The 144,179-nt window shown below is 44.8% G+C and overlaps 2 protein-coding genes across 3 annotated transcripts; one reads left to right on the top strand and one right to left on the bottom strand.

Annotated features, from left to right (window-relative positions):
* Positions 1–34,357: 34,357 nt before the first annotated feature.
* FN1 (fibronectin 1) lies at positions 34,358–103,036 on the top strand. Of its 2 annotated transcripts, XM_048869435.2 has the most exons (46): positions 34,358–34,780; positions 36,074–36,202; positions 37,305–37,442; positions 40,097–40,228; positions 40,557–40,694; positions 43,178–43,336; positions 45,249–45,446; positions 46,310–46,489; positions 48,267–48,443; positions 50,081–50,233; positions 52,271–52,399; positions 54,004–54,147; positions 58,806–58,927; positions 60,400–60,577; positions 60,931–61,107; positions 61,989–62,117; positions 62,244–62,333; positions 62,841–63,035; positions 64,923–65,195; positions 68,472–68,738; positions 69,938–70,032; positions 70,595–70,763; positions 71,282–71,368; positions 72,266–72,457; positions 74,714–74,986; positions 76,067–76,249; positions 77,637–77,726; positions 78,510–78,779; positions 79,570–79,686; positions 80,166–80,330; positions 81,212–81,367; positions 82,664–82,777; positions 84,510–84,779; positions 87,412–87,599; positions 89,007–89,094; positions 89,329–89,505; positions 90,625–90,714; positions 90,935–91,114; positions 93,884–93,973; positions 94,770–95,248; positions 96,162–96,300; positions 98,183–98,347; positions 99,582–99,707; positions 100,504–100,610; positions 101,482–101,592; positions 102,229–103,036. In XM_048869435.2, the coding sequence occupies exons 1-46, from the start codon at positions 34,630–34,632 to the stop codon at positions 102,301–102,303; spliced, it is 7,455 nt and encodes a 2,484-aa protein (XP_048725392.2). In that variant the 5' UTR covers positions 34,358–34,629; the 3' UTR covers positions 102,304–103,036. The 2 variants fall into 2 exon arrangements, with proteins under 2 accessions (XP_048725392.2, XP_048725394.2); XM_048869437.2 differs by lacking the exon at positions 74,714–74,986 and having other exon boundaries at positions 34,360–34,780.
* A 4,834-nt stretch (positions 103,037–107,870) lies between these two features.
* On the bottom strand, positions 107,871–142,066 carry ATIC (5-aminoimidazole-4-carboxamide ribonucleotide formyltransferase/IMP cyclohydrolase). Its single transcript, XM_048869579.2, has 16 exons — positions 141,939–142,066; positions 139,171–139,297; positions 137,029–137,105; positions 136,031–136,097; positions 135,139–135,227; positions 133,634–133,785; positions 133,391–133,547; positions 129,925–130,050; positions 128,259–128,366; positions 126,975–127,060; positions 125,443–125,532; positions 123,719–123,847; positions 122,607–122,699; positions 110,885–111,067; positions 109,043–109,198; positions 107,871–108,196 (listed from the first exon to the last, which is right to left on the bottom strand). The coding sequence occupies exons 1-16, from the start codon at positions 141,958–141,960 to the stop codon at positions 108,077–108,079; spliced, it is 1,782 nt and encodes a 593-aa protein (XP_048725536.2). The 5' UTR covers positions 141,961–142,066; the 3' UTR covers positions 107,871–108,076.
* Between the last annotated feature and the right edge of the window lie 2,113 nt (positions 142,067–144,179).

Raw genomic sequence — 144,179 nt, 5'->3', positions numbered from 1 at the left:
AAAAAAGTAAGCCTCTAGCATGGTTGTCAGAAAAGCACCAATGATCTCAGAGCACCCTAAAAATTCACAGGCCACAAATCAAAAGAACTCAAACCTCATACTTAAAGTCTTGTGATTTTTAAGCCCGTCTCATGAGTTTTGAATGCTGATTGCCAACCCCAATCAGGCATGGTTCAAAGCAGGCAAGAGGTTGAGAGCAGATTTCTTCCCCAAGAAGACCTTAATCAGACCGCCTCAAAGATTACATTTATTATGTTTCCTAACATTATAGTGCACCTTTTAAGCCACTAAAATACGGAGGTTGGGGGAACAAAGAACGTGGAAAACAGCTGAAGTAATAAGGAAAATTTAATACAGTAAGTACAATGAACACTGAAAAAGCACATTCACTAAATTAAAACAAATAGTCCTTGCTTCATGAGCTATAAATTAGATTCCTACTGCGATGAGGAGATATTTTGTTACATTTTAAATGAAGGTTCGCAAGTTCACATCTAGTTCAGATTCATGTTTATTTCTTGAGTTCTGAAACGACATATTGTTCCACAGCTTTGCAATCTACCTGCCTGACTCAGAGTTTAAGGCCAGACAGGACCACCATATCATTTAGTCTGACCTCCTGTCTATCACAGATCACTGAACACCCCCTAGCCACCTCCCACCAAGCAACAACCAGAATTAGATCAAAGTATTACAGCCTTCATGAGACTAAACTATTGTGTGCCACAGGGAGAGAACAAGAGGGACTGAGGTGCACCAGTATCTGAGGCCCCCTCCAATGGCAGGGCACAGATTAGTGAGATATACCCTGTCTGTCTTCCTACTCTTTTCCTGCAGCGTTCTCTGGGATGTGTCATTACTGCCTTCATCTGTGAACATCCCTTCACTGAGAATGATATCCAACTCTACATCGCTCAACATGCTCTCTGAACCATTGATCTCCTGCCTACCTGTTTGCATTAACTATCAGTTGTCTAAGCATCTATCTCATGCTATCTGCATGGTACCCGAGCGCTTTACAACTTTTTGTAATACAAGCTCCCTGCTGCATCATAAATTCCTTCTTATGGAGGCTTAGAAGACTGAAATCCTCTTGGGTAAACGGTCCTCTTTGTTTTAGGCCTCTAACTTTGCTGTCATTTTCCTTAACCACGATCTCAACTTCACTCCCAGGGTCAAAAATCAGAATTATTCTTTGTCCTGCAATATCTTTATCTTCCCACAATTTGTGTGTCGGCAAGTCTTCCCATCTCCACCTCTGGAACATGGCCAGACTTTGTCCTTATCTTGACCCTGTTTCTTTTTAAATGCTTACTCTGTTCATGTCTCGTCTCGTGTGATATGCTCTTTTATAAGCTTCCCAAACCCTTGCTCTCTAAATCTCATGAGGTTTGCAAATCTACAACCAGATGACTCTTACTGGAAGAAGTGGGAACAAATTCCACCCATTCTCAGACTTGTTTACTGGCTTCTTACTCCTGTCTATCACTTAATCCAGGGGTTCTCAAACTGGGGGTCACAAGGTTATTACATGTGGGGTCGCGAGCTGTCAGCCTCCACCCTAAACCCCGCTTTGCCTCCAGCATTTATAATGGTGTTAAATATATAAAAAGTGTTTTTAATTTATAAGGGAGGGTCGCACTCAGAGGCTTCCTATTTGAAAGGGGTCACCAGTACAATAGTTTGAGAACAACTGACTTACTCCAATTCAGTTACTCTCCTGGTTTTGAAGATCCTCTATCTCACCTCTGACCTCATTAACCTATGCCCCTAGCCACTGACTTTATTTCTCTAACTCCTTCCTCCCCTATGCCTGCTATTCACTGCAGTTGGGGATTGCTATTTCATTGGTGTGGTTCCATCTCTCTGGAATTCTTTCCTTCCCCCTTGCTCTTGAGTCACTTCCTGTTTTCAATCTCACCCTACAACACCCCTTTTTTGCTTTTAGGTGTTGACTGACTCTTGATAAAGCATTTTTTAATTTCTTTTTATATAGCTCCTTCAACAAAGTCAATGTCACCGTATTTCAGAATACGAGTTAGCCAGGGATTACATTTGCAAGTATCACTGAAGTCACATTTAAGCCCTACTGCAGTGTACCAGAAAAGGGATTCCATCCACTTCCAACACAACATCTCTTCTGAGAGTTTAAGTGAATCTTTGGTGGTGCATACATGTTGTGCTGGCCCTCTTCATGGGGTGAATTCCATCTCACCATTACTGCTTACCGCACTGAGTGTGCTGTGTATATGGTCACCAGAATTACTAAACTACATTTCAGGTTTCAGAGTAACAGCCGTGTTAGTCTGTATTCGCAAAAAGAAAAGGAGTACTTGTGGCACCTTAGAGACTAACCAATTTATTTGAGCATAAGCTTTCGTGAGCTACAGCTCACTTCATCGTGCTTCTGCTAAATGATTAGCAGTCTCCTAGATGCACGAAGAGCTTCCAAAGTGCCCACACAAGTGCCTCCTGGTGAAATCCATAAATAGTTGTGACACTTTTCTCCTTTCTAGGAAAGTTTTGATGAAAGTGTACTTGCACAAATGTTTGGGGAGGGGGAGAAAGAAGAGGGGTCGTGACGTTTGTGGAAACAAAGTTCTGCATTTTAGCTGAACAAATAGTCACAAAGTAGAGCTGGTCAAAACGTGCCAGAATTTCCCATGGAAGCGAAATGCCATTTCCAGAAAGGTTTTGTTCCAAATAGGACCCAGACCTAACCATTTAAAAACATTTCCTGCACCAAGGAAATTCCAAAAGTGATTTTTTTTTTGGAAACATCAACTTTTTTCCATATAATTTTTCAAAAATGTAATGGAGCAGGCAGCTGCCATGACTGAAGCTCCATAGCAGCCTGCCGGCTTTTCAGCCACAGTTTGTCAAACCTGAAACTTTTCTGGAAAATGTTTCCGTTTGGGTGAGTCAGCATTTTCTATTGGGAAAAATCCCAGTCAGGTGTATTCAAAACCTCATGTTTGCAATATTCATCCTTCTGCTGCTGCTGAGTCACCAACTCTGTCCATAGGGCCCTGTGCTCTGGAATTTGAACAGATTGAAAGCGAGCAAGAATAAGAGCACTAAGCCACAGCCCAGAAGACAAAGCATATATGCAGAGCAATGAGGAGAAAACCAGAATGTGATGCCAGAAGTGCCTCTGGGACAATGCTAGTTTGGAAACGCTTGATTAGAAATGCATTACCCAAATTAAATGTGTTGTTTGTATAAGGTCCTGTATTGCTAATAAATCGGTTCCAATGAATCAAAAGCTTATGCCCAAATAAATTTGTTAGTCTCTAAGGTGTCACCAGGACTCCTCGTTGTTTCTAATGAATCTGTCCTGCCCACATATTTTATTGGGTACTAATTTAGATACAGCACTCTGAACTATTATGATTGTATGGTAGCATTAATAGGCCCATTGTGCTAGGTTCTGCATAAAACACAGAATAAGAGACAGTCCCTGTCCCAAAGAACTTACAGCCTAAAGAGACAAGACAGAGGGTGGGAGGGAAGAGAGGTGAAGCAACCATGGTCACACAGCAGGTCAGTGGCAAAGCCAGGAATAGACCCCTCTCTCCTGCTTCATTGCCCTATTCACGAGGCCACACTATCCTCTCTTATCTTAGGGAAAGAAAATAACTAAGAACTGCCTTCTTTGGTTGCATTCATTTTAAAGGAAGCAAGTGAAGTGGTTTATTAAATAAAGAGAAGTTTGAGATGGTTGTGAGCTTTTCCTTAGAAATCCACCCGTTCAGTATATCACCAGTGATGTTACACGGTAGGATAATACAACCATTGTACCAGGCAAGAAGTGAGCAACCGGTACAACAACAAGCATGGTTGGCTTCACACACCCATATTCCTGTAGCAGCAGGGAAACGAATGTCAAAAGCAGTCAGACCCAAGAATCAGGGCGTGGTTGCTGGCCACCCTGATGGGTCGAATTCCCCACTACCTTGCACCATCTCTTTCAGCGGTGCCAACTAGATCTAAAATACTACCACATCAGAATTCTCTACTCTTACACCACTGGGAGTATTTGAGACTCTTTGCCCTCACCGCACAAGGGTAAATGACCACCTGCGGCCAAAGGAAGTTAGGCCCCAAGTCAATACATGACAACGCTGTATGCCCCGAACAATGCAGCAACCACCCCCCCCCCCCCGCGTGAATTGATGCAACCTGCTAATGGGAAGATACAAACATTGCAATGTCACGACAATGTGTTGCAACTGGGGTTTGAGGAACCCCCGCCCCAACCAACCTTTCTAAACCCCACCCTGCAAATTTTAAAGCCAACCCTCACCAAGAAGGGCTGAGAAGGGGTCAGGAAAGAGAAAAGGAGCCCCCAGCTGGAAAAAACCAGAACATCACATCAGTGCTCTAGTGTCAGTCGACAGTGGTAAATATGGGCCAGATCTTCATCTGGGATAAACCGGTGAGTGGAGCTATGTCCGTTTACACCAGTTGAGGATCTCGGCTATTAAGTACTTAACCTTGAACAGATAGGGAAGTTTAGGGCAATTTTGGTAAGTGCTTGTGGTGTGGTTGGGAAAAAGTCTCTCTGTACCTGTACTCGGTGTCCATGTCCCTTCATAATAACCAAGCACAGAGCTATGTCAACATATGACTCAGAAGAGAAGGAGGAGGTGATGGAAAATAGGTCAAAGAAAGGCAGTGATGCTGGAAAAAAGCAAATAGAAACAGCCGCCAAAATAAACCATCTGTGGTCTAGGGGTGGGGAAAAAGAGTGTGTGACTAGGAAATATGTTAAGTTAAAAAGGAATTAGCTTTCCATACTTCCTAATACTTATAACAAGCCAGCTTTACATTCTGAGTGGGGTAGGGGAATGCAAGACATACCTTGGGATAGTTAAGCACAAACAGGATGACTAAGAAGTTTCCTTTCCCTAAATCCACCCCATCCCCCTAGCTAACACCACATTCCATCCTTATTTCCCATCAGTTGTCTACCAGAGTGTCTAGTGCTCCTCTAGCAAGGGAACCTTGTAGGGTTGTTAGTGAGTGACTCACAAGTCCAGCCATGCATAAAATACACAGGCAATAGATGAAGCCAACAGATTTTTGTTCTTAAGGGATCCAGAAGCGGCTTGCATGATGTTCCCATACACTTCAGCCCCTACTTTACATCGGTGCCCGTGCCCTGCTATAAGCCACAAAGCTGTAGCTACGGAATCTGTCAGGGTTCTCTAGCAAACACACACCAGCTGAGACACCCCATAATCCGTAATGCCCAAGTGGTTCTCTTGTTCCCACAGAATGCTTCATTTTCATGACGTTGAAGCATTTTGTTTTGGTTTGGACTTTAATAAATATAAAATTAACGCCAGTTTAGAAACAAAAAGTCCCTTTGAGATGAAAAACTGAAACATCCCAGAGGGCTTTGACGAAACCCTTTGATTTTTACTTTTGTCAAAACAAAATTTTGACCAAAAAAAAAAAAATCCCTTGGAAAGTTTCCATATCAATGGAATGGCTTTTCCCATTGGAAAAAACATTCTGTTGGGAAGGTTTCAATGAGCTCTAATGACAACGCGGTTGCATGGATGGTTACACAGGGATGGATTCAGCACTTACACATTTGGACTGCAAAGAATTCAAAATAGCTGTCAAGTACAACACACTTTCAACAAAACAAATCACACGGGACTTTTCTGATGGCTGAAAATAATAAATCCTCCAGCATACATTGCATAAGGTCAATCGAAAAGATAGAGTGTTAATGAAAGCAGATCCTTCTGCTTTTCAAATAAGACATCATACTAAACCCCTGACTGCTTGTGGTCACTAAAGATCCCACTGCACTTGCCACAAGCGTAGGAGCAATAGCCCCAGAGTCCTGGCCCGGTTTCAGCTTGGGTAATTACATTCCTTCTACCTATAATTTCTCTTGTGGTTTTAACTGGAGAAGTTATTCTTCACTTCCACTTGTAAATGCTGTTGTGCAGGGATGCTGGTCAGAATGGCTGCTGCATTCCACCCCAGTCACAGCCATCTTTGCAAGGAGGGTGAGTAACTAAAAGCACTTGCGGATCCTTCAGGATGGAAGGTGCTCTTCGGTATATTTTGCTCAGATGCATCTTCTCCCCAGCTGTGCAACTGCTGCAGCAGGGGTGCTGGAACAATTTGCATAGTGGGGGTGCTGAGAGCCATTGAGCCAAATTGTAAACCCTGTATACAATGGAAACTACTCCAAGTCAGGGGGTGCTGCAGCATCCCTCACACCCTTAGTTCCAGCACCTATGTGGTGCAGTGGCTGCACTCTGAGCCTTCCAACCCGTGCCGGTACGTTTCTCTCCCTCAGCCTTGATTTTGAGCCTATTATTTTAGCGCAAACAGATTGAGCTTAAAGTTTGCTGTCAACAGATCAGTTTATAATGAATATTTATAACAAAGAGTCTCAGTGCAAACACTTCTGAGGATTTACACCTGTAGGCCCAGATCCTCAACTGATGGAAACTGGAGTAACTCCATTGAATCAATGGCGTCACATTGAATTAGATCACCTGAGAATCTGGCCCACAATAGTCCATTTCCCCAGTGAACCGCAAGGAGTTGGCCTCCTTAGAAGCCTTTCATTGTTTCCCCCTGCTTGTCCACACAATGGGTAGGCTGCTGTTTTGTCACTGGTGTTTGTGCTACCAGGAAGTGCTGCTGGCTGAGACAGGAAGTTTTAATTTCCCTTTCAGCATAACAATGACGATAACTTTTCATTAAAATGGCGGTTCAGATTATTCACTTTTAAATGTCAGCTGTCAAGAGAATTAACACAGAAACTAGGGGAACAGAGGCTTGATCATGGAATAACATCAGTGGGTGTGTTTTCGTAGCCAGTGCAGCCCAAGCAGGGAGACTTTGTGAACAGACAGTTTCTTCTTAAATTGAGAAGGATAATAAATTTCAGCAGGAAAAACAGAAAACAAAAACAGCTTTTGAATCTCACCTGTCATACATATTCCAGGCCCAATTATCTGTCTAGCTAGCTTCTTATACTGGTGTTTATCACCTACTGAAGTCAGTAGGGTTGCACAGGTGTAACTGCAAAAAGTGGACCCCCAAGAGTTTTATAATCTAAACCAGGTTAGACTGCATTCCTTTTATGACCTTTGTTCTCCTGTTGAAAATCTACAACTGGAGGGTTAAGGTGCAAGGTGGGATACTTTATGTACTGGCTTGTCCCTCTGGGGATTTGGATTCCATCTTAGTTGGGTTAGCAGAAAAGAGTTGTTACCTTTTGAAAATGTTATAGAGGAGAGTCAGCTGTTGTATGCCTCGATCCCATGAACACTGTGATCTTTATTTTAATCTCAAACCAGTTTTACATTGATCTAACTCTCTTGACTTCAGCGGAGTTACTTCTCATTTACATTGGTGTAAGATCAGAATCAAGTCCAATTGTTTGAGATGCTCTGAGATATTACTTAGACATTTTAACTGAACTTTTTTTGCCCTGTAAATCATGTATTGGATCTACCAGGTTACGTACCTTCTTCAAAATACTGTATCAGTCCCCTTAAACTTTTCAAATCCTTCACTGATTGCAGACTAACAGATGTCCTGTTACAGTCTTCCAAAAATGAATATCACCTTTTGGGCATCCTCCAAAAATAATATCAGGACACAAGAAAAAGTTTAAAAGTCAAGATTAGAGGATCTGGATAGCTCAGTAGTACAGTTGTGCAAATAACTGATTTTTCATAACAGTGGCCACCGAACTAAAACCTAGGGCAGGGGGGAATTAGTTTTGGGTTGACCTGAAATGAAATGTTTCTGAGTTTTTCAGTGAACTTAAAAATATCCAGTTCTCCTAGCCCACTAGGACTCGTGTCCTAGCCACTAAACCCCCTCCACACCCCCTAATTCTTTGATTTGGAGACATAGCAATAGACAAAATTGCTGGATCTGAGTTTAAGAGGCTGTTCCTGTAAAAAACACCTCTTTCCTTACTCTGCTGATTGGGAGCAAAAAAGCAGACACTACTAGCTAAAGAATTAATTTTTTAAAAAGTGTGACTCATGCAAATCAAACACAATTATCTTCTCTACCTGTCTGTCAACAATGGGTTTTTCCCATGACAGACTCTGCTATTCTGGGATCTGCTAACAGTATGTGTCTGAGAAGCTATTCCAATGTGACTCACTTTTCTTCAGTTTGTTTTCAAAACACACACACACATGCGCGCGCACTTGAAGCGTGTAACTGCTATTTGGGTTAGGACAGAATTGCTATTTTTAAATGATTCTGCCAGACAGAAAGGATCTTTTGTTGATGGCTGTTCCTGCTGCTACTGCTTACACAAGTTTATACACATTTCTTGGGATGATGAATCCACAAGAAAAAAATAGAAAAATGGATTAAAAAACTCTAAACATGTATCCACATCATCAGATTTCTACATCTCATCTCCTACCACCGACTATCAACATGTATAACGGAACTGCTGGCAATCTCACAAAGGGACCGTGAATAAGCAACTGATTAAGTGTCCTGAAATTAGAAAACAAAGGAAATGTTGGATAAGTCTTGGTTTAAATAAGACATATTTTTAGCATTTAGCATTGTTTTCTTTTGAACTGCCAAAAAAAAAAAATGTCCATTTTACATGGATCTTGATTCCCTGGCATAGAGATCAGGAACAACAGGATCTAAATTAGGCAGTCTCTGGAAGGGACATTTTGATGGCCTTCAGTGATGGAAACCTTCTGAAATAAAGCCAAAGATGTTGGCACTCAGCAGAGTCTGTTCAAATGCATGTGTGTACCTCCAGAGGGGAAGAGACAGAGGCATCTATTAGGTCTGACAGAAGGACCACCAGAATTCCAACACCATTTATATGCACTGCTGGCCCTTGGAAAATCTTTTTAATGACCTAGCTGTGAACCCCTTAATCACAGAGGCACTGTCAGGTAAGTAACTGCTCATTTATGTGAGTACGGGGTTCACGATCGGTCTCTAAAATATCAATGAGGTCCAGGCTTCTACTATTCCCAAGGTTCAATGAACCATTTTATAACATGGTTGGACCCCATCTAGACACAGGTCCCATCTTCATTACAGAAAGCTACCAGGCTGCAGGACCTGCTTACAACACGGTAGTGCCTGACATGTTTAAAGCACGTACACTACAAGACTGATCCAATAGGAGCAAACTATATTTTAGACCTGTGTCAGAGGGTCCACTCACCACTAGGGCACCTCCTCCTGGATGCTCTGGGGATTTGCTTCTTCCAGGTCCAACACCCCCTTCTGCTGCTTATTCGCACGCCCTGCCACCTCTCTTTCTCTCTGAGACTCAGGGTGGTGCTCTCTCTTCATGGCTTGGCCCTCCAGGTGACTGTGTGTTTTCCCCCTTCCAGGGTATCAAAGTCCTTCCTCAAAGATGGCTACCTTCCCTTCACTGCCCAAACCGTGCCACTTCCCCAGTGGCTGGAAGGGGAGCCCAGGCCTACCCTCTACTCCAGGGTCCAACTCAGGGACCCTCTGCTCAGCAGCCAAGGCCTGCACCATCTTAAATCTTGCTGCCTTTTCTCATGAGCCTTTCCCTACTCTTTCTCCATCTCATTTCCCTTCATTCCCTCTCTTCTCTCCAGAGAGTAGATACAGGCTCCCTCACTGCCAGCTGCCCGGCTTTACCCTAACCCTGCCTGTTTCTTCCCACTTGGGTTCTATCATCATTCAGGGGTTACTTAGGCCAGCTCATTCCCTTCAGCTGTGGCCTAGCCCGTTAACTGGCCCCTCCTCAGCCTCATTAACCCTTTCTAGACTGGTGTGGGGTGAACACCCCAGCACATCCTGTTGTTAGTGAAGACGTGGGGACTGCCTTGGCAACCTCCCACTGTTCTGAAAAAAATGTGTAGCGCAGCTGAAGCTCGGAAACCTTCGCAGTGCATAAAGTCAAGATCATGTTTAACTCTCCATGGGACTGGGGCCTTATGCAGTAGCACCTCTGAAATTCAGTTAAACTCCTGTTCTCCAGTATCTGTGGGGCTTTGTTCTTTTTTCTAGAAGGACCACAATCTCACCCCTTGTGGTTTAATTGATCCTAATCCCCTAGTCTGCTTTTCCTTCAAGCCCCCCAACCCCTTGGTTCTCCGGGAATAAAATGAGGCACCTCTGAAACTCATTTATATTGTGTGTGTATGGGGGTGGGGGTGGGGGTGGGGGTGGGGGTGAGAAAACCTGGATTTGTGCTGGAAATGGCCCACCTAGATTATCATGCACATTGTAGGGAGAGTGGTCACTTTGGATGAGCTATTACCAGCAGGAGAGTGAGTTTGTGTGTGTGGTTTTTGGAGGGGGGTGAGGGAGTGAGAGAACCTGGATTTGTGCAGGAAATGGCCCACCTTGATTATCATACACATTGTGAAGAGAGTGGTCACTTTGGATGGGCTATTACCAGCAGGAGAGTGAGTTTGTGGGGGGGGGGGGCGGAGGGTGAGAAAACCTGGATTTGTGCTGGAAATGGCCCAACTTGATGATCACTTTAGATAAGCTATTACCAGCAGGACAGGGGGGTGGGAGGAGGTATTGTTTCATGGTCTCTGTGTCTATATAATGTCTTCTGCAGTTTCCACGGTATGCATCCGATGAAGTGAGCTGTAGCTCATGAAAGCTCATGCTCAAATAAATTGGTTAGTCTCTAAGGTGCCACAAGAACTCCTTTTCTTTTTGCGAATACAGACTAACACGGCTGTTACTCTGAAACCTGTCATTTATATTAGCTGCTTCCATTGCCTCCCCTTGTATCTTATGCTGTAAATGTATAGCCCCTCATGAAATGGTGATGACTTCACATTTGAGAGACACTCGGATACGGAGCACCAGACCTAGATACAGATGCACATCCAGTCTCTCTCTGTAATAAACCAAAATCAAATAACAGGACAAGTCCTGACCCCTTTAAAATCAATGGGAGTTTTGCCACAGACTTCAATAAGGCCAGTGAATCCAAAAACCCTTCAATCTGGACTTCAAATCCCAAATTGAGGAGTATTCATATCTCGGGTTTATGTTCTACCCATTATAGCCCTGATTCAGCAAGGTACTGAGTATGTCTATTCCTACTGAACTGAGCAGGACTACTCCTGTGCTTATGTGCTGTCCTGAATGGGGGCCTAAACAGATATGAAATTTAGCTCTAGATCTGGAGTTTAGATCCAAGGTTTCATTTAATTTGTCCATTGTTGAAATGCAGCATGTATTTAACTGTGCACAGCAAGACAGATCATGAATGATACCATATCCTTTGGAAATAACAGAATGAATTCTTCCGAAGAATCGGTTTATTTTTCATGGTTGGTCTCAGGGTAAGCGTTTTGAAAATCTAAGTATACCATAGGCACTGACTTGCTTTTATCTCCTATAGCAGTTATAGCCTTGAAGGACACCAGAAAAGAAACAGGATGATATTGTGATAAGCAGATCCTATATCCCTTCCATCTTCACCTTCATTTATATCTTGTGTCCTTTCCACCAATTAGAGCTGGAACAGAACCCTGACTTTATGGCTGCTTGATATGCCCTATAGGAAGCAATCATCTGTTCCTGCATTAACATACTTCCTTCCTTAATTCCCTCACTATTGTTTTCCAAATCAGCCTCTGGACAGCTGAAAACTTTCATGTTCATTGTACTGGTCATTTTTCACTTATTATTACAGATGCTTGATATTTTTTCATTGACTTTTTTTCGATGCAAAATAGGCTTTTCAACCAACCTGAAAACGTTCACAGAAAATTTTGATTGAAATGTTCTGATTTTTACACACACACAAAATTGAAATTAAAAAATGATTTTTTTTCAGTAAACATTTTCAGTTTCTAGCTTTGTTTTTTCACTGAAAAGCAAAAAAATAACCAGGAAATTTCAGACAAAAACAAAAATACTGAAAAATTCCCTAGAAAAAAATAAAATTATCATTGGAATTTTCCAACGAGTTCATTTATTCTTCTTCTGTTATTATTCAGAACAGAGAGGAGAGAAGAAATATAAACCCACAAAAAAGGCACATAATGCACTCACCAGTAACAACATAACATGCAGGGCCTGATTTTCAGGAGCTTTGAGCACTTACATCACCAGTGGAAGACAATGGAGTATCAGGTCTTCAGTATCCATACAGTTAGTGTGTAGAGGGGAACCAGATCTAGTGGACGGCTCAATGGTAGGACAAAATACTTTGGAGGAAATGCCATCTATGTGCTCTTGTCTCACCTTCCCCCAAGCAAGTGGAGCTCAACAGGGATCAGGCTTCATGAGTCAGGAGGCAGGGCTGGAGGGACAGCCGGTTTTTGCAGAATCAACCCCCAGGAAGCCTGGGACAAATCAGTGATGAAGTCAACCGAGGAGCTCATGAGTACAGGATTCCAAAAGTCCCTGGCCAAATGTCATAGGCCGCGGAGCTGAGGGGGGCCACCTGGGTCATGGCCTGACCACTTTTTGGCCCAGCCAAACTTGAGTGGTGCTGTGACCTTGTGCACCAGGTGAGGGGGGAGCAAATCTGTACCCCCCCACACACACACTTTCAATTGTGCTCTGCCAAAAGTGAACCCCGAGCTAGTCTAGAATGCAGTGGGACCAGTGTGTGTGGGTTCTTGATTTTAAAAAAGTATGCCACTGATACAGGTGGGTTGAGGAAAAAATATGATATAATTGATGGCCCAAGAAACTTGGCCTCAGTAGGAGGGTGATACTAGCGAGGTCTAGTATTCACAGGGCAGATAGGCGAGACAAAACAGCAAGGGCAGTGCCGATGTGGTAAGAGAGGCTATTGACTCAGCAGAAAGAAATACAACCAGTGCTCGGTCAGATTTAGTATACGTGGTGTATTTCGTTATGTATCTGTTAAAGTGTTGCTTTCTGGGTAGCACAGCTTTAACTCTCTAAGAACTCTGCTGTCTGCCGTGCAAGAAGCCATTCTGAGAGACAGAGTTTTTGCAGCCTGCCACAGAGAGACACCCACAATGCTCCCTCATGCAGATTGGTGTTTCTGGCAGCAGGTATAGATCCATTGCAGGCGCCATTTGAACAACAATGGACAGTGTTGATATATTTCAGAGTAGCAGCCGTGTTAGTCTGTATTCGCAAAAAGAAAAGGAGGACTTGTGGCACCTTAAGAGACTAACAAATTTATTTATTTATTAAATTTGCTAGTCTCTAAGATGCCACACGTCCTCCTTTTCTTTTTAGTGTTGATATAGGATCCAGAGATATTATCTCTGCCACTGCCAGTATTTTTCATCTAACAACCTTTAGGTATAGTGGTATTGTAACTCCTCAGGTCATTGTAATGTGGCACTCTGTATGTTTTTGTTTGTGTGGATATGTCCTACACCTAACCAATTATCTAGTCAGAAAAACTAAGGGTGTGTCTTCACAGCACAAAAACAACAAAGAGTCCGGTGGCACCTTAAAGACTAACAGATTTATTTGGGCAGAAGCTTTCACAGATAAAAACCCCACTTCTTCACATGCATGGATAGATCTTCACAGCACAGTTAGCTTGAATTATAACTCACGTGTTACCCCTAACTCGACTCTCATCAACACTCAAAAATCACTACTCAAGTAAAGTGGTGCTTTAAACTCAAGCTAGCTGGACTGTCGGGGGTGGGGTGGGGTGGATTGAAGCTCAAATGATGCTGAGGCTCAAACTAGTAATGCAGTGGGGATGCAATAGCCAGAGTTACAATAACTCATCAATTGCTAATCCAATCACCCTGCTAATTCAACCTCTGTGCAGCTAATTAAATCACTCTGCATAGGGGGGAGAGATAGCTCAGTGGTTTGAGCACTGGCCAACTAAACCCAGGGTTGTGAGTTCAATCCTTGAGGGGGCCATTTAGGGATCTGGGGCAAAAATTGGGGATTGGTCCTACTTTGAGCAAGGGGTTGGACTAAAAGAGCTCCTGAGGTCCCTTCAAACCCTGATATTCTATAACTTCAGTGCTGCATTGAAGTGTGGTCACTTCAGCTAGCTGCCACTCAAGTGCATTATTAACTCATGTGTACCAACTTTTGCAGTGGAGACTAGCCCTCAGGGAGTAAGTAGACTTTACTAGTAGAAGCAGGATCAGCTTCCCCAAAGAACTGCACCACAAATAACAATTTCTCCAAGATCTAGCAGCCTATAAAATCAGTTAAAGAGAACTTGTAGGACTACTTGTGATAGCACCATCTAGTGGTTTCCAGTGACATGATCGCTGTCAGATGAGAATATACTCCCTTTCACCTTTTTTTCCCCTGAAGACAATGGTTCACCAAAACTACTGCTTTCTGCTACTGTTGCAGCATAGCGAGAAGGAGAAGCTGATTAAAATGTCATCAATCTAATTTTAAAATAAAGTCTGCAGCCCAATGCAATTCTCACGTTTGAGAGGCATCGGCCATTTTGTTATGCATGAGCGTGATTGGCAAAAGGTTTTGAGGAGAGGACGATAAAAAGATGTTCCTTCTGGAATGTTGAACCCCAACAGCATCCCTCATGTTCAACCATACTCAAGAGTGTAACAGCACGACTAAGGATGACTGTGCAATTCATACAAAGCTATTGCTACTGCCGTGAGCTACTGTATTTACACTTTACGGCTAATTCACAACTGAGGACAGGCAGAATGTTTCCTTTGTTCTCCTGAGATTCTACAGTCGCCTGCAAACTCAGTGAGGTTTCCTTTTCAGGGGGGAGTATATTGGAACCCTGATTTCTAAGTAATTTCCATGCAGGATCATACATGATCTCAACAAGCCTTTTCTCTGAAGCAATGGTGCTCTGCTTATTCCTCACCCCTCTAATAACAGATTAACGTAGTTGAGTCTTATCCAGCCGTTCAATGAATATGAGATAGTTAGTGCATTTAGGCAGAAATTTTGCAACCCTGATATTGGCTAGAGATGGGTGTCAGCTAAAACCCTAGATCCAAACACCTCCAAGCTTTGGGTGTGTTTGAAATCCAAGCCCAGATTCACTTTTTGTAAGTGGACCCTCTCTTTGCAATGGGCCAGACCAAACCCCAGACCTGAGGTCTGAGATGTTTGAAATCCAGATCTGCACTTTTCAGCTTGGGTCCATCTCTAACAGCAGGGTTAAACTTCAGAAGATGTTACCTTCACTGGAAATGAGCCTGGCAGGTAGACAAGTTCAGTGTGCCGTTACCAGAATTGTACATGGAAATCAGTAGAGTGCATATGTACAAGTAGCTATGTAGTTATGGCTTTTTGTGTGCACAATTTGTGCAGGCAATGACAGTAACTGCATATAGAAGTTGGGGGCCAGATTCTAGCCCTAGTCTCAGCTCATATACATAGCTGCAGTGACATATAGGGACAATCAAGGGGCCACAACAACCCAGTGGAACATTACCCTGCTGCAGAAGGAGTATGGGGTGAGCATATGCACCCCTGTGCTATCCCCTCTTGGGGTCCCTGGTATAGCAGGCATCTTACATCATGACTCACCTCCTGGCATACTCCCTTGTGGCAATCCTGGCATTCCGGCACTTGCAGCTTAGATTCCCCATAACAAATTTCAGCCTACTCTCGCCACAAAGATCTCTTGGCCTTCCCAATAAGCCACTTCAGAGCATTCACCTTCCGTGGTAACAGAGTCCCTTAGCTCCAGTCCAAAAACAACATCAAAACAAGGTCTTCAGCCCCGCTGGGCTCAGACTTCACCCCTCTTCCTTACAGGCAGACGCTCAGCAGCAACAGCCTGTCTTGTTGCCGGCTCCTGGGGTCCAATCAACCCAATCTTCCAGGTCAAATCTGCCCTCTTACCCAGGGCCACTGGCAGGCCACAGCCCTCAGCCAGTTCCAAGTGAGAGCCCGGCTTCTGACCCCACATCAGAGCAGCCTGCCTCAACTGCTGAGCTTTCCACCTCTAACACCCAGCACAGGTGTCACAGGACAGGGCTAACTGAATGGGGAGCCCTGGGCTTCCTGCCCCGTACAGGGGCAGGCTGCCCCGTGACAGGGCATGCTGGGGAAGGAAGGGGTGTGTTGGGGTGGGAGGGGAGTAGCTCAGGACTACAACCATTCTGAGCTGTGCAGCAGCCCACTGGGATCCTAGGAGGCTGCCATTAAGTAAGAGCACTTGGCTGCCAGGGGCTCACACAGTTCAGTCAGCAGACTACGCTACTTCCCCCTTTGAGACTCTGTCCTGGAAACCATTTCCTTCCATGCGCAGGGCTTCTTCACCTCCCACACCCTCCCCAAACCTCTCTTTTCTTAAGACTTCCCTCTTTGTCTTTTCATATTCACCATTCAAGGGGGAGACTCACCTGATCTGCCCCATCTGTCCGCCTCTGAAACACGTAGGCAAGCCCTTCCGGGTTCCTGCCTTCCAGTGTCTGCTTCTTACATGGCCACCCCTAATCATACTGCTGCCTACTGGGGCACTCATACCTCAGTGACCAGGTCTTCTACACCAGAAATACCAAGGCATTTCTCCCTTTTCAGGTGGCAGTGACCTTCCTGCCACTGTGCCACAAACCACACTGGCTGTATTTCCTGCTGAACGGCGCAGTGCGCCTCTTGCTGCTTCTGCTGACCCTGCTGGAGTTGCTGAAAGAGTGCTCGGATCCATAGCTGCTGCTCTGCCGGTAGACAAACAGCATCCTCCATCTGATAACCTGTGCACCCAAAGTGTCAGTCCTCTCCTATGATTCCAGGGGCGAGTCTTGCCCACGTTCTCCACCATGTTCCATGTTCTCTCACTGTCCCAGAGCACCCCCACCATGTTCTTCCAGCTACTCTTGCTGTTGAGGTGATCTGGCCCTTGACCCAAGCCACTCTAAAGCATTCAGCGCCTTCTGGGATAACAGAGTCCCTTAGTCCAAGTCCAACACAACATCAAAACAATCTTCAGCCCTGCTGGGCTCAGCCAACAGCCCCCCTTACAGGCAGGACCCAGGGGCAACAGTCTCTCTCACTGTCTAACCACCAGCTCCTGGGATCAAAACAGGCCCACCATCTGGGTCAGGACTACCCTCCTACCAAGGACCTCAGGCAGGCGATAGCCCTCAGTCACTTCCAAGCTTGACCCCACATCAGAGCAGCCTGCCTACTCCCCTAGCCAGTCAGCCTCAGCTGCTGGGCTTTCTGCTGCTAACACCCAGCACAGGTGTCACAGGACAGGGCTAACTCAACAGAGTGCCCTGGGCCTCCTGGCCTTAAAGGGGCAGGCTTCCCTGTGACAGGGCATATCAGGGAAGGATGGGTGTGTTGGGGTGGGAGGGGAGTGGCCATATCGCTCAGGACTACAACCATTCTGGGATGTGCAGCAGCCACTGGGAATCATATGGAGGCTGCCATAAGTTAGAGCGACCCCCACTGGTGGTCTAAAATTACTCCAATGAGGAGTGAAATAAAACCGAATTTCAGTTTCTTGCCAGCGTCCTCATGCATGTGGTCCATATTTCACTCTCCAGACATGTGAAGCGATCACTCCGCAGGCCTTTTCTCGTCCATATCAGACCAAGAGTGGCACTAGTGGGCAGAAAACATGGCCTACATGCTCTGGCACAGACGTCCCCTGTTGTGCAGTAGTTCCTGAGCACAAACAACCCATTTAGACTGCTTCTGGTCATGGATGGACTAATTCATACGGGGAAGGATGCGAATGGCGACAGAGATGGCCAGAGCACAGGGTCACATTCAGGGGCGCCGGAATGGGGGAGGGGAGTTGGAGGCCATGACCCTCCCACTTTTTATCGGCTGTAAGGACAAGTGGCAGGAGGAGGGGGGGAAGTCTTGGAGGGACGAGGCGGCACAAAGGCAGGGGCTCGGGGAGAAGGGACGGTCCGGGAGGTAGGACCAGGGTTTGGGTGCCGGTGGCCCCTGCACTGTTAGGAAGCTTCCGCCACCCCATGTCACATTAATGCTGTGTGCAGCCATTTTGGAAGCAAATGGTGCAGCACCAGAATTTGAAATAATAAACATAAAGATGCAGTTTGGGTATAAAGTCTGGACAGTCATTTTCCACTAGTAATGATATCCTTTTGCAGCTGTAAAAGAGCATGTGCATATGACACTGCAAACAGTATAGACTCATTTTTAATAATAATAAATAATAATTTTATTTTTTTATGTAATCTCCAGCCTCAAAGGTTTAGATATTGGACCCCTTTTCAAGTGTTAGCACCACAAGTTAGGCAGTAAAATGTGTCTCCAAGACATTGGCATGTTCTTTCATCCTTAAGAGTAATAATGTATGTGGAAACAATAAGTAAGCAGATTAGTGGCTGAATTCAGCTGCCATGAAACCCGCTGAGTGACATTCAGGGTGACCCCCAAGTCCCTTTACCGTTTTAGGCCTAATCAATTTGATTGTCAGGGCATTTTAGGTATCTGGTTCCCAGATTTAAAATATTATAATACAAGTCGTGAAAGCCAGCAAAGAATCAACAGTTGGGCACAAATATCATAGGCCATATTCATTCATGATATAACTGCATGCAATCAATGGGGGGATAAATTTGGCACAAGGTGTTATATTATGGGTGGGGTTTTCACAGATGCCTAACAGATTAGAATACCGAATTCCCATTCCTGTCTAATGAGAAATTGGCATCCTGGAGATACTTTACGTGGCTTTGAAAATTCTACCCTATCTGTTAATTTAAAAAAAGAAAAGGAGTACTTGTGGCACCTTAGAGACTAACCAATTTATTTGAGCATGAGCTTTCGTGAGCTACAGCTCACTTCATCAGATGTAGCTCACGAAAGCTCATGCTCAAATAAATTGGTTAGTCTCTAAGGTGCCACAAGTACTCCTTTTCTTTTTGCGAATACAGACTAACACGGCTGTTCCTCTGAAACCTGTTAATTTAAAAGTAATTTGATTGGCTAAACATTCCAGTATGTCTCTTATTTTTTCTTTTAATAAAGAACTTTACCCCTTTCTACAACACTCATGGTTTGTTCCATTGTTACTTATGAGGGTGGAGTTTATTTAAGTGTCTGTCAAGGCTGACGTCAAACCCAACATTCTGGCTTTACTTACTTATTGTTTCTGTGGATTTTTAATTAGTAATGACATTCAGACATGAAATACTCTATTTCCAAAAGGCCAGATGAAAAATCTCATGTGAATCACCTCATCTGATTTCCAATATATTTTTTACTTATTTGGAAATGTTTGATGGTTTTCTAAATATGCCTTAATGAGACAATACAAGATTTAAAAAAACATAAACCTATTTTTCATTTCTATTACCCAAAGCACTTTTGATTACTATCTCTGATTTCTTTTTAAATAAACTAATTTTTTGATCATTAATTCTGTTATTTATATTTTGCACTGGCCAATGAATATAGATTAGTAAGTATCACTTTCGTTTGCTGTGCATTTCTCATCAATTTCCTTTTCAGGGTCTCATGAAGAAATGCCTCCATGCTGGGACTGTAAATATTGCAGGAAAATATTTAAACCCCGAGCCTGCAAAGATTTAAGCACATGCTTAACTTTAAGCATGTGAATAGTCACCGTGAAGTCAGTGGGACTATTCACACACTTAAAGGTAAGCACGTGTAGTGGGATCAGAGACTAATTTAAAAAAAACCCAACAGTTTGCACTGACATTTTTAAAAATAGTGACATTTCTATTGGTCCTAGAGTTTCAATCCTTCTATGTTAAATAATAAGAAAGATATTAAACAAAACAAATTGTGGACCCAATTCTGCTCCCACTGAAACCAAGGGCAAAACTCCCTTTAGCTTCAATGGGAGCAGAATCCAATGATATAACATTTTGCTTCCCTTGTAAATAGAAATATTGCCTCCCCTTTTCATCTGATATTGTCTTCCATATCCCACATGCATCCACTCATCATGGTCTGTTGCCAATGTTTGTTTTATTATCTGTCTAATTTAGGACCCCATCCTGCAGCCCTTATTCACATGAGTAGTCCCACAGACTAGAATGGGACTACTCCCATGATTAAGTGCTTCTCATGGGAGTACGGTGAGTCCTGCAAAGTGAAACGTGTGTTTAACTTTACTCGCATAGCTAGTCCCATTGACATCAAGGGGCTACTCAGGTGAAACAAGTTAATTGGATTATTCCTGCATAAGTACTTGCAGGATTGAGACCTAAGGCTCTAAACCGCTAGCGGGAAAGGAATTTGTCTTCTTATATACCTGCACAGCTTTATGCACACTCACAGATCTCTGTGGTGTGGGCTATGTAATAATAACAAATATTGATAATTAATAGTAAATAATATACTAGCTTTATTGTAATCGGATGCTTTACTCCTCACACCTTGCTGATCTTTAATATAGCTCTTCCCCCAGTAGTCTTTAAGGATCAGACTTATGTTTAAATGATGTAAAAAATGGGACCTACAGAGGTTGACTGTGAGTAACATTGTCAAAACCACCTAAGAGACGTGGAAGCCTAAGTCCCATTTTCAAAAATGACTTAGGCACTTTGGCCTAGATCCTCAAAGGTATTGAGGTATCTAATCCCCACTGAAATTCCAATGACACTCTTTCAATGAGACTTAGGCTTCTAAGGCACTTCGGCATTTTTGTTTTTTAAAAGTCAGTTCTGGAAAACCATAAATAAATGCTACCAAATGTATTAACCGTAGTAGAGCAATGCTGAAGTACTATGGAGTTTTTTACACTCCTTTGCATTTCTGTGACTTTAATGTTTCCTCTTTACAACACGTAGATGTTCCAGTGTTTATATGCAGTGTTGTTGTGGCTGGGTTGGTCCCAGGGTAGAAGAAGAAATCTGTAAACTCAAAAGTTTGTCTCTCTCACAGGCAGAAATTGGTCCAATAAAACACATTGCCGCGCCCTCCCTGTCTCTCTAATTTATAATGAAAGTTTTGATCAAAATAGGATTTTTCTTTCTTTTTATTGGCCTATCTAGGATTTCCACGTAAGAGAATATTATGTCTCACTATGTTATTTTAGCCAGTGGAAAAGGGGTAAATTTTAGAAGCCGTGCTTAGGAAAACAGCACACAAAATATCTTCTAACGAAATGATGGGAATTATACATTTCCTTTCCAGCACCCAATTTTTATCCACCTGCATCTTTCTGAAATGGTACCTGCAAATGGTGACTCAGGAGGTAAATGCCACTACCATGTGTAGTATTAATTTTTATTTTCAATGCTACATAATAATGGTTTTGATTATAAACAGAGAGAAGAGTCATGTTGCTACAAGAACTTTGCACTGATGTAATGTGGACATGCTATGTAGTGTACAGTAGTACACCAGATGGAAAATAGGAGTGCTTGGACTGGAAAGTAAGTCATGCTGTCTTTCCATGTTGTGTATAAATCTACAGCGCATAATTAAAAGCAGAAGCATTGAATATCTCCAGACTCTAAAGCCTTTACCTGGCTCTATAAATCCTTCAGCCATATAACAGACAGAGAGCTGGGTTTAAGCTAATCTAGGCAGATGGATTTTTTGTGTTTGGTAACGTTTGTTTCACTGCGGCATGACTGGGCGAAGGGAAAATGTGTCCTGAAGTAAATACATGTCCTTTCTTTGCCGGCGGGGAGGGGGGAAGGGTGGGAAGAAAGAAGGATTAGTGACTGATCATAACATCATCTGTTCAAAGCTTCCTACCTCACTCAGTAACTGTCCAGCTTTTCTGGCATGGCCAGAATGACCGTTTTGTACAGTGTTCTGAGAAGCCCCCTGCTCCAAAGTGATTCTCATTGGTTAGAGGTTTCTTTCCTATTAAACCTTGCCCCTCTGTGTCCATATCCATGAAATGGGGATAGTATTGATCTATCTTAAAGGGTCTTGGGTGGATTCATTAGTTAATGGGCCCAATTCTGTTCCTTTTGGAATCTATTGGAATGTTGCCCTTCAGTTTAATAGGTTAGCTGGCAACTAATGTAGCTGTGTAGGGAGAGAATTCCTACCCTCCACTCCATACATTAAGGCTGCTGGCTACCAGGATCTCCCTGTATCAGTGTGCCTGCATGTTTGTTGTTGCTCCCATTATCACAACAAAGTGGATAGGGAGGGGATGGAGACAAGGAGAGAGTTAGTGGAACTATGACTGCCCACTCCCATGCACTAGTCAGAGAAGCTGGCTGGACATAAGGGAGGAGAATGGGGTGCGAGTAGCATACTGCCCTTCCCACACAGGAAAAGGGGAGCATGGGAGGACTAGTACCCAGGGTTCTTCCTGGGTCAGTGCAGCCTAGGCATCATCCCTCACACAGGCCTACGCCTGAGGGTACCATCTGGCCCAATGGGAACAGAGATGGGCTGAATGCTTGGAAAGCGCTTTGAAACTATAAAGCGGCATGAGTTATGGGATCCGATTCCCCACTGAAGTTAATGGGGCTGCACCCAACTGGAGTATCTAGTCCACTGCTTTTATTTATCATTATTTCATATGCAAAAATTCTTGCAGTATATTTAGCTCTTTGACCACCAAGGCCTGCAAATACCGACGGATGGGTGAGTGAAACTTCTACAAAAAACAAAGACAAAAAAGCCATTGTTTTTTGCATAAGAATATGCACTCCAAATGGGCTGGAGAATTAATTAAGTACAATGAATGTGTTCTTTAAAAACTGCATTTCAAATATTTATTGTCACTACAGCAATTCCTCATTCCAACCATGGAATGCTGCAAATACCATAAACGCTGTAAAAAAGGTAAAAGCAACAAATGGCAAGTTTTTGGAGGGTACCTACTCTAAATGTGATGGGCTGCATGGCCATTTAGTTCCTCACATAGTGCCTAAATCTGAGTCAATCCAATTTGAAAGCAGCCCAACAAAGAGCTACAGCTATGACCAGAAAACATGTGCAAACTATTATCAGCTTTGAATGCCAGCAAAAGAAAGGTCTAACCCACCATAATCATCATTTGGATATAAGGAATTAATTCAAAACATTAATGATAGAGCAGAACTGCATGGGTTAGCCCAGAAAATCCTTTGCTGCTGAGAATCAGTTTGGAATTAAAGGAAACGTCTGAAATAAATTGGGTTTAAGGGTCTCTTTTGCAGCCCTAGCAAACAGAGATCCTTACCACAAAATTCATCCTTGATCTGGCATAAATATAAGCCTGCTCAGAAAAAGCCAAAGAAAAGGTTTAGTATGGAGATTGGATTGCCACACAGCCCAAGACAAGATGGTGCAGGCATTGATGAAGTCTTTGGCTCACAGAGCTCAGCATACTGCTCACTTGACTGTCCCTGGCAGCTGCTGCAACACATTGGATAATTACAGCTCTCAGCCTGTTCCAATGCTCATCCAGAACGCAAGCTCTGCAGACAAACCAAGAAGTTTTTTTAAAAAGGGAAAGAAATCATTTTTATTGAAGGGGATTCTGTTTTGACTCAAGGCTAGCTCAGAAATGGCTGAGAAGCTAGAAGAAGTAGGGCTGGGAAAACTTGTTTCCTAATCGGACTCTATAGCTGATGGTTTGTAGTGCAAACGGTTTGCTGAAATGGGGAAAACAAACCCATAGGACCAGATCCTTCACTGCTGTAAACTGCCCTAAGTGTGATAGGGTGTCCCGCCTACACAGGACTGAAAGGGGTTAAGGTGGCCAGGGAGGCCTATTAACTTCACAAGCTGCACCTGGAGAAAGAGCCAGGAAGTAGGGAATTGATTGCAAGCAGGCTCAGCTGGGCAGGAAGAGGCGGGACCTATAAAGCCAGGAAGCTGGCACTAGACAAAGACAGGTTTCAGAGTAACAGCCGTGTTAGTCTGTAGTCGCAAAAAGAAAAGGAGTACTTGTGGCACCTTAGAGACTAACCAATTTAGTCTCAAATAAATTGGTTAGTCTCTAAGGTGCCACAAGTACTCCTTTTCTTTAGACAAAGACAGTAATCGCTCACTCCCTAGGAGGGGTGGTTGGAGGCTGTAGGGCCCTGTGGACTACAGTCACTCCCTGGGATGAGGGAGGATGTTTGGAGCTGGTGCACCCAGAAAAGGGGGGAGAGGGAGCGCCCCAGAGAAGGAGCAGCGAGGGCTGGGAGAGGAAAGCCCTGAGCTTCTGGGTAGAGGGTCCCTGGACTGGAACCCAGAGTACGGGATGGGTCTGGGTTCCCTACCTGCCACTGGGGAAGTAGCACTAGTGGGCAGTGAACTGGAAGACCGCCAAGTTGCTTTGGGAGTGGCCGAGGGTTTGAAAGACTGTACCCTGGAAGGGTGGGAACGCACAGTGACCTAGCTGGAGGGCTGAGTCATGAGGAGGAGGATGCAGTTCAGGGAGCAAGAGAGGGGCTGGAGAGAGAGATGGAGTGATGGTGTGCAACCCCCGGGTGGGGGTGTTGACCTCGTGAGCTAATCCCCAGAGCAGCCAGGAGGAGGCTTCCATGAAGTTGACTCCAATGGAGCGACATACTGAATGACACCAGCTGAGGAGCTGGCCTCTCCCTAGAACAGTGGTCCCCAAACTGTGGGCTGTTCCCCCTAGGAATATTTAGGGGAGGCATGGTGAGCCCTGGGCCGTGGGGAGGGAGCACCAACCAGCCCTGCTCTGCTCCCAGTTCTGCTCTGGCTCCAGCTGCAGCCTCTGGGCCCGACCATGGCTCTGCCCTGGCTCCCAGCCCAGCAGCAGCTCGGGCCCCAGCCTCAGCCCCCTTACCACTGTCTGCACCCTTCCCACCCTGGGAGCTTCAGTCCTGGTTCCTGACTGTGGCTCGGGGGGGGGGGGGGGGGGCGGCGGGGCGGAGTACAGAGAGGGGTGAGTGGGATGTAAAAAGTTTGGGGACCACTGTGGTCTTTTCTAGAGGTTTTTTTTGCCTATTGTTTTGATACTGGGGCTTCCCAGGGATGCTAGGTGGGGCTGTTCCTCTCTCCTCTTTCAGGGGATAAAAAGAAAAGGAGGACTTATGGCACCTTAGAGACTAACCAATTTATTTGAGCATAAGCTTTCGTGAGCTACAGCTCACTTCATCGGATGCAACTGTAGCTCACGAAAGCTTATGCTCAAATAAATTGGTTAGTCTCTAAGGTGCCACAAGTCCTCCTTTTCTTTTTGCGAATACAGACTAACACGGCTGTTACTCTGAAACCTTTCAGGGGATAAGTCGCCTGTGTGCAGAAGGCCAGCACAAGACTGCGATTCATGGAATTCCTATCACTGGCTCAGCATAGTGAGGAGGAACGTTTGCTGAAAGTGTCTTCCATAGACCCCTCAAAATAGGGCTTAAATGGTGCGTCGGCCTTGTTCCGGCCCTCTGAATAGGGGCATATAGCACCATTAGCTAGTAAGGATCCACAAAAGAAAAGAGATCCTGTCTGCAGGATGAAAAAGCTTGGCGTTAAAAGCTAGTGTTTAAGCAGTGATGTGGACTTGGGGCTGAACTCTGTCTTTGTTCTACTCAGCTGAGCAGGGGAGTCAGGCCCATCTGATGGAGGGGAAGAGGGTTTGGCCCACCCATTGTAGCAGCCCTGTTTGGCTGTTCTTCCCTAGGAGGGGGGAAAATCAAGCTGCCTTCCTCGTTGCGAGACTGGCTCCAGCAAGGGCCCCAAATCCGGTTACTGGCGAGGAATCCCAAGAGTCGGCAATACTGCACCCCTCTACCCTCACTGGTTGGACTATCTGGCCAGAGTGAGGTAGGGAGTTAGCTGTGTGCTCTCAAGAAGTGAGAAAGGAGTAGAGGATGAACTGTAGCTGTCCCAATTTCTTCCCAGGGCTGCTGCTGGCCAGGCTAGCTATGCGATCCTCCATTTCGGTCCCAGTTACATACCCTGCTGTATCATCATCCTAAATAGCTGTTTGCAACAGACAAACCTTCTTCAGTGCATTCAGCTTTCTACAGAAAGGTGAGCACAACTGCTTGCTAGCCTTTGTCTCTGTATGAGACCCAATCTGCCTAAGCCAAACCAATGCTGGTGTGAGCTGCAAATGCTCTCTGCAAATCTGTGCTCATAAATACTATGGTTTATTGACAGGTTTCAGAGTAACAGCCGTGTTAGTCTGTATTCGCAAAAAGAAAAGGAGTACTTGTGGCATCTTAAAGACTAAGCAATTTCTTTGAGCATAAGCTTTCGTGAGCTACGGCTCACTTCATCGGATGCATACTGTGGAAAGTGTAGAAGATCTTTTATACACACAAAGCATGAAAGTGTATAAAAGATCTTCTACACTTTCCACAGTATGCATCCGATGAAGTGAGCTGTAGCTCACGAAAGCTTATGCTCAAATAAATTGGTTAGTCTCTAAGGTGCCACAAGTACTCCTTTTCTCTTTATGGTTTATTGCTGAGTTCACTTCAAACTGCTATGGGAAATAGCACTGTAATTGAACAAGTACATTCACTTTTTATATTTTTAAGATCTTTGGTGAAGAGTCATAACTAACTTCAGTAACACAAAGCTGCTGTGTTGCTTTCTGCATTACAGAAATGGGGGATTGTGGTAAAAGCTAAGGTATTTTTATTTTAAAATTACACAGTCCTAACACAAGGGCATCTAGAATATGGTTCCAAGCACTGCCTTCCAAACTGGAGGATACCCTATGGCCTCTGTAGCCACAGCCTCACCACAATGATACTGACAAAGACCCTGTTGCTTTGGCATTCTTACTGCGTTTGAAGTAGTCTGAACAAACATCTTGGAACGTCCTGCTGAGCAGCTCAGGCTGGGATTTTCAAAGGATTTTAAGGGATTTAGGCAACTCCAGTGGGATATGGGGCTCCAAGCTCAGTATTGCCAACCCCCAAGTTTCAAATCCAGGGGGTACACTGACAAAAATCATGAGATTGGCCTCAAAATCATAATTTTTTAATAGATCACTGGTTTTCAACCTGTGGTCTGTGGACCTGTGGGAGTCCACAGGCTGTCTAAGATTTCCAAAGGGGTCTTCCTCTTTTTTGGAAAATTTTTAGCGGTCTGCAAGTGAAAAGGTTGAAAATCATGAGAATAGATATGGTGGTTTGTAGTGGGTCTTTTGATTTTTGAACTCCCCTTGCCCAGCCTGTGTGTGTTTCAGTTAGTGTTGCCAGTGTGCCAACATTTACAAAAGTGATTTAGCCTCCCCACATCTGTCCATGCCCCTGCCCAGAAATTATTATTGCCCCCTCTAGCCTCACCTCTAGTCCTCCTGTAGCTTCAGGGGTTCTTCAACTGCTATCTGGTCTGGTGGGGAGGAGGGAGTTGGATCAGGGTACCTTGAGCTGCCCTCTTCATAGGGGAGAGGAAAGGACTCCTCTGCCCCTGCACCGGCAGGTGCTGTATGGTGGGAAGGGGGAGGATTGGGGTGGCGTGGGGAGAGATGCAGAGGGGCTGCTGGGCTCTTTAGCTCTTATCAGAACACATAGGGTCCCAGAGAGCTCTGCTCTGTCTGCTTCCTGCGGCAGCCCTGATTGGCTGCTGGCCCCCATAGAGCAGCCAATCAGAGGGGATTTCCCATCAGGCAGGGCTCTCATATGTGAGAGGGCTGCTGGTGTTTCCCATTGCATTGTTAGACATGCTGTGATGTGGGGGGAGCCAGTGAGAGCTAGTGACTTTAACTCCCCTGGACCCGCTGGAAAATCCCAGCTTGACGTCCCCAAAGTGGAAGGTCCATGGTCAAATGCTCAGCTGGTGCACACTCACGTTGCGGCCAGCTCTCACCGTGTGTTTGCAGTGATGGGATTTCGACCAGGGCAGGAACCTGTCTGGTGATGACACAAAGCTGCAGCCCTCTAGTCAATTTCAACCATACCTGTGGGGGAAACCCCATTCTGATTGGCTGCCTGTGCCACCTGCCCACCTCCTGGGGCCCTGCAACCAATCCAAGCTGCTGCAGGCAGAGCTCTCCCGTGCCCCCTGGTTTGGAAGGAGGCAGAGGGGGATGAAGAACCCCGGAGCTGCCCTGTGATGCTGGAAGGGGGACCCTGCTGCAGCGCCCCCAGACATGGGGGAGGAGGGGTGAAGAACCCCATAAACAGCAGATGTGAGCTGGGGTGGGAGATGGGCAGAAGTGATGAGGGGTTTGGGGGGGACAGGATTGATTTGGGGATGGGGGACAGGGTAATTGCTGAGCAGGGGTTGGGCAGGTGTAGGGGTGAGAGCCAAAATCACCTTTCCCAATAAATGTGGGAGTGTTGGCAACACTAAGTGTCTCTCTCTTTGACCCATACATGCTGTGATGGGTAGGGGGATTTCATCAGTCAAAAGACAGACCAAAAAACACACTAATATCTAATGATTTGAGGGAGAGGTCTCACTCATGGTTTTTGATCTCTTGGGGTTGGCAGTGAAATTGGCTTTACTCCATTAAAGTCAATGAGGTTTCACTTGGGAACCAGGGCCCGCCACATGGATCCAGTGATGCTACCTCTCACAATTTTGTTGTGAGTCTTTTGATATTTGGTGGAGTTTTTTTTAAAGCCCCAGCTTAAAAATGGAAGTTTCTAACCCTTGTGGTTGCAAAGAAAAGCCTGAAAATTGCCAAGTGCACCTTAATGTTGTTTGTTTGTTTTTTTAAGGGCACATAAAAAGAACCCTCACATTTTTAACTTGGAAAAATTGCATGATTTTTAAGCCAGTCGTGATTTTGGAAGGGCCTCCAGACTGATTCGGGTTTTTTGAATGGCTCAGGTTGCTCCAGCTGCAGAACAGGAGCCACAGTTACAGAGTTCCTCATTGGTAGGAAGCCTCACAAATATCTCCAGGTTGTGGACCAAGGTAAATAATTGAATCCACAAAGGAGCGGATTTTCTGTGTTGCTGTCAGTGAACATTTAGAGCCAGGGAACAGATAGTTTTGAGAGGTGGGAGGGATTTCCTTAGCTTATTACTTCAAAGTCATTGTCACCACATTTGTGACCATTCCTATAGGCAGAAATGGCCCAGATTCCTGGATGAATGTGTCAGAACTGTTGCACTTGGAGTGAATGAAGTACTGTGCATGCCATGAAGAGCCCTGATTCTATTGTAATGAACTAAGCTTTGACTGGACCTAATGGAACCACCACATGCTTGAAATTCTGATCTTGAGGAGAGTTCCAACTCACATTAGGAGCCCTTGTAAAATACTTGAGCTGCAGGCAACGTTTCCAGGTATCTCTGTGTCATGGGAAAGGAATCCAGATTTGCTGTGATTATCACCTGTTCAGGACAGAGAGATAAGGAAGAAAAAGGCAATTAAAGCTGCATTGCATTTCCTTTGTGCCTCCTAAAAGAGCAATGTATAATTTGACATGTTGGTTGCTATCCTGCTTGGTGGGCGCTCTGTATTGTCTGGAATTAGCATGAGCTTAGCCAGTCGAGCAAATTCTGCTCTCTCACATGCACTCAATGGAGAGCAGAATCTGCCCCAGTAGTGCACATTTTATTGGTGGGACGATTTGATTGGGCCAGGAAAATCAGGAGAACTTCTTAGGCATCCTTACGTGGTGTCTAGAGTAAATAAGGAATCAAAGGGATAAAAGATGTTTTCAGGAGGAAAACAAAGTGTCAGTATGAATCAAAATATCTGCAACTAAGTGCAAGATTTAGGACACTGAGTCCTATTAGAGATCAGGAAATGCCACTGAAAGGTGGTTACCAATTCAGACTAAGCACATCATTATGAGCAGGCTGTTGTTTCTTTAATTCCCATTGGATCAACAACTAAATTAATCCTATGCATTTGCAGCATCCTGAAGAAAGCTAAAGGAGACAACATAACCTCCATGAAAAGAGCAGGAGTAAAATTTGAAGTTTAACTGTAGGCAGTATTGTTATAATTACTACATGTTGTGTTATGATTAATGGGGTAGATTCCTTTGGGAGAGGCAGCTTCTGGAACAGCAGGCAGCCAAACGATGCTGAGCTATTTCCTTGAGTGAACCCTGTGGAAATGAGATACTTATGTATGACTAAATATCAGCCAAGATTGGGAATAATGTGATGGCTAAATAAACAGCTAATTTAAGCACCATGGGAAATTACCAGTTGGTTTCATTCTGTGAAATTCCAGCTGATGGTTCTGTATGAGAGAATGGTACATTTTTCTCTCTATTTGTAAATGTAATACAGTATTGTGGCAAGGCATTAGTCATGAAGACACCCACTTGCTAGCACTGTATTTCCAGTTGTTTTCAGATACTGGGTTGGTTTCAGGCCACATCTGTGGCTGGTACAAATCAGCATATCACTCTTGACTTCAAGGGGTCTAAACTGATTTACAGCGGCTGCAGGGCTTGCCTCCATGTACAGTCCACCCACATTTTTCAAACTAATCTTAAGCACCCACTCCTGATATGCTCTTGACAGTGATTCTAGATGGTGTGGACCACCTTAGATTGTGAGCCCCCTTGGATCAGGGGTAATTTCTGAGTGTTTGGAAAGTACCTAGCCCATTTTAAGTGCTACCACACGGAAATTATTGTCCTCTACTGAGATTGAGCTCTCTGGGCAGGGACTGCCTTCTTGTTCTGTCTTTGTACAGCTCCTCACACAATGGAGTCCTAGTCTGTGACTAGGGGTCTGAGGTTCTACCACAATACAAATAGTTAATAATAATAATATACCCATTTGTTGTCCCCTACCTCTGTCTACTACTTGGCCTTGTATCCTCGGAGCCTCCGTCATCCTTAGCTCTTATGCTTTTGAGCAGAAGTCTCCCACCTGGCTATTTTAATCTTTCTGCACTCTAAGATCCCCCCCCCCCCAGCTCCAAAATGACTCCGCAAATCACATGCGTGCAGCCTCTATTCCATTGGTGTGAACTTTATTAGCAGTTCTTGGCAAGACCAATCTTCTGTGATTAAAAACATCTCTTTTACCACCGATGCTATCATCATTGCAAACCCCTGGAGAGGAAAGTCTTTTAAAAACTTCCAAGCTGCTCAAAAGAGACATTTTCAGTCTCCCCAGATTAATCACCCTAACTTTAAACTCGGTGGCACTGGCTGAAGTGTCTTTTGTTATCTGTCTATACAGTGCCTAGCACAAGGGCATTCTGATGCTTGATTGGGTCCCCAGGTGCTACTTTACTACAAATAACTATAAGTGATATCCCATTACATGTGTATATTTCCTAAACTGACAGATTTGTTTTCTGATTTGAGGCCAGCTCAGCAATGTGATCCTTTCCAAATGGGTCTGGAAAAGTTCATTTTCATAATAACCATCAAGAAAAGGAGGACTAGTGGCACCTTAAAGACTAACCAATTTATCTGAGCATAAGCTTTCGTGAGCTACAGCTAAGGTGCCACTAGTCCTCCTTTTCTTTTTGCGAATACAGACTAACACGGCTGCTACTCTGAAACCTATAATAACCATCATTACTCTATAGCATCAGGTCCTAGCAATGCTCTCCCATAATCTCTTTCGTCAGGGGATTCCAAATCAGCAATACAAATGCATTCTGGGATGACATTCATTAAACAAGGTCTCAGCTATGGAGACACATTTTAAAAAAAAATCAATTCCTGTTTTCAACATAAAAAAATTGGGTATTTACCAGTTTATGATGATTTGTGTCTCTTAAAGGAGACTGTCTCCATCCCTTGATATGGCTACAGACAGTTTGGCGAGTGTACTGTGTAGAAGTATATCCTTAATCACTCAAAATAGTTTAGATCTAAACCGTTAAAACTGGGGAGGATTACAATTTACCATTTCATGGATGAGCTCCCCCTGTCTTACCCAGCTACCTTGCTTGACAGGTCCAGTTTCTGCCTCCTGTAACTTACAAGCAGGTAAGACGTCATAGTAATGGTTGAGTAGAATGTCGCTGTGCAGAAGAATGCAAATATATATTTACATACCAAAGTCAGGTGGTTTACAAAGGAGCTGATTTCCCAGTGCAGTAAGTTTCCCAACAGCTGATAATGTGTCTATCCAGTGCCTAGTGTGGTGTTCACCGATCGTCCAGTGCTTAATGTGCTTGTACAAGCTCTGCTTTCTTCTGTGTCTGGTTCCAACTTGCTGTGCATGACCCCAAGAGCTTCACAGCACCTGGCCCAGACTCTCTCTGGGAAGCCCATCCCTTAATGATGGTGTCTCCAGGACCATACTTAGTGCAATTGGGCCCCGATCCTGACTGGGTCTAGACACATTCCTGCAAATAATAAATAAATACAAATAACTCAGTAAGGAGTTGTTGCATGTGGAATTTGACCTCTATCTTGCATTACACTTGATCTTCCTGTAGAAATCTCACTGACATCACTGGGAATGTAGCAAACAGACTGAGGGCAGCATGTGGCATTTAGCATCCAGACATGTCAGATGAACTGACCTAATAGATCAGGAACCAATCCAGCCTGTTGGGTTAATTATTTCTCTGTTAAGAATGCTCATGACATGCAGCGGTGGCTCCCAAGGCATTTGGGCCCAGATCCTCAAGGACATTTAGGTACCTAACTGCAATTGATTTCAATGGGAGTTAGGCATCTAAATATCTTTGCGCATCTGGGCCTTGGTAATTAAGAAATAATGGCAAAACTGTTATTGAAGCCTTGCTGATTATCATGGCTGATATTTATCCGTAGCTTGATGGGCTACTGCAAAAAAACCTCAGCACCATTTTTGCAGCACACTGGGGCTGCAAGTGGACTGGCCACACATGAGGGCCTTGTGTCGGCCATCAGAGAAGGTGGTTAGTCAGGGGCAGGCTAACGTAACCATGTTGGCATGGATCCAGTGACCCTAAACACACCACAACAACAAGGGGTACACACAGGGCAGTGTCAAGTGCTCCAGCCTACAAGCGGTACGGTGAGGGAGGTTGCATCTCTGTATTCTGGCTTTGGGGTGTGGATTTTTCAGCTCCCCAAAACACCCACAGTTCTCCTTTCCAGAGCTTCCAGAAGATGAAGTGGATTTAAGAACAAAACCACATTGCTCAACCCCGCAGCACTAGTAAACGTTCAATGTTATCAATGGCTGAGAGGAAAGAATTACTAAGTACCATTACAATGGTGGCAATGTGACCTTCCCACTACCATGCGGGAGATCCACCTGTGACTACTGGCTCTTGGATCTTGCTCACCAGGGGCTGTTAAGAAGCACCCTGGGGAAGAAGGCATGGAGTGATTTGATCTGCAGTAACTTCCCCAGCTCTTTGAGGAGTGGCACAAGTGAAGTTCTGTCTAGTTCCTATTGGTGAAGAGAATCATGACCACAAAGCAAGATTTTTAGGTTGGAGGATGACTGTGAAGCAAAAGAAAAGAAGGGACCCTCAAGGTCCTGACAAGGATATAGAGGACTGAGGCAAATGAAAATAATTCTAACATCTGGTAACCAAACTTAAGTTCAGCGGTTAAGATTCAGACTTCTGACAAACTCTTCTATCTAAGAGGCTCAGCCCTTTTGTTAGCAAAATATTTATTATTCCAGAGAATTTTATTTTCAGTTTCATTTATTTCAAGGGAATTAAAAGAGGTGTCTTTATTGTTTCTCTCTTCTTTCTCTCTCTCTCTCTGCCCCCCCCCCCCCCCACCCCCTCAGCTCTCAAATGCTGCCAGGTTTGGGATTTGGATGTTAGAAAACCCTATAGTAATGGTTCTTGTGCAGTAGTCAAAAGTGAATCTCAACCATTGGGTCAGAGATAAATAAAGATGGGATGAAAAAAATAGGCAAACATTTTAGACTCCCTTCTCCCCTCCCCCCTAAAACCCACCAAAATATGGAGTGTCAGGTTTGCTTATGAACAAAGGGTTTAAAATGCCAACACAATTTCCAAGGGAAGTGATGACAGACCTTTGCCTTGAGTCCTTAACACTAGACTAGAAAAGGAATCAAGAAATACAGGTAGGGTTTCTAATTTCGTGGGGTTCCCCTGATTTTTTTGGTATTTATATTTATGGCTAGTTTCTAGATATGTGCAAAACAATGCTTCCCTTGTACTAAATGTGTAATACCTCAGGTCCCCCATGGATAAGCTTGCAGGGAGTAGGAGAGGGGTTTATTTAAAACAATTTTTTTTTTTTAGTGTTTCCAGTGCCTTTTGCGAACACCTTTCAAGGCTGCCAAAATGATGTGGGTGCTTTCAATGTCTACAGTGTATATATATATATTAAAATAAAGACTGATTTTTCCTTTGGGCTGATTTTCACTATCCCCCCCCCCAGTACAGTGTAGGGAATGAAGAGCCCCTGCATTGGCCCCTTGGGGGGGGGGGGGGCTATGATTTGACTTCCCAGGTCTTCCCCACCTCTCATGTCTCAGCATCCTGTGCTTTGCGAAGCTGAGAGAGTTTGAGGGATGGGCCAGGATCCCTGCCCGGCGCCTGCCCCCCAACTGAGCCAAGTTTCCGGGGAAGGTCCAGAAACCCCCGCCCGCCCCCGGCGCTGGGGCGGCCGCTCCCGCGAGCAGCATCTGCTGTTCGCGGCTGGATGCGCCCCCCCCCCATGACGTCAGCCAGGAGCCTGGACCAATCAGAGAGGCAAAGGGGTGTCCTGGTGGGGACCCTCCTCCCCGCCCCCTCTCTGTAGCCAGCCCTGCCGGGGGGTCCCCGAGGCAGGGGCCTATATAAACCCCCTGGAGCCGGCCCTCTGCCGCTCCCTCGCAGGCTGGAGGAGGAGACAGAGCCCGGGAGGAAAGTGCAGCGGGAGCCGCCAAGTCCCTGCCCCGGCCGGGAGAAGACGAGCCCGATGAGAGCGGCTTGCCCGGGGCTTGCAGCCTGAAGAGCCACGAGCCCGCGTCTCTCCCGAGTGCCATTCCCTCCCTCTCTCGCCAGCCTTGGAAGATGCCCAGTAGCCCGGGCTGGCGGCCGCGGCTGCTGCTGCTTGCCTTGTGCCTGGGGACCGGGGTGCAAAGCTCGCAGCCCAAGGTAGCCAAAACCAGGAGGCAAACGCAACAAATAGTCCAGCCACAGGTTCCAAGCAGCCAGAGTAAACGTGAGTATCTGGGGGCACAGAGCCACCGCGAAGGGGGGGGGGGCGGGGGGCGGGACACGGCCACAGCTGTCGGGGAGACTTGGGGGTCCAATAGTGGACTTTAGAGACCAAGCCAAAACCTCCCGACGCGGGCTGCAGCCCTGGGTGTAGGTGCATTTTTGTGCATTCGGGGATCAGTGGAGATCCAAAGTGATCTCAGTGGTTCCAGCAGCTGGGTCAGATTTTAGTCCCTTTTAGCACTTCCAAGCCAGGCTGCAACAAGCCCCGCCTCGAGAGAGCGAGGGACTTGCGGGCGGTGCACTAGTGAGCTTGGGGAAAGTTTTCTGTTTGCCTTTGAATGTCTGTGAGTTACTCTCTGATGCTCCCCGGGTCCAGCCCAAGTGGGGCAAATTCTGCCACCCTTCCCTAAGCAGTTGACTCTGAGTAGCCCCAGTGGTACTATTCAAGCAGGCATAGCATAATTTGCCCCTGTGTTTTTTTGTCACTGAGGCAGAAGTATAGTGGAACGGGATCTGTTTTAGTTACAGCAAATGGTGATGAAATGTATACGCCAAACTTTTATTTGAACTAAACAGCTGATACTTTCATGTTTCAGTTCTGGGTATACGATTTTCATTAGAGCCCTTACTTAAGAAAACAATAGTTTTATTATTACATGTAATTAAAAATAACCTAAAAGCAAAACACTAAAACACTCTGTCTGCAAACACAATTTGGGAGATGTTTGCTGGAACAATTGCTGCCCTGACCTTTGAAAGCATCTGGGGAAGTTGAGGCTGCATCAGGGAAAAACTTCCTGGCACAAAGATCTATCTGGCTGTGAAATGATCTCTCAAGGGATGTGGTGGAAGCCCTGCTGCTTGGCACACTTAGAACTGACCTGGACAAAACGCTTGTAAATGTAAACCTGGAAAACAATCCTACAGTGGCTGGAATCTATCCAAAGCCCACTGAAGTCAGTGGCAGTCTTTCCACTGATTTGAATGGAGTTTTGGATCAGGCCCTAGATGAGATTCTGAGTCTATTAACTCTTTGTTTCAAAGTCTCTCTCAACTCCCGTACAGTTACTACAATATTTAACGTGTTGTAGATTGACATTTAGGTGCCTGATCTTGCTTTCTCTGTGTATCCCAGACTCCCATTGTCTCAGTGGGAGTTTTGTGTGTGCAAAGAATGCAGGATCAGGACCTAATGTATAGTCCACGCATGATTTAACTCTCCTTTTTGACTTTTGTTTGGAGCTCTGTGGTTGAAGGAGGCTAATGTAACCCAAGACTTCTGTTTCTTTTTCAGCGGGCTGTTATGATAATGGGAGATATTATCAGATAAGCCAACAATGGGAACGCATTTACCTGGGGAACATGCTCGTGTGTACCTGCTATGGGGGAAGCAGAGGCTTTAACTGCGAAAGCAAGCCTGAAGGTAAGTTGGTAGGAGTCATGATGAATGAAAAATGGGTTGTGAGGCCAATTAAAATAAGCCTTAAAAAAATGGTAGACCACAGATCAGACTTTCTGTTCACGTTAATGGGCAGGAGAGTCATTTACACTGAGGATCTGGCCTGAGATTTTAAGAGGTAGTCTTCATTAGACATGGGCCTGCAATCAGAACCCTGGGCCCAAATAACATTCAACCTGAAGTTTGGATCTGAATCTGAACTTTGCATCCAGCTTCATCTCTATAATGATCTGACCTGACCCTAGATTTGAAATCCCTAACAAATGCAGAGTACACAGCAAATCTGGAGCCAAACTTTTCAGCTCTGACTTCTCTAAACTTTTTGTTTGATTGTATTGTCTGTAACTGTTAATAGGCATTTCATATCCTTATGTTGTCAAATATTTTTTAAAAACATTTTAAAAGTTGACTTTCATTTGCAACTTGTTTCACAGTCCTTCTAACTTGCATATAAGCATAACTTGCATAGTTGGGTGTAAGGTTGGAGTAATTATTCTTATACCGATTTATGATTATTTTGATCTCAACTATCTAAGTGTCATAGGGAGACACAGAATAAATTTGGATAAAATTTAGGTTTTGGATAACAGGGATTTTTAAATGTAACAGATGTTGGGGGGATGTGACCCTGTTTGGGGTAACAGGGACATTTGGATAATCAAACTGAACTTTATTTACTGGGCTGTATTCACTGGTTTGCTCTGGCTGTGTTGGTCTGCTTTGGTGATACAAAGCAGCCATAAACCTATCTTAACTGATGAGATGGTTTATGGCTGTCTTTTGTTGCTGATGCAGCACAAATCAGCTGGTTTGCAGTTGGGTAGAGGGCCTTTTGTGAGCCCTCAGTGCTTGAATGAATTCCACTCTGCCGACTTTCATGCTGCCACACTAATATGTGGCTGTTACTCTTCAGAGAAAACTAGACACATCTGAATTTTCCTGTATAAGGAAAAACAGTGGTGAGGGAGGGAGGGGAATAGGAGTGCATGTGGTTTGTGTTCTTGCAATTTGAATGCTACAGCCTGCACATTAATTAATCATCACATGGACTTTATTTTCCCCTCAGCTGAAGAAACTTGCTTTGACAAGTACACTGGATCTACCTATCGGGTAGGGGAGACTTATGAGCGCCCCAAAGACTCCATGATCTGGGATTGTACCTGCATCGGGGCTGGACGTGGGCGAATCAGCTGCACCATTGCAAGTATGTAACAAAGATCATATTGCTTGAGCCATTGCTCTTCAGTGTTGTGCATGTTCCTGAGAGGTTGACCTGACAGCCCCCAGTGCAGTGCAGAATTGCTTATTACTTAGGAGTATGGGGACTGATGCAAAGCCCACTGAAGTCAACTGGAGTCTTTCCATTGAAAAAGCTCATCCTCTTCCCTTCCAACCCTGATAGTCTATGGATGGTCCCATGGAAGTTAATGGAATTATTTGTGTGAGCAAGGCTAGCAGGACTGGGCCTTTAAGAGCAAATTAAAGGCATGTTAAAAATAGCGGGATAAGTGTGTTAGTGCCCTGCCAATAGGACTCGTAAAAAGTATTTCAGCTCAGATATCAGAGATGCATTGACTCTTGAGGGCAACTCTAGTGGAGCAGCGTTTACTCACTGCAGAGAATGAAGGCCAAATCCTCAGCTGGTGAAAATCAACATAGTTTCAATGACATTAATAGATCTGTGCTGATTTACACCAGCTGAGGATGTGTCCCTTAACGTGGCCTCTGTAGTGACACCCACTCTGAGAATCTGTGTGCTGGAGATTCAGGGGGCCAGCTTGTGATCTCTCAGACCATTCCCAATGAGCTTCTTACCCATTATGCTTCTCCTGTCTTGGCTTTCTCACCATCCGCTCCCCCTCTGCTGTCTTCTCACCCTTTCCTTTTGTTGCCTCTTTATCTGGAGCGCCTTTCCTTTGAGTTGTTGGGTCTCTCTTTAAGTCACTTCTTAACCACTTCTCTTTAGCTCCTGATTTAGACTCTCTCTGCAAAACAGTTTCTGCTACTGTAGTTTAAGAGCACTCTATCAGTATATTTGGGCTTAGATTTCCCAGTCCCTGTGCTGTTTTTGAGAATCACAGCTTTATTGCATCTTTCATACAATAGCAGGTTTGATTTGGTTTGTCGTTTATTTGCAACATGCAGTGCTGGATACTTCCCATAGGACATCAGACATGAACTCTCAATATCGGATGGAAGGAAATCCTGCAAAGGCCGAGGGGCTAGTTCTGCCCTGCATTCAGTGGAGTTGCATTGGGCAGGGCTGAGTTTGGCCCAGAATCAGTAATGGGAGATTTCCGGTTCAAGATGTTAAATGATTGTTAATCTCCGACTTCCATTTCTTCATCATGGATTTGATCCAAAGCGCACTGAAATCAGTGGAAAGACTCCCATGATTGCAGTTGACTTTGAATTAAGTGTCCTATCACTGCTATTGCTCAGATTGTTTGGTCATTTTAGGAATTAGACCAAGGTCAGGTGCCTCTGAATCTTGATCAGTGCTATGATCCTTATCCATTCAGATTCAGCCATTGCAATACTCCACTTGCTGTTCTTTCAGCAAATGGATCTGTGCTAACTAGTGGATCCAAAATGTATTTATTACAAATCCATCTGATCATAACACTGCCATCCAGGTCTTTGAATTGGCCTACAATTTGTCAGCGCATTGAATTTTAGATTTAGCTGGATTAATATCAGAATATCAACTATAAGGTCCTGCCCCTTGTTCTCAAAATTCTGGCTAGCGCTCTTGGGCCTCCTGGTTCTAGGTAATTCAACAGGCCTAAATCGAGCTAGTTGAAAAACCATTTTCTTTAAAAAGTTGTGAACAATAATTTATTTGAAATTTTTAAACTTTTGTAGGGATGTCTAAATGAAATGAAAGTTTGTTTTGATTTGACTCCAAAGTTTTCAGTTCAATTAAACTTGAAGAGAAAGTTTTGGTTTGGTTTTTAAACACTGAAATAAAACAAAAAATTGTAAACTAAAACAAAATGAAAAATGTGATTTGAAATTGAAGAAAATTTAATTTCTTGTCTTTAGCAATTTTCTACCAAAAAGCCTAAAGAAATCATTTAAAAAAAGAGATGTTTTCCTGCAAAAAAAAAATGTTTTTGATGAAACCCCAAAGTCTCACCTGAGTGGTGTGGGTGACTGAAGAACTTCAGAAAGCATCAGTGACTCTTCTATTTGGAACTCTTTCTTTGATGTTCAAGAAAGTGCTGCCCTTTGACAATAATTGTCAGCCAACCGGAATGAGGGTGGTCTAGCCTAGTGGTTAGAGCAGGCATCGGGCCCCCAAGGACTAGGCTCAGAGCCGGAGTCAGCAGCTAAAGCCCAGGGTCAAACTGGAGGGGCAGGAACTGGATACAGAGCTGAGTGTCAAGTGAGAGTCAGGAGCCAAAGGCCAGGTCAAACCAGATGGCAGGAATTGGAGCAAGCAGGGTAGAAGGCAAGGAGGGGCTCAAGGCAGAGGCCCAAGATAAGGCAAGAGTAGAAACAGTGGTGGGCGTGAGCATCAAACAGCCAGTAAATTGCTGCGGCTGGTTTAACAGCCGGCCTCCTAGTGCCTGCCGCCAATCAGGTGGCGTGGCCAATCAGGGAGCCTGCGGCAAGCCAGCTGTACTGATGAGGCCGCCTGGAGATTAGCTCTGCTGCAGGCCCTGATTCCCTGACAATAACTCTTTTCCTCTTCGCATTTATCTTCGCCAAAAGTTCATTTCACATTGCCTTGGGATGGCTGAAGAGGATGCCGTTTACATGACAGGGGATTGGATTGTTTGCTATTCTACAGTGAATATACACAGACCCAATTCTCAACTAGGTGATGACTAAACCATTTTCTGTTTGCCACAGATCGGTGCCATGAAGGGGGTCAGTCCTACAAGATTGGCGATACCTGGCGCAGACCACACGAGACGGGTGGCTACATGTTAGAATGTGTGTGTCTGGGTAACGGGAAAGGGGAATGGACCTGCAAACCTCTAGGTACGTAGTGATTTTTGACACATTTCTTTGAGAGATCAGGCTTCAGAAGTATTTAACAGATGTCATTAAAGAATCCTATATTAAAACAAAGGATGCTCATTTGAACTGATTCAGGCCTTTAGCCTGATCTAACTTCACCTGGTACATTTTTTTTTTTCTGGTGGCCTCCTCCCATCTACCAATATGGGAAGGCAAAGGTAGTCATGACCCCCCCGGACACCTGTTTGTGACTCCCAGGGGGTTGCCATCCCCAGGACGAGAGCCCCTGGTTTTTAGAAATATTTAAAACAAACACAAAAACCCTGTCTTTTTTCCTCCATTCCCACAGCTGAGAGATGCTACGATAACACTGCTGGGACATCCTATGTTGTCGGAGAGACCTGGGAGAAGCCCTACCAAGGCTGGATGATGGTGGACTGCACTTGCTTAGGCGAAGGCAATGGACATATCACCTGTACCTCCAGAAGTACGTATCGATTTTCTCTTGCCAACACTATGCAGAATGGCCAAGGTGCACTTCATTCTGCTGAAGCTCAGGTTCTAAAATGATGCCTTTTCTTATCCTTTCTTTGGGGCCCAGAATGCACAAGCTGAGACACTTAAGTAAGACAAAGGGAGACAACTTCAAGTATGTGATGTGCTTGATATTACATAGAGAAGTAGGTGTAGTTATGCACTGATTTACACTCCACATATCCCACAAGGAAGTCAGTGGAATTGTGCTGGGTTACAGACCATACAGTTTGGCCTAGAGTTGCCCCCATGGAGACACGGTGCCTTTAAAGGGGAAACTGTCACCTGGTTTATCTTTCTTGAGATTCTGGTATTATTAACAAATCCAAAAATTCCTGTAGAGCTCTAAAAATGCAGGGTTTGTCATTTTTTTAACATAATCTAGTACATCTGAAAGCCAAAACAATGATTATTTAGTCTAATGCTTTGTCTACACTGAGGATTTTGGTAATGGTGTGAACCTTTAGTGTAAACACTCTGCAATTGCGCAAAGATCTTTTAACATCAGCACATCACTTTTACACTCCAACTTTGTACCAATCCAACTACACTGTTGCAAAATATCCCAGTGGATTGGCCTATAACATGTAAATGGGGCCTTTACAAGTTACTTCTGCTTATTGCGTTCTCTTCTAGTATGACTGTACTGTAAAACAAGCTCCATTGTGGAGCTATGACAATTTGCACCAGCTGTACATCTGCCCCAAGGTCATTTGACCTGGTCTCTTGTACCTTTGTTATATGGGTTTTGAGATCTTCCTCTGTAGCCTTTAAATGGCCTCATGCCCAATTGCCTTGAGATACAAAGCTAATAGCTTTTTGCTAATATAAACAATAGAACTGTAAAGAAGTAAAACACATAGAGGTTTGGGATTAAAGTCAAGGTTCTGGAGAGAGGTTAGTCAAGAAATAAGCGATGAAACAAAACCAGCCTTGACCATTTCGACTCTGTTTGAAAACACATGGGGGGAAAATAATTAATTGTCAAATGGGAATGGACAAAGCAGAAAGAGGGCATGTTATGTGCAAGCTTCAAAGTTATTATAATCAACACAAACAATTAGGCAGTGTCCTTCATCTCACAGTTCTGGAGTCTACTGTTGGACCTTATAGGAAATTGCAACCTATTCATTATTGGAAAAAAATGGGTTTTGCTTCCAAAATGGACTCACATCTATAAATACATTGTCTAAGTGTAAAATGATAGTTATGGCCCACATAGTAGTGTAAGTACTGATGTGTGGATAAAATATAAGTGTTATGGCTAAGATTTTCCAAAGTGACTAGTGATTTGGGTGCCTAAATTCTTGGGTGCCCATCCTGAGACACCTGATCTTTCGAGGCCAAGTGTCCACATTTTCATATACATATAAATACATTACCAGCCCTGTAGCTACTTTCCACTTTCTTGGCAAATACACAGCACTGTGTCATTTTATCTACTGTGATTTGTTAATGTGTTTGCCACATGTTAGTTTTTGACCCAATGTACTCTAGCGCAATGGCAATCTGAAGTGATGCGTACCTCATTCCATAGTTGTTCATATAGTAGATGAAAGCGTTTCTGACCCATGATTAAATGTGAGTTATTGTATCGAGTTGCCGTTGCATGTGAGGGTAAAATGCTGTAATGGAAGAAGAATGAGTTAATCCATGTGGCTCTGCATGCAGCTAGAAGTAGTTTATTATGCTATCATTTGAACCTATTTGCTCAATTCATCATGGGTGGTAGATTATTTAAAGGCAGAATTCCCAGACGCACATGTGAAACTTCCATTAACTATAATGGCAGTTGCTTGCATATTTCTGGGTGAAGAATTTGACCCAAAGATATTACCTATCAAACAGGATTTAGTTCCTTCCATGTGAAATAGGCCCACGAGGTTCAACTGGGCCCTGTCTACAGCATGCAATGACCATGCTAAGAAACCATTTAGAATTAAACAACATTTAAACTGGTTTCAGCTTAAGCAGGGTTTTCCCCACAATATGAACAAGGTGCTTTAAAATGGTTTTGAAAACTATTCGCAAGAGTGGGCAGTAACCCAGGAGTTGGTTTCCCATTCTGCCTTGTCCACACTGGGAGCAAAAAGGTGTTATCGGAAAGAATGTTTAAAATCACTGGGTGAAATCCTTTACCATTTAAATCAATGAGAGTTTTGCCATTGACTTCCAAGGGGCCAGGATTTCATCCAATGTTTTAGAGTGGCTTCCCAGCATGTGCCTTTCTGCAATACAGTCAGGGCTTTAAAGCATATGGATACCTTGGTAGGGGTGATGGAGCTCGGTAGTGGAAGACAAACTGTACTGTGGAAGATTAGTCACGGAATATCAACAAAGGACCTAGTATATTTGCTTTTGTGATTGGCATGCTGCTAAATATAGGAAAAACTAAGCCTTGCTTCCTTTGTTATAAATGTTTCCTTTCCTCTGCAGATAGGTGCAATGATCAGGACACCAAGACTTCGTACAGAATTGGAGATACCTGGAGCAAGAAGGATAACCGAGGAAACCTGCTTCAGTGCATCTGCACTGGTAATGGCAGAGGGGAATGGAAATGTGAAAGGCATTCAGCTGTACAAACTCCTGGCATTGGTAAGTGGTAAATCATATTGGTAATGTGGGCACTGAACAATACAAGTCACACACAAAAGGTTTTGTGCTGAATCACACAACACTGATTTAGGCAAAAATCTTGTCAAAGTTAACGAGTTATGCGAGAGGAAGATCTGCAATATTTAATCTCAAAATTTGACGGGAGACTAAACATTGTCATCTTTTGTGCATGAGCAAATGACAGAATTCATTTACACACAGTTTGCATGCACAAAAGGGTTTGCACATGCAGATTAGAACATGAGCATGTTCAAACGTGCCAAAAAAAGTTAGCATGCACAGATTTATGGACCTATAAATAGAGGCTATATCTTGAAAATGCGGCACTTTGGGTTAATATTTTTGAAATCTATAAGCTTTCTACAGAGTGACTTACTTTAAATTTCCTGAATTTAAACTTGCAGATCTTGTGGCTGTCAGAAGTTAAACTATTCTTCTGGCAAGATAAACACACCCACTTATGCTCAAGCTTTAATATGTAGAAATGTTAAGAAGGCACTTATGTGTTCAATAAATTGTATTTTGTATATCAGATCCTTTGTGATTTTTGGTATGGGGTTTATTAATTTCCTGGTATACACTGTCCTCTGTCCTAGGTTTATAGCAAAATATTCAGCTTCTAAAGGTTCTTTGTCATTTTAATGATCTATTTCTGCTTTTAATGTGTAAATCTAGCTTTTTCCCTGGAGTGGATATAAATTAATAATTTCCTACTCTTGCTATCACCAGTTCCACTCCGTGGTGGGAAAGCTAGTGTAGACAGACTCCAGGAAACCTCTAGTGCTTAAAGAGCAGAGCTCTGAGCAGATCTAAATCACGCTGTGCTTTTAAAACTCCAGTGGTTGTCAAAGCCTTGCCTATACTTTTGCTCCCATATGGGCTGTTGCAGGTAGAGCTAAACTGGTGGTAGGAAAAGTGGGAAATTTTAACAAAAGTTTCCAAGTGTAGAAGAGGCCTCTGTGTCTCTTTCCATATTACTCTTAACTAAAGCTGCTTGAAAATTTTCCTTTGACAATATTTTTTTGATGGAAAATGGTGGTTTTTTCCCCAAAATAGACTTTTCATGAAAAAACTTGTTTCTTTGGAGATTTTTCAGGTTTTTGGTGAAAAACTGGAAAAGAAAAAACAATCCACCCAGTTTTTCAGTTTGGGTTTTTTTCCTCCTTTCCTTTCTTCGTTTGTTTCCATTTTTGATTTCAGTTTGCCATCCAAAACAGCAAAACATTTTCATTGGAAACTTTAAATAAATCTTACAATTTTGTTCCCCCCACCCCCCCAAAGTTTCCTGTGAAAAACAACTGGCATTTTTTGACCTGCTCTAGTCACAGTTGTTGGCTGTATAGTCGCTCTTGTTGCGGAGGATCATTAGCATGGATAGAGATTTTTTTTTTATTTTGTTTTTATGTTGAAATTTACTAATTGAAGTGCAAACAAATGTTATGAAAATGGAAAGCGATCAATAAAAATATCTGCAGATAATTATGCCTAAGAAAGTTAAATGCTTTTAAAGGGAAATTGTCACCTGGTTTATCTTTCTTGAGGTTCTGGTATTATTAACAAATCCAAAAATACCTGTAGAGCTCCAAAAATGCAAGGTTTGTCATTTTTTAACGTGATCTAGTACCTCTGAAAGCCAAAACAATGATTATTTAGTCTAATGCTTTGTCTGCACCAGGGATCGGCAACCTTTGGCCCGTGGTCTGCCAGGGAAAGCCCCTGGCGGGTCAGGCTGGTTTGTGTATCTGCCACGTCCGCAGGTTTGGCCGATCGCGGCTCCCACTGGCCGCAGTTCGCCATCCCAGCATAGCACTTAACCTAGATTTTCTGTTCCTTATTTTTTGGATTTAAAGCCTGCTGCTTATTCCCTCTTTTCTAACATTTTCTGCCTCAGGATCTGCATCCTCAACCTTCACAGATGTACGAACTGCACTTTACCAGCCCCAGCCTCAACCCCAGCCTCAGCCGTATGGTCACTGTGTTACTGACAGTGGGGTGGTGTACTCTGTTGGGATGCAGTGGCTCAAGACACAGGGCAGCCAACAGATGCTTTGTACTTGCCTGGGCAATGGTGTCAGCTGCCAGGAGACAGGTATGAGCTTTTCTTTTAATGCTCACCCCTAGACAAATCAAGGCCCCAGTGCAGCGAAACGCTGAGCAGGTGCGTAGCTTTAACTATGTGAGTAGTCCTACTGAAGTCAGTCTTTAAGTGCTTTGTTGGATTGGGACCAACGTGCAAAAGGATTTTAACTACATAATTGTCTTTAGTGCAGCCTCTGAACTAAGATCCTGATACAAAGCCCGCTGAAGTCAGTGGAAAGAGTCTCACTGACTTCAGTGCATCAGGCACTAACAGAATTTCAGCTGTTGTTTTCACTTGTAGTGAAGCCCAGTTTCTAAAGACATAAGGACACACTCTCCTAAGTCAACACTCATAACGTGTCTTAATGTTCATGGCTCCTACGTGCATTGATGGGAGAGAGAACCCCATGGGGGTTTTTGTCCCTCACTGGAATGTAGGATCCTGGGGAATGTATAAGAAGGGTGCTCTGAAGAGCAAAATGAGGAACAGCAAGGGGCTTGGAGAAGGGAAAGGAAAGAATCAAAATTTCTTCCTGGTTTTGATTATTTGGGGCCTGGTTCTGTAGGACAGAAGTAACTCCCATTTTGTTACGTACATACGGCAGTGGGAGAATAAAGCTATGGGATGCAGAATTAGCAACTTTATTCAAACTAAGTTGCAGCAGTATGTTTCTGGGGGAGGATGTAGGTTGAATGATGATGTTACAGGGCTAGATCCTCAGCTGGTATAAATTGGCCTGGGACAATTGAAGTCAGTGCCATTTATACCAGCTGAGGATTTGGTCCAGAGAAGCTAGAGTTACTTTAGGGCATGAAGAACTGGAGTGGGGACACTGAGCCATAATGTAATGTTGTGGTTTGCTTGGTTTAAAGCTGTGACCCAAACCTATGGTGGCAATTCTAATGGGGAACCGTGTGTTCTGCCATTCACCTATGGTGGGAAGACTTTCTATTCTTGCACCACGGAAGGTCGTTCGGATGGACACTTCTGGTGCAGCACAACCTCCAACTTCGAACAGGACAACAGATACTCCTTTTGTACTGGAGAAAATGGTAAGCTTGTCTAGAGAAATGTATTGGGGGGAAAAATAGGTTGAATTTCCAGTATTTGGGTATGGTGACTATAAATGCTGTCTGGGCCAGATGTAGCTTGTCTAAATGGGCATAGCTGCTGATTTACACCATCTGAAAAGATAAGATGAAAATGATAGCTCTGCAGATTAAAGTTACAGAGCATGAATAGTTCTTGTGGACATGTTCCCCATCTTCCCTGCGTCTTGCAAACATTAAACTCCCAACCCTGGGATGTGGCGAAGGTGTCAGTTCCCCTGGTGAAGTAGGAGTAGCCAGGGAAAAGGAGGAGATGATGGGACTACATGTCTATCCTTTTGCCCTTGAGGGTTTTCTTTAACTAGCTAGCGAGGGTCTCCTGTAGTGCTGTCTGGGAAAGGGCCAAGATCAGCATTTTTATTTAAGAAAATCTTTGTGTCCTATTGCTCTACCTACTTGACCTTAAAAATGAAGCTGTTAACCAGAGTATAGCTCACTGTCTTTGATACAAGGGACCTTTAGACCTCTCTTGGCTGGTTGAATTTCAACCAGTCAGACAAGAGACCTGGCCCATATTAGGCCATGAGGGTAGGACACTGCCCAGAGTCTTATCTGTGCAATCCTCTGATGTCACTCCCTCAATCCTGACTTCCCAGTCAGATTGCCTTATATAGCAGCAATCCTCATCTGCCACTGGGAAGGGGTGCTGTGGCATGACTAATGCAACATTCTACATCAGCTGGGGGTGGGGTGGGGCGGGAAGGGCAATGGTCTGGAAGCCCATGGACCTTCCGTAAGACAGCAGCCAGACAGGGGAATTTCTGCTGGATCTGACCCTAAGTGAAGCACGGCTGAAGTTATTAATGTATTGGTAGATTTAGTAACGTGGTAAAATACTACTTCTCAGATCTGTTGTTTTTGAGCAGCCTTTCACTCGCATGAGGTTTTTTTTGTTTTTTTTTTTAATATCTTCTGGTTCCTTCAGATGAAACTCGAGATCCCTTTCCATCATGTCACATTTGTTCTGTTTTAAGAGAATTCGTGGAATTCAGCCGCTCTGGATTGCATTGGTGATAGGTGCCTAAGAGATCCCTTTTGCTCCACTGTGGGCCTGGGAAATCTCAATATAGGAGGACGCAAGCAAAGGCTTCATTCTTCCTGGCTATTTGTACATCATTGAGTTGCAACTGTTTTCTAAGGGCTGAGGTTTTATTTAAAGTCCTTGGTCACAGCCCAGCTCTCAGTTAAATCCATCCAGCCCCATTTACTTCCATGGGTTGTACACGTGTCATAGAATGGAGAGAATATTTGACTCACTGGACCAGTTCCCTCACCCTACTCCTGTTTGTTCCTGATGACTCTGTTGGTGCAAAGAAACTCTAAAGCAGACCTCTGATGATCCTCTCTGCCAGGGGAGTCTGTGGGCATTAGGGAGCCGCTGTTATGATTCCAATGCCGATGCCTTCCCTGGCACAGGGGTCCTATGCCGGATTTCCCTACTCTGATTCCCATGGCCAGGCCCACTCTTTCCACATCTGTGCATGGGGGATGGTGGGTGCTTTCTGGTTATGCAAATCCGTTGGATGTGGACCAACCTTTCACACCGTTTATATTTACATGATTAAATTAGTCTCCGTCAGAAAAGAGGGTTAAGGGTACTCTGAGGAGGAGCACATGCAAACTGAGGGTCCGTGCTATGTTCTGAAACAATTCCTGGCTCCTCTGAGGAGAATGCTGGCTCAGATACATCTCTTTCTTTTACTCCTCCTGCTTTGTGTAGTTCTGGTCCAGACCCGGGGTGGCAACTCCAACGGTGCCTTGTGCCACTTCCCCTTCCTGTATAACAACCGCAATTACACGGATTGTACTTCTGAGGGACGGAAAGACAACATGAAGTGGTGCGGAACCACCCAGAACTATGATGCTGACCAGAAGTTTGGCTTCTGCCCTATGGCTGGTAAGTTGTGGATGCTGGTGCTGGATGGGAAAATCTCTGGCTGGTCTCTGTTCAAGACCAGTCATTGAGGTTTCTGTTTAAGGCCAGTGGTTCTCGGACTGTGGCCCATGAAATGCAATTGGGATGTGGAGCCCTTCCAGGTGTCCACTGAGCTGCATCCGTCACTGCGGTGAACCTTCAGTCATTAGTGGCTTCCAGGTAGCTGTAGCCCAATCCAAGTTGCTTCTAGGGCTTCTAAAGGTGTTTTTTGACCAGTGACTTTGGTATTACAAATAGAAAATAATTTACTCTGCCCGTTTGCTGCCGAGAATTCTGGGCCAGATCCTCAGCCAGGGTAAACTGCTTAGCTTCGTTGATGTCAGTGGCGCTGTAGAGGTTTACACTTGCAGAGGATCTGGCCTTATGTCTGCTGAAGCCTTCTTCCTCGCTACTCATCCTTTCCTCTTGCCAGATCTTGCAGTTACGGATGACCCTGTGTTTCTAGCATCACACTGTTACTGTGGCAATTATGCAGGTCTCAGTTTATGCAAGCCTCAGTGATGTCCAAAGGAGTTGTGTGTGTTTAGAACGAAGGCAACGGAGAGCATTAGCACTTCCTGCAAGATCAGAACACAAGGCGGCTATGAGAACCCATTTTAAACGGCAAACCTTTTCTAACTCGGTAGCACCCGTGCTACATTTGCTAGCATACATACAATCCAGTATGGAGCAAATAAAGCTAGTAATACTTTACACGAATAGCAGTGCCTTTTATGTGAGGATCTCAATGTCTTAACAAACGTTAACTGAACCCCACAGTACCCCTGTGACATAGGTGACAGATACAAGGATCATTCCACCCGCCACTGAAATGCAGCCACCTCTGAGATGAAACCCAGCACGTGTTAAACAGTGCACAGGAATGAGATGTAACACTTTAAGACATGAAGTGGCAAAACAGAATTCCCCATCTCATTGAAAATGCAAAGGCAATTTTATGTCCAACCTGTGCTGGAATTCAGCCAGGAGATAAAATCCTTTAGAAACGGTAATTTAGGTGAAAGTATGGGACTAGGTCCTCGGCTGATGTATGTTGCCATAGCTCCAAAGACTTCAAGAGACCTACAGCAGCGGAGGGTCTGGCCCATGATTTTCCTTTGGACGGTGGTGAACGCACATTTTCGTAGAAGGCTTGTAACAAAAGACATTTTCCTCCACTTCTGTCTACCAAAAAGTAAAGTGACAATTAAGTGATAGTTTCCTCTTTCTTGTCGTCCTTTAAAGACAACAAGGCTGGGTCTTCACTCTCTGTGTAAAGTGAGTGGCCAGCATTCGTGGGTTTTACACCCACTTTGCACAGCCATCCATAACTACACAGTCTGCAAAGTAGGGGGGCATCCCACCCAGTCTCTGTAGTTAGAGCCTAACAGGTCTGGAAGTAGAAAGACCTGATTTAGAGTGAATAAACTGTCAGGGACTTGCATTTAGAGAACATCAGCACCTAGTGAAAGTGAGATTTGGAAACCTAGTGGGGTCATAAAACCCCCACAGTAGAGTTTGGAACCTGTAACACCACGGGAAGATGTATAGTGGATTATATGAATGTTTGTGCTCGTTGTAACTCTCACTAAATAAAACCCCTCACACTTCTTGAACAGCCCATGAGGAAATCTGCACAACCAGTGAAGGTGTCATGTACCGAGTTGGAGACCAGTGGGACAAACAGCACGACATGGGCCATATGATGAGATGCACTTGCGCCGGAAATGGCCGTGGCGAATGGACCTGCCTTGCATACTCCCAGCTTAGAGGTATGTGTCTTAATTTATACACCAAGGGCCTGATCCAACTCTCATGGAAGTCAAAGGGATCCTTTTCACTGACTTCATCGGGAATTAGAGCAGGCCCCAAAAACAATTGTACTTCAACAGGTCTCACTTGTGGAGGCCAGGAGGTATATTTGTACAAAGATCCAGATGTTGTTTACAGTCAGGAATAGCACCAATTCAACTCTCACTGACCCTCGATTAGCTGGATCAATGCACATCCTTGCGTTCTCTTGCTTACATTTAAGGTTCAGCACCATTGCAGCTACTCTGGTTGCTGAATTGGGGCTATTCTCCTGTGCAGACAAAGCCCCAGGCTAGGCTGAAGCTTGAAGACAGGGTTAAAGGGCAGTGCAGTCTTGCTGTGCTATTTTGAAGTGAGGTTTTTAATTCCTCTGTGTAGGATGAATTACCTTTGCAGGCTAATCTATATGAAAAGTTGGCAGGACAGTACTGAGATTTCTTTTAAGCAGCCCAAGTAGGGAAGTGCTTAGACAGAACCAAAAAAAGAGGACTTCAAAGGGGAGAGCATAGACATTTGATCATCCTAAAGCTACTTACAGCATTGAATTCATGTCTGGAAAAAGCAGAGTGGGTGCTGTCAGAGAGCCAAGAAAGGACACTAACACCATTGCTGAAATTGGATATAATTTATACGGAAAGGCTCTCTCAAGGGCTTTGAGGTTTTCCATGCATCTTGTGCAGAACGGTGAGAGATGCACAGCTAAAGGATCTGCTGTTCAGTAAAGCTCCCTTCTAACTCTGCCAAACGGCCAGCACTCAGCATTCTGATCTCTGAAAGATGGGTGTTGCAGGGAAATGTGGGAGAGAGTGAAAGGAAACTGTCAGGTTAAAGCAACTTCTGCTGAAATGAGCGAAGTAACCTAGTCAGGAAAATATATATATTTTTTTAAGGATGTGGGTTCTCTCAACCCTGCTGATAAATCACAGCTTTCAGGAAACCTCTGTGGGCCTTCTTGTAATATTTCAGCATTTACAAAGCATCAGTGGATTTAGTCTCACAACACACCTGTGAGGCAGGGAAGTACTAGCCTCATCTTACAGCTGGGTAACAGCGGCAGTGCAGATTAAATGACTTGCCCAAGGACAGGAAGGCTGTGGCTGACCCAGAATTGAACATGGGTCTTTGGAGGCTGATTCCATGCCCTGCCCACTAGCAGTGCAGCTAAATCCTTCCATAAATAACAAGCCATATTAATGACGGTTGATTGCTTCACAAAGCAACTCACTTCTACAGGGGTTTTCAGGTTTGCTTGTTTTCTTAAACTAGCTTTTATTGACCAGATTGCTTTAAGGATAAAGGGTTAGGGCCAAGTCCTCAAATGGTATAAATTGCCATAGCTCTGTTGACTGGGGGATCTGGCGCTGCACAGTGCATCAGTGTACGAGTAATAACTGGGGCGTATAATACATCAGTTCCTCTCTTAGGGTTACAACAAAGTGTCGTCAAGATACCAAGCAAAAGAAAGTGCAGAGAACATTTTGGGCTGCATTGTGATACCCTTGCTCACACCGAGTAGTATTTTACTTCCACTGAAATCAGTAAGGAGTAACGTGTTGCTCAGCTCGTGTAAGAATATCACAATCTAGCCCTTTATAAGCAAACCCAGTGATTTTTTTAATATGTCATTTTAGTTGCTGTTTCACGTGCTGTAATCAACATGCCACGGGAACCCCATTTGAATAAGGCTAAATACTTTGGGCCTGGATCCTGCAAACCTCCTTCCTACAAGTGTCCCTTAGCCACACAAGTAGTCCCCTTGATATCAATGCTGACAAGTGGACACAGGGGATCATAGTGTCTAATCCTATCCTGGGAAGATCACACTTATCTCTGACAGATACCTGAGTGGCTGTCTCTCTTTTCTAGAGCTTTTTGTGGCAATAAGTCTCATTGCGCTGATGGGGAGGGGGAAGAATATGTTCCATAGAAGAAGTATTCTATAACTTCTTTTACTTAAAGCAATCGTTGAGGGAAGTATTCTGTTTTCTCTCAAACAGATCAGTGTATTGTCGATGACATCACCTATGATGTTAACCAGACATTCCACAAGCGTCATGAAGAAGGACACATGCTGAACTGCACATGCTTTGGCCAGGGTCGTGGGAGATGGAAATGTGATCCTGTCGGTAGGTTAATTCCCAGCTGCTCCGCTCGCCAAGGCCAGGTCGTAGCTACGCAATAACAAGGAAATGTGTGATAGGGCGGGTGGGTGAATTTGGGCCAGATCTTTGGACAGAATCTGCCCTCAATCACACTAGGAGAAAACTGGAGTGACTGTGACTTCAGAGGAGTTGCAGCGCAGTGAGTAAGAGCAGAGTTTGACTTAACTCAGGTTATCTGACATGTCATGGGAGAAGCTGATAATATCTGCAATAACCGTAGGTAGTGGCAACTTTACTCCTTACTGATTCCTCCCGTGGAGTATTCCTACACTATAACACACTCTAGCTTCAGTAGCTGCCAATGTTACGGGCTAACAGATCATTTTTAGCAACCCATTCGACGGAACTCTGACAAATAAGGCGTTCAGCAGGGACCTCCGATTTCGTGCAATCAGCTGTTGTGTGGAGCAAGCCAGTAATGCTAAACCCTACCTTGTAAATTGTTCTTTTTTCTCCGCTTTGCCGAAATCTTCTGGTCTCTTGACTGAACTGAAAAGCATGGAAGATTGCACCAGCAAATATTATCTTACCGTGAACTAAACTTATTTTATTTGGCTGCTTATTATACTGGGCAGCCAAACAAAAAGCGAGCAAGCCAATGCTAAGAGAGCCTTGTGCTAATAGCATGCCAGAGTTTAGCTAAAACCATCATAGTTCTGTACTAGAATGAAGAGATTTCTACTTTTCTGACCAAAAAAATGAACTCTGATTTGGTGATAAGACTTAGTTGTTTGATCTGCGATTACCAACCCCAAGAGAACTTTAATATGTTTTCTTTGGCAACAGTTCAGAAAGCACTAGTGGTTAAATTCTGCTTTATTTATCGTATGTCTGCCCAGATTTACTGGAGATCAGATAGTAAAGTTCTTGCAAATTGCTCCTTTGAAAGAAGGAAATAAATTTGTTTTAAAATGAGTTGGAAAATATCAACAAAGCTGCTGTCTGTTGAATCTTGTCATTGATTTCCCCAAACCTAGTCCCCATTCTCCCAAAGGGAGTATACAGTTAATGCTCACTGCAGTCCATCAGTAAGACTCTTACTGAGCCGGTTTCAGATATGAGTTATGCTCACCTATGTCTGGAATCAGTGTGTTGAAGTAAATGGTGTTGCTGTAGAGTTTACACCTGAGTTTTGCCATTGATTTCATGGGAACAAGATTGAGCCTTAAAGGAGAGACGAACAGGTGCAGTGGCTGAAGCCGAACCAGGCTGTAAAATAATATCTGCTGCCCAGCTCCTTGTGGCTCCATTGACTCTAGGGGGCGGCAGGACTGCAGGATCAGAGCCTGTCCTTGGCATGCTGTCATTGTTCAAAACATACCCCAGCTGAATTAATATCCAAACCTCTGACTTGCTGTTGCAGTAGTAAATCTAGGGTCTGGATGAGTTTCCAAGTACCCTAGTTTTGAAGTTAGACTTCTGTTGCCCCTTTGAGTAATGCTTGGAGGAATGCTATTTGCAGTGTGTTTTTCCTCTTCTTCTGTATGTTGATCCAACATTTTGATTTTGGTTTTTTGGTCGTTTAAGTCAACATTTGACACTTACCTGTACCTGTTTCGTGCCTTCAGACCAGTGCCAGGATTCAGAATCCCGGACCTTTTATCAAATTGGGGATTCGTGGGAGAAGTATGTTCATGGTGTTAGATACCAGTGCTATTGCTACGGCCGGGGTATTGGAGAGTGGCATTGTCAACCTCTGCAGACCTATCCAGGTAAGAATCCTAAAGAGTAAACACATTCTCCTGACTAGCTCTGTTTTAGTGTGCTAGGATGGGGTTGGCCACATGAGTGGAGCACAGGGTAAATACCCAGCCTGCTTCCTCTGCTGATCTCAGCAATCTGCATGTCCTTTCGTATCCTTGTCAACGTCAAATAAGGTTAGGTGGTTTTCCCTATATATAACGAGCAAGTAAGGGTTTGAATTCTCTAGGTTCTTTTGCCTGTGGATGGTTTGCAGTTGTTCAGCTCACAACATGGTAGGAAATTCCTGTTGGTTTTCTTCAGCAGCAGAACTGTTTCCACCTGAAGGCGGACACAAGAAAGTGTCAATCTTACAAGTAGAGGGCCTGAGACTGATCACCATAAAAATCGGAGTCATTCCATTGGCTTCACTGGGGTTACTCTAGAATCTAGATTCACACTAGAATCTGGCCCATTTTGGTTTTATTTCCACTTTGGTGTTTCACTGAAATGATAGCTTTGCAATCTATCTACTATCTATATATTGCTTGAAGAATCTATATTCTTACCCAACCCACCTGCTGAAGCAAAATGCACCATGGCAGGAAATGCCTTCCATGGTCAGTGCCCCAAACAAAACTTTTGAACTCTCCTTTGCCCAATCAATTCTAGGAAATATTCAGAGGCAGGTCAATGTCTCTGTTTGCTGGTTTGTTCTTCCGTAGTTCCATGAACATAACGTGATAAGAGCAGCAGTTGCACCAACTCTTCTGTTTAAAGTTTGCTTCTCCAACTGGGCCTTAGTTTAAATATTAAAACTTTACAGGCAAACACTCTGACTAAAGGATTTGTAGAAAACCAGTTCCACTCTCAATGTATTGTGTGGTTCACTGGCCCAGACCTTGCTTCCACGTTGGTATAAATATTAAGTAGCTCCGTTAAAACGGACAGAGTAATTTTAGTGCATAACTTCTTCTATATCACGAAGATGATTATTATCAATCCCATTTTGATTATTGGCAGAAAAATTTCTAATAAAGCCAGACTCGGAAAAAGGTAAGTACTCCGTTAACAACCATTGGACTGCTTTGGTATTTTACAGACCTGTGTACTTACTGTCTTATCACACACATTTCTCTGAGGCAAAACAGCATGCTCTAATAACAGAAGTATGTTGCAGTGAAGATGTAACTGTGTATGAGTGATGTTTTTAGTTTATATAAATGGAATGCTTGTGAAAACACAGATAAAGCAAAATAATAGGCTTGTGATTTACATACATACGTTGTCTTACGGAGAATAAAATGAGATCTGTGAGTAGCTGGCAGGTTAGTACTCCTAAGTAGAGCCGGTCAGGAGTTTTTTGATGAAATGTTTTTCCATCAGAAAAATGCTTTTTCATCCAAACTGAAGTTTTTCAAGAGAACTGTTAGCTTCGGACAAATTTTTCACTTCAAAAGTTTGGGGGGCGGGAAATAAACAACTTAAAATTGTTGAAGCATTGCCTTTGACATTTTGGAATGAAAAATTCTGGGTTTCTGGTTTGCAATCACGTTTTGTTTTGAAATATAAGCTAATTATAGTAAACAACAAAAAAAACGATACATTTTTTAAAAAATGTATTGAACTGATCAAAACACCGTGTTTTGACTGACAGAAATGGAAATATTTTGTAGCTCATGAACATTTCTGAGATTTTTTGAATTTTCATCCTCACTGGGGAGTTGCCCTACGGAGGGGTGGGGGGCAGGTAATCACCTGCCTTTCTGCTCACTTATTCCAGCTCCCTGGTGAATCGGCGGTTCTGTACGGCCTGCTCATTCTCCACCCAGTTATGAGGAAGGGGCGAGGCAACACGGCAGCAGCTTTGGCCCCACCCCTACAGGCTCTGGCCATGCTGGTGGCCCATGAAGGGTATAAGTGGGCTCTTTAGATCCCCTTGCATCTTGTGTGGCCCTCATTAACCCAGAACCTGAGTGCCTCACAATCCTTAATGATTTATCCTCATGACAGCCCTGTGAGGAAGGAAAGGATGTGAGGCACAAAGAGCCTAAGAGGGTGTCTACAATGCAAAAAAAAAAAACCCCTGCAACCCCTCAGCCGTGAGTCTCAGAGCTCGGGTCAGCGGACTTAGCGCGAGCCCCGCAAGGCCATCTAGATGTTTGCCCTTGGGCTCTGAGAAACACACCCCATGCCTGGTTTCAGAGCCTGAGCTCCACCCCAGACTTGAATGTCTAAACTGCTATTTTTAGCCCCTCTGCCTGAGTCAGTTGACCCAGGCTCTGAGACTCAGCTCTGTGTGGCTGTGGTTCTTTTTTTGCAGCGTAGACGCACTTGAAGTGATTTGCCCAAGGCCAGGCAGGAAATCTGTGGCACAGCAGGGGACTGAATCAGTGTCTCCCAAATCCCAAGCTAGTGCCATACTCTGTTTGACCTTGGCCATATTGCATAGTCTCTTTGGGTCAGATCAACAAAGGTACTTAGATTCCTAACTTCTGTTGATTTCGGTGGAAGATAGAAATCTAAATACGTTTGTGGATCCGGGCCTTTGTGCCTCCAGCCCTACCCATCCTTCCTCTCTCTCTATGTGGACACAGATTGAGGCTCACAATTGAACTCTTATATGAGAGACAAAACAGGAATTGGATGGTAGAACTAAGGACTGCCAGTGAAGGGAAGAATGGGACACAGCCCTCTGAATTTCTTTGCTGAATTTCTTACTGAGCCTCATTGACGCCTCAGACTTCTAAAACAAACATCTCACTGAGTTATGTGAAATATGCACTCCGTTAGACTGGAAACCAATGCTTCGGACTTTCTTTAGACATGAGAGGGCCTGGAAATGTGCACATGAATCAAATATAAAGTTCCTGAATGTAGATTTGGGGTTAGACAAGCTTTGAAATATTCTCTGGGTGGGTATGGATTTGTTTGGGCTGGAAGTCTTTTTTAGTATATGCAGGTATGTATGTTATGCTGTTACCCAAACAGACCATAAAAGGAAACTTTTTTTAAAAAAAAGGAGGGGGATTTAATGGCTAAAATAACAGATCATCCTGCGGAGTCAGACTGCTCTATGCTGGAGTTCTCTGGGAACTTACACCTACTGTGTAAGACCATCTGAGTGTTCAATGACCTTTTCAGCATTTATTTGAAAGCTTTTCACAATGTGGTTCAGGGGAGGAGTCAGAGAAAGGAGCATAAACAAGACAAAAAGGTGCTGTGAATTATGAGCTTGATCCAATACCCAGTGGAATTGTGGGTGCCTTTCCATTGGTCTCTAGTGAGCATTGGAGCAAGCCATTAGCATCTTTGGTCCTGATTCAGCAAAGTACTTAAGCACATGCTTAAAGTCAGTGGGACATACGCATGTACGTAAACGCTTTGCTGCATAGGGATGCACTTAAAATACATGATTAAGTGCTTTTCTGAATCGGGGCCTTTGAGTTTACAAAAGTGCTCTGTTGCAGGCCTACAACTAAACCTCTGGGCTGTCGGTTGGCTTGTGGGCCTGTGTGCAAGTCATGTTTTTCCTCCATGCAGGTGCTTAAGGCAGTCGTTTCAAACGCAGGTTTTAAAATGAGCTGATTCAGAGATGTTGTAAAATGCATAGGGTCTTTTAACTGATGATCTTCAATCATTAGCAGAAAAACTGCCTTTTGCTACAGGATGGAAGAATGTGTCATTTGAATAAATGTAAAGAAAATTGTTAGAGATCCCCTCCTTTTTTTTTTTTTTTTTTTTTTTAAGCCTAAGGCTGGGGTCCTTATCCAAACAATCATATGATGATATGGGGCTAGTCCCATTGAGAGATGGAGGTGAAACTTCCTGAATAAGAGGTTCACAACCTATCCCTAAACAGCTCCACAAAAATGTGGGTGTTTTATATGGAATCTTATTCTGCCCCTAGTTCTGCTTTTGTTCCAGTACATGTAAGAGATTTCTGAACCTTTTACTGGCGGTGGCCGTATTGTTGACTTTCTCTCCAGCTGGTCAGCATCTAAGATTCTCCAGCATTCTGAAGCACCCTGATTTTACTGGGCTGCCTTGTGCAGCTCTTAGGACATCGATCCTGCCTTGAGACAGACTCTAATTAGCCGTGGAGATCAGTTTTAATTCTGGGAAAGCATTCCATGGACCCCGTCTAGCAAGGTGCTGGACCTACCCAACTCCCATTGGCTGCTTACATGTTGAGGATCCTCAGCACCTTGCCAGAGGTCCTTAGCATGACACAGGATGAGGCTTTAAGTTAGCAGAGATTTTTTTGCTTTTAAAAATTAACCCAAATTGCAGCGAAAGGTAACCGATAAAATTTCACTTATAATAAGCGCATGTTGAAAAAGTCCTCTTATTCCCCATGCTCTGTCAAACTATCTGGCTCTGTTTTGCAAGTCTCTTTCCATACCACTTATGACACAAGTCTTCCATCACAGACACAAGTCTTCCATTGTAAGTTTTTCCAGACAGCATATGCTAATGCCTATAGAGCAAGATGAGACAGGTGTACCAGAGCATTCGCTATAATGAGTGTTGGAACCTGGGGGATAGAGTGAAAACCTATTTATTTCAAATGTTCATAGTAATATTGGACAAGAAAATGCATTTTGATTAATAAATCTTGGATGCACTGAATAGCAAACTAGAGGGGAAAACTCCCTAATTAAGTTAAAATGGGGAACTTCCCTTTCAGGTGCCACTGGTCCTGTGCAAGTGATTATCACTGAGAGTGCAAGTCATCCCAACTCCCATCCTATCCAGTGGAATGCACCCGAATCCTCTCACATTTCCAAGTATATTCTCCGATGGAAACCGGTAAGTGCTTCCTTCAATCATAATATAAATCATCTGCATTTGTAGCTCCTGACATCCATGCAAGGCTCTCAAAAAAGCCAAAAATCAAAACATTTTGGGTTTTGGGCTTTTAACTTTTTTCCCAATGAAAACCTGAAAAACACTAATGAAAACAGAAATTTTCTGATAAAAATTCCCAATTTCTTAAAATTAAAAGAGAAAAAAAAAAGGTATTGGGGGGGGGGGGGGGGGGCGGGAAGGATTGTTTTCATCCAGCTCTAGTTGCTAATTCAGTGATCTTTCCCTACTGTAGAGAACACTTGCAATGAGGATTAAAAGTGACAGATATTATCTAAGCATGTACAGTGATCATGGATATTTGTGAGTGAGCATTACTGATCAATGTGCTTATGAATTTATGATTTCAAGTGGAGTTAGGTGCCTAAGTATCTTTGAGGATCTGGGTCTACAGAGTTAGCAAATATGCTGGAAAATTAGGCAGTTGATTATGTGTTGGATGACTAGTATAAATCCTTGTGAAAGTTTCCTTATTTGGAGGGAACGTTGGCTTTGTACCATGGACATATTACTGGAACAACTGGGACAGATTGTATCACCATAACGAGGAGGTAGAAATGAGCAGGATACAAAGATGTAAACATCTGGCAGCAGATTAAATAAACACAAGTCATTGCCTTCTGTAAAGTCTGAGCCAAAACTGGTTAGCCACAGCTTGCTGGCTTATTCATATTTAAGAATGATTCATTTTAACCAATGCAAATGAGTCGTCTGACAGTGCCCCCAGACAACACTCTTTATAGATGCCTACTCATCCATTAAACATGTTGGTGCATACCCACCGCTTGGCGTTACGAGAGCAATCTGGGCCTGGTCCAAAGCCCCTTGAAGTCTGTTGGAATCTTTCCACTGATTTCGATGGACTTTGGATAAGGACTTTGGACTTCCTTAATGAAATGGGCTTTAAACACTGGGGGCCTGACCTTAGCAAGGTGGGGATTTAGTTTAGCACTTCCCATAGAAATCAAGTGTGGGTCAGAGGGGAAGAATCTTGCTGAGCATTGTTGTCAGAGGGTAGCTCAGTGTGTTACTGGATGATCTCCAAATATTGTACCTGCTGTAGAATTGCTGGCTGACTTTTCTAGCTTCTTGATTGATTGCTGGGTATATATTGCTGCTTAAACCTTTTCAAAGGAGAACCATTAAAATCTCAGGGCATATCCCTAATTTTAACAGGATCGTTATCCAGTATCCCATTATACATTAACCACAGCTAAATGCCTCTGGAGGGCCACAGTGCACTGCTAGCCCCTCCTCCTCCTGAGGACTTTTGTTCATCCTGATATTAGTCCTGCCACAGACATAGGCTTCCAGATGCCACCGTGATCAGCTGCCATATCAAAGCATAATTTGAGATTTCTGCTCTTGGGCTTTGGGGGTCTCTTTCATGGTATTGGATGTCTTTGTTCTCTTAGAAAAACCAGAGAGTGGTGTGGAAAGAAGCCACCATTCCAGGTCACTTGAACTCCCACACTATCTCGGGCCTGAAACCTGGGGTGTTGTATGAAGGGCAGCTCATCAGCGTGCAGCAATATGGACACAGAGAGGTCACACGCTTTGATTTTACCACCACTAGTACGACACCTATTTCTAGTAAGTAACCGTATGAAACCGTATTTCCATACAGCCGCTGTCCTACACTTTACTTCCTTGTACGATCGTTTCCTAAGTTATTTGTTTCCTGTGAAAAATTCAGCTGCATCCTCTGTGGATATTATAATAGACTGTTTTTTTTTGCTTATGTGCCACACTGCGTACTTGCCTTTTTAGAAAGGTAATAGGTACGCCTAGATCCTAGCTGGCGTAAATCGACAGAGCTCCGCTGAAGATGATGGACCCATGTCAGTTAACCCCAGCTGAAGAGCTGTCCCTTCATTTCTTTTGGGTTGGCATTTTTTAATTCAAGTAATACTTTCTGACATCTCCGCATCTGTTTTCCTTTGCAGGCAACACCCTTTCAGGAGAGACAACTCCACTTTCTCCTGTGGTTGCTACCTCTGAATCGGTCACAGAAATTACAGCAAGTAGTTTTGTAGTCTCCTGGGTTTCCGCCTCTGACACTGTCTCAGGATTCCGCGTTGAGTATGAACTTAGTGAGGAGGGGGATGAGCCACAGTACCTTGGTAAGGCAGATGTTTGAACCTATTTGGCCAGGGTAGATTAGTGTAGCTCCGTGGTGGGGAGTTGCTTCTCCTACTCTTCTATCCGTGTGAATTCTTAGAACCATCCTTTTTTTCAAGATCTGACTAACTCTTGTTTAATATTTTTTTCCATTGAGATCTCCACATTCTGGAATATCAGCATATTCGACGAGCTGGGAAGGATGGGCTGGGGGTTAAAGCACTAGGCTGCGATTCAGGAGATCTCGGTTTCATCCCTCTCTCTGCCGTAGGGGCTCTGTGTGACCATGGGCTGGTCAACTTTAGTCTCTCCGTTTCTCAGTTCTCTCTCTAAAACGGGGATGGTAAATATTTCACAGGGGCATTATGAGGATAGTGTTTAAACACTACCAGGAGTTGTGCTCCGGAAAAGACTCTGAGGGAACGGACGACATTCTCTGATTGATTTTCCATTCAGCTGCTGCCCCCTCTGAATGTTTAATATGAATTATGCATGAACCACCCAGATAATTCTTCAAACCCTCCCTGACAACTAGCAAATCAGGGTGCGAATTGGTGTCAAATCAGTGCTGGACTCATAGCAGCAGCTAAAGTCAGGCAGAGTGCACTTGGTTGCTGTGCAAACCTGCCACTGCACCTTACGGCTGACCTGGTCTCCCCTGGCTAGTCCGTGCCCCGACCTTCTTCTAAGTAGCCTGCCAGTTGTAGAGAACTGTCCTAGACTCTGGGGCTTTGTGATGGGACTAGAGAGCAGGCTCAGACCAAGCAAATGTTATCACAAGAAAATTGTGAGTCGACAGAACCAACCCAGAGTTTTTGGTTGGTTTGTTTGGTGAGAAAAAAGCAACAATGCAAAGTCTTTTCTATTTTCTTTTTTTGCAAAGATCTCCCGAGCACAGCCACCTCTGTTAACATCCCGGACTTGCTACCTGGACGTAAGTACATCATCAACGTCTATCAGATCTCAGAAGAAGGAGAACAGAATCTGATCCTGTCTACTTCCCAGACAACAGGTACATGTTGGGATGTGCTGCTTGGCTTTGGAAGTCTCTGTTCTGTGGATTGTTCTCAGATGTTCTGACATGTCTTGGCATCACTCGCTTTTCTCATCTGTTATTCCCTTCACCTCTTTTAAACAGCACCTGATGCACCTCCCAAACATAACGTGGATAAAGTTGATGACACTTCAATAGTCGTTAGCTGGAGCAGACCACAAGCTCCCATCACAGGTCTGCCTCATTTACATGTAACTATTTTAAACTGTTGAGGGAATGTTTGCAAAACCTGACATTCAGAAGAGAGGAACATACAAAGCGCCACAGAGCAGATGAGCAATTCTGTCCACCCTGGGATGCCACATGGAAAGTGTCTTTCAGACAAATGGGGAGTACAAGATGCCCCTTGCAGGCAGGCTGCAAGGAGCCTGTTTCATTCCTGATGGGTTTTCCAGTTTAAACCCTGGTTTGAAGCCTAGTTCAGTGGGCTGGGTGCCAACTGATTCTGCAGGTTCACTTGCAGATCCAGGTTTGACTAACCACAACCCCACTATCCTCTGCACCCATGGCCTCTGTCTGCCCCCACATCATCCCCATAAGAAACCTGGGACGCATATTCTTAAAAGTTCAGGGGTGTTTTTTGGATCCCTGGGGGAAAATGTGTTCATATCTTATTTTTACAGTTCCTTGTGCTGGTGATAGTGATTGTGTCTGGTGATCATGTCTGTTTTGTCTCATTAGGCTACCGAATTGTCTATACCCCATCAGTGGAAGGTAGTAGCACGGAGCTCAACTTGCCCGACACCGCTACCTCTGTGACCCTCAGTGACTTAATGCCTGGGGTTCAGTATAACATCACCATCTATGCAGTGGAAGAAAATCAAGAGAGTACTCCTGTCTTTATCCAGCAGGAAACCACGGGCATCCCACCCAAAGGTAATAGCCAGCATGCTTCCTGGGATATTGTTCATTCCAAAGCAATTCGTCAGACACAGCAGGGCCAAATGAAAAGAAAAATGCAGTCTCTGGAGTCCTGCTTTAGCTGTAAGTGGACCACCAGCAAAGGCATACAATCAACAGTGTCCTTTACCAGAAACCTCGCCAATGTTTAGCTCATGTACAAGCTTTAAACATTGACATATTAAAGTCAAATGCGGCTTTCTGCTAATCAGAGATGACCACTTTGGGATCACTTGTTTTCATTAGCAGAGACTTAATGCTTATTTAGGCCACGTCCACACTACAAAATTATGTCGACCTAGCTTACATCAGCATATGACCCCCATGGCTATTAAATCACTTGTGTGCGTGCCCACCTTGTGTCGGGGGCGCACGTCCTCACTAGGAGCGCTCGTATTGATTGTATCGTCAGCGTGGGACGTTGTGGGATGGCTCCCGAAAGCTGGGAAGCGTCGATGTAAGCAACGCAGTGTCTACAGTGACACTGCGTGGATCTAATTACATCAGCCACGACTCTGTGGTGCTTGGGGGAGATTGCAGTATTAACCTGGCGCAGAGAGGAACTTGGCGTCAATGGGAGCCAAACCGAAGTGAAGACACGTACACAGCGAAGTCGACGCAAGACCACTTACGCAGAGCTCATCTTTTTGTTCTGTGGGATCCATAACTAGGACTCCTAGGTGTTTACTGCAGTACAAAGAATAAATAATATTAATAGCTAGCAATAGGATGATGGGCCAGTCAAAAGGCTGATCCCTGTTGTCAGACCATGTCTAGGCAAAGGGAAAATCTCAACAGATTTTTCTAAGTCGTCATAAAGATTCTCGTGCGAGATAATGTTACCAGTATTGAAAGGGTGTCTTGTTGCCATGATACTTCAGATGTCTAGGGTTTGGTACCCTGATCCATATTTAAACACCTGAATAATTAACCAGATTTTTTTCAGGTACTGAGCCCCTGCTGAAGTCATTAGGAGTGGAAATTGCTCAGCACTTAGGGATTTGGGAGCTTAACTGTAGGCACCGAAGTTTGAAACAAAATTGCCCTTGATGTAGAAAAAAGGAATCAATTAGGCTGTATAACAGAACCAAAAAGAAATGTTCTGAAAGAATTAGGGCCAGTGTGGTGAGAGTGGAATCGGATGTTCTTGCGATGAGAACAATGCCAGGAATGAACTAGGTAGGCCCAATGATTTTATGATTTGTCATTCATATAGTCTGAGAATTATCGATGTTTGTATTGGTTAACCATAAGGCATCGTGTAACTCATTTGCACAAGTAATCAGAAACCTCAGTTGAATATAAGACTCCACAACGGCTCTGATACTGCACCATTGAAGCCAGTGGGAGTTTTACCGCTGACTTCAGTGTGGCTGGGGTCACGCCCTGTAGTTGTTTAATTATAAAGGTATTGGATTTAAAATTAATATATAGACTCTCCAATCATTCATTAAAGCCTTTTTCTTCTTAATTAGCAAAATAACTTCTTGTTTCCAGTAATGGGTTTTTTGTTGTTTTTCTCAAACTTGTGGCTCTATACAGAGTCGACATTCTGCTGTTATGTGCATTTGCTTTTCCAGTTTTAATTTTGTGCCAACAAAATAATCGTGTGTAAAGCTTAGACTAAAATCTTCTAAGCCACCCAGTGTAATTTCAGATGTACAGTAGACTCAGGTATTTTCGTAAAATCATTTCTTAAGATAGGGCTTATTTGACAGTTTCTGGTCTCAGTCAAACGTCTAAGAGTTTAGTTATTCAGTGAGAACTCACTTCTTCTTCCTTGTTCCGTACCTTATTCCTGGAGTCACCTTTACCATTCTGTAAGGAATCCTTCTGTCTTACTGAATGTTTCTCTTCTGTCAGATGATGTTCCTTCACCCAAGGAGCTACAGTTTGTGGAAGTCACCGATGTCAAAATCACCATCATATGGACCCCACCATCGAGCACGGTGTCTGGCTATCGGGTGGAAGTCCTCCCAGTTAACCGCCCTGGTGTACAAGGACAGAAACTGCCTACTACCAGGAATTACTTTGCTGAGGTCACTGACCTTCTACCTGGAACGACCTATCTCTTCAAGGTCTTTGCAGTGCTCCAGGACCGGGAGAGCAAGCCATTGACTGGAGAGCAAACGACTAGTAAGTGTCTTTCCTTGATGTTTTTTTTTATGGACTTGGAAGTGACTCTTTTCCCCTCCTTTAGAGTAACATGTAAATACATCACTTAAAGTGAAACAGTTCGATCTAGCCATGCAGCACCCAATAAGCAAAATGATGGGGGCTGAGAATTCAGCTGATCACGCAATGATCTCCTTAATAGATGTATTCTCTTCCAGTGCTTTCTGATAGGGGTTTAACTCTCATGGTGTTTGGAAACAATTTAATGTGGCTGGAGTTCTCTCTCTTTTTTTCTTTTTTAATTGATTGAGAAGGTATGTGCCCTTCTGGCTCATTGCTAGCAAAGGTCTGAGGCTGTGACTTTTCAAAGGCACCTAAGGGTGAATTTCAATGGGATTTGGGAGCCTAGCTTGCTTAGACTGCGTTTGTACGTCCCAATCTAAATGCTGATTGCTGCACGCTTGGCTTTCATTGACTGCCACAGGAGCTGTGCGTGTATCTCTAAGAACAGGGATCGGCACATAGTTAAAGTGACAATACATCCCAATGTTACCATGTCAGTCCTGGTTCATGATATGATGTCCTGCTACTCCTTTCAGGAGGCATGAATTGCCTCATCAATCAAAATGTTGGGGGTACAAAACGTTTATTCAAGACCTCTGGCTCCCCTGCTAGAAAGTGTTTTTACAGCCCTGTTTCACTGTTGTCACACAGAGCTTTGTTCAAAGTCCACTGAAGTCTGTGGACGTTTTTTGCATTGATTTCAATGGGACTTCGGATCAGGCCCATAGGGAGTGCGTGTTTCCCACTAATCATTGTTCAAGGTCAAAGCCTCTCATGATTTTGTCAGTGACGACAGTACAGTATCCGTGGCCCAGTCAGTGCATTGCAAAACCGCTCCTCTGGCTCCTTGGTGTGAGGAGAAGGGGACTTCCTGGCAGTCCCTCTGTCCCTTGCTTCCCACAACCATAGAGAGGCTGGAAGCAAGCAACTGAAGGATGCAAAGGAAAGAGGTGAAGCTCCGCATCTCTTTGATTTCCCCATCTGTAAAATGGATATAATGATACTGACCTCCTTTGTAAAGTGCTTTGAGATCTACGGATGACAAGCGCTGTGTAACAGCTGGGTATGGCTATTGAAGTGTTTTCCCAACCCAAGGGAAGCCGATCAAAGAACGTCAGAATGTGGCTCTTGTGAGTATTTCACAACCCTGAAAGAGTGGCCACAACAGTGTCCCAGTTTTTGATCCTGAAGTTCCACACAGGGCCAGGCTTTCAAAAGGGCTCAGCTCTCATTGATCTCATATTCTGAACGGTTGTTCTCACTGTTGAAAGTCTGCCCCAGAGTGTCTAAAAGAGAGAGAAGCAAAAGATGTTTTGATCTTATTTCATTTCCTCAGAAGGAATAAGTTTAGGTGCCCGGACATTTTCAAAAGCATCTACATGACTTAGGAGCACAAATCCCATTGAAAACCCTTTTTGAAAATCCCAACCTGAATTTCCTTCGCTGTTTACCAAAAAAAAGACCTCAAGTGGCCAGATTTTTCCCCAGAGCTCAGCTCCCATTGAGACCTAAAATTTCCAGTGTTTGTTCTCATTGGGGTTTGCCGGGTGCATAGCGCTTCTGAAAATCTGCCCACTTCATGTAGGTGCCTAAATGGGAGCTGAGCTCTTTTGCAAAACTGGCCCCAAATGTTTATTTGGAATGTGAAGCTAAGTCTAGCCATTTAAATAGGCCTGCATAGACCTTGTAACACACATCTGGAATTGTTTTCCATAGGCTGTGATCATCCACTTAACTGCTTTGTCTTAACCACATTGCTAAAAGTATTCAGATGCATTGTGTCCTGTGATTGAAAGTCCTGGGAAAAAGAAATCAGTCAGGTTGCCCAAGACAAACTCTCCAGCAAAAGTCTTCCCATGGTGCAAACTTGCTTCTCCCTTTGTCCTTCCGTTAAACAGTGGCCTACAAATAAGCTATGATCGTGTGTGCTTTTTTAATCTGTTTTGCATGGGTAGAAGAAGTGATAAAAGCCTAACACAGCTGACCGGTCAAATTCTGTACCGGTATAGGTCTACATACGAGAGAGAGATACAACACTGTCATTTTGTGTGCAGAACAAGCCCGAGTGTCAGTAGAGCTTCAGATCCTCTAAATCGCTGGTTCTCAACGTGAGGATCATTAACAGGCTTGAGGAGGGTCGCAATAACTCTCCCTTTCTTTTCTTTATAGACAGGGGTGGGGAAGGGAGTTATTTTTTCCCTCCCCAAAAATTTTTGATAAAAATTAAAACACTGAGTGTATGTCTATACTACCCGCTGATTGGCGGGCAGCGATCGATCCAGCAGGGGTCCATTTATCGCGTCTAGTCTAGACGCGATAAATCGACCCCTGAGCGCTCTCCCACCGACTCCTGTACTCCACCGCCACGAGAGGTGCAGGCAGAGTCAACGGGGGAGCAGCAGCAGTCGACTCACCGCAGTGAAGACACCGCGGTGAGTAGGTCTAAATACGTCGACTTCAACTACGTTATTCACGTAGCTGAAGTTGTGTAACTTAGATCGATCCCCCATGCCAGTGTAGACCAGGCCTGAGAACCCAAAAACTGACTCTTTTTTTTTTTTTTTTTTTTGGAGGGGTAGGTTCCATTAACCATTTTTTTCCCACAGATTTCCATTTAGTCAAAAAACTATGTTCCATTTTAAAAAAATGTGTAGATGGAACATTTTTTGACTGATGCTAGCTGCAACATGGGATTGTGGCATGGAAAAGTTGAAAACTACTGCACTAAGCAACATAGGGCCAGCTTTTTAAAGGTATTCAGATGCCTAACTCCCATTGGGCTTGCTTTTTCCCAGGACCTTCCCTGGACCTTAATTCCTATAAGTAAGCATTTTGTCAGGGGTTAACAGCTCTGCTGCATTTGTTTTGGTCTGGATCCAGCACACCACCTAAGTACGTACATAACCTTAAGCACATACTTAAAGGCCCTGACATAGCAAAGCACCTAAGGATAAAAATACCAGTATGGAGACATAGGAAACATTCCAAAAACCTTGTATAATTCATATAGGAGAGACAAGCCTGCATAGGGTTATTTTACAGCATAGTCCCCCGCTTGACTATTTTAGATTAACGTATTCCTCCCCAGAAATGTGGTGGTGTTTTTTAATTAAAATTGGTGCATATGTTTTGGTATTTTTAAAAAACAACACCCAAGATTTTTCAAAAGAAAGCCTAGCTTTAGGCTTAAACCCATGGAAGAACTGTTAATTCACACGTTGCGTTTTCTTCTAGAACTTGATGCTCCCACCAACCTAAGGTTTGACAACGTTACTGAGTCTGCAGTGTTAGTGATCTGGACTCCACCACGTGCTCCGATCACAGGATACCAACTGACTGCAGGTCCCACAAGAGGAGGCCAACAAAAGCAGTACAACGTGGGGCCATCTGCCACCAAATACACACTGAGGAATCTGCAGCCTGGGTCCGAGTACACTGTCTACCTTGTGGCGGTGAAAGGCAACCAGCAAAGCAGCAGAGAAACTGCAATCTTCACTACTTGTAAGCATGATGGGTGCTTATTCATTTACCAATGACACTGTCATCTTCAAAAATGTAGACTGCATTTGAAACTGGCCCCTCTAACTCGTCTTTCAAAATAAGTCCTTTGAAATAATATTTGACTGGAGCTACTCGGGAAATGGTTTTCCCCCCGTACTCCATAAGAAATTTAGGCAAAAACCAAAAAATGTTTCATTTCAATGAGAAATTTCTGATGAAATGTTCCAGCTTTTTGTTGAAAAACAAATCTAAAGCTGAAGATTTCCAAAGTGTCAGCTGTTGGCAACCCCAAACACCAGCACATTTCAGGCAAGCATACGTTTTTAGTTTCACCCAATGGATTTTGATTGTTAGTTGGATTTTCAAATTTTGCGGTGAAAACCCAGGGAAAAAAATATCATTAAAAGCTGACATTTCCCATGGAACTGTGCATTTTGATGAAAAAGCCATTTTTCCTCAAAAAGCATTTTCAGACAGTTCTATGTTTGAGCCTTTCTGGTGTGTTAGCTAGTGGTTGAAGAGAATGAGTAGTAGATAAAAGGGCTGTTTCTTCCCAAAGATTTTAGGGTTATGATGAGTTCGTTAAGAACCACTGCATGCTCGTAGAAAGAATAGATAGATTTTGCTATTCAAATAATGATGAAGCTGTGATATAAACAAAAATCAAAACCTCTCATCGATAAGGCTGATAACCACATCCTTTGTTCAATGGAGTGTGTGGGTTTTATATCAGTGTGAAGTTAAGACCAAGCGTCCACATTTATCCCTGCTGTAATATTATTGACTTCAGTAAAGTTACACCAGAGATGCACTTGGCCCATAGTGTCTGCCTTAGTGGTGAGGACACTGTGTGGGTCAGATAAAGAAAGCTATTGCCTTTCACATCTACTTGATTGGACTGAGTCCATTCCAGGTTAGGAATGTGTTGTGTAATTGTATACTTTTTAAATTGAATTGACAGTATTTTAAAGAATAAAATGCAAAATCTCAGCCAAAGCTTTTTCTGTGCTAAGTCTGTGAATATATGCTAGGATCAACCAAATTATGAAAACAAATATTGTAAATGGTAACAAACATTGACACCGCTTCCTCCCCCACCCCGCCCCTAAACATCACAAAGGGCTACCCACGGAGTTAGATTTCTGTAACTCTCTGGGTATCGCTGAGTTTGAACTCCTTTTTTTCTGTTCCTTTCACAGTGCAGCCCATGGGCTCCATCCCTCCCTATAACACAGAAGTGACAGAAACTTCTATTGTTGTTACCTGGACACCTGCGCCAAGGATTGGTTTCAAGGTATTTTCCCACTGAAGCCTTTGGATATGTTTTGCTCTCTATTGCTTAATTCCATTAGCTGTCACCCAGCTCGGACCAGTTAAGAACGATTGGCCATAGACGATGGTTTGGGGAAAGAAGGGTAGTGACAAATATGGAAGCACTGAGTACAGCAGGGCAGTGCCTTGTGTTCTTAATCTGAAGTGACTATTCAGGGGTTAACATATTTAAGCAAAGGAGGTGATGCTCACACACGCCTGCTCCAAGGCCCATTGAAGTCAATGGGAGTCTTTCACCTGACTTCTGTGGGCTTTGGATCAGGCCCATATTTGGGGCCTTGAGAAGATCGTCCGTCACGTGGCACCAGGAGGTTGCACTGTCCCATTCTGCTGCATGATGCTGTGTTCCTTGAGGCTTACCCGCCTACAGGGCTATCCATGCCCTCTGTGTTCCAGCATAGGCTAACCTCCCCACAACAAATCAGCTAATCACTTTGGAGGATGTGTCAAGTGTGCTTACAGGCACCTCGATGGCTCATATGGGAGGCTGGAATGCAACCTTCCCCCTTTCTTCTCCTCTACAGCTGGGTGTGCGACCAAGTCAAGGCGGAGAAGCCCCACGGGAGGTGATTTCTGAGTCTGGTAGCATTGTTATCTCTGGCCTGACTCCCGGAGTGGAGTATGTCTACAGCATTTCAGTCCTGATGGACGGTCAGGACAGAGACACGCCGATCATCAAAAGAGTAACGACACGTATGACACATCTGAATATCCCTTTCTTATCTGTAATGCTCTAACTTTACTTTGCTAGGTCGTGGTGTGGTTGAGTGGGTAGGGTACTAGTGGAGAACTCGGGAGGGCTGGATTCTATTTGCAGCTCTGCCACTGCAGGATAGCCTTGGGCAAGTCTCTTTGCCTCAGTTCTTCCCTATATTTAATGAGAATAATGCTAATGATTTTCCTTTATAAAGCACTGTAAGATCTGGGCCTGAATTCAGTTGAGCGCCAAAAGAGTTATTGTTAGTAGCAGTAGTATTGCTAAACCCCTAAAACAGTGCGCGTGTGTGTCATTTTCTCTCTCCTCAGTCTCAAAGGAGTCTGCTCTCCCTTTGATTCTCAGATGACACTAACATTACTGCATGGGGCAAGTCAGAGTACAGCTCTGAAAAGAAGCTATTTTAGTTATTTCTTAATTTTAAGGGCTTCGGTTGTTTTTGTTTTTCAAATGACTCTTGGGATTGTCAACTCATCATGCACGTGGTTTCTTGTAGCATTGTCCCCACCGACTAACCTGCATCTGGAGCCTAACCCTGACACTGGAATCTTGACCGTCTCCTGGGATAGAAGCACAAGTCCAGGTAATTACATAGCGTCAGAAACGGCTCTGCATTACAAAAGTGTAGATCAAGAATAACTCCACTGATTTACTCTGGATTAACACTAGTGTAACTGATAGCACAGTGATTGTTGTTAACCAGGCACCGATGAAATGTTTAGCTTCCATATCATCTTTTGGCATATGTTGTTTTCAGTTACATTCAAATATCATCTGATAGAATACAAATGTTCTGCATTCCTGTATGTAAACGGTCTGCAACAGGTCTCTTAAAGCCGTACCTTCCATGTCAAACACTGACATTCCAAAGGGTGATTGAGGTTGCCTTTCAAGCCAGGTAGGATTTGGGGAGTGAGAAGACTGCTCCAGTATCCTTGCTAGTTAACATAGTCTGAAATAAAGAAACAAAGACCAAGAGGGTTTCTGGCAGGAAGGGAAAATGTGGGGTTAGTTCACTGAAAGTGAGTGTGGCATTTTCCAAAGCACCCAACTTTGGCCTAACTCTTCTCCCATTGATGTGGATGGGAGTATTTCCCTTGACTTCAATGGGAACTGGTAGGCCAATGCTAAGTGCCTTTGAAAACCCCCCCTGAGCTGAGAGATGTAACGTTTCCTATTTCTTGTCAGTAGAATTTTGGCTTTGGGCAACTCCTAAGAGTGCATTAGAAACTAGTCATGTGTCTCCTGTTAATGCTCATGGGAGCTGTGCAGCTAAGCCCCCATTGGACACTTCTTTGGAAATGTATCTCATGTGTCAATGCAAAGCGGACCGCTCTTACGTCGAGCAAGCACTTGCATGCCCAATTGAGGTTGACAGGGAGCATCTGTTTAATATCATCTGTATTTTCTCTGAGCGATTGTATCCAAGCCTGGTTTAAATAAATCCACCGCATTGATTCCTGTGATCTATGTATTTCAGGCATCACTGGGTACAGAGTTACCACCGTTCCTACCAATGGGCAGCAGGGTTACACCCTGGAGGAAGTGGTTAGTGCAGAGCAGAATTCCTGCATCTTTGAAAATCTGAGCCCTGGCCTGGAGTACAACGTCAGTGTTTATTCTGTCAAGGACAACAAGGAAAGCATCCCCATCTCCAAAACCATCTCACAAGGTAATGGAAAGATGAGAAGCAGCCTCGGTCACTGTAACAGACCAACCTTGTAAGCAGTCTGGACCTCCCGCTGACACTGGTGGTGGAGGATTTGCAGGCTTAGACCCTAGCAGCAAGTAGTCACTTGCCCTACGCACCAGTGCAGGTGAGTAAGGGGCCCCTTATACCCCCTTACGCATTGGCAGCCCATCCACAGGGAAAGAGCTGTCTCTGTGGAACTGGTACACTGCCTCACTTGTACAGGTGGGCTGGTGAATGGGCAGGGCCTTGACTCCACCCCATGGTACCCCAGCCAGCAGACCTGTGGCGGCGAAGAAGGGGAAGCCAGGACGTAACGTAGTACTGGTAGGAGCTAGCAGCAGATTACTTTGTGGGTATTTCACGACGTACTGGGATGTCTCCACGTAACCCTCCATTTGTAGTCCCAGAATCACAGTTGTACGATGAACATCTGAATCCCTGAATGATGGGGAGTTAGTTTTGCTTTGTGAAGGTTTTGTTTGGCTTTGTTTCCGCTAAGCCATGAAACAGTGCCAGCTTGTGTGTTTGGCAAATGCTTGCTGTTAACCCTGCTTTTCGAATTTCTGTGCTTCGCTGAGTTACCGTGCACTCCTGTGGGTATCTACTGTAGCAGCATTGTATCATTAAAGCAACAACGGCTTTAACCCTGTACCATGCTCTAATGGGGGAAAAAAAGCACTAAAATGGCATCCTTTGTGTCTTTTTATATTTTTGAAAGGTGATATGGTAAATGCAGCCCATGAGGATAAATAGTTATTTTACAGAAAATGGACATTTTGCTACACTTTTTATTCTGTAAAATACTTGTTTTTCATAACAGAGCAAGACATCTTTGCTCAGTTATTAAGCAAACCGGCCTATTGTGCCAGTTCTATCTGATATTTCCTTTTTCCAGCTAATTCATAATGATCCTATCACAAGTGTAATAAGCCATAGGTCCTTTCTTGCTGAAGGGAGCAGCATCCACAGCTCCCACTGACTTCAGGATTCTGTTCGTAAAGTCCCAGGGCCAGACTTGGAGCTGGTGCAGTTCTGTTGACTTTAAAGGAACCGTGTCTGTTTGTTCCAGCTGAAGAGCTGGTGCCTATAAGTTAAAGGCAAAGCAAAATCCCTGATTTCTGTTGGGTCTAACATTTGGGAAAGAAAAGCTTTGCTGAAGTGGTAGTGTCCATCGGAAAAAATCCCATAGCCTTGTTAACTCTGCAAACATCTAGGATGTATTTAGAAGGTTATTCAAGTGAATCCTAATTCAGTGGCTTGGTTTGGAGATTGTCAAGTTTGGTTAAGAAACCAAGTCAGTTTCTCTCAGCCACAGCCTGCTCCTAGCATAACATTCAGAGCTGAGTGATGCTGTGAGTGTCATATGGAAAACCCATATCCTAGAAAAGCTCATTTTTAACCACTTACAGTTTTTCTAGGCAAGCTTTCTATTGCTCCCAAGTTTGGGGTTTTTGTTTTAGCACCCGTGCTGCAGCTGTAGCAGACTTTAAGAATACCGGGCCAGAACCTCAGCTGGTGAAAATCATCATGGCTTCTTTCCGGTCAATAAAGATACACTGGTTTACACCAGCTGCCTTTGTTGACTTAAAATAGAACTACAGCAGTTTTTGCCAGCTCAGGATCCGGCTCACTCCAGTTATTTCAGCATCCCCAGTGGGTTGATGATTTTATGATCTGAACATTTGAAGCTGGACATAGTAATCTGACTGTTTGTTTGTTTGTTTGTTTTAAATTCTCAAGGGTCAGTTCTCACTAATCCAGTTTTCTTTTGCTTAAAGATTAACAGGCAAGAGAATTTTTTTAAAAATGCTAAAATTGGGTATTGTGTCTTTTAAGAGAATCCTTTAAAAAACCACCTCAGGGCCCAATTGTCTCAGCCTTACAGTAAGTTCAGTGGGAGTTAGGACCCTAAACTACTTAGGCTTTTGCACATCCCACCAGGCAGAGTCCAGATCTTCAAAGGTGTTTCGGCACCGAACTCCCACTGAAATCCTGCATTCCTGTCAGCTTCTTTCCCTGTGTAATCTGGCCCTCTGTATGTTGCAAGGTGCTATTTCATGTAAAGAAGAGTGGCACAATTGGGCCCTTAGTAGGAAAATATTGCATATCACCGTCATCGCTTGACCGTTTCCTCACTGTGAAGACATGTAACCTGATGAACACTGCCTTATTTTTCCCCCCTCCTCTTTTCTTTTGCCTCTGTGTGTCTTTGCTGTTCCCCTTGGCACTCAGTAGAGGTGCCCCAGCTCACTGACCTAAGCTTTGTTGACATAACTGATACAAGCATCGGCCTGAGGTGGACCCCACTAAACGCCTCCACCATTATTGGTTACCGCATCACGGTAGTTGCGGGAGGAGAAAGTGTCCCTATTTTTGAAGATTTTGTGGACTCCTCAGTAGGATACTACACAGTCACAGGCCTGGAGCCGGGCATTGATTACGACATCAGCGTAATCACACTCATTAATGGCGGAGAGAGCGCCCCTACCACTCTGACACAGCAAACGGGTGAATTTTGAAAACTTCCGTGTTTGTGACCTGGATGGTGTTTCATGCTGTCACTAGCTACTAGGGTGACTGGGGCTTTCTCTGAGAAGAATTGAGCCACTCACTGTGATGCGGGGAGGGAAGGACAAGGACTGGCTTCTGTTTTAAATATAGGATGGGAAGGGCTATGCAGTTGGCATTTTTTTAGCCCTGTGCGTGAACTGCATTTTTATATTGCAGATAACTGCAAAGGCAGGGTCTTATTCATGTTGGCTTTTTAGCTTTTCAGGTTTCACTGTTAAACTTGAGTTATATGATCCCCAAACTATAATATCCTGAATCACAATCCCCAAAGTGAGATGGGATCCCCCAAAGGGTGGATACAATTCTGGAGACACTCTTTGGTTTAGCCCCTGACACTAAATGGCTAAATGGTCAAGTCATTTGAGCTATTCGTATTTTTTTGGTGGTGGCCCAATTCTTCAATTCTTGCCTTAAAAGATGGAGAAGAAACATCGCTCCCTGAGCACACGTTAGTGACAGGCATGTCCCACTGTCAAGGTTCTCTGTAGTGCATGGGTAGAAGATGAACTGAGAATTAGTTTGTGCATGAAACCCCGGTCACATGTGAATAAGCTGCGGAGGTTCTAAACCCTTAAACACACAAGTAGACATAGAGGTGAAGGGTTTAATGGATCCCCTCCTCCCCTATGTATGCATGTATCAGTTTTGGATTAAATGACTTTTTCATATGTAAACTGCTGTATGGCAACTTAAGCCTCTCTTGGCCACGTCTCTCTAACCCAAGATGCAGCTGCAAGGCCAATATTACAGAAACCTGCCACCTTGTTTTCCAATTATCTCAACAGAATACATTTAAGTATCAGCGATTTGGCAAGAGGTGAAAGGAGCCTGACAGTAGCCTGAGTGTTTTTAACTGTAGTGGAACCAAATGTAGCTTAGGAGTATGTTTGCATGGATCTGACACAGTAGCTTCTTTTTTGCATGAGATACATTGTAGATTCCCTGAACGTCCACGTTGGTTAACTCTCACCTTCCAGAAAACGTTAAAACGACAACAACAATATTCTTTGCATGTAGCTGTTCCTGCTCCCACTGATCTGCGCTTCACCAACGTGGGGCCAGATGCTATGCGTGTGACCTGGACTCCTCCAGTATCCATTGAACTGACCAGTTTCCTGGTGCGTTACTCACCTGTGAAGAAAGAGGAAGATGTTGCCGAGCTGACCATTTCACCCTCCGACAACATGGTGGTTTTAACAAGTAAGAGGTTACCTGCGTAGGTCAGCTGGACGTAACGAACTTCTCTACAGCAGCATTGCTCAAGCTGAAGTCCATTGATGGTTGGCGGGTCTGCAGAGCACTTGCTGGTCTGTAGATCAATATGCTGGCTGTGGTCATATGGTATTAGCTCCCTCCCCCTGGTTTGCAGCAGTTACATTGCATTAAAATAGATACAAATACATAAAGTACTTTTCTTAATATTACTCCCCTATGTATTAATGGGAATAGCTGCCACGTGGACATTGAGCAGTCATGAATTGGGGAGACCTGGTTCTCCTGATTGTGAATTGGAGGTGAGTTGGTCCATGAGATAATTTCCCAGAAGATGTGGTCCATCCTCTGAACACATTCAGAACCCCAGCTCTCCAGTGAATTTCTTGTTGGAGACCCAGCATAAAGGGAAGGAAAAGCAAGAAATTGATTGGAATAAGTATAATGGACCAGATTCTCTGCTGGTGTAAATTGGCATAGCTTCGTTGATTTCCATAGAGCTATGCTAATTTACACCAGCGAGGGACTTGGTTCATTGTTTTAACAAAGTTAAAGTCCAACCATGTAAACCTTTTCATGCTAAGACAAGGACGATGCTTCATCATACTGGTGGGGGGCAGTTGAACCTGGTTAGGCATTAAGAGTAGGTACATATTGCCTATCTTGTTTGACAAAAAGTCAATGACTGGCAGTGCAGCGGTCTAGATGAAGACACAAAGGATCAAAATAAGCAAAAGGTCCCCTTTGAGTCTTTAGATTTTGGAAAGGAAAATAAATGCTCTAGCTGAAATTTCAGCAGTACAGTGTAACTGGTCTCTTGCATTTCTCACAAGCATATAATTAATTTGCTCATCTTGATACAAAAGTTGAGTTTTGTTGGGAGGACTTTCCCTAGAAACTGAACATGTTGGTTGAGGGAGAGACAGCACCTGCTTTAAAAATAAAGGACCACATTGTTAGCTGGCGTAAATGAAAATCGCTTCACTGAAAGTCAGTGGTGCCACATCAGTTTACATCAGCTGAGGATCTGGCCCTGTGTATCACTAAATGCTCAGAGCTAGGAGGCCTGTATGGAAAACTAATCCCTGCTGCCAAACCCATCTAAATAATGTCCTTGGCAAATAACAATAAAAAAAGGAACCCACCAACACTTGTTGCAGGCTAAAACTTCCATGAAACGAAAGGCCATTCCCATGGCAGACTGTTGAAGCTTCAGCTGGATTCAGATGTCTAGCTATCCACGGGGCTCAGGTTTTGCCCAGGCTAAGCAAAAACCGGTCGCTCCATATACTGAGCCGTGTCAGCTAGAATTTGCTGAGGTTTTTCAGTTGCTCTGAGAGTCTGACAATTGCGAATGTGTGGTTTAATCCTTCAGGTCTCCTGCCTGGCACTGAATATCTGGTGAGCGTCTACAGCGTCTATGAGCAGCATGAAAGCACCCCTCTGACTGGTGTGCAGAAAACAGGTATGTGGATACCTGCTTGGAAAATGTCCGTTTGCTTCTATCCCTCCTGTTAACCACTCACGGATAGGACAACGCTGATCACTGGGGGGACTTAGGACATAAAAGCCTTTAAGATTTTGCTCTCCTTGACATGTATGGTTATATTGTTGGAGAATTGCACAAAAGATTTTAAGGGAGTGATGCAGAGAGACAGCTTGGGAAGTGCTGAGCAAAATGGTCAAAGGGCCGGATTGTCCATTGGTTTTAATTAAAAGGTGTATAATTGACTTCAATGGGGCTATGCTAATTTACATCCACTGAGGGTTTGGCCCAATAAAAGACCAGTGTTCAGTCCCCCCAAGAGGTGTCCAGACACGTCATGTTCAGGTCCATCCACTGTATCCCTCTGACATTTTACAACCACTTATCAGAAGTATTCTGATGTTTTTGTACTTCGGCTTTGTCTGTTCTCTGAAACCAGGGCTGGGTGTTTTTGTTTCGGCAAACATTTAAAATTGTCAAATACCTCAAGTTCAGAGGACTCCAAATGTGGACTGAACTTGCGATGAGATTCCATTTTTTGCAATTATATTCCTGTGGGGTTTTTTGCACCACTGTATGACCCGGATCATTACATATTTATAGGTTCAGTGGTGAACAGTGTTTGGTAGGAGTGCAAGCAGGATTCTGAAATCCCACCGTGGGGTGGGGTTGGGGAAATCCCTCATCATTTCAAAATAAATGTATCTGTTATTCAAATAAACTGAACCTCCCTTTTCTTGGGGATCCTCCCGCCCCAACCAGGTCTTGATTCTCCAAGTGGCATTGACTTTTCGGATATAACTGCCAACTCTTTCACTGTGCACTGGATTGCTCCTCGTGCCACCATCACCGGCTACAAAATTCGCCACCATCTGGAACACAGCGGCACCAGGCCCAGGGAAGACCGTGTCCCACCTTCTCGGAATTCCATCACCCTCACTAACCTGGCTCCAGGGTCAGAGTACGTGGTCAGCATTATTGCTGTCAACGGCAGAGAGGAGAGCTTGCCCTTGGTTGGCCAGCAAACTACAGGTCAGTTTGGAAACAAGCCAGACAAAATGTACATTGAAATTCTCCTGCCCCATCTCGACAAGTTGTTAAACTGAATCCTTGCGGCTGGCTGGCGAGTAAGTGAACTACTGACAGCAGAGCAGAAAGTTGGCTAGAGGAGAAGGGGCCTGACTCAAAGGCCTCTGAGTTCAGTGGACAGACTCCCACTGATTCCCGTGAGCTTAGGATCAGGCCCAAAGCACAGAAAATCTATCTGCTAAGGAGACAAGGCATTTTATCATACAAAGGAGTTTCTGAAGAGGTTAAGTGTTAATTCAGATAGCCCGGGCCAATGTCCATTGTGCACATTCTTTTGTTTTAAATGACATTGGGTGGGCCTGCCTCAGGGCATCACACTACCAAAGCAAAGGAAAAACCCAGGGAGCTGCTGGTTGGCTCCTGGGCTGGTAGATCCCATGAGGATTGAGGTCTTTCTTCTTGCCCTCCAATGGCAGACATCAAAGCCCTCCCACTGAGGGGAGTAGCCTTCAGAAATGAGTTATCTGGGCAATTTCCCTCTCCCCTAGGATTTTCTGCAGGAGGGACACATTTAGGGCTCAATCTAGTGGCCACAGAAGCCAATAACAATCTTTCCATAGCCATTGGATTCAGGCTTTTAGCCAGATATGACACCTAGAGACCTGACTGCAAACTGTGGGCTATTGGAAAGACGTGTTAGTAGCAGCAGCCTCCAGTGTAAGCGGAGTAACAGGAGCCTGGGGAGCGTCAAATGTTTTTTAATTTTCTTTCTTAACCCTCACCTCTTTTCTAGTTTCCGACGTTCCAAGGGACCTGGAAGTTACTGCCACTAGCCCCACCAGCCTGGTGATTTCCTGGGATGCTCCTGCAGTTACTGTTAGATACTATAGGATAACCTACGGTGAAACAGGTCAGTGTGTTCTAATATTACCACTTCTCCAAGAGCTCCCCATGGACACCGAGTGCGACGCTTTAAGCTCGGGCCATTTAAAACCTGCAGCAAATAGTGAAGGCAAATGTGATCGATGATTGGAGCATGCAGCGTGCTCTCAGAACTCAGTGTGCTGATGGATATGCACTGAGAGAAGATTACCAATAAGTAAATATAATGGCTGAACTTTAAAGGTGGGGCAAATCATCTTTGCCTACCACATCCAGAAACTCCATTCATTTCAGAGGGAGTTCCATGGGCCTCTCGTTTGCCTCTTGGTTTGGGGTGAAAAAGGCTTTTCCAACTTATTATGGGTTGACCCAAATCTCGTTAAAATCAATGGGAGTCTTCCGCTGACTTCGGCTCAGTGGGTTTTGGGTCACCCCTTGCTTTTTTGTTTAAAACATGAGTAATTATCAGCATTTTCATCAGATTTGCTTTCTTACCTGCCCTCCCAGGTGGCAATAGCCCTGTCCAGGAGTTTACTGTGCCTGGCACCATGTCCACTGCCACCATCAACGACCTTAAGCCCGCAGCAGACTATACCATCACAGTGTATGCAGTGACGGGCCGTGGAGACAGCCCCGCCAGCAGCAAGCCGGTCACGGTCACGTACAAAACAGGTGAGACACATGGACAGTGCTGCTAGCTTCTGGTTTATCTCATAATTGTCCTCCGTTTCAGTGGGCTTTGGTGGAGTTACACCCCAGATGGATTTGGCCCATCGTGTTCATAAAGTTACAAAATGGGATGGCGGCTTTTGGAGAGAGGAGTTTAGAATACGACTAAACAAACTTACCAGAGTTGTGGACTTGTTGTTGGGGGGAACCACTTAACATCCATCTTTGTTGGCATGAGCATACCAAGCAAAGGCTGGCTCCTTGCACATGGGGTGTCAAACCACTTGACTGTAGGATGTAGGATGACTATTCTGTCTGCATCTTATCTCTGGCATTTTTAATGCACTGTAGCATGTAGGTACTCTCTGACCCTAATAGAAACTACCCTTGATGAGCTCTCTGGGACAGGGACTGTCTTCTTGATGGCTCAAACCCTGTACAAACAACTAACTCCCATTGAAACATAGGGAAAATCTCTTTAATGGCCCTTTTAAAAGACTTCCACTGCCATTAATGGGTATTGGATGTAGTGAGCTAAGTACTATGGGCCTGATATGTGATTCTTGATTGGGACCCTAGTCAGATTGTACACTGCTTGGAACGGGGACTGTCGACTGTTCTGTCTGTACAATGGGCTTCCATTGTTGGTTGGCCTTTAGGCACCACTGTAATAAACGTAATCAATAATAATACGTGCTCTGATGGTACAAACAGTAAGTCAGAGCAGCATGGGTTTTCCATTAAAAAAACAGTAACAGTCTAAGAGAAAAAGCAGAAGAAGTTGCAGGTGGGAGTCACAGTGGGCCCTACAGACATGGGATACAGTGAGGAAAGGAGACTTCCTGCATTGCAGATGCTCACCGGGCTTTTTTTTCGATGTGCAGAGATTGACACCCCATCCCAGATGCAAGTGACCAATGTTCAGGATAGCAGCATCAGTGTCAGATGGCTGCCTTCGACTTCTCCGGTCACGGGTTACCGAGTGACAAGTGTCCCCAAGGATGGCCATGGGCCCATGAAAACAAAAACTGTCCCTGCAGGTGAGTACGTCTTCACATCCCTAGGGATGTCGCTGCAGTTGCCTGGAGTCCATTGGCACCACTTCTTAAAACCCCTAGGGGAGTCACTTGAGAGTGCCTGGGGCAAATTTCCCTCTCCGGGACTAAGCATGTTGTCTTAAGGGCTCTTCTGGTGACTTTGCATTTTGCCCTCTGGAAAATTTCAGTCTGTTTTACCAGCTGCACTGAGATTAGCTCTCAAGGCTGTTTGCTGCTGCAGTCAGGTTAATATTCAATCTTATTCCAAAAAGTAGTGAAGATCTGGCTGCATTTGTTTTGTTTCTCTAATGTCAAGAGACTGATTACAGGGCTCCAGCAGCCTCAAGGGGCCTGTGAGTGGATATGAATGATAGTAACACTCACTTGAAGTGCTCTTTGCGGAGCAGGCTGAAGGAGCCTTGGTATACGAGTCAGGCCAGGTACGGACAATCTAGTCAGACTCTGCTGACGTTTGGCATCCCAGCGGGTCTTAGGCCACAGTTCAGTACCCTCGCTCAGTACTGCAGCAAGGCAAATTCACCAAAGTTTGGTCCAGCTTTAAAAATAAGGCCCCCGAGTCAAAGCATGCAGTCAGAATTCCCCATGGGAATGAATGGGTAGCTGCTTGGCTGTGTTACCCCCCTGCTTGCTCCCACCTCCCCAAGTTCTGCAGTGAGCTCTGCCCATTCCGTGCAAGGGACTAGGCCAGGAAGCTGGAAAAAGCTGAAAAGGTTGGCGAGCCATCGAAAACCCTGCCCGAGCTCTGTGGGTTCTCAGCAGACACCCAGAGAGGCTGCAGAGTTCCCACTGTGCTCAGCAAAGGCAGCAGGTATGCCATGTGACCATTAGTGACTGCATCTCTCTGCCCTCTCCAGTAGAATTCCCAGACAGAGCCACGCTGACTAGTCCCTGGTTTTTACATGGCGAATAGCGTGGGGCACATCGATCCTTCAGTGAAATTCCTTTTCCTGGCCCCTCCTGCTTTCCCCAAGCAACCCACACAGACTTTCTGCAGAGATGGGCAGGAGACAATCTGCGTAGCCACTTTTACCTCTACACGGCCACCACACACAGCTTTGACTATGCCTTTGCTCCCGTCTCTGCCACATGGCACCAAGGGACTGATTTCAATGAGAGTTTGGTGCCTAAATACCTTTGAAGATCTAGGCTTAAGACACAAAACAAATATAAGGTGCCACAAGTACTCCTTTTTGCGAATACAGACTAACACGGCTGCTACTCTGGAAAAAAAATCATCTCTCTATTCCAAATTATCCCGGTGTTGTCTTTTCCTTGCAGATCAAACCCAAACTACCATCGAGGGCCTGCAGCCCACAGTCGAGTATGTGGTTAGTGTCTATGCTCAGAGTCAAAATGGAGAGAGCCTTCCTCTGGTTGAGACCGCCATTACCAGTACGTATTTAATTTCACAGAAAAAAACAAAACAACCACCAGATCTACCTCTAGTATCTTCTGCTAGTAAATCCACTGTGCACAACTGGGAACTCCGGGGGGCATCTAGATCCTAAAGAAGGACAAGTGCCCCTCTCGTCAAGAAGTAGCTAGCTGGATCTGCTGCCAAAATATGCAATCCCCCAAAATGCTGCCAAAATATGCAATCCCCCGCAATGCCAATGCTTTTATTTTCTTTCACTAAAAACGGCCTAAGCAAAATCATTTTTCTTTTTTTTGTTGGTCTGTTTGCCTTCAGTGAATCTTTGAAAAATGTTTTGCATAGACCTCATTTCTAGAGCTGGAGGGCAAAGGTGGTTTTAGAGGGCTAGATTTTGACTTAGAGCATTTGCCTATGCAAGGGACTAAGAACCCGCTTGACACCCTTATGTAGGCCACTAGACCTTGGGACCAGGTATGCAAAAGCAAGCAGGACTTGCATACCCAATTGCTCACTCCCAAGAGCAGCTAGGTGGGCAATGGGCGGAGTCTTGGCCCATCTGTCTGTGTGCTGACCTGCTGGTATAGGACAGTGACCGAGTACGACTTGGGGCGCAAGGAGAAAGCAGGGAAGAACCTGTCACTTAGAGGGGTGTTTCTAATGCACAGTGTCTCCCAGGGCTACTCCTAGTGCATCATGGTTTATGAACCTGTCCTTGCTCAGGCCTGTCTGTAAAGCCACAATCTAACCTAAATAATGATAAAAGTATGGTAAGCAGAACAGGCATTTTCTGGAAGTGTTGCATAGGATTATTGCACAAGCTGCATCAGTCTGAAGCCAAAAGTTTCCTATAAAATCACCTTTGCTAACCTTAAAGCATAGGAAATGCAGGTGTATAGGGCTAACATCACAGTGCAGAAAAATGTCTCTGTGAATCATTATGAAGGTTAATTCATATCTGATGATTATGGGCCCAATCCTCAGCAGGTGTAAATGGGGATTGCTCCACAGAAGTCATCACCGGAGCTGTGCGTATTTACCCTGCCTTACGATCTTGCACTCAAGTGTAATCTAATGAGAGGACGACAATGAGTGGCTCTAATTTGTGGGTATATTTGTGAGATAATTGTGTGTGTGTATATGGGCATCCCATGCACACTTGTTACACAGCCAAAGGTTTTTATTGATTCAGAATATAATCTACATAGTCACTTGCTATCATTACAAATGGTTTAATTGGATGTTAATTTATGAAAGAAAATCGCAGGACTGATGCTCCTCGGCCTTGTACGGTTACTTACACTAGTGAAGAGTGAGCGCAACGTGGGTGTGAAAGGCTAACTAAATCAGAATGGTGGGGCCTCATTTCAATGCACACCAAGGCTCCTTACCTCACTGTGCCAGTGTAAAGGAGACTCTTAGTGTGTGTGAATTACATTTCTGACCCTTTAAGGCCTTTCCATGTGAGCTGAGTGGCGTAAAGGGGCCTTAGTGTAAATGAGAATCAGACACATGGTGGGGTGAAATATTGGCCTTATTCAAGTCAATGGCAAAACTTCCTATGGACTTCAGTGGGGCTGGCATTGCGTTTTACGCTCACGATGCAGAGGTGTAAAGATCTGTGCAAGGCAGGGGAGAATTGGGCACCTGCAAACCTGAAGACTGCTTTGCCTGTAATCAGAATGCTTTTTTCCCCCCCTCCCCACACCCTGCTTTTATCACATAACCTCTTACCATTAATTTGCCTAACAGACATTGACCGCCCTAAAGGACTGACATTCACTGAGGTGGATGTCGATTCCATCAAAATTGCTTGGGAAAGCCCCCAGGGGCAAGTCACCAGCTATAGGGTGACCTACTCAAGCCCTGAGGATGGAATCCATGAGCTAGTGCCCGCCCCCGATGGTGAAGACGACACTGCCGAGCTGCATGGCCTCAGGCCCGGTTCTGAGTACACTGTCAGCATCGTTGCCTTGCACAATGACCTGGAGAGCCAGCCCCTGATCGGGACCCAGTCCACAGGTACACCTCTGTCTACACCGCCCAGCAGGCCATAGCAACAATGGCATAAGCCCTGGTGGGTCCAGAGTCCTTCTGTGTGCAGTTGGTGCCCAACTGCGGGAGAACCTCCGTAGAAGCCTGGGGGACATTTGCTACTGAGAGGGGGCTTAGTGTGGTTGGAGAGGTGGATGATGTTTGAAGATTATTAGGTATTTATCAGGTTTCAGAGTAGCAGCTGTGGTAGTCTGTCTTCGCAAAAAGAAAAGGAGGACTTGTGGCACCTTAGAGACTAACCCATTTATCTGAGCGTAAGCTTTCGTGAGCTACAGCTCACTTCATCGGATGCATGGTATTTATTAAGTAAACCTCTGGAAGGTGAGAGTTCCTAAAATGGTCAGCTGCTGAGGATAGCAGGGTTAGGGCCACATCACAGACACCGCAGAGTAGGTGTCTTCCATCGCCTTTTAGCCCCTGTCCCGATCAATCCTAGTGCAATTCTGGGGGTGATCTGGTCCCCAGCACACATTAGAGCAGCCTAGCCTGAGCAGACAGTAACAGTCCTCAAGGAGCCATCCCAGGAGCATATCACACACTAGCCACACCCCCTCCTCTCTTTGGATGCCCAGGATGGCAGTGGCAGGACCAGGGACAGATGCTATCAAGGGCAAAAAGGGTGGTTTCCTGTCCCTTTTGTGCTGCCAGGGCAGCGCAGAAGGAATGGATTGGAGGCCAGGACCCATCCTTTAAACGTACATATTCTTTCAGGACAGTCCCTGCTATACCTATAGGCCACTTAACCCTTTTGTACCACAAGTGCATCCCAATCCTTCTTTGGCATTGCTCTGAAGGAAAGAGCACAGTGCTCTGTATGCTCACAGCCTGCCCCCAGCTTGTCATTTACACCTTTCCCACAACAGGGTAAGGGTAGGCTCCCTTCCAAAGAGTGCCTCCCGGACGTAACCATCAGGCCCTCGTTTCAAGGGTACAGCAGGAGAGATAAGACTGTTCAAGCATCTGATGCCTGACATGGAGTCCGTGAAAAGTTCCTTCAAGACAGGTCTAGACACACTCTGGCTCTGGACATTGCAGGTTCTCTTGTTTGCTGCCTCACAGCTACAGGTGTGCTTCATTGACAACACACACGTTGGTATGATACACTCTTTCACAGGAGCATGGCCATCCTGCTAGAGACCACATCAGAGCCAGATCCTGCTAGTTCCATTGATTAAACTTTTTATGAACCATCCTCCTCCTCTATGAAATAAGAGACATGTGCACACACGCACATACACACAAAATAATTACCATTTCTTCCTCTATTGATTTAGAATTTTCCGCTTGCTAAATAATTCCCAATTCACACCAGTGGTTGTATAAATTTCAACTGGGTCTTAGCTCAAGAACTGGGGCCTGGGACTGTTATGGGAGCTCTGTCTGCTACCAGAAATCTGAAATCTACTGCAGAGTGTCCCATGTTGCCAGCCAAGTCCTGACAGCACTTTACAATCGATACCTCCATTAATTTGCAAATGAAAAGCTGACACTAAAATTCCCTGAGTGCAGGGAAGATTATGGATCTTAATTTACAGATTAATATAAAAAAGAAATTTAACTATCCTAAGTGCTAGAACGATTGAAACCTGTTTATACCTGTCATAAATGCAAACAGTAGGTCTTAAACCACTGTCTGGGTTTACTCTTTTGGGACCCTTTTACAAAACTATTGGAGTTCTGTTGATTTTCATGGGCTTTGAATGAGGCCCTCTTTCAGTAAGCAAGGGAGAATTCCATTGTATCTACATGCTGTAAAATCAGAGTGCTTTGCAGCCCCGTGGTAATGGTGGGCATGATGGTAAGCTATATATTTGTTCTGTTATAGACCAAGAATGACAACTAATAAGACAATCAATATGTCCCATGATGCTTCTTTTCTTTAGTTTATAGGAACCAAATGACTTCTTCTAAAAAGTTCTTTATTCAAGCATTGAGTATATCAGCTCTGGAAGATATCCTATGTAAACAGCATTATGGCTTTCACAGCCCTGATTCCCCACTGCCTTGTGTAGTCATCTACACCTGTCTAGGTGGCTGTCAAATGCTCCCATTTGGGCTTGGCAGTATTTTTACATCCTCTCTGTACTCACTGGGCTGCCTTCTCCACTCTTGTGCCCTTGTACATCCCGAGTAACTCTGTAGAGATCAGTGGAGTTAGACCAGCTGCAAGGCAGTGGTGAAACTGACTTGAAATACCCTGTTGGGGGCATGAAGAGTAGAAAAAGGTAGAAAAGGAACGGACATAGAGACTGACCTACTGAATGTAAGCACCACCCTAGCCAGCTTTTCATAGCACTGCCGCAGAGCTTCTCTGCTCTTTTGAGCTGCCCTTTTCATTTCTGTTGGACTACCCAGATCCACCCATTTCTGGAGAGAAGTAGCATCACAGATTTGGAAATCCAAGTCTGATCCTTGAACACCTTAGCTCCTAGGTATTATGGTGACGGGATGCAATAGCTACCCAAGATAGACCATTACCCTAGGCCCTCGCTTGTGTATTTCACACCTAGGATTATTTCATGCTCATGACTGATAAATGCCATCTTGACTGGTGCCATGTTCTTCCAAACTAATGGTCGTCGAATTACAATTTTCACAGCGATTCCTCCTCCAACAAACCTGCAGTTTGTTCAGGTAACTCCAACCAGCCTGAAAGTCAACTGGAATGCGCCCAACGTTCGTCTCACTGGCTACAGAGTGCGAGTGAACCCCAAGGAAAAAATGGGGCCGATGAAGGAAATCAACCTCTCCCCAGACAGCACGTCTGCTGTCGTGTCAGGATTAATGGTGATTTTTTGACATTTCATTTTAATGGGTGCAGCATGGGAGGGGAGATGTTGGATTTCTTATGCAATTCAAAAATGCTTTGGGCTGGAACCGCCGTGGGGGTAAATCATCATAGCTCCTGCCGGTCTGGCCTTTGTTTTAAGTCTGGTTAGCTGTGGAGCATAGTCCCTTGGCTCTCAATAGTTAAAAGACAGTGGATCTATTTGCTTAAACTGCAGTCTCCCTGTCCCCTCTTCACTCTGCCCCTTCCAGTAAAGCCTGGGGACTTCTCAGGCAAATATGCTTCTGTCCACAAGCTACTGGGCTCGTTACCAGAGGAATGGTGAAATTCTCTGGCCTGTGTTATGCAGGAGGTCAGACTAGAGGATCTAATGGTCTCTTCTGGCCTTAGACTCAGTGAATCTATTTATCATTTTTTTGGAAGCTTCTGAATAATTTGCAAAAATTAAACTTTTCATTAAATCCATTTTCAAACCTGAACTGGGCCAGCTCCAGCCGCTCTAAACTGAATTAGTTCCAGAGGAGTCAAGGGCTGATGATCTGACTCCTTTAGACTGCGATCTGGAACCTCCATTGACATTTTTCCTCAAAGCAGAGCACTCTTTGGCAGTGCAATGTTTCTGTCTACATTAGGTAGCTCAGGACATAAATTCCCTTCCTTTCTGGAGTCCTAAGCTTCTGCAGCCCAGAGACAGCTTTCTGTCCCCCAAACCTCCGTGTTGTTCAGGTTTCCACTGTAATTTCTTCTGCTTTCCTGTGACTGCTCACTGCCACTGTTATAGATCCGGCAATGCTGCAAGCGGAGAATTGCACACCTTTTCTTTAGCCAGCTATCTGGCCAGTAGATACTATAGTTGTACTCCAGTATATACTTAGCACTGCTGGCTAACATTCATGAAGGATCTTGGGTTCCTAGTACTGGCTGCCCTTGCTCTACCAGGCTTCCCACTTCCATTTTTTTCATATATTTATTTCAAATACATTTTCAAAGTTAAGGTTTCAAGCAGTCACTAATAACAGTTTCAGCCTAAACGTGGTTTGCTTGGGAAAAAAAACAAGGGCCTGATTCTCTTCTGACTTGCATCTGTGTTATACCAAAGTAACACCATTGACTTGAACTGAGTTATGCTGGTTTAACGGAGATGAAAATCAGGTCTCACTTTTTTATTTTTGCATTTAACTGGAAGTAAGTCTAACCCTCCTCGTGATCTTGAGCTCACTTGATTTCTATTTTTTTTTTAAGAGTTTCATGTTTAAATAGGACATCCATGGAGACTAACCAATGTGAATCTACTAACTTTTGGATAAGCTCATGCTTGTTTCCCTGTGTCCCAGCTTTACCGGCTTTTCTGAAGATTAGACAGTTCATGTAGCTCCCTTATCACTGTATAACTTTGTTATTTCTAGGTGGCAACCAAGTATGAAGTCAGTGTGTATGCTCTGAAGGACTCTCTGACTAGCCGGCCAGCCCATGGTGTGGTCACCACCCTCGAGAGTAAGCAATCATACTTTACAAATAGCAGCAGGTGCTATGCATGGAGTCAATGGGCTAAGTCCTGCATAAGGACCTAGCAGAAGCAACTGAGTGAAGACATCAGCATGTGGCCCTTTGAAAATAGTTGATGAATGTCAAAGATTCTGCTAGGGGAATTTTTCTTGTAGCCCTCCCCTACCCCCTGCCAAATCATTGCTTCTGCCCGTTACACTGATCCCAGATCCTTCTGTGCAGATATCAGCCCTCCCCGCAGGGCCCGTGTGACAGATGTTACTGAGACAACCATCACAATCACCTGGCGCACCAAGACAGAAACTATCACTGGTTTCCAGGTTGAAGCCATCCCAGCAGATAGCCAGAGCCCCATTCAACGGACCATTAGCCCTGACGTTAGATCCTACACCATCACCGGTAAATGAGATTCTTCATCAGACTGTCTCTTCTGCATTGTAATATCTTTCAGCGACCAGGCTCACTGGAGATACATTTGGTTGCTAATCTGTACTGGGGATACCTTGGTGGGAATGGAGCTCAGGTGGAATTTAGGTGCTACTTCTAGGTGGCTTCCTCATGCTGATCTTCTAACACACATACACATTAACCTTGAGAACCCTCTTTAAAGCCTTTGATCCTACCAAGCCCTCTGAGAGCAGATTGAAGATAACAGACGTTTCTTGCATGGAGGGGTTATAGAATCTGGCCCTGATTTGATGGGAGCGCAGGAAAATAGTCTTGCGAACATTCACATTTTGTCTGAGGATGGAAGTGTTTTCCAGAGCAGCTGCTAAGGAAGTGCACTTGTTCAGACCATTAATACTCTTGAGTACTGGATTTTTCACTTGCACTTTTCAGACCTTGTTTCACATCATGATCAGAGCCTTGTTAGTCGGTCCAGACATACAGCTGCCTGATTTCATGCAGGACTGATAGTCTAGAAATATCTCCATTAGAAGCCTTCTAAGAGCTGAATAGATCTCCAGTGACCATCATTCCCCGACCCTCTTGGTTCCATTCCCTAGATCATCTTTGCATTCACGTTTTTTCTGCTGGTTCTACTGGTACCTTGTTTTGTTTTTCTATTCATTATTCCTACCCTGATCATTGAAAACTAACGAGAACAATGTCCCCGTCTCCTTGTAGCAACCCTTTATGCACTGATTGGTCATAGTTTTGTGCCCTGTAGCTGAAGCTAAGGGAGAGCAATGGTGGGAGGAGGCTGAATACCCTGTTAGATGATGTGTATTTCTTGGATAAAGGTAATAACCATCTCGGATTTATGAGTGGGATTTTTCAAAAGCACTCTGCATTGACCCAACTCTGCTCCCATTGACTTCAGCAGGAGCAAAGTTAAGCCAATGGGGTGCTTTTGAAAAATCTCACCTCTAATTCTTTCCAGGTCTACAGTCAACACATCCAGCCTGGGCATGAAGAGCTAGTTAGATTCTACCAGTAGTAGTGATTCCAGCAGCTTTCTGTATCACTTTTTAACCAGGCAAGTCTGAAACTGTAATATTTCTACTCCAATTCCAGGCTTGCAACCAGGCACGGACTATAAGATCTATCTTTACACCGTGAATGAGAATGCCCGCAGTTCCCCGGTAGTGATTGATGCTTCCACAGGTAATGGGTGCTTCTTGTTACATCGGAACAGAAATTATACTTGTGCTTTCCTTGACTTTGATCATATATGTAATTTACTGCACTTTACAGCCTTATTTTCCCCTCTTTGAGCATGAAGTGGATTGTGTCAGCGGGTGACTGCAACCCAGGGAAACCCATTATTTGTCTCAAGTCATGCTTCCTTTTACCACATTCATTAACTGAGTTTGTTTGCTCTTAGCCATTGATGCTCCTTCCAACCTGCGCTTCCTCACATCCACAAGCAACTCCCTGCTGATTGCTTGGCAGCCGCCCCGTGCCCGGATCACAGGCTACATCCTCAAATATGAGAGACCTGGCGCACAGCCCAAGGAGCTGATCCCTCGCCCCCACGCCGGCACCACGGAGGCCACTCTTACTGGTACGTCTTTTCCATTTGGGAGGTCGTCTGGTTAATGCCTCCTGCACTGAACTGAGCATCCCACGTAGATGGTGGCATTCCCCATGTGATCCTGCAGGGGGTTCAGGAGGCGTACGGTTACCAGCACCATGGGTCTTGGCCCAGGTGGGGATCAGACATTGTGGAGCTGTGCATGTGGGCAAAGCCTGGGATCCACTCCATCCCCCCCACGCGCCAGCCAGTGCCTCTGAGCAGGCACGGAAGGACAAATAATCTGTACCAGGTAAAGGGCTGGTGCAGATTACACCCTGCTAGAGCAAGGAGAAGCCAAAGACGATGTGGCTCCTTCGATCACAATTTGGCTCTCGCTTTGCTCCCAGCATAGCACCACTGGGCCTGGCACAGGGCCGATTTTACTCTGACAGTCTAGCCCTAAATTTGGCAAGTATCCAGACTGCTGTAGATTTTTAGAAAACACAAGCTGAGGTGTCTTTAGTGTTCACTAATGGTGAGTGCTCCAGAGTCCAGTCTTTTCCCTCCAAAGGATTATGGGGGACCATCAATGTCATAACACGAGGAAACCTAAACGGATTATTTGTGCTTAGTATGACTATGATTGGAAAGTGCATTGTATTTGTACAGTAAGCACTAGCATTGGACACCATAGCAGGGAGCAAAACCTTGAGGAGTTTCTGTTTAGCTATCCCTCACTGTCATTTTGTAATTAGGGGTTTCCTTAAGCGTGAAGTCATAGATTCATAGATATTAAGGCCAGAAGGGACCATTATGATCATCTAGTCTGACCTCCTGCACAATGCAGGCCACAGAATTTCACCCACCACTCCTAAAAAAGACCTCACACCTATATCTGTGCTATTGAAGTCCTCAAATTGTAGTTTGAAGACCTCAAGGAGCAGAGAATCCTCCAGCAAGTGACCCGTGCCCCATGCTACAGAGGAAGGCGAAAAACCTTCCAATCTGCCCTGGAGGAAAATTCCTTCCCGACCCCAAATATGGCGATCAGCTAAACCCTGAGCATATGGGCAAGATTCATCAGCCAGATACTACAGAAAATTCTTTTCCGGGTAACTTGGATCTTACCCCATCTAAAAACCCATCACAGGCCATTGGGCCTATTTACCATGAATATTTAATTACCAAAACCATGTTATCCCATCATACCATCTCCTCCATAAACTTATCGAGTTTAATCTTAAAGCAAGATAGATCTTTTGCCCCCACTACTTCCCTCGGAAGGCTATTCCAAAACTTCACTCCTCTGATGATTAGAAACCTTCGTCTAATTTCTAATCTAAATTTCCTAGTGGCCAGTTTATATCCATTTGTTCTTGTGTCCACATTGGTACTGAGTTTAAATAATTCCTCTCCCTCTCTGGTATTTATCCCTCTGATATATTTATAGAGAGCAATCATATCTCCCCTCAACCTTCTTTTAGTTAGGCTAAACAAGCCAAGCTCCCTGAGTCTCCTTTCATAAGACAAGTTTTCCATTCCTCGGATCATCCCAGTAGCCCTTCTCTGTACCTGTTCCAGTTTGAATTCATCCTTCTTAAACATGGGAGACCAGAACTGCACACAGTATTCCAGGTGAGGTCTCACCAGTGCCTTATATAACGGTACTAAAACCTCCTTATCCCTACTGGAAATACCTCTCCTGATGCATCCCAAGATGACATTAGCTTTTTTCACAGCCATATCACATTGGCAGCTCATAGTCATCCTATGATCAACCAATACTCCAAGGTCCTTTTCCTCCTCCGTTACTTCTAGTTGATGCGTCCCTAGCTTATAACTAAAATTCTTGTTATTAATCCCTAAATGCATGACCTTACACTTCTCACTATTAAATTTCATCCTATTCCTATTACTCCAGTTTACAAGGTCATCCAGATCCTCCTGTAGGGTATCCCTGTCCTTCTCTAAATTAGCAATACCTCCCAGCTTTGTATCATCTGCAGACTTTATTAGCACACTCCCACTTTTTGTGCCCAGGTCAGTAATAAAAAGATTAAATAAGATTGGTCCCAAAACTGATCCTTGAGGAACTCCACTGGTAACCTCCCTCCAACTTGACAGTTCACCTTTCAGTAGGACCCGTTGTAGTCTCCCCTTTAACCAATTCCCTATCCACCTTTCAATTTTCCTATTGATGCCCATCTTATCCAATTTAACTAATAATTCCCCATGTGGCACAGTATCAAACGCTTTACTAAAATCTAAGTAAATTAGATCCACTGCGTTTCCTTTATCTAAAAAATCTGTTACTCTCTCAAAGAAGGAGATCAGGTTGGTTTGGCACGATCTACCTTTTGTAAAACCATGTTGTATTTTGTCCCATTTACCATTGACTTCAATGTCCTTAACTACCTTCTCCTTCAAAATTTTTTCCAAGACCTTGCATACTACAGATGTCAAACTAACAGGCCTATAATTACTTGGATCACTTTTTTTCCCTTTCTTAAAAATAGGAACTATGTTAGCAATTCTCCAATCATACGGTACAACCCCTGAGTTTACAGATTCATTAAAAATTCTTGCTAATGGGCTTGCAATTTCTTGTGCCAATTCTTTTAATATTCTTGGATGAAGATTATCTGGGCCCCCCGATTTAGTCCCATTAAGCTGTTTGAGTTTCGCTTCTACCTCAGATATGGTGATGTCTACCTCCATATCCTCATTCCCATTTATCATGCTACCATTATCCCTAAGATCCTCTTTAGTCTTATTAAAGACTGAGGCAAAGTATTTGTTTATTCTCTTCCTCCCCAGGTCTGGAGCCAGGAACTGAATACACCATCTACATCATTGCTGTGAAGAACAATCAGAAGAGTGAGCCATTGGTTGGCAGGAAAAAGACAGGTAAAATAATTTTCCAGTCCACCCCGATGGGAGAAGTTGACCTCTCCTCATTGGGGAGTTAGTCTCTGCCTTGGGGGGGTAATGTCTTCTCCAGAGGGCTAATGTTATAACATTGCTTAAAATATCCTTTTCACTGGCATATGTTGTTAATCAAATACAAGCTTTCAGGCTGCTAAGTGAAAGTATCATTTTTCCTTCATTTTCTTTTTCTTCCTTAAAAAGGGGGATACATTTTTCATAAGCAGGGGTTCTGCAATGGACGAGGTGATCTGCTGAACAATGCAAAGCACAGTTCAGTGGGCTCAGACACTGAGGACATGAGATTGCATTCAGTTTTTCTTCCTGTGTACCTAAACCATACTTAAATGAAGGCTAACACTCACTTTTCCTTCTAGCCTGTGATGGGTTCAGTGGGAGAAGCCCACACAGACTGGAGCTGTTCATCTGATGCACACTTGATACATTTCAATTTGTCTGACTTTGTCTCCAGTCTGTGAGGTGCTACAAGGAGAAAGTAGCCAGTAAAATCTCTGTCGTCCAGCTGGAGACCTGAATAGCATAAGAGTAAATCCCTTAGCACATGCCTAAGATTTTCTTCAATTGGCAGACTACGAATGTCTATTTCAATCACCTCTTGTTCTCTTAATTTGAGCATTGGTGGCTTCTCTGGGTGCAGTGATCATAGCTTAATTGCTTTGAGTGGTTGACAGCATTCACTGTAGTTGCCTAGCTTATCATAACTAATGCTGGGGCTTCAGGTGCTTTGCTTTATTGCTTCTAACCTTTCTTTGGCTAGACGAGCTCCCGCAGCTGGTAACCCTGCCACACCCCAACCAAGGCGGACCGGAGATTCTGGACGTGCCTTCCACTGTGGAGAGGACTCCTTACTTCACAAACAGGTTTGACAGTGGAAATGGTATCCAACTTCCAGGCACCAGTGGCCAGCAAACATTAGGGAACCAGGGACAGCAAGTCTTTTTTGAGGAACACGGTTTTAGAAGGACCACCGCTCCCACCACAGCAACTCCCATTAGGCACCGGCCAAGACTACAGACACCAGATGTGGATGAAGAAATTGACCTTGTTAACAGGTACCTAGTCCAGAGAGAGGACTTGGTTGAGCCTTCATTCCCTCACTCACTAGGGCCCAGGCGCAATGATACCACGGGCCAGGAAGCTCTTTCTCAGACCACCATCTCTTGGAGGCCCCTGCTGGAGAGCTCTGAATATGTCATCTCATGCCAACCAGTCGGCACCAACGAAGAGCCTTTACAGGTAATTAATTGTTGTCTCTCAGATGCACTTTGAATGCTACCACAATATTGGACTTGACTATGGCAGTCCCCAGACATTTTAAGGAGGACCTTGGGATTCTAGATTCCCGTGGTTGCATTGTAGGGTTGATAGAGCCAGAACTTGCCCATAAGATTCCATCTGCACTCATCCTAGGTACTTTCTGCTTGCCACTTCACCATGTAGTATTAGCAGCCCTGCCGGGTTAATGCTGTTTTAGCCTCTGGCTGAGGACAGGACGCTGTGCATGGAGGAGAACAGAGGGTATATTGGCTAAAACAGAAAGACCCTGGGCCTCTGTTTGCATTTCTCCATAAGGAAGTGCTAATACAGCGAAGGAGATACATGGGAATTTTATCCTATAAATGCGCTTAAGGTTGTGGAATCTCCATCAACGGAGGGCTTTAAGAACAGGTTAGACAAACAGCTGTCAGGAATGGTCTAGATAATAATTAAACCTATCTCATTGCAGGGGGCTGAACTAGACTTACTGAGGTCCCTTCCACTCCTACATTTCTATGATACTATGAATTTCAGTAGTGGAATGAGGCAGCCGAGTTAATATTGCTGATCTAAAGATGGTCTTGTGGCTAAAGTAAAACACTGGGAATTTTGGGGATTTGGGTTCTGTTCCTGTTCTACTAAAGACTTTCAGGGTGATATGGAGCAAGTCCCTTCACCTTTGTCTAAAAACTGAGACTGTAGTAGATCCCTACCTCACCATGGGACATGGAGGCTGAATTCATTGATATTTGTTAGGCACTCTGGGATCCACAGGACTGGGCCCCATTATACTAGACGCTGTACAGTCATGAAGACCAGCCTTACCCTCCTCAGCCTGCAGCCTAAGAAGCATACTCTTTCTAAAGCCAGTTTTGTGGTGATGTACTTGCAGTTCAGAGTTCCTGGAACTTCCTCTTCTGCTACCCTGACTGGCCTTACCAGAGGAGCCACCTACAACATCATCGTGGAGGCACTGAAAGATCGTAGGAGACACAAAGTTCTGGAGGAGGTTGTCACAGTGGGCAATGCTGGTAGGTTAAAGCTAAACAGTCTGGCCAAAACTCTGCCTTGCACCTCTTACCCACAGCCTGGATCTCACCAGGCACTCACTAGGCTGCAGTGCAATACATTAGGAGCACCCTGTTTTCTCGTTGCACATCGTATTTACAATGGACACTGAAGAAACAATTCTTTCTGATTTTGTGGAGCAGATGACTATGCAGTGATAAGAGCTAGGCTAGTCTACTACCCGAATGCACATAGAGAGCGAGGTGGGTGCCGACCAACTTCTGTTGGTTCTATTCTTTTATTGGACCAACTTCTGGTGGTGAGACTGTCCTAGTGGAAGTCAGAGATGCTAGGCCTGTGATAATGCCAGTGTCGTGGCCGACATTCTCACCCAACATCGAATTACTGGTACCAAAATAATGTACCTACCATGACAAAGGGGTTACTCTGAGTTCATCTCCTCCTCCCTTTCTCTCCAGTGACCAGCGGCTGGCGATTGGCCAGATGAATTGCTGTGTCATCTCCCTGGTTAACAGAGTTGCCCGCTGGGAGGCTCTCTTTGGGCCACAGGGTCCAGCCACTGTCTCCTTTCCTGACAGCTGTGGTGTAACCAACACCTCTGCTGGCTATAAGTCGCCTGGCATGTTCGCTGTATACAGGCAAACTGGCTGGGTGGAGTCCGACTCCACGCATGGGCAGACTTTGGGAACTTACATGAGCAAGATCCCTCCGAGGTATTTCTTCTCCTCTGTCACTTGGGGTTTCGTTCTGTGCCAGAATTCAGCTCGACCCCCAGCATGCCTGCAATTTAGCACTCCCCCATTGTGCGTCACAGAATCCAAACGCCCGCTGCTGTGTGCAAGTCCAGCTCGTTTCTCTGTAAAGGTGGTGTCATAAATATAAAGGGAAGGGTAACCACCTTTCTGTAGACAGTGCTATAAAATCCCTCCTGGCCAGAGGCAAAGTCCTTTTACCTGTAAAGGGTTAAGAAGCTCAGGTAACCTGGCTGGCACCTGACCCAAAATGACCAATGAGGGGACAAGATACTTTCAAATCTGGAGGGGGGGAAAAGGCTGTCTGTCTGTCTGTGTGATACCTTTGCTGGGAACAGATCAAGGATGCAAGCCCTCCAACTCCTGTAAAGTTAGTAAGTAATCTAGCTAGAAAATGTGTTAGGTTTTCTTTGTTTTGGCTTGTGAAGTTCGCTGTGCTGGAGGAAATGCGTATTCCTGTTTTTGTGTCTTTTTGTAACTTATGGTTTTGCCTAGAGGGATTCTCTATGCTTTGAATCTGACTGCCTGTGAGATTATCTTCCATTCTGATCTCTCAGAGTTGTTCTCTTATCTTTTGTTGTTCTTCTAATAAAGTTCTGTTTTTTAAGAATCTGATTGGGTTTTTTGGGTCTTAAAAATCCAAGGCTCATCTTGTTTGTTCTCAAGCCTCCCCAGGAAAGGGGGTGTAAGGGCTTGGGGGGATATTTTGGGGGAAGATGTCTCCAAGTGGTCTCTTCCCTGATCCTTTGTTAAATCGCTTGGTGCTGGCAGCAGACCAGGTTTTTGACCTAAGCTGGAAGAAATAAGCTTATAGAGTTTCATGCGGGTCCCCACATCTATACCCTAGAGTTCAGCGTGGGGAAGGAACCCTGACAGGTGGGTTAGTCAGATCACTGCTTTCGCGAATGCAAAACATGTGCGCGCTTAAAACCTGGCAGGTCCAAATGAAAATAACTGTCACCAATGAGGTTTTTATCATCACCCTACTGCTCTGCCAAATTCACCTGTAAAATAAATCCAAACGAATGTTCCGTCACTACTGGGAATGTGGCCTTCAGTTACGACTCTTCTCCTCATTCGAGGTGTAAAGTATCCCCGTGTATGACGCCTCTTTGTTCTCTCTTCTTTCCAGTGTCTGAAGGAGTGAACCAGCCGACCGACGACACGTGTTATGATACTTACACTGGCTCCTTCTACTCCATTGGAGAGGAATGGGAGCGATTGTCCGAAACAGGCTTTAAACTCTGGTGCCAGTGCTTAGGCTTTGGCAGTGGTCATTTCCGATGCGATTCATCTAGTGAGTAGCTTGCTGTTGTCCATCCCTGCAGACAGACTGCTCCATTCCGTGCCTAATTAGCACTCATGGCATGTTTGGCAGATGCAATGTGACCCAAACGTGAAGCAAATAAATGCACACGCTAGTACAACGTTTGCATCATTGAATGATGGAAAACTGGTTAACGGTGGTTAAACTTTGCAGCTTATCCAGTACTGCTGTTCACTGTATAAACAATGGTCCTGTTTGTATTTCTCTGTAATGCTTTTGTGAGGAAATTAACATTTTCCCTTCCATTGCTAGGTGAGTCCAGTTAATGCTTAAAAATGAGAGATTGGGTGTCTAAAGTAGATCAGAACAGTCATTTCAGAAAACACCCCTGCGTAATTAAATATATTTAATCTCTAAATCCTAACTTTATACATCAGCACAATGGATTTGATATAACTCTCATTAAGTTCAATGGGCATGGGACCAAAGCCCACGGTTTGGTTTGGTTTGAACGTGCCGTCATAACACCTTGAGGCTGGCAGTCAGCATTGCCAAGCAAACAGCACCACTGCAGTTGCGTTTAGTTTGAATCTTTGCAGGACTCGGGCTTAAGTAGACCATATTCAGAGGAAGAGTAGGGGATGAAACAAAGTCAGTGTGATTAAGTGGTTCTATAGGGCATGTGTCTTGCTGATTTAAACTGTGCTTTCTATTACAAAGTAAGCAAAGCAAAAAGGGAATTTCTATGTTGTATGTAGCTTTGAGAGTAATTGCTACAAGGCAGACATTTTTTTCCACAGGTCTAATCATTCTATTACATCATTTGATACACAAGGTTTAACTGTTGTTTTCCCATTATCTGTGTGACATGATTATACTGTGTATTTACTCTTTTAAAAGACTAGTACATTTCCTCCCCTGCCCCTCTCCAGTGCCTGTTTGTTTAAGCTTCCTTTTTATGTAGTTCCAGGGATTCCCTACAAATGACATTTTAAAATTCTGTCCCACCCACTCCTTCCTGGAGCAGCTCCTCCATCTAAAGTGGCCTCTCCTCTGCTTAAAGTTCTAGTCTCAGATTGACAGCTGGGAAAAGGAGGGACAACTCTGCTCACATCCAGAGAGTTGTGCCCATTTACACCCACCGTGGATTTGTCCCTCCTCCCCTTCAGTTGGCCCAGGAAGCTCCACAGATCAATTCCCTGCCCCTTAAGCAACAGGCCTATGTAGAGTAACCACCTGATTGTCATTCCTCTGGTTCATTCAGAATGGTGCCACGACAACGGGGTGAACTACAAGATCGGGGAGAAGTGGGACCGCCAGGGCGAGGGCGGCCAGATGATGAGCTGCACGTGTCTTGGCAACGGAAAGGGAGAATTCAAGTGTGACCCGCGTACGTCCTTTCACATTGACGTTAACTCTGTTTCAGGCTTTCGTCCTATTTGTGCTCTGAGAATCTCACCCTTGTGGCACAGAGTGGGTGGAACCTAAGCACTGCTCAAATGGGCCCGTTTTACTCTGTGTAATGCAGCACCCCATGGCGGGTGAACAGCAGTGAGGACTGAAGCTAGGATCTCTGGATTTTAGAGCATGAACTAAAAGACCCTCCTCTGTTAGACAAGACTGTAGCAGGCTCATCAACCTCCAGGCCTGCCAACAGGGAGGGGCAAAGGGGAAATTGCCCAACGGCTCGCGAGATTTAAAAGGACCCAGGGGTCTCTGGCTACTGCTGCGGGAGCAGCGATGGTAGCCAGGAGCCCCAGGCCCTTTTAAATTGCCCGGGCGGGCCGCAGGGCTCCTACGGGTGCACCCGACTGCTCTGGCCCCGTGCTTTGGGGGGTCCCACGGGCCGGCGCGGTCAGTCTCGGAAGTAACGGCGTACCATCACTTCTGCCCCAGGCCCTGCCCCCACACCCCCAGGGACGCCGTGGCCCTGGGGCCCGGAATTGCTCTCGGCTGGCCAGGACAGAGCACTGCATTGCCTTACAGAGGATGAGTAAACTGAGTGCTTTAAATCAGTTGACTCCCCCAAAGCCAATCAATGAGTCATTGGCAGAACTGGAGACGGGAGCTCTGGCTCCTGGGTTCTTGCTCTAGCTGCCCCACCGCCCTACCCCCAAAGTCTTAATCCTTAAAAGCAAATATAGACCATGTGACAGAATCTTGCTTCTTCTTCTGATTCTCCGCAGATGAGGCAACATGCTATGACGATGGCAAGATGTACCATGTAGGAGAACAGTGGCAGAAAGAGTACCTTGGTGCCATCTGCTCCTGTACTTGTTACGGAGGACAGCAGGTAGGCAGAACTAGTCTGGCATGCTAATCCTGATGTGATGATGCATATTATTGGAAAACCAGTGGGGGAATGTGACATTTTATTAATAGCTTGCTAAAACCTTAAGTTTAGGTTTGAGTCAGCAATTACATGACCAGGGAATGCTGGCACCTCTGAAATAAACACACATTTTGAAAGGCCCTTCCCCCACAAAATCAGAGCTGAATCTTGGAAAAAGTCGGAGTTGGTTCCCTTTGTGCCTCTCCGAGCTTTGCAAACCCGTCCAGTACACCAACTAGAGGTTCTCAAACTCTGGCCACAGGCCATGAGTGGTCTCTGAAGATAGGGGCTAGCTCATCCTTCTTTCCAGCTGCTGAATTATACATACTTTCCTAACACTTTCCCAGCTAAGCAGTTGCTGCATGGACAGCTACATGCTCACACAGTGCTCAGGGGAGAGGGACATACAGTTGCAAGTGGGGGAGGTGGTCATGAAATAGTCTCACCATTGAAATGCAACCCACTCTGGCAAAGTCTGAGAACCCCTACTGCAGGCTTACTTCATGCAAGCCCCTACACCCCTCTCACCTGTGAATCAAAGGGTGTCCACGTTAGCATCACACACTGCCAGAAGAGAGGCTGGTAGCAAGAAAAGCAACGAATGGGAATGCATAAGGAGGAAGGTAAAGCAGAGACTAGTCCCTAACTTACACTTACCTTCTACTTCCTTGCGGTGTGAATCGTCACTGTTACACTGGTATCAAACTGGAGTAGCTTCATCGATTTCAGTGCAGGTTCCCCAGGGATGGAATCTGATTTGTGTATAAAGTATTAACTTCATCTGCCATGAGGATCCTTAAAAACCGTGTCTAACCGAGCTGTGTTCCTCAAGGGCTGGCGTTGTGACAACTGCCGCAGACCTGGTGCTGAGACGGCCCCCGACGGCTCTGCTGGCCACTCCTACACGCAGTTTTCACAGAGATATCACCAGAGCACAAATACTGTACGTATAGAGACCCCTTGTTCATTCGTTACCAGTCTTGCCTGGGGCGGGGGAGTGTGTATTACCTACAACTCTTGTTAATAATCATCATGGATTAGAACTGCTTGCAGAATTCCGTTTGTTCTGCAGTTGACGTAAAGCCTTGTTCAGCAAAGAACTTAAGCACGTGCTTAAATTTTTAAGCGTGCACTTAAGGCTGTTGATTATAAGGGGACTTAATCGCAGGTTTAAGTCTCACTACGTGCTTTAATACTTTGCTAAATTGAGGTCCTAAATAATGGTAGTTCCAAACCGTCACATACTAAGGCAGATCAATAGAATGGTTTGCAGTGAGAAATCTAAACAGCTGCAAATGCAAGGAGTTTGGCTGCATTTCTCAGCCAAGATTAGAATCATAGAATACCACGGTTGGAAGGGACCTCAGGAGGTCATCTAGTCCAACCCCCTGCTCAAAGGAGGACGAATCCCCAATTTTTGCCCCAGATCCCAAATGGCCCCCTCAAGGATTGAACTCACAACCCTGGGTTTAGCAGGCCAAAGCTCAAACCACTGAGCTCTCCGTCCCCTACATTACTACATTATAGCACTTGTCTCTTACAGTACTGAGCACTAACTGGTTTCCTTTCCTCCTGACAGAATGTCAATTGTCCAATTGAGTGCTTCATGCCCTTAGATGTACAGGCAGACACACAACATCGACCAGGAAAGTAACAGCCAGCAAGTCTTACGCCACCACCACCAAAAATCTATCTACCAAGATGACCATCCAAACAGAGTGATGCTAGCAAAACCAGATCTCTAATAAAGAACGGCCTTCTGCTCCGGAGTCACTTTCCCAGCTTAAGCTCAACTCACAGCTTCTCCAAGCATCATTCTTGGCGCGTTTCAGACTTTTTTCTCATGATTGATAGCAGCGTGTATTGTTTTGTTTTTCTCAGTGTTTGATACCATTCAGTATTTTCAAATGAAAAAAGTTACTAAATTGTGAATGGGTTGGGGATCAAAATAATACTGGGGCAAGGGGGGTAAATGGGATGGAAGGCTCCCTTGCCATGCAAACAAAAACAACACTACTACCGTTTAGAGGAAGGAAAATCCACTGAACACTTTTGCTTTCACCTAAAGCGTGCAGCCAGCAATAACCTACGTGACTGCATACCCCATCACTGTGATATTTAAAATATGCACAGTCCTAATTCTTTCTAAATGACCCTATTGTTTTTCTAGCTGTATCTTTGTATCTCATACTGTTATTTATCAGTTTTGTTCCCCATCCCTCAAGTGTTTTTATATGGGAAAAAACGTACTGAAGAAACTTCGTATGCAGTTGACAAAGAGGAATTTGGTGTAATTATGATTGGTGATTATTTTTTATACTGTAAGTGCCAAAGCTTTACTACTGTGGAAAGACAACTCTTTTAATAAAAAGATTTTACAAACCAAATGCATGGCTAGTGATTTTTTTTAATTTTTGTTGTTGCAATGGGGTTCAGGGAAAGAAGGTGTATGCAGAACTGAAATAGCTTTGCCTCTGGAAAGAAGACGGGACAGCCATCTTTCTGCAATATGAAGTTGAAAACAGAATATTTGTTGATCATTTTCTTAAAGGAAGTAGCATAGAAAAAGATTATCTGAAATTGCAGTAGCCCCTGGAGACACCAGTGGAGATCGAAGCCCCACTGAGTTAGTACAAACCCCATCAAGCTAGCACACACAGTAAGAAAGTGATTGAGAGAGCTTCAGGGCAGGGACTAGTTAGATGAGAGACAAAGGATGGGAGAAAAGAAGTATTATCTCCACTTTAAAGATGGGAAACTGCGGGACAGCACTTAAGGCCTCATCCAACAAGGTACTTTAAGCACACGTCATCTCATCAATTTTAATGGGATTACTGACATGCTTAAAGTTAGCCATATGCTTAAATATTTGCTGAACTGGGGTCCAAGCGACTTGCCCAGCATCCCAAAGGAAGTGGCAAAGCCAGGAATTGAACCTACATCTCCTGAGATCAGGCCTATGGCGTAGCTACACTATCACCCATACAGACTAAGCATTGGGGAAGACTATTATAAATTACCTTAAGTCATCTCTCATAACTGTTGATGGAGGATAATGTAATCACTCATTTCTAAGCAAGGGATGGAAACGTATAAGAGAGACCTGTCTCCATTTTACAGGAATTTACTGATTCATACTATTTCACTCTTCTTCCAAAAATGAGCTGCTCCATCTACAGTCCCGACTCGGCAAATTAAAAAAATCATAATGCAGAATACAGTTTGTTCAGACACTTCTGCTAGTAAAAGTGATCTCAGCTGTAACCTTTAGGTGCTACTGTAATACATATAAGGGAAGGAATTAATTTTATGGCACCTCAGCAGACATTGCTCATACTAAGGGATGACAGATATATTTATATACATAAAATATGGGAACAGGACAAAGAAATGGACAACTGTATTTCTAAACGGGTAACAACTGTAGAATATTTGGAAGAATGTTTTGCTGTGTTCTTGGTAAGGGAATGAAAATATTAGTCTGATCAGTTATTCACAAACTTCCTAGTTTATGATTTATATTTACTGCTGAAAAGATGCATCCCTACTCCACCCTGTTGAGAGACTTTCGGGTGTTTACTGAAACAGCAGTTTTACATTCAGATATTCAGTTTTACATTCATCCAGTAGACTACCACAAATGTAAAAATATTATCCCTGTAGAACTTGTTTTAAAGCAAAGTCAGTTGTATTGCAATGAATTAAACTAGGACCCTTTGGTTTGTACTGTCTGCATTGCCAAAACCTCCAAGCTCAACACTTACAAGGAAATACCAAATGTGAAAGCTTCCCTCATGATTCCTGGAGGCAAATTCCGCTCTTAGCTATATAGGAGTTGCATTATTCAAGTCAATAGAATTACTCTGGATTTACTTAAATATAGAATGAGAATGGAATCTGGCTTCTTGACATGAGAAATATGGCAATAGAAAGCAATTGTTTTAACAGATTTCTATTAGGCAGCTGAACTGTTTGCGACGAGTAAAACTGTTGCAGCAAGAATGAGCAGTATCCCAATGTTGTTCAAATATGATGAGCTAAATAAGTACCTAAAATATACCAGGGTTAGATCTACAGAGAGAAAATTAGTTTTCTTTTAGACTACATTTCCATTATTGTCTCTTTCCCAAGCTGTGTTGTTCATGTCCATCCAGACCTCACTAGAGGAATCGATGCCTTTAGGACCTCAGCTCCAGATAACTAGTTCTCTCTAGCTAACTTAGACACAATAAATCCTGCATCTTGGCAGGGGGTAAGACTAGATGAGCCTCTTCTAATCCTGTGGTTCTATGATTCAGAGACATAGGAATTGCCAGTCTTCTCCAGGATCGTATCTTTGCCAGTGGCCAATACCAGATGCTGCTGAAGAATCTGCAAGAAACCCCTATAGTAGCTACTTATGGGATAAACTGCCCCCAGAGAACATTTCCACCTGACTGACCCCAGTTAGTCAGATGTTGGTTTATGATCTGGAACACAAAAGTTTATATCCCTTCTAAAGCTCCCATTTATTCTTTTAATATTCTAACTCTGGATATTCTTGTCACGGGGCTAAACGACGTATTTTGGGGTGCCCTTGCTAACTATTAGCCAAGAGCAGAATAGAGGTTGCAGAAAAAACTGTGAAAAGCAAGCCATATTTTCTGGTTGAATTTTTTTTCAAAAGGGGAGGATGTTTGTGTGATGATTTCATCCAGCTCTATTGCAGAATGGGACAACAAAACTGCTCGAGGACATCAAAGAGAAGGACTGGTAAGTAGAGCTGGCCAGAAAATGATTTCCCCACTTGGTGAGAATTTTTCAGATTTCAAAAGATTTGTCCCATCTCAAATTGGGACAAACCTTCAAAAATCTCTACAATTTTCACAAACTGGCCATTTTTCTTTCTTTTCATTTGGGTCAATTGAAATGTTTCGTTTGCATATTTTAAACATGTTATATTTCAAATTTGAGCTTTTTAAAAATATGCTAAATCCAGCTAAATTGCTAAACAAAGTCCCCAAAACTTTTAGCTGGAAAAAATGTAAAAAACGGGACATTTAGACAATTTCAGAATTCTTTTTCCCGCAGGCAGTGGTTGAAGCCTCATTGCTTCGCTCATTTCAAACTCACCTGGATAAAGCACTCACAGCTACAGGGCAAGGAACGATCCCGCCTGTCCTGGCAGGGAGATGGACAGGGCAGATAGCCATCACTCTGCAAAGGTAAACTGATGACAAGATACAGGACAAGCGCGCCCCGCCTGGAACCTCCCATCCACTGGGGGTGCTGCAACCAGCCCATCTCACACCCACAGTGGGACAGTACTGGCCAGGAAGGGCACAGTTAGGGCAGCATGGGGGATGCACTGATCCAGCATCACCCCTGCACAGCCTTCGCTGGCAGGGCAGCCTTTGAGGCTGTGCTGATTAAAGCTGCCCCTTCAAACTGAAAGCCAGAAGGAAGGCAAGCAACGGTACTGGAGTCCCATAACTCCCATTTGTCATGCTATTCCTTGCCTTACGCAGAGCATCACAGCATGGCACCATGATTTCATCGAAGCTAGGATCACCCTGCAGAGATTATTAATTAAGCAAGGTCACAGGCTGGGACCAGACACTCCCTCTCCGGGTCAAAACACTCCGTGGAGTTTAAGTTCCACAATACAATAGAGACTTAAAACCACATCTGTGAGCTCCTCAGACTTGGATCTGTGGGGATAAACTCTGCAGGCTCGAGAGCAGCTGCTATTTATTCACTTTACTGCTCTGTATAGAGTCTATCACCTCTGAATTCAGCCTATTGAGGCCAGGACCACTTTGGAATTTATAAGCTCTGTAGGGGAGGAAAACGAATTGGCTGAACGGGTCTGAGGTTTCCCCTGGCATGTACAATGTAGAGACAGCTATTGCAAAACTCTGAGCTGTGCCAGTGACAAAAATAAAACAGGTTTTAGAAGTGCAATCAAAAGACATCCCTTGGAATGTGCTGGCAGTCGCAAATAACCAGCATGTTACTTTGTTCACATTAGAAAAACTAGTGCAAATCTGGAGTTTAGCAATCAGAGTTCAGCACGACGTAAAGTGAACTGTACACATCTGAGAACAGAAGTAGCTCTAGGCAAGACACCTATGTATGAATTCTGAATTGAACTCACTTGGTAGGAGAACCAAGCATGTAAGATCACAGGAACTGGTATTTTCCCTTTCACCTCTAAGAAAGCAATTCAAGCCCACCCTTTGGCAAAAACACTAGCAGGATTTGGTGTATTGAATCTGAAACTACCTGAGGGCTTGTCTACATTACCTGCTGGATCCACAGGCAGCAATCAATCCAGCAGGGCTCGATTTACTTCATCTAGTCTAGACGCGATAAATCGACTGCCGAGCCCTCTCCCGGCAACTCCGGTACTCCACCAGGATGAGAGGCACAGGCAGAGTTGATGGGGGAGTGTAGGCAGTCGACTCACCGCAGTGAGTCGATCTAAGTACGTAGCTGAAGTTGTGTAACTTAGATCGATCCCCCCTCCCAGTGCAGACCAGGCCATAGGTGCCGACTTCTCCTGGCGCCGGTGGGTGCTCGACCGCCCTATGCCCCCGGCCCAGCCCCGACTCCACCCCTCCCCCATTCCAACCCATTCCCCAAAGTCCCTGCCCCCTCTCTGCCCCATTGGACTTCTTCCCCGAATCCCCACTCTGGCCCCGCCTCCTCCTCTGAGTGCGCCACATTCCCGCTCCTCCCCCATCCCTCCCGGAGCTTGTTAGGCTGCGAAACAGCTGTTTTGCGGCGGCAAGTGCTGGGAGGTAGGCAGAGGAGCGGGGACCTGGCGCGTTCAGGGGAAGAGGCTGAGGTGAGGTGGAGCGGCGGGGGGGGGGGGGGGGGGGGGATGGGGGGGGGAAGCTTGGCTGCCGGTGGGTGCAGCGCTTCAGCCATGGAGCACCCATGGAGTCGGCACCTATGGACCAGGCCTCAGATACGGGACCAATTACATACTCTCAGCGGAAAATGAGGATAAGGGATGGGACATGTTGGGAGAAAGCTGCTAGCTCAAAAGCAATCTGTATAGTTTCAGTTTATAACAGATTTTTATCAATCCATTACAAATGTGGCTGCAAGGCAGGACTTTCATAGTGTTCCATCAGCATTTTAATTAATTGGAAAAATCTGGGCTATAAAATTTAACTCATAAAATGAAGACACTTTCCCCGAACACACAAAGAACGTGGAAGACTTCACACTCAATTCAGCCAGGAACCGTGTATTTATTTTCAAAAGAAAAATTCCTTTGCAAGTATCAGCTTCTTTTTGCTTTAATTTGCAGCCAGCAGCAGGGGCTTTGTTTGCTGACTACACAAGGACACTCTACGGCATGTGCAGACTGGGTTTCCAGATGTAACTGGTGAAGTTATGGTCACGGCTTATGCTGGCTGCGACAGCCCATGGTGGAATCAGTGATGGAACAGCCGAAGATTGGTGTGAATGAGAGTTATTCCCAGCTCATTGCATGCTTCAATCACAACTTGGTCAGCAGCTGAGCCAGATGGGGCAGCAATAAACTGTACTCCGCTCTGAACAGAGATTTGGAGAAGCTAAAGGTTAGTGATGAAAAGCAAAAACAACTGGATGAATTGTGCAGTGAAACTGGGATATATGGTACAACCAGCACAGACTTGTGCTCTTCTCCAGGTCCAGACGGTCAGCCCGCAATTCACTGTATTCCTGCAGTGCAAGTAAAAACCCATGGCTGGCCTGTGCCAGCTGATTTGGGCTCATGGGGCGTGGCCTGCGGGGCTGTTTAACTGCAGTGGAGACTCCCAGGCTTGAGCTCTGGGACCCTCCCACCCTGCAGAGTCCTAGAACCTGGTCTCCAGCCCAAGCCCAGAAGTCTACTCTAGAATTAAACAGCCTCTTAGCCCAAGTCATAGGGCACGGGCCAGCTGTAGACATACCCTTGGAGTCCTAGACATGATCCAGGACCCTACTGTGCTAAGTGATGGTCCCTGCCCCAAAGGGCTTACAAGCCAGTGAGTAAGTTACTCACATGACTAGTCCTGGACTACTCCTCACATAAGTAACTGCTTGCCAGTGTGAGTAAAAAGTTCACAATCTGCTCCTCTGAACTTAACAGCATTAGCTGGATATTTTTTGGCTACATTTGTCATACTTTAACACTCCTTTAATTCTAGAGCCAACATCAATGGTGGTTATCGAACACCAGTTCATGGAGAACCACTGTGCTCCAGAAAAAATCTCTTCCAGAATGCAGCAGTTCTAGTTGGCACATTTCAAGCACCATGTGTAGAAAATGCAGACACACATTCCCAAGTGCACGAAATGAACAACTAAATAAAGCAAAAAGCACCCAGGTGTTTCCCTTACGTCACCCTGACATCCAGGCCGCACAATGACCCTACCTGTTTAGCTCGGTCCACATTATCCCTAAAAGGGAAGAATGCATCCGAGCTGAGGGAGACTGCATCCAGCTGGCCAATCCATTCCTTCTTCTCGGCCTCAGAGAGCTGTGCTGGGACCTCCTCAAACAGCGCCTTCCATTTAACCAGATCGTCACCCTGCAGGAACAGAGTCAGCTTACCCTGATGGCATTCCCTCCTTTACCTGCTCTCTATCACCGTGCCAGAAATGGCTTCTGGACCTCCCTCCCAGCCACCTAGTCATACGAGGGATGTCATCTCTTTTACATCCAAGTTCACACCTGATCTTACGTGGTGCTCTGCTGCTGTGAACTTCATACCAGGAATTCATTAGATCCGAAGTGACTGTGGAAAGAGATTACCAACTACTGCTCCTGCTATCATCCCTGCTCCTCGCTTGTTTCTAGCCCATATGCTTTGCTTGGCCTGTTTGTGCTATGCCACTCTGTGTGTAAACACAGGACACACACAAACAGGATTTGGTATAAGGAGCTTCACACATGTCTGATGAAGAGGAGCTTGCCTTATGAGTCACCTTCTTAAACTGCACTAATCCACCTCCCATACCACCCCCTTAAGCAAGCAGTTGTTGATGTATGGATGATTCACTAGGCTCCCATTCCAGCTGTTGGGTTTATACTTTAAAAGGGCATATATGCTTTACTGAGGCAGTCACTGCCTGCAACAGCCTGACCCAGTTTGATTCTGGGAATCCAAGCAGCCACAGAAATGAACTGCAAAAATCAGAGTGAAAATACAGCAGGAAAAGTTTAAGTGCCAACCATACTTTGAACCTTTTATTCTTTGTTTTTTAAGATTCAGAATTAATTTAGTACCTGTTGGAGACTGCCAGATAAAACAGCCCTGGAGATGGACATCCTCTGAACAGGTAGAAAGTCAATGCTCCCTTACACTGCAGCACACAGTGGATGGGGAAATCAGGAGACTTGGTTCTATCCCCTGGCTCTCTGCCACTGACCTGCCGTGTGACCATGGGCAAGTCACTTCTCATCTTTGTGCCTCTCCGGCTGCCCCTTTTCTCTACTTATAGTGGAAGCTCTTCAGGGCAAAGCCTATCTCTGTGTATTTGTCCAGCGCCTAGCACAAAGAGGCCCCATGCTCAGCTGGGTCCTTGAGGTGCCGCTTCCCAGTAGTAACAGCCCTCCAGCTACCTCTGGCTGCAAAAGACTATTACAGCTTCGCTGCCCACTTGTGTACCTAGGATAATGATTGTGGGGACAGCGCCTGGGGTGTGGACATTGTGTCTTCCCTAGGAGCTGGACAGGGATTATTTTCACACAGGCCAAACAGTTCTCAAACTCGAATGACCTCTGGCCATTAACAGTCTGGACCTCATTTGACCTGTCCCCAAATAACTGAATCCTGTTACCCATCCAACCCTCCAATACGCTCGACTTTCTCCCTCTACAAAGTGACTGCAGGAGACAGATGGGTGGCTTCACTAACCAAAAGACCCAAATCTGGTCCCAGTTATTACCTCCAGTTTCTGAGGGGCTAAGAGTGCAACCCAGGAAGCATGCGCAGTGTGGTGTGAACAAGGAGAGGCTCCTCTCCCTCAACTACAATTCCTCTAGCCAATTAAAGAGTGTGCTGTGAAAGGGTACAGCTCTCGCGGGACAGAAGATCCGGCGCTGTGATGCAAGACTGGGATGAGAGAGATGGAAGGGGTAAAAAGGGGCAAAGGACGAGACCACCCACAAGATTCAGGAATCCCTACCCTGGTCTATTTATCAACACTGATCCCACAAGAAACAATTTGCAGAACCTCCTGGACGGTCGTGAGGGAAAATCCTGGCGCATTACCTCGCCGGTGGTCCCGGTGACGTACTGATCAATGGCGTTGGAGATCTCCGCCCTCTTCACTCCAGCTTTGAACTTCATGGCGAGCACTTGGGGGTGGTGTCTCAGCCACCAGTGGTTTGCTTTGTCGCCGGCAAGACGCGTGCAGTGGATTCGGGACTGCTGGCCTGCCCCTATGCCGATAACCTGCAGTCACGTGCAGAACACTGTAATGAACAGCCAAAGCACGTCCCCGCGCACTGCGACCTTTATCAGAGCAGCCCCAACCCCAGAACCATTATAAACAGACATGAAGGCAGAGAAAACCCTAAGCCCTTCATCCTGCAAATTGCATCTGGGACAGATCCCAGCACTCGTGACTTCACTGGGGCTCCATAACTGGGTTCCGTGTAGACACTGGGGTCTACCTGTGTGCAACAAGAAGCAGGATCAGGACCCAAGTAACCAAGACTGGCACTGTGTTGAGGAGAACAGGCTCTGTCCATATTGTCTTTACATGTCTCCCAGGTTCAACTGCTTATACTTTAATTCCCCACCCCACACTTATTAGTATCTCTCTCCGTTCTATTTCTAGCCCAGGCACAAAATCTACTCGACCCGCCCTCACTACAAGGATGTTTGTTTCTCTCACCCATTCAGTATGTGCCCCGTTACTATTTATTATTTGTGCTACCATAGCACCCTAGTGACAGACCAGGTCTCTATTGTGCTAACAGCTGGAGAAATGAACTAGCTAAATTTTTCTTCCTGAATTCTACAAGTACCTTCTGCCAAGGGAGTTAAACTATCACACCAAAAAAAGGTCTGATGCAGTTCTGGCTTTCATTGAAAAAGCACTCTGTCTGTTCCAGGAATGACTAGGCCTGGTGAGAGATTCTAGCCAGCCTACCTGTTCTTGGAAAGAGAATTCAGGTCTGTGTCTAGACCACCTCTGGGTGTAACCCAGGAGCTGTGATCAGCATGGTATAAAACCACTATATAGCTTAGATGCAACTTCTGGCATATTACAAACAAGCCCCAGTCACGGCTGATAAGGAGGAAAAATCAAGTATTCAATCTGGACAACTGGTCTGTCAAATCAGAACTTTGCAGCTGCCAATACATTTCCTATTCTGCCATGTGCCAGAAAGAGCAGGATTTAAAAATAGCTACACACTAAACGTAGCCCTTGCTTAGTGGGTTTGGAGTTTAATATGAAACCGGGCCCCTGGGGACACTGCCTCCAGGAGCAATGTTTGAAATGGGACCTTTTCAAGCCACCGAGAATGAAAGAGGCAGTGTATCTGCTTTGCCTCCTCAAGCCCTGGTCTTGTCAGACAAATTCTTCACTCAGCATACAGCTTTTCCTTCTCTCCCTTCAATTTGGGGTACATCCTGGAGTTCATATTTTTGCAGAATCTTCTGCTCTCCTGAACTATAAGCCCTGACAGCAGTTTGCCCTGTTTAGCTAAGTGTGCCGTTAATCCCACACCTATGTATGCCAGTCTATATGGCGGATTGTAAACCACAACCATTAAAAGGAGAAGGAACAATATTAAAATAAATTAATAATTTATTTAAAAATCAATTAAAATAATCAAATAAATAAAATTATTTTTGAAAAAAATAAGTAAATACCCCCCCCGGAACTATGCTGCTGAATTCTTCCCAGAGGGCCAGTTGCACTTTTGTGACACGTCTTTTGTCACAAGTCTTGCAGTCTCCAGACCCGCTGGCTACTCCTGCTTATAAAGCCCCAGCATGCTTTAGGCTGGGAATGTCAGTCGCACACCCTGCAGCAAGCCCCCCCCGGAGGATGAGGTACACTCCTCGTTCTACAGTATTGCCAGGTTCATGGTGTAGAAACATAGGTGTGATGTTTTTACACCTCAGTGAATTTACAAACCCCAGGGACACCTGTTTTGTTATGCATCCTGTTGCCCCCCCTCTGCAGCAGAAAGCATGCTGGGAAGCCACATAGAGGAAAAGCCATTGAGCCACATGACATCTGGACATGGTGCAAAATGACAGGCTAGATTTTAATGTATACGTGCGCTGGCTGTCCCACGTAGCCTGGTTCTTTGAGGGCATTCACACACGGGGCCAGACTCGGCACACACTGGGTATAGTGCTTACTATTGCTGGTCCCACAGCCTTCAGTATCATGTCTACAGCCGTGTGCCTGTCTGTCTGAGGTATTAATGTGTCCCCACATCACTGTAGTATCTGAGCATCTCACAATCTCCAATGAAAGATCCTCACCCCACTCCTGGCAGTGCTATTAGTCCCATTTTATAGATGGGCACTGAGGTACAGAAACTACAGGTCTTGAGGTGGCTAATGTCCACCGATTTTAGGGGCCTTGTGGATGGTCTGCCTACCCACACTGGAGGGGAATGGGTTAATGTAGGCCTGAGAGGCCAATTAATCCACCTGGAGAGCAAGCCAGGCCTAATGAAAGATGAAGCCCAGCTGTGGAGAAGCTGGGTGATGGGAAAAGAGAGGCCGTCTGGAGCAGAAAGAGACTGCAGGGAGGTAGTGTACAACTCTGCAGTCACTCTTGGTAGTGGAGAGCCCTGAAGAGAACAGGAAGGAGCCTGGAGGACCATGACGAAGCCTGGTGGAGGTGAGATCATGAGAAGACTCAGGATTGGAGCAAGCTCTGGGGGGGGAGCCTGAAGAAAGGCTACTGGTGGGAAGGAGTCCAGGAAAGCAGCAGCAAGGTATCTGACAGAGCACAACATGGCTGCTCAGCCTAGGGTCCCCAGACTGGAACCCAGAGTAGCAGATAGGTCTGGGTTCCCCATCAGCCACTGGGAAGGTGGCATGAAGCCCCCTGACAAAAGGGATGAGGATGATTTAAAGCCCTGAGCGAAGGGGTGCTGGAACCTTGGGGACTGAAAACCAGATGTAAGGATTGGGGTGACTGATTGTTAGACTTTGTTGTGGGGCTCAATGTGACTTCGGAGGAGGACCAAGCCATGAGAAGAGAGATCACCACAGGATTGGAGTGACTGTCAGCAGTGGATGCTAGAGAGGAAAGAGGTGCTGTGCCCACGCCCAGCCATGAGGGGGCGAACCAGTGGGGAGTCCTCTCTTCTACATGCCTAAACACCTTGGACCTGAGCCTAGGTGACCTGATCAAGGTCAAACAAAGCCTGGGGCCGAGCAGGGAGCTGAACTGTGGTCTTGAGTCCCACCAGGCCAGCCTCCCCCATGGCTGGAAGCTGAAGCCAGACAAATTCATACGGGAAATAAGGGGTAAATTGTTAACAGTGAGTAATTAACCACCGGAATAACTTCCCAAGGGTCATGTTTTTCCTAAGAGAAACACTAATTCAACCAGGAATTATTTCAGTGACATTGTAGGACCCGTGTTACGCAGGAGGTCGGCTAGATGATCAAAGTGGCTTTAGACTCTATGATCATCCTGTTCCTTTAGTTCTGTCTCTTCAATGGGACTGACTACCCCAGACTGGGCGCACAGCACAATGCATGGACACACATACACACAGATGCCCTTCGAAAAGTCTTATTAGGCTCCTGGCCCAGGGTAAGTTTTGTTTTGATGTACTGGTAAAGCACTAATCCCCCTCCTCTCATTTCCATTGCCATAGCAGGGGGTGGAATTGATTCTGTGCTTGGGCAGGTAGCTTTTCAGGGCAGTTTTGCAACGGGTCCTACTGAAAGGTGAACTGTCTGGCTGGAGGGAGGTTACCAGTGGAGTTCCTCAAGGATCAGTTTTGGGACCAATCTTATTTAATCTTTTTATTACTGACCTCGGCACAAAAAGTGGGAGTGTTCTAATAAAGTCTGCGGATTATACAAAGCTGGGAGGTATTGCCAATTTAGAGAAGGACCGGGATATCATACAGGAGGATCTGGATGACCTTATAAACTGGAGTAATAGTAACAGGATGAAATTTAATAGTGAGAAGTGTAAGGTCATGCATTTAGGGATTAACAACAAGAATTTTAGTTATAAGCTGGGGGCGCATCAATTAGAAGTAACGGAGGAGGAGAAGGACCTTGGAGTATTGGTTGATCACAGGATGACTATGAGCCACCAATGTGATATGGCTGTGAAAAAAGCTAATGCGGTCTTGGGATGCATCAGGAGAGGTATTTCCAGTAGGGATAAGGAGGTTTTAGTGCCATTGTACAAGGCACTGGTGAGACCTCACCTGGAATACTGTGTGCAGTTCTGGTCTCCCATGTTTAAGAAGGATGAATTCAAACTGGAACAGGTACAGAGAAGGGCTACTAGGATGATCCAAGGAATGGAAAACTTGTACCAGAGGGATAAATACTGGAGAGGGAGAGAATTATTTAAGCTCAGCACCAATCTGGACACAAGAACAAATGGATATAAACTGGCCACCGGGAAATTTAGACTAGAAATTAGACAAAGGTTTCTAACCATCAGAGGAGTGAAGTTTTGGAATAGACTTCCAAGGGAAGCAGTGGGGGCAAAAGATCTATCTGGCTTTAAGATTAAACTCGATAAGTTTATGGAGGAGATGGTATGATGGGATAACATGGTTTTGGTAGTTAAATATTCATGGAAAATAGGCCCAATGGCCTGTGATGGGATATTAGATGGGGTGGGATCTGAGTTACCCAGGAAAGAATTTTCTGTAGTATCTGGCTGGTGAATCTTGCCCATATGCTCAGGGTTTAGCCGATCGCCATATTTGGGGTCGGGGAGGAATTTTCCTCCAGGGCAGATTGGAAGAGGCCCTGGAGGTTTTTCGCCTTCCTCTGTAGCATGGGGCACGGGTCACTTGCTGGAGGATTCTCTGCTCCTTGAAGTCTTTAAACCACGATTTGAGGACTTCAACAGCTCAGACATAGTTGAGGTTTTTCGCAGGAGTGGGTGGGTGAGATTCTGTGGCCTGCGTTGTGCAGGAGGTCAGACTAGATGATCATAATGGTCCCTTCTGACCTTAGTATCTATGAATCTATGAAAGACATCCCCAGCTATTTCAAAACCAAAGCTCACAGGAAAGTGGAAACCCCCTTTCATAGTTTCTTCCTGCATCCATTAAGCCGACACTGAAGAGTTAACCAGATGGGCTAGCTTGGAGGACTGCTGTGCCTCAGACTTTCCGACGCAGCTAGATTGCAACAGATGTTAAAGCTATATGTCAAAGGCTGAGTAGAAAGAAATGAATAATTTGCCTTTTCATTCATCAAGATGAAATGACTTCACCTTTTACTGGAGCCATAAAACACACCTCCCCCAAAGAGTAAATGAAAGACCCAGGCTGTGGTCTTTCTTGGGCTGAGACTTCATATCATTTGTTCATAATTAACTTATTGCTACTGTGTTTAATAAATCCAGAGTTGAATATGAGCAATGTTACTAATGTCATAATATGAAATAACAAAAATACTGCCCAGCTTTTTTTAAATGGTGATTTTCTTCAGTACATCTCAAAAGCACTTTATAAAGTACGACCATTTTACAGATGGGAAAACTGAGCAAGTGACTGGCTGTGATGGGGCGGCTGCCCCTCACTGGCAGAAAAGGGGTTAAAAGCAGCCCTAGGGAAGCTGTGCTGGAGGCAGCCAATTAGAAAGGGGCTGAGAGGAGCAGCCAATCATGGCCTGGCAGGCCCATATAAGAAACGGCTGCAGGCAGAGCAGAGTTCAGAAGCTGATTGGAACTTGAGGGGAGAAAACCAAGGCTCCTGGCAGGGGGAAGAATCATAGAATATCAGGGTTGGAAGGGACCTCAGGAGGTCATCTAGTCCAACCCCCTGCTCAAAAGCAGGACCAATCCCCAGTTAAATCATCCCAGCCATGGCTTTGTCAAGAAGCCACAGCACTGAGGACAAATCAGTGCTGCAAGCAGGGACTGGGGGAACAAGAGGGAGCTCCTGGCTGTCTGCTAGGACCTGCAGGCTGAGGCCCTGAGGTAAGAGCAGAAGAGGGTGCTGGAGCTGCATGGGAAGCCGCCCCAGGACAATGGACTGCAGTTGCCACTGAGGGAAGTGGCTGGGTGGAGATTGCAGGTCCCCCAGAAGAGAGCCCTGAACATACACAGAACCCTGATGAAGTCAGTGGGGTTCTATCTGGCCACAGGGAACTACCCCCGCTGATGCAGTTTCAGCATCAGAGCTTTAGCTTTATTATTTCCTGGCAACCTATGTAGTCTGGCTAAATTAAGAGATCTACTTTCATGCCTCTGGATTCATTCTGAGTAACGAGCGAAGTCTAATGCCCTCTTAAAGTTTAGATTATAAAGAATGTTGCAGTATATAGTCCCAAGTGGATAAAATACAGAGTGATAGCTGGAAAATGTCTACAATATTTAAAATAAAAGTTAAGATAAAAAGGTATTTTATCTTTAAGACACTCTGAATGAATGGAAAAGGGGGAAGCTTAATTGCATTTAATTTAGTAATAACGATCATACCCAACTCTCATATCAAGCTTTTCATCAGTAGCTATCTGAGCGCTTTACAATGTTAATGTATTAATCTTCACAATGACACCATGAGGTGGTGCTATTAGCCCCCACTGTACAGTTAGGGGAGCTGAGGCTAAATGACTTGCTCAGGGTCACACAGAAAGTCTGTGGTGGAGCAGGGAAATGAACTTGGGTCTCCCAGTGCTCTAATCACTGAGTCATCCTTCCTTTCCTGTGTCATTAAGGAGTGCAAACCAACATGCTGCCCAGTATTATAATGGTTGGTTTGGCCATTGCAGGAAAGCAGACAAAGTAAGGGAGAAGGTCCTTCCTGCAATTCTTGGTGACTGTTGGTTTACTGCAAATTAAATGACAGTTCCACAAATGCTTCTTCCCACCTCAATCTTCCCCAAGCCTAATTAGCAACCTGCCCTGCATGCAGCATCTGTTCCACTTACAATTCCACAGAAACTGAACTGGTTGAAAGAAATCATGGGTCACTGAGATACAAAAGCTCCTCTGTAAAAACTGAAAGAGGTGGGTTGTAGGTAAGGCAATCCCATGGGAATCAAAGGAATGGAAGTTGAGAGCACTCAGCACCGCGTAGGATTGAGCCAGTAGTCCAGAGACAGCACACATCAGATGCCTAGACTATGTCTTAAGACAGTCTATTATTGATCCGGTTTCCCTTCTCAGCTTCTACTTGGGGAGATGAACACTGAATATTCCAGGGAAGAAAGCTGATCTTAAAGCTGTGGGTAGGTGATCAGCACGTCAGTTATCTCCAGACAACACTGCATAGGGAATCGCTTCAGCTAGGTGACTTCTTAATTGGAATGCTACATGCAGGGACATAAGTTCTCCTTTATGTGTACCTCAAAAATAAGGGAGGGTGATGCCAACCCTTAGTCTTAAAAATCTATGAAATACCCTCTGGGATTCTATCTAGTCTGACCTCCTAAATAACACAGGCACAGAACTTCACCAGGTGATTCCTGCATCAAGCCCATGAAGGAGTGTATTTTAGAAACATTCAATTTTGATTTAAAGACGGCAAGTGATAGAGAACCCACTGGTTAATTACACTCACTAGTAAAAGAAAAAGCCTTATTTCTAGTCTGAAATTGTGTAGCTTCTGCTTCCAGCCATCAGATCTTGATCTTTCCATTAAAATAAAGGCAGAGTGTCCAATAACAACCAAGAGGAGAAACATGTATGCTTGGCTAAGAGATTTCCCCATGAATGTGCATTAGCAAATTATCAAGCAAACCTAGGGCAATGAACCAGCTGGAATTCTGCTTATACAAACATGATTCTAGCCCACTTCTCACCCATCACAAGGGCCTTTTCACATACACATGGGACATGCAGTACTCCAACCACTGCAGAAATATCTGCAGTAGCACATTAAGATCACCAGTAAAAAGGCACCAGGGGTTGATGGGGCTGCTGCGGTACTGAGTGAGCAGAGGGTGAAGAGGAACTCAGGCTAATCAGACCTTTGTCTTGGGGCAACCAGAATTAATGCTCTCGTAGATGGAGACCTAATTAAAAAGCCTCAGGGACAGAAAATGCCAACCTTCCAGCCAAACGACTTGTCAGAGCTATCAGAGTAGCAGCCGTGTTAGTCTGTATCCTCAAAAAGAACAGGCGTACTTGTGGCACCTTAGAGACTAACAAATTTATTAGAGCACAAGCTTTCGTGGGCTACAGCCCACTTCATCGGATGCACAGAATGGAACATATAGTGAGACAGATATATATATATATATATATATATACACACACACACACACACAGATAAGTTGGAAGTTACCACACAAACTGTGAGAGGCTATTTAGTTAAGATGAGCTATTATCAGCAGGAGAAAAAAAACTTCTGTAGTGATAATCAAGATGGCCCATTTAGACAGTTGACAAGAAGATGTGAGGATACTTAACTTAAGGAAATAGATTCAATTTGTGTAATGACCCAGCCACTTCCAGTCTCTATTCAAACCAAAGTTAATGGTATCTAGTTTGCATATTAATTCAAGCTCAGCAGTTTCTACTTGGAGTCTGTTTTTGAAGCTTTTCTGTTGCAAAATTGCCACCCTTAAATCTTTTACTGAGTGGCCAGAGAGGTTGAAGTGTTCTCCTACTGATTTTTGAATGTTATGATTCCTGATATCAGATTTGTGTCCATTTATTCTTTTGCATGGAGACTGTCCGGTTTGGCCAATGTACATGGCAGGGGGGCATTGCTGGCACATGATGGTATATATCACACTGGTAGATGTGCAGGTGAACGAGCCTCTGATGGCTTGGCTAATGTGATTAGGTCCTATGATGGTGTCATTTGAATAAATATGTGGACAGAGTTGGCATTTGGCTTTGTTGCAAGGATAGGTTCCTAGGTTAGTGATTTTGTTGTGTGGTTGCTGGTATTTGCTTCAGGTTGGGGGGCTGTCTGTAAATGAGGACTGGTCTGTATCCCACGATCTGTGAGAGTGAGGGATCATTTTTCAGGATAGGTTGTGAGATCTTTGATGCGTTGGAGAGGTTTTAGTTGGGGGCTGAAGGTGACAGCTAGTGGCATTCTGTTATTTTCTTTGTTGGGCCTGTCCTGTAGTAGGTGACTTCTGGGTATTCTTCTGGCTCTGTCAATCTGTTTCTTCACTTCAGCAGGTGGGGATTGTAGTTGTAAGAATGCTTGATCGAGATCTTGTAGGTGTTTGTCTCGGTCTGAGGGGTTGGAGCAAATGCAGTTGTATCGTAGAGCTTGGCTGTAGACAATGGATTGTGTGGTGTGGTCTAGGTGAAAGCTGGAGGCACGTAGGTAAGCACAGCGGTCAGTAGGTTTCCGGTATAGGGTGGTGTTTGTGACAATCGCTTATTAGCACAGTAGTGTCCAGGAAATGGACTGCTTGTGTGGATTGGTCTAGGCTAAGGTTGATGGTGGGATGGAAATTGTTGAAATCATGGTGGAATTCCTCAAGGGCTTCTTTTCCATGGGTCCAGATGATGAAGATGTCATCAGTGTAGCGCAAGTAGAGTAGGGGCATTAGAGGACGAGAGCTGAGGAAGTGTTGTTCTAAGTCAGCCATAAAAATGTTGGCATACTGTGGGGCCATGCGGGTACCCATAGCAGTGCCGCTGATTTGAAGGTATACATTGTCCCCAAATGTGAAATATTGACAGAGCCAGAAGAGTACCCAGAAGTCACCTACTACAGGACAGGCCCAACAAAGGAAATAACAGAACGCCACTAGCTGTCACCTTCAGCCCCCAACTAAAACCTCTCTAACGCATCATCAAGGATCTACAACCTATCCTGAAAAATGATCCCTCACTCACAGATCTTGGGAGACTGACCAGTCCTTGCTTACAGATAGCCCCCCACCCTGAAGCACATACTCACCAGCAACCACACAACAAAAACACTAACCCAGGAACCTATCCTTGCAACAAAGCCCGATGCCAACTCTGTTCACATATTCAAGTGACACCATCATAGGACCTAATCACATTAGCCACACCATCAGGGGCTCGTTCACCTGCACATCTACCAATGTGATATATGCCATCATGTGCCAGCAATGCCCCTCTGCCATGTACATTGGCCAAACTGGACAGTCTCTACGCAAAAGAATAAATGGACACAAATCTGATATCAGGAATCATAACATTCAAAAACCGGTAGGAGAACACTTCAACCTCTCTGGCCACTCAGTAAAAGCTTTAAAGGTGGCAATTTTGCAACAGAAAAGCTTCAAAAACAGACTCCAAGTAGAAACTGCTGAGCTTGAATTAATATGCAAACTAGATACCATTAACTTTGGTTTGAATAGAGACTGGAAGTGGCTGGGTCATTACACAAATTGAATCTATTTCCTTAAGTTAAGTATCCTCACATCTTCTTGTCAACTGTCTAAATGGGCCATCTTGATTATCACTACAGAAGTTTTTTTTCTCCTGCTGATAATAGCTCATCTTAACTAAATAGCCTCCCACAGTTTGTATGGTAACTTCCAACTTGTGTGTGCGGGCGCAGGGTGGTGCTTCCCTTCTCGGGCTCCCCGGGGGAAGGCGGGCCGGGTGACCCTCGCCAGAGGAGGGTCCAGCCACCTCCTGTGTGTGTGTGTGTCTTACTATATGTTCCATTCTATGCATCCGATGAAGTGGGCTGTAGCCCACGAAAGCTTATTCTCTAATAAATCTGTTAGTCTCTAAGGTGCCACAAGTACTCCTGTTCTTTTTGTCAGAGCTATGTAGCACATGCCACCAGAAAATACAGTGAAGTAACGCATGGGTGCATTTTAACTCTAGACGAAGACAATCTGGTGTATGCAGATGAATAATAAGGAGGATGGATTAAACAAGGTATCTTTAAAGGTGACCTGCAAAGGAAATAAATTGGGATTGCGCCCGATTTTGCTTCTGTATGATGTATATTGGTGAGGGGAAGAGACTTTCAGGCTCCTCTTATCAAAAAAAAAGTCTGCTTTTTTTTTTTTTAAAATGTCTCACAGGGTTAATTGAATGATGACATCACAACAGCAAGCAATTGAGAGGGGAAACAAATGTCAGTCTGTTAAAACTCTTTGGTAACATTTAAATACAATGCCTAATGAACACCTGGGAACAAATGTTTCTGTTAAATTCACACCCCATCTGTTCATTTATGGTGTAACTTTTGACACCACACATGAAAGGCCACCCTCCAAGGTAAGTCTTCCATCAAAATCAAGGAAGACTTGACATTCCTGATACTCCAAAGTTAAAAGACAAAACAGAATAAAAAACCTCATCTGTTTGCAAAAAGCCCTTTTTTATACATCACAAATCAGCAAACTAAGGCAATTAAAATATATCCTTTGCGGATTGCCTTTAAATTAAACACTGTCAGACACCAGGTGTGATACCCACTCTCACATGGTAATGCCTGAAAAGGCCTTTAACAAATGAATGCCCACCAGCAAAAAGATCCCTCTTAAAAACCTGGACAGAAGATTTAGAAAAAGAATGATTCAGGCCTTGATCCAACATTTAACAACATGAACAAAATTATTCAAGTTTTAATTCTTTGCAAGCTTGATCCCTTAGTCTCTCAATCACCATCCATTCCCTTGTTGTGAAAAGATCCCAGGATTTCACGTTCACAGGCAGCCACTTGAGAGCTATCGAACTTGAGCTACTGTTCCATGTAACAATGTCTAAGCCAGCTTGCCTATACTTGTTTAATAGCTTCCAGTACACTAAGTGATTTTACACCTGGTGCCTAACAAAAAGTACTACTGGCCAGTTTGGCTGAGACGGTATACCCCCCCCCAAGCAGCCTGGTTTGGTTACCTGCCCATTCTTAGCATAGCAAACGGAATTGGACTGGGTGTACTTGACAGCGACGGTGGCTACAGTCAAATTTTGGATAGCAGACTCAGGCAGCTGAAACAACAGAAAGCAATAACGAATGTATCCCTTAAATAACTGAGATTTAAAACATTCTGCAATGGGCTATAAATCTGCAAACCAAAAACCACTACACGTGCTATAGAATACCAGAGGAAAATGACTAAAAATTACCAATAATCTGATTATCTACTAATGTCACCAGTTCTTGTGGCCCAAACCAACCCCAAACTCAGGCCTCAACAGCTAAGTGACTGACAGTCAAACACTGGCCCTAATCCTCAAAACATTCGTGCACTTGCTTAACTTTACACAGGTGAACAGTCCAGTTGAATTCACTACTCACATGTACAAAGCTAAGCTTGTGCTTGCATATTTGCCAGATCAAGGCCATAGCTTGAAATGCTATTGACAATTTTATTTTACACTCATTCCGCTACTAATTTGTTAAATGGTTTTCCCATTGACCACGTTTCTCAGCTCCCCTTGAAGAAAGTAGAATATTTCTACATTCATATAGGTCTGCTACTGCACAGTGAAACATTCGGACCAATGTAAACCACATGTAAACTAACTGCCCACTGGTGATGTGTAAACCATCTGTGTATGGAACAGAGAGATCTAGGAGTTTATACAACACAATGCAAACAAATGAGACTATTAAACAGTGACTCAGAATGACACCACAACGGTTTCTTACTGTATTGCTGTGGAACTGTGGAAATTAAGAGAGGGACTTCCTATTTATAATCCTGATAATCAGCAATAAAGAGCTAGATCCAGCTCATCTTACTCAGGCAAGTAGCTAAAACGAAGGCAATGGCTCTACTTGCATGAGTAGACTTGGCCCAGTGCACCATTTTGCTGAAAAGACAAGTCTGCCTGAATGTTTTAGGGCCTCCTATGATAGGATCTCACTTCCTTTCCTGATTGGAGCCCACCAGTTCACTCAAACAGTCCTCTCGTTTCTCACTAGAATCACAGAATATCAGGGTTGGAAGGGACCTCAGGAGGTCATCTAGTCCAAGCCCCTGCTCAAATTCTCTTACACTTACATTTTTGTTTTTGCTAACAATGTTCTTGAACAGTGACTGGTCAATAACGCCGTTGTTCCTCTTCTGTGTGAGATGCAACCCAAAGAGGGTTCGAATCTCGTTTTCCTCTGGCTCGTAATCAAGCTCCATCTAAAAGCAGACAAATAGAAAGTAGTGCTGCACACTCTTTGAACCCTTCCAATCCAACTTCCAGCAATGACCCTTTCGAATCTGACTTCCAACAATAGTTTACCTTAAAGAACAATGTCAATCTTTTACATAATCCAAAAGAGATGAGACGAAAAGGGATGGGATGCCAAAACAGACGTAGTACCAGCAAACTGGAGCACCAACTTACCAGCACCAAAACATAAAGTGTCACTTTAAGGGAGAAGATAGGAGTGTGCACACTGGATGTTTACCCACACAGGGCCAGACTGTGGCCCACAAAGATCCAAGCGCAGAAAGAACCCTCCCTGCCCAGAACTGCCCCCTCCCATGTGGCAGTGGAAGAGGGCAACCATCTTTGCAGATTTCCCCCACCTTTACAGAGGGCACAGCTGGAGTGTGGAGCAGGACTTGGGGAATGCGTGTTGTAAGTCAAACACCAAGCATAAGGTCCCTTTATAGGGAATTTGGTGACAAGCAGCGATTGAGTCTCTCAAGCATTAAAGATTTACTAGTTACTACCGCAACCTTGCACAACTGACAACGGGAGGAACCAGCCTTCAAGGCTGCCTGTAATTTCTTTCCTGCTTGCCTGAAGCACCTGAGCCACCTTCTCAAGCTCCTCTGACAGTAATGCTTGAATCCTTCTCTCATCGAATAAGTTGGAATTTATATGCCGCTACTTATGTGGCGCTACTTAAGTTCTTAGCTTCCCTGTGTGTGTCAGCCTCTCAGAGAGGGGCTGGGATAGGAGCGACATGGATACTTTGGCACTAGTATAAAATCTCCTGGGGAATCTACAATTTAAAGTCACGTGTACGCTGCTCAGCACACATGAGCAGGGGACATGGAGATGGTAATTTGAATTATCTGGCAGCGTCATGTTAAATATTTGACAAGTAATATGGAATCAACGTAATATGGAATCATTACGGAGTCTAAACTGTGCCTGCAACGTGATGATTCTTCATCACATGGTGGTTTTTTTTTTTAAAAAACGGCTTGCTGTTGTCTTTGGTTGTACTCACAGATTGATCCTGAGATCATACAGAAGCTGTTTTGTTGTTTTAAAAGGCTGTGTGCACTGATGTAACAAATTGCTCAATTATAAGATTAATGACAAAGCTGGAGAATTTCATAGACAATAGGGAGATTAGAGCAAAGTGGAGAGCAGTCCAGAAATTTTATTTCTGTAAAGTACTGTTGCTAATGTGCATGTCATTACAAAAATCAGTGAAGACATCATGAAAAATGTTCTGTTTTTAATATAAGCCTTTACTAGATCTTCATGGACATGCCAGTCTGTGAAATTCTAGATCCTTTAGAAATCGAATCCCAAACTGAATCAAAACCCTATTAGCTCAATGGGAACGTTCACATGCTCTTCACTGGGCTTTGGATCAGGCATGATCTGTGTGTAGTTCCAGAGCTGTAAACTCTGATTTGTAGAAAAATATTTCCAAGTAGTATGGAGAGAAGGCCACAGAAAAAGAAGCTTATAATGAAAATGGAGCTGTGGGCGGGCTGAGAAGTCTACATTGAGACCACAAATACTATGAAACATGTAGCATACCCACCTGGAGGATACAGTAACTCCCATTTTTCTTTCTGGAGAGGATTTTGAGAGCTTCCTCCTCATAGCCTGGGGCCACTATTCCATCAGACACCTGCAAAACACACACATACACACAGCATTAGCCCCCCAAGGGGAAAGAGCAACACTGATATGCAATTTTAGATACTGTCATTAGAAACACATTAGAGGCCTGGTCTGAAGCCAACAAGAGTCTATGGACTTCAATAGACTTTGGATGAGGGCTCAACCCTGCAACACTCACAAGTGCAAGTAGCATTACAAACGAGCATAATCCGTTTACGGACAATAGGATACTCACATGCTAAGTGTTTGCAGCATCCAACCATATGGATGGGTGCTACAGTGCCTTCAGGAGCATGTGTTTTTCCCCACCGAAGTCAATGGAAACACACCTCCCACACATTTCCTATGGGTGAATTCATTCCTGTATCTATTCAAGACAAGTTTCTTGTAATGGCATACCGGAAATACTTTACCTACTATACAGAAGGGAGGTTTGTATTACATTCTCTTTACTTTGAGCATCTCTGAAATTCAGGGTGATCAGTAAAAGTCCTGGTACCTTTGTGAATGTATTTGTCTAACTGGGTTCAGAAGAGATGCTTTTTTGATGATGGCAGGTTTTCTTTTCTAAAAACATCTTAACACTTGCCTACACAACAGAAGTGGGATTTATATATGGAGCAGCACCTTTCGGACCCAGGCTCTGACTGGTCAGAGACAGACAAAGAAACTCTCGGATACTTTAAGGACACAAATAGTGACAGAATGGAACCGCATTGTCTCTAACAGCATTAAAAACTGACAGAGGTGGTTTATTTTAGGGCCATAAAGTGATACATTTCCTTTTCGTTCATATTCTGTTTTCTTCCCTTCTTAAATAACCCTCAGTGATACCATGCTCAGCCTAGAACAAACACTAACACTGTTTGGTTACGTATTAACGTTGTCTGGTTTAGTTTTGCATTCAGGGTTGTCATCTATTCTAGTGACTTGGGCGATATGCTCAGTTACGTAGCAGAATTAGGAGTACTACAGGGTCGTAGGCTCAGTCTATTGGTAGGCAGCAATCTACAAATGCATTTCTTTTCCCCCAGAAAGAAGGAGGCAGGCAGCTGTAGGGATGACTAGGAATTCCCCACTGTTCCGCCAGAGCTGTTGAATCACCTATTACTGAAGTACAATCAGGGGTTTAGAGACCTGCTTAAGTGGCCGATGAAGGTTATGATCCACTTTGGAAATTAGTAGTTTGACTGTTCAGTTTTCACATTTGCCGCCACTGATTGCACATGAGCCACAGCTGGGAAAAAAAAAATCAAGACTGATTTAAATTCTGCACCCTGGAGAGCAAATGATCAGAATGGACCAATAAATACAAATGAATAAAATGGACAGAAACAAAAATGGACCAATAATAATAAAAAAAAATGTATGATGGAATTGCCATTACAACCAATGAGTTCACCAAGAGCTCTTCACCTTTGCAGAATAACTTGCGGTTTTTACACTAACCTCTCTAGAAATGATTTTAGCAGTCGGGACATCACAGATATCAGAGAGAGCAATGAAGTCACCAAACGAAGACATCCGATCAGCCCCTGTAAAATAATGTTTAAAAAGTGATTCATCTGCAGCACACACACAAACCCACCCCTCCGCCCCACCAAACCATTCACAACTCAGTCTCTTTCCTCAGAGTTTGCTAATTTCATCACAAAGCAGAAGAAAGGGACACTTAAGAATCACAAGAAGGAAAACAAATCTAAGGCAGTCTCCCTGCCACAAAACCCATCCTAAAAATATTTCTGTAGGTTCCTATTTTCCTCCTGCACATTCTCACTTTCGAAGCTTCTGTAATGAATGTCTTATAGAACACTGACTTTTCTAAGGGAAACCAGAGTCAGAAATGTACATAACAGCGATTTTGTATTTTATATTTAATGAACTGGTGCTCATTTAAAACCAGAGACAAATCGCACCAGATGACACTGTGGAGGTTTCCCGTTCAGCCAGGTCAATGCTCTTCAGTGTTACCCTGCAACAACCTAGTCCTTCTAATCACTTGCCTCTCGTCACAGAGAATGTCAATTGTGTAGTAGTGCTTTTATATGAACAATGACCATCAAAGGTGACCTACAAATTGGGCGGGGGGAGGGGAGGGGGGGAGAAGAGACTGGGTGCATGCCAATTATTTCCTTTTGAAACTGAGGTTTTATCTACCCTGCTTTTCCTGGAATGTGATGGACAACAAGAGAATGGGCAGAATGACATCAAAATATCAAGAGTGAAATCTGAGCCACTGAGAAGGGGCAAAAGGATTTTTAGCCTTCCTTTTTTCCCCTGTCAATACTTTAAACTCAAATATAAAACAAACGGTTGGGAGAAAAAAGATTTCTTTATGAACTATTCAACAGTACCCCACCCACAGTTGAGGGCTGAGAGCTTCCAATCCAGTTCTCTGGTTGTTCAGATTCCGCCAACAAAAGCAGGAAAGAGATTTCTTAAGTGAAAACAAGCAGGAGTTGGTTGAATTAGCTAAACTCACTTTGACTGAGAGCCAGTCCTGATTTGAATCTAGGTCCCTCGAGAGGAGAATGGATTGCGCATTAATCAACAGAGTTATTTAGACTCTTCTGGAGAAGAACCAAAAAAACAAGATCTACCCGGATCTTCTAAATATCACCATAAACTTGCAAAGAGAAGAACCTGTGAACCACACGGCACATTGCTCAGGAGCAAGTACTATTGGTCTTCTCAGTTCTTTGCACAGATTAGTTTTTTTACTTGCCATCCCACCTCTTGCTCGTGCATACGCAGTTGCCAAAGGCGTCAGGGTTGCGTGTAAATCATGCACCATGCAGGCCTGAGCTTCTTCCACCGTGAGTGGCAGTCCAACAGCAGCACCTAGTGGATAAAATGAGCAAAGACAGTGGAAGAAGAAAATGAGAACTATATTCTGGTCCAACTCCTTCATATCAGCAAAGGTGTCGGGGCATTTTAAGGAGGTGAGAGGACAGATATTGCAATGGCATTCGAAGAACAGAGTGTGACGGGTTGGATCACAGAAACCCCCTTGGGACTGCCACCTGATGTGCCAAGACTACTTCTGCCCCTGCTTTCCCTGCCAGCTTGAGACTCCAGCACTCTGTCTTGCTGGGCCAGACACGCCCGTCTGCTCCAACACAGACCCAGGGTCTGAACCACAAGCCCCAAAGCTGCAGACTTAGCTGAAAGTCACTTAAGAAGTGTTCCTGCCTTTAACACTCAGATGCCCAACTCCCAATGGGGTCCAAACCCCAAATAAATCAGTTTTACTCTGTATAAAGCTTATACAGGGTAAACTCAAATTGTTCGCCCTCTATAACACTGATAGAGAGATGGAAACAGTTGTTTGCCCCCTCCCCCCCAGGTATGAATACATACTCTGGGTTAATTAATAAGTAAAAAGTGATTTTATTAAATATGGGAAGGAGGATTTAAAGTGATAACAGACAGAACAAAGTGAATTACCAAGCGAAATAAAATAAAACAAGCAAGTCTAAGTCTAGTACAGTAATAAAACTGAATACAGATAAAATCTCACCCTCAGAGATGTTTCAGTAAGTTTCTTTCACAGACTGGATGCCTTCCTAGTCTGGGCACAATCCTTTCCCCTGGTATAGCCCTTGTTCCAGCTCAGGTGGTAGCTAGGGGATTTCTCATGATGGCCGCCCCCTTGTTCTGTTCCACCCACTTATATATCTTTTGCATAAGGCGGGAATCCTTTGTCCCTTTGGGTTCCCACCCCTCCTTCTCAATGGAAAAGCACCAGGTTAAAGATGGATTCCAGGTCAGGTGACATGATCACATGTCACTGTAAGACATCATTACCCACCTGCCAGCCCACACGTATACAGGAAGACTTACAAGTAAAACAGATTTCAGAGTAGCAGCCGTGTTAGTCTGTATTCGCAAAAAGAAAAGGAGTACCTTTTCTTTTTGCGAATACAGACTAACACGGCTGCTACTCTGAAACCTGTCATTAGGCAAGGCACTGAATTTAGCCGTATGGAGTGGAAATCTATCAACTTCAATAGTCTCTAAGGTGCCACAAGTACTCCTTTTCTTTTTAAGTAAAACAGAGCCATCTACAGTCAATTGTCCTGGTTAATGGGAGCCATTAAGATTCCAAACCACCATTAATGGCTCACACTTTGCATAACTACATTAGGACCTCAGAGTTATATTTCATATTTCTAGTTTCAGTTACAAGAGTGATACATTTATACAAACAGGATGACCACACAGTAGATTATAAGCTTTGTAATGATACCTTACAAGAGACCTTTTGCATGAAGCATATTCCAGTTACATTATATTCACGCTCATTAGCATATATTTATAAAATCATATAGAGTGTAACGTCACACAGAGTGTCTCTATTTCTTCCATAAGACAAGTATCAATAAGATCCCACTCTTACCTGCAGGACTGACATGTTTGAACGAGGCTGCTGCGGGAATACCTAAAGCCTGCTTGAGTTCTTTCACCAACTGCCAGGCATTCAGAGCGTCGCACAGGTTGATGAACCCAGGGGATCCATTGAGAACTGCACACAGATCATAAATGCACATTAAAGGGCGAAGGCCCGTCTCTCCAAGGAGCCTGAATGCCAAGTACAAGTTATTTTAAATTTAAACTGCTACCGCTTAGAACCAAAAATTATACAAACTGTTTTCTTTTAAACACACCAAGCACATAGGGAAAGAAAGATCTGTTTTCTGCCCAGCTGCTTTGGATATTGTATAGCATGGAGTGCACAGAGCGGAGCCCAAACATAAGGCCACTATTCTACAGGACACCCACAGAGGAAGGACAGCCCAGCAGTTTACTCACTGCACTGTGACTCGGGAAAACCAGGTTCAGTTTCTGTCTCTGCCACAGACTGCCTGTGTGACTTTGAACAAGCCACTCAGGCCCTGATCCTCAAAGGCACTTTGGCATCCAACTCCCACTGATTTCAAACTCCCATTCCAATGGGAGTTAGGAGCCAGATCTTCAGGCATTTAGACACCGAGTATCCCTGTGCCTCAGTTCCCCACCTGTAAAATAGGAATAATAGCACTTTCTTCTACCACCCATTAGTCTCCGTGTCTACTTTGGGCAAAGACTGTCTCTTCCTGCCTATATACATTCTAGCAGTGTGGAGCCCTAACCTCTAAAGAGGACATTGTAGTGTAAGTAGTTAAAGAACATAGGAATACTTTATTTAAATATGTACATTTCTGCTCCTTCTATGGTGGGTCTTCTCAGAAACCCAAGGGTTTTTTTGTTTGCTTGTTTTTTAAACTAAGTGGATATGGCCCTGATTCAGAAAGATACTTAACCACATGCCTAACTTTAAACACGTGTGCTGCCCAATTGACTTCAGCGGAACTACACACAGGGATAAAGTTAAGCAAATGCTTTTCAGCAAAGCACTTAATCCGGACCTTTAATCAGAAATGCTAAACCAGAAGAAGAGCACAATCTCTCACAGCATCCCAAATATGAAATAATCCCACCATATTTTAATACTATCATGGCATCTGCACACTCAAAACTATAAAAACAGAGAACCACCTGCATTTGTGAGTCTGGATGGGGCGGGGAAGGCTGATGGGGGAAAAAATTGTTCTTGTGTTCCTGAAGGAGACTAGGACACCTGAAACCGATATGGTTCTGCTGACATTCAATGTAGATTTGCTAGCAAATCAGCTAGCAAGAGTCTCTTACGAGGTTCTTGAACTACAAGGAAATGTGAACCGTTAAGACCATTTCTTAATAGTATACTGCCTATACATGAGGCATGAAAGCCAGAACTTCCGAACAGCGACACTGCAAACACCGTTATAAGGAGACCAAAAAAAAAGGCGCTATCTCCACCATATTTGAGGGTCATTCTGATATCATGGGGATAAGGAAAGGGAAACCAGCAGAAAACTATTTGGAGAAGCATGAAACAGAAGCCCTGCCTATATTAAAGGATCAGCTAGAAAAACAAGTGAAATGGAGAAATTTTGGAGCCACAGATGTCTGAAAGGATGCTAAATAAGGAGAAGAGGAAGGAGAACATTTTAAGAAATAGTAAAAAGGTTTTCCTTCCTGGGTTTTAGTAATAAGTTTGGACAAAATAAGCTGTAGCAACTCAGCCCTTATACACTGACTTAAATGGCACCGCATAGATTTACACCAGTTAAGGATCTACCCTTTAATATGAAATTACAGTAAATCTTGGACAGACTGTAGACACCGATTTTCCTCATGACAGCTACTGTGTCTCACTCTGTTCATTCGTTGAAATGCTTCCTACTCAACAACCAACTCTTTACTAGAGACCTTTGCTGTGTGGCATTTGAACTAAGCAACTGCAAGGCACTTCAATCTTCCAGGCAAACATCATGCCACAAAACAAGCCGGCTACTGTAATGGAAAGAAATCTTTTTAGAACTGAGGTGCAAGGCTGGAAAGTACATCATCATCCTCATACGATACCAGCTCATCATCCTGCTTCTTTTCAGAAAAAGCAAACCGAAGTATTGATCAAACACTTTTGCATTTGCTGCAAAATTAACAACAATTTTACCATCTCCACCTAGTAATGGGCCCAGACAACTGCTAGGATTTCTTTTGTTCCTAATTGCGTTATGTGTGTTCCACTATTGTGGGGATAGGGAAAGAAAACTGCTGCAGGAAACTAGGTGGAAAAGTGTAAAACAGAAACCCTTTAAGAATCAGTTAGAAAAGTAAAAAACAAAAACAAAAAAATCAGGAACAAAAAATTCTAGAGAACAAGTTAGGCACGACTTGACTGATTCTGCCTGATCATAGGGAAATAAATACATATATTGCCCTAGGATCAGGCAAGACCAAATCAAGCACCAATCTTACTCTCCCTGGGCTTCCCATAGCCTTGCTGGGGAGCAAGCAGCCAGAACTATGTTCTGCCTACTCCCCCGCAATACAGCAGGCAACCACTGGGGGAGCTACTGACCAAGGGACAACACCTGCACACCACACTCTAGCCCAGGGGTGGGCCCGGCCGGAGCTGCCCTGGTGCTGGGGAACTGTGACCGCGAGGGAGGGAGGCAGGGGAGGGGCCAGGGGCTAGACTCCGCCCCGCTCACCACGCTGCCAGAGAGTTGGGACGGCTCCTCCGCAAGCCTGTCCTGACCCTACTCCCTGGCAGGAGCTCGGGGGCCAGAGGGAAGGGTCCTGCGGGCCAGATGTGGCCCGCAGGCCAGAGTTTGCCCCCTTCTGCTCTAGCCCAGGGGTGGCCAACCTTTGGCTCCGGAGCCACATGCGGCTCTTCAGAAGTTAATATGCGGCTCCTTGCATAGGCACCGACTCCAGGGCTGGAGCTACAGGGGCCAACTTTCCAAGGTGCCGGGGGGTGCTCACTGCTCAACCACAGCTCTGCCACAGGCCCTGCCCCCTCCCCTGAGCCTGCCATGCCCTCGCTCCTCCACCTCCCCTCCAGAGCCTCCTGCACGCCACGAAACAGCTGATCGGGCGGTGCGGGGAGGGAGGGGGAGGCACTGATCAGTGGGGCTGTTGGTGGGTGGGAGGCACTGGGAATGGGGGTGGGGGGAAGCAGATGGGAGGCTGCTGACATATTACTGTGGCTTTTTGGCAATGCACATTGGTAAATTCTGGCTCCTCCTCAGGCTCAGGTTGGCCACCCCTGCTCTAGCCTCATACCACACCACAACTTGTCCTGGGACTGCAGAGCGCGTGCTGGGAGGTGGCGCGCCCTCTTGGCGCCAGAAGAGCTGATCCAAACACTTCCCTTTTAAAGTCACAGAGCACGGCCCAATGCAGAATCAAATACGCATTTTCCCAGCTGTCACCCTGGAGGGCCACAGGGTGAACTCTGCTGCTGTAGCTCAGCCACTCCTTCTGTGTCTTACCAGTCAGAGGAAGCTTAGGCCTCAGCGTGTAGAGCTGTGCAGGGGTCTGGTGGGGATTCATGCCATAACGCAGAGGAAGCTGGGATACTCCCTTGCTGTACTCTTTCCTGAAGTAATCGGAGATAGCTCCATCATACTGAGCAGTGTGAGTGAAAGCCTGAGGACAAAACAGGCAAGACTGTTTGGTTTCTAGGACACGCTCTCCAAAGGGAGCACAATTTTGTTCTAAAGAAAGGGCCAGACCTTCAGTGCCAGCTGACGTCTGGTTTCCAAGGAGGTGTCTTTACTACTAGATGCCTTCATCTCTTCAGCCACAGAGGCATAATCTGCAGGGTCACACACGACAGTCACACGAGCATGGTTCTTTGCAGCAGCACGTAGCAGGGTTACTCCGCCTTCAAAAAAGAAACCCAGAAGTGTGTAATACTGCTCTTCTGTATCCAAAATACCTGGAACAGCACATCTTAATCTAAGGTTGATGCCCTCTGACCTAGAGCTAAGGTATCACGGTTCCCTTCTCTACTACTATTCTTTGGTGCCTGCCATCTGAGGATCTCAAAGCCCTTTGCAAATATTAATGGTCCTGTATGTAAGCTCTGAGATCACCTTTCCCTCTTAAACCCAATCACACACAGCTATTAAAACACCTTTGATCGCATAAGATGCCTGGTCCTTGCAAGAGACCTGGTGACCAGACACCAGAGAAAGGACATAATTCAGAACCTTTCTCTTCATGAGATGCTGATCAAGGATGCTGTCCTGTTAGGTTAGTAACTAACATGAGGAGCAAAGCTACGTATCAGAGAGAAATCCACATTTGCAAACCCTCCCTAGATGGCACCAAATCAAGGGTCCTACCCAATTTCATGAGGGAGTAAACTGTGCACAAAGACAAACCCCTGCATTTGTAACTGCTCCTTTACAATGGTGATCTGCCTGGTGCTTTTAACTGCTTAGCTTTTCTTCCCCAAAGCTTCTATTTCTCGTTGCACTGCCGTGTGCTACAGGAAGACACTTAATCTGCTCTCCACACTGCAAAAGCGTCTGCCCAACCTGCCACTTCTAAACAAAACCCCTGCATAGACACCTGGTGCTTCTGTAAGTCAGGCTTCACTATTCCACCAGCTAAGCAGTGCGCTCACCAGTCAGTTAGAATGAATCCGTGTTGCTGTAACTTTCATTATTCTATTCCTGAAGGGCACCCCCATTTCACCTTGCCACCCCAGCCTGATCAACACCCGCCCTTCCTCGACTGGCAGTTGTCATAATGTTTTGCCAAGTGGTCATGACCATTTGAGCGAAGTGCCTTAACACTGTAGTATAGATCAACCAAAGAAAGGCTCAGAGAGTGACAATATTATTATCACCACTGCAGACCTTTATGTGCAGACCTTTATGGGGGGGAGAAAAAGCTCAGTGGTTTGAGCATTGGCCTGCTAAACCCAGGGTTGTGAGTTCAATCCTTGAGGGGGCCATTTAGGGATAAGGGGCAAAAATTGGGGATTGGTCCTGCTTTGAGCAGGGGGTTGGACTAGATGACCTCCTGAGGTCCCTTCCAACCCCGATATTCTAGGATATGATTCTATGGATGCATGAAGTCTCCATAGGGGACTCTATGGATGCATGAGGAGGGACCGAGATCTCTAACGGACCAGAGATCAATGCCTTTCATCAGCTATCACATTTCCCATAGCTATCACGTCAGCCCTCAGTGAAAGTTTTGCTCTCAGAGTTTCCCATGGACTTACCGATGTCTATGTTTTCAACCGCCTCCTGTACAGTGACATTTGGGGAAGACACTGTCTTCACAAAGGGGTACAGGTTACAAACCAAAACTCTGGAAAGTGAGCAGGGAAAACCTTGGGTTACTCGTCAAGAAGTAGGGTAGTCAAGTTGGGCGTAGCTGTTTCCACAGTACAGTCACTGTTTTTTCCTCATGTCCTCATCTCTGACATGAGACCAGCACAAAATCCTAAACTCAGATCTGTGCCTCTCCTAAGGAAGTGGAGATTGCTAAAACTCATCGATTCATACATTCTAAGGCCAGAAGGGACCACTGTGATCATCTAGTCTGACCTCTCGCACAGCCCAGCCAACAGGACTTCCCTGTATTAATTCCTGGTTCCAGCTCTGCTTGAGCTACACCATCTTTTTTAGGACAACATTCATTCTTGATTTTAAAATGTCCAGTGAGCGAGAATCCACTTGCTAAACTGTCCCAGTGATTAATTACCCTGAGCTAACCATTTTCAATATGGCCCTCTTAAGCCTTTCATCTTCCAGACAGACCTATTTTGCCATGTCCCATTCATTTGGGCCTCACCATATTTCTAATCACCTTTACTACCCATCACTGCGTCTTTCCACAGTCTTCGTGAAGAGCCACACCCTCACCTGGTCACTTTGTGGCTGCTAATAGCTGTATCTATGCAAGTCAAAACAGTGAATGCAATGGCTTACCATCTTGACTTCAACGCAGCCATGCAAATCACACCAGCTGAGGATAAATTCCCATATCTTTTAAGTCAGTTAATCAAAACTAGATATAGAGAGGGTAAATCATTGCTTACTGAAATACAGAGCAATGAGGACACTTTATTCCCTTCTGAATTTAGCCAGGCCGCAAATTCAGACATTTACCTTACAAGGCTGAACCCCTGTTTGTCCATATCAGCTCCATCTTCTGGACTATTACGAGCCAAGATTCCTAATTATAAAAACAGTAGGTTTTTTAACAAAGGATAATTAAAACTTTCTCAGCATCTTTCTTCAGAGTACATGCTCTCTCTGAGATTTTATTCCATAAACACATTCTGATTATGTTTAAATTACAACAGCAGCAGCAAAAAATCCCATTGTATTGGCTTTCTGGTTGCTCAAATTTCACTGTAATAGATTTTCCAGCACTAAATCCCAGGGGAACTCCAAGTGCTGAACACAAAGCCCCAAAACAACCAATTAATGCGCAGCCAGCTGCTTATCTTAAAACATGGGAATGGTCACTGAAGGCTTTGGTGCATAGGTAAGGAGGAAAAAGCCACCCGTGACTTGCCACCCAACAATACATAAACCCCATGAAACAAATGAGGAGGTAAAGTGGAGCCTGGAGCAGAATGAGACAGCTGACAGGCGGGTGTACAGTAAATGGGACAGGAATCCAGAGCTGCATGTCACAACTCTCAAGTACTTTCAGAGCTGGGCAGCTCTGCTCGCAGCTGAAACCAGGCTGAAGTATTCTTCCTGTAGATACGTGCTACTCCCAGGATGCCGAGCCGTTCAGTGTGGTAAACCATGATCAACAGAGAGGGCAGCCATTGCACATGAGCCTCCTGGCATGTCTCCTACTCAGTGAGCAATGCCTCCTACCTTGTTGCTAGAGTGATGAGAGGGGACCCCTCAGCCTCCAGCATCCTGGAGGGAAGGAACTAGTCTGATGAAAGGGTGCTGGTCAGTGTGCCACACATTCTAACAGCCAGCGAACAACGCAGCTCCCGTTGATTGCGTGTGGATTACAACTGGGTGACCTGCAGCTTCATCGGTCCGCATTCCCCAGTTCTTCCACCCAATCCCCTGAAAGGCCATCCAGCAAGCCACCTTGATTTCCATTTCAAAATGGAAGGACATCAGCAACCACTTACCAGCATGGACTGCGGGGTGCAGGGTTTTCACACGTCCCCCTAACATTTCAGGAAAGCCGGTCAGATCAGACACATCTCTGCTCAAGGGGGAAACAAAACGTTGAAATGACTGCTCAGCACTTGACAGACGGAGTGGCTCTGCAGGATCAAGATTCTCATTCCTGGCCTAACCTGGTCCCATTTAAGTCAATGGGAGTTTTAACACTGGCTACAATGGGAGGAGATTCAGACCCTAAAAGTCTCCAAACTTTAAAGGGATGCCCAAGATTAGGAAGGCCAAAAATTAGACTTTGCAGCTTTGCGTGGCTAAAAATCATGACTTCTCTGTCTCCAATCGCTAATGAAGAGAGAGCACGATTCTTGTAAGTGGAAGGGCCCTGTATGTTCACAAGACTGGAGCAGATGGAAGGCATGATACACTAACAAGGTATTTATCACACAACTCAGTTTCTTCCAGTATTGCATCCTTGTCATGAAGGGCTGATAGACATTTCAGGACAGGGAGTCAGGGAAACTATTCTGCATTAAGGTAGGTATGATTTATGGTTCCACTACGTCTGGCATCTCTCTGACATAGCTAGCAAAATGTTTCTGCTAATAACGGTTACTTGCAGGACCATGCTAGGAATGCTTATTTAACTCTCTTCCACAATTTAACCAATTTCCTACACTTAACAAGGCACAGAGCTATTCTTTATGTAAAACCTACATCCAACACAGCCCAAAAGGGGAAGGACACCGCTTTCCAGATCTGCCCTGTACAGCACATCAGGAGTTCCCAAAATAAATAAATAACTCTAATGGGCATCAGCTGCTTTCCCCGGGAATGGAAACTCAGTAGGTCTTTATAAATCAAATTAAGCTGACGCGCGCAATTATTTTGTGAGTGGGCTTTTATTCTGAAATAACCAGCCAAGTCAATGTGACTTACAAAAAAATACAACATAACCTCTGTCTTAATCTATTTATTCGGACAGATATGGACTAGATAACTTAATAAGAACTTGTACAAGTGAGCTGAGAGATCAATCTTAGAAGAAACGTTATATGTGGAAGTTGACTCAAATTGTTTTAAAGATCCAGCATTTTAGATGCAGTATTATTCCGCTCAGACAGAAGTTCAAGATATCAGCACCATTCCTCCTGTAAAATGTGGCTTTAATCCCACTGCTGTTATGTTGTTCACTGTTCTTCAGAGTTAGCCTTAGCTAACGCATTAAGAAATTATGGATTTGCTTTTCATTTCCTTCACCTCGTGACTGTTTATAATTAGAAGGAACTGTAAATTGGGGAGGAAATGAGACTAACGTGACCATCCCAAAGTGCTGTCACCTCTTGAGAGAGGGACCAGAAACACAATCTCAGGGGAATTTTGGAGGAAGCATAAATTCATGGAGATGCCGCCACAGCTTCTCTTGCCATGGTCATTCGCGGAGAAGGTGAACAACAGCCAGTCAAGACAAGCGCTTTAACAGATTTGCCATCATTACACTGGAAACTATTTATATTTGACTGAAACTGGTTTTGAATGGTGGCGTGCGGACACCCAGAATCAAAACATTTCCTCAAATCATAGGCTGAACTGCATCGAGACTCTGCGTGCCTCCCTTTTCAGTGGAGGAGTGCTCATGCTTTCCTGCCTGTCACATACACGGAGGACATCCCAAATCATTTGCCACTTTTGCAAAGCTGGGCCACCGTTTTCAGCTAGACAATTTGTGGTTTTGAACAGAAATAATCTACAAATCCCCATAAAACCCTGTAACATTTCCTACTCTCCAAGAAAGGGTAAAGACCAGTTTTCAGATGCCAGCACAGACTAGCATTAAGGCCTGATTTTTTAGGACAATACATTACCTGATAGGAGAGGAACTGGGTCAGGGCAAAATGAGAACACCAGATTGCAGGAACCCTCACTTCCCCATCAGTCACCACACACACTCCCTCATATCAACATTCTTTGGACTCAATCTGCTTCCAGCCAAGGAGCCAGACCTTGAGTTTTGTTGCATTTAAATGGTATATTTCCCTCCCCATCTTTGCCTCAAATCACAGCAAACTAATCAAATGATTTAACATTTTCAGACGTTTGATATATTTTTGGTTGGGAATAATGTTGACACTGAGAGAGAGCGCTCTTACCTGACGTTCAGGCCAGCACCCCTAAGACAGTTTGCCGTTCCTCCAGAGGCAACCAAACCCAACCCAAGAGAGTTGAGGCATTTTGCAAATTCTATCAGGCCAGTCTTGTCTGAGACGCTGAATAAAGCTAGGAGAAGAAGAGAAGAGAGGGAACATTCTGGTAACATACAGATGGATATTTTCCCCTTTACCACATTGCATAAAGTAATAAAGTAACAGATTTGAGGCCAAATATGCAACTAACCTCACTAAACAATTTTTAAATCAAAACTAGAAATTACTTCTGTAGACGAGCTGCATGCTCAAATGCCAGCACGGTCTGCTGCCTGGCTGAGTAACTGCACAATCTAACAGTATCATTAAACATTTGCCCGTACTCCTAGAAGGCTATGCGGCCTAGTAGACAGAGAACTGAATTGGTACTAGGTTCTACACTTCCAGCTCTGTCACTGGCTTGCAGGATGACCGAGCGCAAGTCACTTTGCCGGTCTGTGCCTCAGTTTCCCCACCTGTAAGACAGGAATAATGACACTGACCTACTTCGTAAAGCACTTTAGGATCTATGGATGAAAAGATAAGAGCTGGGTATCATTTATAATAATAGTGTTTGGGTGAGGTTTTGGGAGTGAGATTTGAATGCCCTCTTCCCATTCATTTTAAGACTAATTATTTTAATTATTGATATGAATGGGAATTATGGGGTGGGGAGCAAATTATGTTGACAGCTTTGAAGAGCTCAGTCAGGATATTTTTCTAAAATATACCCTTAGCTCCAATCATAAGGTGTTTCCTTACACAGTAAGGAAGACTACTTCCCGGCTGAAGTTTTCTGGCCTGTGTAATGCAGGGGGTCAGCTGAAATACCACAACGGTTGCCTTCTGGCATTTCAAATTAGTCTAATTCCACCTGCAAAACCAACATTCAACTGGACATTTTTTTAATGCTCGAACTGAGTGTCCACAACGCTGAAAAATAAGGCCCTTTGCAAAAATAGCAACTTGCTTATTTCACTTGGCCTGTGAGTAGCTAATGGAAACTTTACAAGGGAAGAACAACAGTGTCTATGAATGGATTTATCAAAACGTGGCGCACAGTGACCGTGAATTCTTATCTGTTATCTTAGCAGTGCAGATTAATGGCACCTACAACCCACAGTTCACAGATCCAGCACACTGATATCATGAAGTCCTGAACTTGCAAACATTTAACTCTGAGTAACTTCATGCATAAAAAGTTACCCAGAGGTGTTTGCATGGTCAGAGACTAAATGCACCGAACAGGAATGAATGCAGTTGCTACTGTCCTGAGCATTAAACACACACTCTCCTAGGGATGTCTTCATTTTATGATGGGTAAACCAAGGAAAAGAAAGGTTAAGATACTTGCCTAAGCAAGTGCCATAGCAAATTGGTGTCAGGAACAGAAAAAGCAGGCCCAGTCCCCTGCTGTAACTACAAGATCTTAACCAAGGCCCTGACCAGGGGTTTGGATCCGCACATGCAGACCCCGGGAGCACCAAAGAACTGATTGCAAAAAGCTGGGTCTCTTAACGGTTCCAAGTGAGGACACCAGGTCTCAGAAGATCAATGAGCAAGTCATAATGAGCAGGGAGGCAGTTTTTTATTCCCTATTTTGAAGGAGCTTCTGTATATTCATAGCTGCATCTGCTTATACTTCCAACCAAGTAACTTCTTAAAAAACTCCTAAAAGGAAATTGTGGCACCTTAGAGACTAACAAATTTATTTGTATTCATAGCGGCATCTGCTTATACTTCCAACCAAATAACTTCTTAAAAAACTCCTAAAGGAAAAAGAGCACTTGTGGCACCTTAGAGACTAACAAATAAATTTTTCCTTTTGCAGATACAGACTAACACGGCTGCTACTCTGAAACCTAAAAAACTCCCGTTCACGCTATCAGCCCTGCAGAGCCAGCACAGCTATGGAGTAAGCTGGGTTCTATTCAGCTCCAGACATCACCCCAATCATTAACTAAGGCCATGTCCACACTCACAAGCTTACAGCGGCGCTGCTGTAAGAGCACTTGACAGGCGAGAGAAACTTACTTTTCTCAGGGGTGTGAAAAAACCAACCCCCCCCCCGAGCAACAAAAGTTCTGGTGACGTAAGTGCTAGTGTAGACACGGCCTGAACGCCATGTTAACAGTCACGGCATGAGGCCAATTCATGATTGTGCCTTGCACCTTGCGCAGTTATTTACATCTGTGCAAATGGCAGGGTCCCAGATATAAAAGGCTATTTGGACACATTCTGCACATGCTTTACAGTCAGCTTACACTGGTGCAAATGACTGCGATGGGGACCCTGGACAATTGCAAAGGGAACCCAACCGAAACCCAAACTTGTGCTGTTTGTTTCAAACAGGATTTCACTGCACCCCTGCTGGGCGAGGGGGATTTTTTTTTTGGGGGGGGGGGGGGGGAGGAGAGAATCCAACTGAAATCTGTTTAACGGGCAACACGAAAAAACCCACAGGCCCCGCTTCCGACCTGCCCAGGGACATACAGAGATCGGGTCGGCAAACAGCGGCTCCCAAGCGCCCCCAGCTCGTCTCCCCCCCCCCCCGCTTTCCCCCTGGCCTGGGGCAAGAGCACGGCAAAGCCCCAGCAGCGCCAAGCCAGGCCCAGGCCCTACAGCCCCGGATCCGCCCCCGCCCCGAGCCCGGGCCCGGGCCCGCGCAGCCCCCACCCAGCCCCCGGGGCCGGGCCGGGCGCTGCTGCAGGGAAGGCTCAGACCGCGGGCGTTACCCAGCTGCCGCCCGCTCGCCATGCTCCGCGGCGGGCCCGATCCGGCGGCGGCTGCACGTGGGGCGGCCCCGGGAAGCGCCGGGCAGGAAGTGGGGCGGCCGCTGCATGCTGGGAGCGCCGGGGAGGGGAGGGGAGGGGAAGAGGGGGACGAGCCGTCTGCAGAGACCCAGCCCCAAGGGCGGGGGCGGGACCGCGGCGACTAGCAAAGGGGCCGAGCCGAGCCGAGCCGAGCCGCGCCGCGCGCTGCAAGCCCCCCTCCGCCCGGTCCCCCAGCTAGGAAAGTGTCACCAGCCTAGCGGCGCCCGCAGAACCCTCCCGGGGCGGAGGCAGTTTTACGAGCAAAAAAAAAAAACAAAAAAAAAAACCACCCCGACCCAGCACCCCAAGGCCGCTCTGGGCCCGTCTGGCGTCTGACCCCGCGCCCTAGGGCAAGGCCACGCTGTGCAACAAAATCCCACCCGGCGCCCCCCTGCTGGCAAAACTTCCGAGCACCGACCTGGCCCGGCGCAAAGCCCACCTCTTCCCCAGCCAGCCCCCGACAGGTCCAGAAGGTTTTCCAGATTTCCGTCAAAAGCGCCAGACCCCTTTTGAAGTTCAGTGAAAGGGCAGGGTATAAACCCAACCCCCTTTGGGCAAAACCTGGTTCTTGAGTAAAATGGTCAGTGCAAGTTTCGTCTCAAAGCCAGCATCCCTTCCCCACGCCTGCGATGATGTGGTTCTCACCCCTGTGGGCCCACACAGGTCCTTCGGGGGGGGGGGGGTCCACCAACTCACGCAGCTATCTGCCTGGTTTAACAAGAGGCTACATAAAAAGCACCAGCGAAGTCAGGGCAAAGTAAAATCCCCTACAAGGACGTATACAGCTCTGTGTACTATACACTGAAATGTGAGTACAATATTGATATTCCATTTGATTTATCTTATCATTCTATGGTGACAAGGAGAAAGTGAGCCATTTTTCAGTAATAGTGCGCTGGGACCCTTTTATTTTTAGGTTTGATTTTGTAAGCAAGTAGCTTTTTTAAATGAGAGGAAACTTGGGGATAGGCGAGACAAATCAGACCCCTGAAAGGGGTACAGTAGTCTGGAAAGGCTGAGAGCCACTGGAAAATTAAACCTGTAAGAAAAATGATGCATTTCCCCATTTTGTCCTATAGGGGAAGCCAGAGAGCTTTGGTTCCTTGCAGACCACCTCAGTCTGAAGCTTAACCTCAGAATATAAAATTCTGGGCGTGCTCACCGAAAACAGATTAAAAAAAAAATAGCCAGTTTAAAAAAATTAAGTTGACAGCTTAAATATAGCTCAAGTGCAAGAGCAGAGCAACAGTGAAAATTAGCGTGTGCTGGTGCTGGCCTATATAATAATACCAAGCTCTTATATTGTATTTTTCATCAGCAGATCTCAAAGTACTTTTCAAACAGGAAGTCAGTATCATTATCCCCATTTTACAGATGGGGAAACTATGTAGGGGTTTGCAGTTAAATGATAATATGGACTTGCTTGGTAACAATCTACACAGCAACTCGACACCTGCAGCTGGCCTTATTGGAAATTCCGGGGGGCGCCCGTCTGCTTCTAAAGGCCCCTCTCCCAGCCTTGCAGGGCGAACCACTGAACCCCGGACCCAACTGAATTCAGGGGACAACTAAGGAATAGCAGGGCAGGGAGTGAAGGTCACAGGTTCAGAACTAGGGATCCAGCGGGGGACACCGAGCGGAGAACCCCAAACAGCGCCCACTGCTCCACAAAGCTGAACCTGCCCAGAGGAACTCTGCCCGGATGCGTGAGACCAGGGAGGAATGGAAATAGGCCCCACAGTCAGAACACCCCCTCGTCCAGTATCCTCCTCCTGGTAGTGTAGATGGCCACTTTGGCTAGGGCTAGGAGGAGGTTGACGAGGACTCGCAACTTTGTGGGGCCATGGACAGGGTGTGAATATATGAAGAGGTGTGGGGAAAAGTGCACCCGGGAGGTTCTGGAATAGGGGGAGGAGCTGGAATAGGGGCTGAAACCTGTCACTTTCTAGATAAGCATGAGCTAGGGTCTCCCTCATGCTGAAAAAGGGGCAGGCATCAGGGATGGGGGTGAACTTTGCGAGGTACATGCCCGTACTCCTGGCTCCATGAAGGAGCCGCCTACCAATATCCCCAGCAGGCTGCAGGACCAGGGTGGAATAGAGGCTGGCCCACTGGGGTTCCTCGCCCTCTACAGGTGGTAGAAAGTCCCGCAACTTGGTATCG

The sequence above is a fragment of the Caretta caretta genome, chromosome 11 (assembly GCF_965140235.1).
Source record: "Caretta caretta isolate rCarCar2 chromosome 11, rCarCar1.hap1, whole genome shotgun sequence".
Taxonomy (NCBI): Eukaryota; Metazoa; Chordata; order Testudines; family Cheloniidae; genus Caretta; species Caretta caretta.
This window is presented reverse-complemented; position numbering and strand designations above follow the sequence as displayed.

Bases quoted from the DNA above. Each gene is read 5' to 3' on its own strand.
- ATIC (XM_048869579.2), bottom strand. From the start codon at position 141,960: ATGGCGAGCGGGCGGCAGCTGG. The intron at 139,298-141,938 runs GTAACGCCCGCG...TTCTTCTCCTAG, and splicing joins GGCGAGCGGGCGGCAGCTGG to CTTTATTCAGCGTCTCAGAC. The intron at 133,548-133,633 runs GTCTGGCCCTTT...TTTTGTCCTCAG, and splicing joins GACGTCAGCTGGCACTGAAG to GCTTTCACTCACACTGCTCA.
- FN1 (XM_048869435.2), top strand. From the start codon at position 34,630: ATGCCCAGTAGCCCGGGCTGGCGGCCGCGGCTGCTGCTGCTTGCCTTG. The intron at 62,118-62,243 runs GTACATGTTGGG...TCTTTTAAACAG, and splicing joins GTCTACTTCCCAGACAACAG to CACCTGATGCACCTCCCAAA. The intron at 89,506-90,624 runs GTAAATGAGATT...CTCCAATTCCAG, and splicing joins TAGATCCTACACCATCACCG to GCTTGCAACCAGGCACGGAC.